A 144,179-nucleotide genomic window follows, 5' to 3' on the forward strand; every position below is an offset into this window, starting at 1 on the left:
AACAGTTATCCAATTAACGGCGAAGAACCCAGGTGGAAGGTTCAAGGGCTGCAGTAGATTCAAGGTTTGAATTTGTGCACTATTTGGTGTTTCTTTTCTTTGTCTGATCTTTTTTGGATTTGGGTTTTGTATCATTGTTATTAATCCCTCTTTCCTATTAATATATATGAGTTTTTATTCTGGGTAAAAAAATTGCTTCCCTAGCTTTTAATTTGATTTTTGGGTTTGGGTTTGATTTTGTAATCTTTTGAACAGGGTTGTGCAAAACCAGAAAAATCTCCGAAACCAACAGCAAACCCCCAAAAAAATATCAAAACCCAAAAAATCTCACCTGAAATCTAAGTTTGCTCCTCACTCGAAGACGTTGAAGAAGTTGAAGAAGATGCAATCAATCGATGCCGAGGTCGGAGATAGAGAACCTTGAACGATGGTCTTCTCTAGAGAAGATGGATTCGCTAGTCTTCTCCCCAAAGAATTTGTCCCTCTCCATTGTGTTCATGAGATTTTTTTTCAATCGTGTTTTTGAGTTTTTGTTGGAAAGAAATGATAAGTTTATTTAGTTTTTGTTTTTGAGTTTTTGTTTCCAGGTTTTACAATTTATATTTTAAATTTAATTTAATTTTAGTTTTTGTTTCAATTAATGTATTGATTTTACAATTCAGATTGTAGGTATATAGATTTATATTAATTGTATTCAATTTTTTTTATTTTCAAATATATTTGTTAGTTTAACTTAAATTTATTTTTGAATAAAATTGTTCACACGTGGATAGTTAATAAAATGATGTGGCATTATTTTAAATGACGTGTCTTGCCATTTGTCACTCAGCGTGTCAGAAAACGGTAAGGTACTTACGGAACTTCTAAAACTGTAACAGAAGGTATTTTTACCGCTAAAATTTTAACTTAGATATTAAACTGCAACCAGTAGATAAACTTAGGTATTTACGCCGCAAATTACTCTTATAAAAATTATCCAAAATATTAAGAATAAACAATTTTCAATACCAATTGAGCCAAAAAAAAGTAATAGAATTCAATACAATTTTTACTTATAAAAATTAAATTAAAATTAAGACTCATTTTTCTCGATCCTCATTTTATTGGACCACATTCAATATTTTTAAATTTATCTAGATCCAATCAATTTATATATTGAATGTTTAATTTTACCATGCGATCTGATTCAATTAATTTCAGTTATTTAATTGATCTAACATCAATTAAATATTAGATTGGATCAGTTCTATCCATTCACGTTTATCTAATATTTTAAACATAATACTTTTTTTTTAGATCGGATCGAATTCATCAAATATTTTAGATTCACTATGTATTGGATTGGATTAGATCCATCCAATTCAAAAAAAAATTAAAGTAAAATTTTAGTATTAATTTTTATATATACATTTATACTTTATATATAACAACATAAAATTTAATTACTTATGCAAATTAAATAAAAACATTAATTATTTTTTTTTTTGAAGGAAAATGGTAACTTTATTAATAAGAATATTCAACCATTACAATAGAAAGAAAATCAGTAGGAACATCATCCTCACTAAAAATACGATTTGGATACAAACAAGAGTTACGAGCAATTGAATATTTAATATTTGACGATAAATTGTAATTAAATCGGTAATTTATCATTGAATTGGATCGATCCCCACTCCCCAGTCGCACTTATCCATGTCTAAATGGCACACGTGTGGGACCCGCGTCGGCACAGACGTTTGACAGCAACGAATCCGAAATAAATATTAAAAGTTTTTATCAAATTGCTCTATTGGGTAAATAATAAAAAAGTTAAAACAGTAAAAAAAAAATAAAATTAATAAAATTTATCTAAAACAAAACATTTTTTCATGGACAGGAATTGTCCACGTGTACCATTCCTATTCGCTAGCCCAAAGATTTTCTTCGTCTCTGACTTAATAGATAAACACTACTCTCTACTCTGCTTTGCTTTCTCTAATAATAATAACTCAAAATCATTTCATTTCATTTTGAGAAGTAATAAGAAGAAACTCTCTCTTTCTATTCTCGTCGAAATTATAAAACGACGGCGTTTTACGGTAACGGCGACGGAAAATTAAAATAGTTTAAAAAATAAAAGAGAAGAATATGGGATTAATTGGTAACGGCGGTGGAGGTTGGGGTATCGTAGGGAAGCCTTGTGACTCGTGCAAATCGGCGGCTTCAGCCGCCGTATTTTGCCGAGCTGACTCGGCTTTCTTGTGTCTAAGCTGCGACACCAAGATCCACTGCGCCAACAAGCTGGCGTCGCGCCACGAGCGAGTTTGGGTCTGCGAAGTCTGCGAGCAAGCTCCAGCCGCCGTTACCTGCAAAGCTGACGCGGCTTCGCTATGCGTTTCATGCGACGCCGATATCCACTCGGCTAATCCGTTAGCTCAGCGCCACGAGCGAGTTCCCGTGGAGCCGTTCTACGACTCAACCGACTCTATTGTCCGCTCCTCTGCTGCACTTAATTTCTTCGCCGTACCTGCTAGTGGCGCGTGCTCTGACGAGACCGGTGGTGGCGCGTGTCGTAACGATGAAGCTTCTTTGCCTTGGATGATTTCTAATCCTAATTTTGATTCTAAGCTCATGGTGGCGGCGACGGCGGCGGAGGAGGAGGAAGAACCTAATGTTGTTGTGAAATCGAGTACTGATAATTTGTTCTTCTCTGAAATGGATTCGTTTCTTGATTTTGATTACTCAAACACGATTCACTCTAGCTCCATAACCGATAGCGTCGTTCCGGTTAAAATCAAACCGAATCCTCCATCTTCGATTGTAAACAACTCAGAAAATTGCTTCGACATTGATTTTTGCAGATCTAAGCTCTCCTCGTTCAATTACCCTGCGCAGTGTCTCAGCCAAAGCGTAATTCTCAATTCCGCTAAATCTTGTTTGTTTCCCGAGAAAGTAATTAGAAAAATTTCATACTGATTAAATCTCCGTTACATAATAACTTCTTTCAGGTCTCATCATCGTCAATAGATGTAGGAATAGTCCCCGACGGAAACTCCATATCCGAAATATCATTCTCTTTCGGCGGAAGCTTGAATCAAAACTCATCGACCGATCCACTGCCTAGCATTTCAGCATCAACGAACTCGTCCGAGCCAACTCAGCTCTGCGGATTAGATCGAGAAGCGAGAGTTTTGAGGTACAAAGAGAAGAGAAAGAACAGAAGATTCGAGAAGACGATTCGTTACGCTTCGAGAAAAGCTTACGCAGAAACTCGTCCGAGAATCAAAGGGCGTTTCGCTAAGCGAACCGAAACAGAGACCGATCTCGATCTCGAACCAATCTACGGCTCAGCCGCTGCTGCAGCAGCTTTTATAGCCGAGTCTCAATACGGCGTCGTTCCAACGTTTTGATTATGGAAAAACGACGACTCAAACAAAATTCACCTCTGTTTGGATTTCTTTTATCAAAATCTTCTACTATGCTTATTTATTAGTTCTTCACAAAAAAATTAAAAAAAAAAATAATCAAAAGTCATGATCTTGTACTTCACTTGATTTGATTCTTGATTTAGAATAATCGTACGGTTTAAAAGTGTTTTCTGAATATTAATTATTACGTAATGTTTTTTTTTATGGTAGAGTTACAGCCTTTGATAAATATAAATATATATATAAAATATGAGATTTTATATTTTTTGGTTTTTTTTTTTTAAGAGCTAAAGCCAATTAGTGTAAAACTCTTTGTATTTAATAATAAATGTAATATTTCAAATCAGTTTGTTAATTTTGATTGGTTTAGGCCCCCACTATAACTTGTTTTCTTTATTTAATTATTTCGTTCTAGTATGATTTTATTTTTATTTTTTAATTTTAATATCAAAAGCTGTGTATGTAGTGCAAGTAAATAATAATAAAAAATGATGTAAAATCAGTTTCTTAATTCTGATTGGTTTAAGGCTACACCAACTTGTTTGTTCACTTAATTTATTTGATTTAATATTATTATTAGTGGTCCGAAAGTGGCAAGAGTTGTCTAACCAATACAATTATATCATTTAGTAATGGTTGGACTTTGGATTATTTAATAGTTTTGTAATAAATTAAGATAGTGGGGGGTTCAATAATAATAATAATAGAATTAGTATTTTATTTTTATATTTTAAAATAGTTTTTTGTTATATATTTTTTTACGGAATTTTATATAAAAAATTTTATTGTAACTAGCGCTATTGTATAAAAATTTTTATTGTAATTAGAGCTGCAACTACTTTAGAAACTCAAACCGTAAATAAAAAAAAAAAATACAGTATATAAAATAATTTTTTTTTTGTGTTATACTATATTAAGTATTAGATCACATATAATTTAAAAAAATCACTATTACTTATCAAATGTGTTGAGTATTATTGTCCAATAATAATATTCTAATAATAATCAGTAAAGATACTCATATTCTAGTTAATTCATGAAACTTGATAAGGTTGTAGTGACCTTCTCTGTATTATTAATTATTATATGTATGACATGTTTGACTTTCTAAGAAAAGAAAAATCACATGTAAATGTTTTTTTTGGTTTCTTTTTATAGACACAAACAAAAGACTAAAGCCTTTTTACAGTGAGAAGAGAACAACTGAGTTTCCCTGAAACTCTTTTTATTTTTGCAGTAACTATCATCAATATATATATATATATATATATATATATATATATTTATATATATTCTAGGCTCAATCTTCTTTGATATGTGTCAATGTCATTTATTGTAAATTGTTCTATCTTCTTTGTATTTTGCTTCCAGAGAATATTGAATACGATAACATTTCAATTAATATATTTAAAAAGAAAATAAAACAATTAAAATGTATGATTATGTATTGTATGACATGTTATGTAGTTAGATTGAGTTTTAATTGATGTACTCGTGAGTTTTGATACGATTTACTCTATACTGTGTTAAGTTTTTACTGTTGTTTTTTTTACAGTTGTTTTTAAGTTCTTCTACTATTGTTTTTAGTTGTTCTATTTGTGTTCTACTGTTGTTTTATAAAAATACAGTATTTTTGAAAAGATTTTCGCGTGATAGTATTTTTGTAAAAATTAATCTAAATTCTAATATTTTTGTAAGTTATGTATATCAAATCTATTGAAGGTAATGTTTAGAATTCCATCTTTTTGAGAGGTTAATCGTATTTTTATAGTTATAATATTTCTATTTATAAAATAAAAAAAAGCCCATACTAAACAAGGAAATGTAAAAAATTATCATTTTTATTAAAACATTATCATACCAAATAAAAAATAAACTTTTAAAAATACACATATATTTTTTTTAAAATAATAATAAATTATAAATACTATTATTCTTATAAAAAGGGCTAAAAAATTTATGATTAACAATATTCTAGGAAAATTTTTATGGTATACGAAGAGTGTTTTTGACATTCACATAATTTTAGTTTCAATACATTTTTATATGAATGTGTATAACGTGATCATTTTAAGACATTTTGTAAATTTTTAAGAAATTAAAAAAAAAAAAAATTTAGTAAAAATAAAATTTAAACAGTTTGTTGTACACTGTTACATAAAACAAACTATGACTAAATCTGGATGTAGAAAATACAAAAAGGGTGCATAATGCACCTCTCTTTTCGGGAGTGTATTGTTAAAGTACCCTAATTAATATAGATATTTTTCAATCAAGAATAATTTGATTATCATTATAAGTTAATTAACTATATAAATGTAGCTAATATAAGCTAATGCTTTAGTTGAGAATTGAATTTAAGAATTTTATATTCATATATGTAATAATATTATTTTTCTTCGTATAATATATAGGCTAATTAAGATTTTTATCTCCCGAATTTTGATATGTACTAAATTATACTTTCTAAATTTTTTTAGCTGTTAAAAATTCTCCATGAATTATTGAGATTGTTAGATTTAAGGATTTTTGTCCAATTTAAGTAAAGAAAGTCTAACCTGACCGAAGTATTAGTAAAATTTAACGAGTGGTAAAAGCTGCCTAAATTTATCAGTAAAATAGTGGTATGCTAAATTAGCTCTAATTGTTCATGTAATGTCGGGAGCGACGGCGGGTGGTGCCTCTGGTGGGGCTGTTTGAGACTTTGGGTTTGAGTGATGTTAATCTGTTTGTAGATATAGGAATTAATGAGGAGTAAGGGTGTGTGGGACTTGGGCAGTGGTGATTGCCTGGGAAGGGGCGGTTTTGTGCTCCTCAAGTTCATCAGCGATAGATTTCTTTTATCCTCATGTGGCGGAGGAAACAACTCTCTTAAATAGGTTATTGTTGTGTTGTCGTTTGGGGTACAATACCATCATCACTATTTTCTTAGATAGCTTTCGTCTTGTTCAACCTATTAATAGGAATGATAAGCGTCAAACTGAGTTTGGCATTATTATTCATGATATTTTACATGTTTGGCAATCTTTTTGTTCTATTTTATCTTTCTCATTGTAAAATGGCTCAAAATATTATGACTTGGGTACAATTAGCGCTTACTGTCTTGCCTATAATTTTTGCTTTTTGAATTAATCTTTTAATTTTTTCGACTTGGTGCCTTTTAATGAAATTTTCTTTAGTTCAAAAAATAGTGGCATGTTACTATTCAAATGTCTAATGACATTTATGTATTTATTACAATCATAAAAGCATGACTAATTTGATTTCTCCTATTTTTTTTTTTAAAAAATATATTTATAGGTATAATTTTATTATACAAAAAATATATATCTCCATTTTATATAAAGACACCTTATATATTTATTTTACTTTGTTGAAAAATATGGGGTTCCATCTCAAAATTAATTATTGATTAGTAGAGTAGCCTATGTTCTTATATATTGTGACAGTCAGTAGTCCCGTGATCCGTAAGGAGAAATACAAGGAGAAATACAGAGTAAGCTGTGCAACCCTACACCGCCTGGGGAAGGTCAAGTGGGATGATTTTGAGACTGTGCAGGTATGGGACTACACAGTCGAAGAGGACTTAAATGAATTGATTTACTATCTATATCAACAAGGTGCATCTTATTTTTCAGTAGCCCATCACGAAAGAACTTCAAGGTTAAGCGTGCTTGACGTGGGATAATTTCAGAATGAGTGACCTCTATAGATGTAAACGGGGTGAAGCAGGTGCAGGGATTGCTCCCCCACCCCATACATGCTTCCTAAATTTACCCCAATACACGTTTAAATCAAAAGCAAGGACGGGGCGAGAATTACCCGACGGGGGAAGGATTCCCATCGAGTACCCATTACATATTTATTTTTGAAAAAAAAAATAATGTCTTAAAGAGAATTTAAAAAAAAAAAAATCATAAAAACTCATTAAAACAATAAACATGAGTGTAATAGTTGGTATAGTAAATGGAGTTAGTAAATACAAAATTAGTAATCGAAAATAAATAGTTAAGTGTCATTTTTTTTAAAGCAGTTAAGTGCGATTATTAATATGCATCACCGCAAATATTTTCATGAAAACTAAAATGTCTCATTACTATAATCAATAAAAAGCCTGAATCATGTAGTTATTTTAGTTGTAGTTGTTATAATTTTAAAACTTAAATATATACATATATCATATCGGGGCAAGTTCGAGGCGGGTATCTATTCCCCCCCACCCTGTTTCCAACTCGAGTATGAACATTTAAACCCATACCCGCCCCGCCCCCGATACCCGAACTCGGGGGTATAATTGTCATCCCTAGTGACCTCTTGGGAAGCTTTTCCAGGAAGTGTGTGAGTGAGGACAAAGCACGCTGGAAACACTCGTGTTGGTTTGTAGGGTCATTCGTCATTCCAAGAAGCAGCCACAGTGACATACTCGTGTATAAGAGCCATCATTCCGCAGGTGTAAGGGCTCAATGGATGTGACAGTCAGTAGTCCCGTGATCCGTAAGGGGAAACACCGAGTAAGCTGTGCAATCCCACATTGCTTGGGGAAGGTCAGGTATGGGACTACATAGTTGAAGAGAGCTTAAATGGATTAATTGGTACTACCTATATCAACAAGGTGCATCTTATTTTTCGGTAGCCCATCATGAAAGAACTCCATGGTTAAGCGTGCTTGACCTGAGATAATTTTAGGATGGGTGACCTCCTCGGAGTTTTCTTGGGATGCGTGCGAGTGAGGACAAAGCATGCTGGAAACACTTGTGTTGGTCTGTAGGGTCAGTCATCATTCCATGAAGCAGCCAGAGTGGTGTACTCCACTACAAGAAATGTCACTTTTGCCAGCACATTTTTGTACTGACAAAAGTTGGTATTGCGCTGGTAAAATAGAATTTACTTGTGATGTGTTGGCAAAAGGGGGTTGGCAAATCAATGTTGGTATTAGAACTTTTGCCAGCATGAAATAAAAAGCGTTGGCAAAAAAGACTTTTACCAGCGCGTAAATGTGCTGGTAAAAGTTAGATTTTAGCCACTGCAAATGTACGCTGGTAAAACTTTGATCTCTTTGCCAGCGCAGTTTGCGAAATGCGCTGGTAAAAGTTACTTTTATCAGCATAGTAGCGAACTGTGCTGGTAAAAATGACATTTCTTGTAGTGCTCGTGTATAAGAGCCATTATTCCGTGGGTGTAATAGCCCAATGGAGGCTTGAAGAGGGGACGTTACAATGGAGGCTTGAAGCGGTGACGTTACAAATGGTATCAGAGTCTTGATCTAACCGAAAGTGTGGTTGACGAGGACGTCGAATCCCGTAAGGGGGTGATTGTGACAGTGAGTAGTCCCGTGATCCGTAAGGGGAAATACCGTATGGAACTACACAATTGAAGAGGGCTTAAATGTATTGATTGGTACTACCTTTTATCAACAAGGTGTATCTTATTTTTCAGTAGCTCATCACGAAAGAACTCCACGGTTAATCGTGCTTGACCTGTGGTAATTTCAGGATGGGTGATCTCTTGAGAAGTTTTAACAGGAAGTGTGCGAGTGAGGACAAAGCACCCAAGAAAGACTCGTGTTGGTTTGTAGGTTTGTAGGGTCAGTCGTCATCTCAGGAAGCAGCCAGAGTGACGTAGTCGTGTATAGGAACTATCATTTTGTGAGTGTAAGAGCCGAATAGAAGCTTGAAGTGGGGACGTTACATATATGGCTCAATATTTTTATATTTAATCCATGTGGGATAATGTTCTCTAATACACTTTAAACAAGAACTAAAGAATATCTATTTATTTCGTTAAGGAGTGGGTATTTTTAGAATGACTCTAATAAAATTTAATAGTTTCGCTATCAATAATTTTTTAGAAAATATTGATTTGTTATATTCATAAAAGCTTGGATTACTTTGCTGCTAATATTCATATCAAAAAATATATAAAACTATTCAAATGATGACACCAATTTATGAAGGAAAGATCTACATCAAATGCCATTAAAGAGAAGAAAAAAATATTGAAAGAAAATTTCTCACTCATACATCTCTTTCAAAGACTTGTACTTATTAATTAACAACAAATGCAAATATAATTATATAAATGTCAAATGAAACGAAAAAAGGTATTAAATAATTTGTTGAGCCTTTTGAACATGGAAGTGTAAATTTTTTACTTTTAAAAAATGTAGAAAATTCAAAATATGGAATATATATAATAAATTAAGTTTAGCTCATTAAATAATACACCTTTCTATTTATAATTAATTAAATATATATTATCAAAGAAATGATATTCGATTGATGAACTAAATTGAAAATTTGTGGTATTATATGTGTGATAAATAAATAAATTTTTTTAATTAGGGTAAATATTATTTTGGATCCCGTGTTTTGCAAATGTTAAAGATTGGACCCTCTGTTTTGTTAAATGACAAAATGGACCCTGTATTTTCTAAAATAGTAAAAATAGGACCATAAGCTTAATTTTCGACAACTTTTATTTTTAATATAATCAACTTAAAAATAATTTCTAACATGAATAGATACAGAAAATGCAAACAGTTTTGTCATAACACATTTAGATCGAATTATTATTAAATTTTATTTTGACAAAAAATCAGTTCAGGGTCTTATTTATACTATTTTAAAAAATACATGGTACATTTTATCATTTAATAAAACAAAAAATTCAATTAATAATTTTTGCAAAACATGGGATTCAAAATAGTATTTACCCTTTTAATTATTATTACTAGTAGCCATTATTCTTGGATGGTGGAATAAATAAATTTTCATAACCTATTATCCAAAAATAAAATGAAAAAAAAAAGTCCAATAAATCACGAGTCAAAAGGAATAACACAACAAAACCCAAAAAGAGAAAGAAAAAGGAGAAATAAAAATGTGATGATTTGGTTGAAAATTAGATGAATATCATTGTCATGAGTAGTTATGATGAATTGTGTGATTCATTGCTTTTCGGCTCTCATTCCTAATAAGTTCACACCTTCCCTCTCTACTCTTATCTCTCAACCAAAAAAATAAATAAAATTATTATTATTTATTTATCTTTTTTTCTTACTCATTAATATTATTTATTTATTAAAATAATATATAATAACTATTTTATCCTTTACAACATATTATAAAATAACGACAATCTTGTATGTAACGGCTGGGGTTGGCACGTGCGACGATGTCAGTGATATATTTCAAAACATAAAAACTGCATTCTTGGCTTTTAGGTTGTCTTGGACAGTTTGCTTGGTTAATTCCTTGCCACTGGCCAAGATACTCATGTGCGTTCCCTATATACATGAATGCCCTGTTTGGGAAAATTATATTAGCATTTCAATTCGTTAGTTAATTTAAAGTCGTTACATAAGAAGTCATTAAATTATTACCTTCCGATCATTTGTTCTATTACTTCAGGAATTGGGCAGCCTTTTACAGGGTTTAAATGGATAATTTTCCTTGGCGCAACCACCACTAGCGTCCAATGCATCCTAGAAAATTATATTGGAATATAAGTAAGATAGTATAAAAATAATTTGAAGACATAATATAGAAATGAACAATTAGCACTAAAGAATTTAATAAAGTTTACCCGATATTCCAAGGAATAAAGAACATTTGGTGGTTGTTGTTCATTAATGATAACCAATTAGCCAATCGTCTTGCCGCATCGTCAAAAGACTGACTCTGTTCTTCATTGTTGATCCCATGCACTGTGAGAAGCTCTGGGTCGTAAAACTTGAAAATTTTTCTCAGACCGTTGATGCTCTCCCATATGTGCCTGCCGAAAAAATTGTTAGTGCCTTATAATAATTTAACTATAATTTGATATAAGGTTAATTAGATTAAAGAAGAGTATACATCATTCCAAACAGCATTCCCTGGTTGCCGATGTAGTCACACGTAGCAACCTGCTGTAAATCCTCTCCAGATAACGTGATCTGGGTACGCGGTGCAATGAATCCTCGGGGGACAGGAATTGTGATTATATCACGTTTATCTTTGAGCCTTAGGAATTCATGAATCATCCATTTTATCGAATTAGGGATCAACGCCATCTTCTCTTCCGTGAACAAGTCATCTTCCCGTGCACCACGGCCTTGTGGAGAAAGCATCGGAGCTTTCCCCTTTGACGCATCACGTCTTGAGGGCGGTTGAGCGAGTGGACCCTAAACAAAACAGAACATTATATATATCAAATTTTATCCAAATTCTACCGAAATTTTGACAGCATAACGGTTGTAATTGAATGACCCCAAAAATTTTGAACATGGCTGTATAACGACAAATAACACATATATAACAGTAGTTTGTTCATCCATCCCACCGCAGCACATATATTCGCAGAACCTACTTCACTACGGATGAATATTGAAGATATTCAAACTCCACTAATCATTAATAATTAATTTGAGTTGAGAAGTTACCTCGGTTGTTAAAATTAAGTGTTTAGGCCAAGGAAGGAACATCTGGTATACGTCCCTAACATATCTGCACTCTTCAATTGGGACAGGAATTTCAGCGTCCTCTTGCAGGATTTCCGAAACCATAATCCGGGCATGTGAATCATCGTAGTCCTGGCAGTGAACTTTGATCATACCCACATGCTCGTACAAATACCCTCGGGCCACAATATTGTCGATGTTGTCAGAGCAGAGATGTACTTGCTGATTTAGGGCCGCATGGTCATCAAAATTGTATAGGATACCTTGGTCGTTGAGGGAAATAAACTCCTCAGCATAAATTTGTGGTTGTACCTCATCCTGAGGAGCGTATGGTTGTGGAACATACGCCTCACCAGCCACCTCTCCTTCTTCCTCTTGTTCGGCAGCGTTCATCTGCTGCTTAAGGGATTGGACTTCGGCTTTTAATTTTTCAATCTCCTTCGCTTGCCGAGCCACAACATCAGACACTTCCCTTTTCTTCCTGCCGAATAGTTGAGATGCCCTGGTCAGGAACCTACAAATCATAAAAAGCAAATTAGCAACGATTTTATTTGTGTAACTAAATAAATAACATTTGAAGTAATAGCATACCCAGCAGCCCTGACACGTCCAGGATGCTCTGGTGTCCCGAGCGCCTGCGTCAGGATATCGTTTTGGCCCTGGACCTGAATTTGTCCCTGACTAAGCTTCTCCTCTAATTGAGCCTAATGCACGCATATATTCAAGCAATTAGTATATGAATTATATACACTAACTCATGAGTAGAACTCAATTAACGATTAATATATACTTACTATCTTCTCTGCAATTTCCTTGTCGTAATCAGTGACAAGTTTTCTACTCTTGGTGCGAGATTTAATCCAAACACGGTGGCGGGGGGGATCTGCAACTTCGAGGTCCTTTTTCTACATAACGTTATAACAATGAAATTAGTACCAATTAAATTGTATAGCACATTATAGCACATTAAATTTTAAGCATTACTTACCACAGCTTCCCGTACGTTCACCATTCCACTCCGACCACTTCGATGTCTGGATTGAATTTTTGAGGAACGTTCACGTTGCACCTTACTCAATTCCTACAATGCCAAAAAAATACATTAGATACATGTACGTTTATTTAAGAGTTTATCTTAGTGTTAATATAATTAGCGTACCAAAAATTCAGGAGTTAGTCGACTTTCAACAAATTTGCACCAATCAGCAGCGTCGATCTCGGGGTGCTTTTCAGGGACTTGTGCCAGTCGTCCCAGATCATTCTCTTTCAATGCGGGCATTATGATGTCTTTTGTCATCCTATTCTTGAAGTCTTTCATTAACTTCCCAGCTAGGATGAGACAATCATGTTTGAAGGTGTCCGGCACAATGAACCCCGTCTATTTTGAAGGAAAACAAACACGGTTAGAGTCAACATTTGAAGTAATAGAAAAACAAATCAAAATTCTAACAAATAATAGCTTACCTGAATGTCTTTCCAAACTTTATTTTTCAGAGTCGGGTTGACTTCTTTCCAGTTTTTATAGGCCAACCCTATTGTCTGCCGACATCTGACTCCTAGAGTGGATACGAGCTTCGCATAGCTTTTTCCACAGTATTGACCTTTATCATTAACTTCGAGGGCCACTCTTTTGCCCTGATCCATTAGTTTGGATATTTCATTCATTTGCGTCGGCCCTCGTGTAGGTATTGTGGTTGGACACTCATTTTTCTCGCTCCCGAATCGGTATCCCGATTCCGAGTTCGCCATGTCTACACCATTAACAAACAAACTTCAAAGTTAGCTATATATATAACAAGTAGTGTATATGAAATATTAAAAGCATAAACAATATGTTAATGATTTAGGAGCATTCACAACCACAATATAAAGTAAGCTATATATCAAGTCATTCCCGAGTTGGAGTATGTTAATGGAAGTAAGTCTCGTTTGATTTCTTTGGGTTTCTATTTTAGGTTAACAGAACAATGAATCAATGATTTAAGCATAAGAAATGTGTTTTTTGCTTTAATTTACTTTTATTATTTTTATCTGTTATTGCATTTGTATTCTTCTTCCAAAATTAAAGTAACTTTTTTTTTATTACTATTATTATGTGTAATGATGAATGACTTTTAGCTTAAGAATTGTGATTTTAGTAAAGTGTTAAACATGTTGTGGACCATGTAGCTAATCATTACAATGGTCATCAATTATACCCAAAAAGAAGATGATTGAAATGATATTGGGATTTATTTTTATTTTTTTTTATTAGTTATGGCAAAGATGAATTTTTGGGCATGTTTGATTCCAATTTTGAAAGAAATTTTAAAATTAAGGTCACCATTTTCACTAGATTAGTAAGCTGACATAGCAAATGGTTAGATTATTTTTTAGTGACCTAACATCTTATTACTATGTTATAGCTAATTAGTTCTTTGGGTGATGTAAATATTAATATTTTTTTAGTAAGATTTATCCTAATTCTACCGAAATTTCGGCAGCACAACGGCTGTAATTGGACGTTCCCAAAAATTTTAAAAGTGCCTAAAATAACAAACAAAACAGATAACCAATACAAAATTTATCCACCCATCCGACCGCAGTACATGTATTCGCAGAACCTACTTCACTACGGATGAATATTTAAGATATTCAAACTCAACTAACATGCATTGATAATTAATTATATAATAAGAAAAAGTTATTAGTTAAAGTATATACCTATCAATGCAAGCTCAAATACACTACACACAAAATTATACCGAACCTAAAATATAAACAAATACAAGGAAATTGCAAAAATAATTATTTCATTACTTATAACTAGTTATTAAAAATAGTAACAAGTTACTTAGTTACTAAATTATACATACATATATATATAATCAATTATATCTCACACTATTATCTCAAAAAAAAATTATTTCCCACACTAATTTAATTTTAAAATTTTTATTTCTAAACTATACACACACTAATATACACACAATATATACACACATTATATACACACATATTCAATAAAATATAAAATTACATATATATACTATATATTGAGCTTTAAATTTTTACCTAATAACCGCAATCCAACGAGCAATTCCGTAAAAAATCCGGGCACTATACACATACAACACAACAATATTACCATTAAAATTAAAAAACCCAAAAAATAATTTACAAAAACTAAAAATAAAACAATGTACATTATAAAAATGAATAGAAACTATATTTATACCTTAAAAGAGGTTGAGATTCAATGTTTTCTCAACAAAAAATGGTGGCCGGAGTTATACCCACTATTTTTGTATAGGTTCGGATGACAGTTAAATAGGGAAAAAAATTAAAACTTTTTGGGTGTATAGGATTAAGTATCGAAAATAGAAGATTTTGCAACAAAAATGGGCTCAAATGGTTGAGAAATGGGTGGTGGAGGCGGTGGTCGGCGAGGGTTTTCAGTCTCTGCAGCCGGGTGCTGGTTTGGCTTTGGCTGGGTTTGGTCGAGTGAGGAAGAAAGCTGAGTCAAAGGGGTTGTTTTATAACCCTATGCCGTCGGTTCCTTTATAGGAACCGACGGCATAGGGTACACGTGTCAGCAAACACGTGTACCCTATGCTGTCGGTTCCTATAAAGGAACCGACGGCATAGGGCTGAGCCTAAAAAAGAAAAAAATTATTTCCCAACCGCCTCTAAATGGTATAATGCAATTTTATACCTACGGTTTTTATCAAAAAACCGCCTCTAAATGTCAATTTCGAAAAAAAACGGGTATTTTCACACCCTTTAGCTTCCCTTTTTATAAGTGGGGGTGAAAAAACAGCCTCTAAAGGCCAACATTGTAGTAGTGAAGCTTAATTTCCCAGCCACAAAAATAGCTTTCCACCACTCTGTTTAACAAAAGCACAATCAAAAAATAAATGGTTATGTATCTCGGTTGCTATTTCACAAACAAGACAGTCCATCGATTCTAACACGATATTAAATTGCAACATTTTATCACGGGTTAGAAGATGAGAGTGAACCACTTGCCATAGGATGAATTGATATTTAGGCAAGTTTAAAGAGCTCCAAATGGCTTTGCTGGAGTTGGATTGGTGTTGGGGTAATAGGTTGTTATACAGCCAATTCGTTTTAAACTTACCACCAGCCCCTTCCTTTGAATTTTAGTGCTTGGAAACTTGTCTCTCAAGTGACAAAGCTTGTGCCAATACCAGCTCGAATCTTGTTTGAGATCATACGCCCAAAAGTTGTTATTCTTCAAGTAGATATTATTAATCCATTTAACCCAAAGCAAGTCCCTTTTAGAAGTGATTGCCCAAATGTATTTGGCAAGGATAGTTTGATTCTATTTTATTCCATCTTTGAAACCAAGACCTCCATAAGCTTTTGGGAGACAAATTTTCTCCTAAGAAGCCACATGGATCTTACTTCTGTTGCCATTCCAACCCCAAAGATCTTCTTTAGTAACACTATGAGGAAGAATGAATATGCTCATCCAGTAGTTTCGCAGCCCAAAAAGCACTGAGTGGATCAACTGAACTCTCCTTTCATAAGAAAGGTGTATGCTAGCCCAAGTATGAAGCCTTTGTCTCATTTTCTTGATGATTATGCCACAATCTTCCGCTTTCCATTTTGTTGGTCTTAGGGGAACCCCCAAGTATTTAAGAGGAAAATTTCCTTCTATCAACCCAAACTCTTTCAAGATACTTTGCTTCTCATCTAATCCCACCCCTCCAAAGTATATTTGAGATTTGGTTGTATTGATGAAAATAGGGGTGTTCATTGGATCACATCCAATGGATTTGGACCCATCCAATCCAATCCAATTATTTATTGGATATTGAATTTTTCCATCCGATCCAATCCAATTGAATTGAGTCATCCGATCCGATCCGATCCAATGGATGTATTGGATTGGATCGGTTCCATCCATTGGATGCTTTAACTGATTTTTTATTAGATTGGATTAGATCCATTCAATGGATCCTATGGATGAATCCAATCCATTTTAACCACTATTTAGGCTAATTTCATTAAAAAAATATATATATATGAAAAAACATAATTTAAAACCTAATAATCTAACATAGATAATAAAATAATATATAAAATATTAAATAAAATAATTAACTATATAAAATTATAAATATTAAATATGATTGGATGGACATTGGATGATATTGGATTGGATTGGATCGGTTATCCATTGGATCGGATGTCTCATCCAACATCCGATCCGATCCAATTGGATTTTTAAAATTTGCATCCGATCCGATCCAATTATGATTGGATATCCGATTCTATTGGATCGGTTGGGATTGGATCGGTCGGTTGGAATTGGATTGGATGACTTTCTGCACACCCCTAGATGAAAAGACATGTCACTGAACTAAACTCATCAAGAGTGTCTCTAAGAACTCTGACAGACTGCTGAACACCTCTGCTGAAAAGAATTAAATCATCGACAAAGCATAGACTCGTGAATTTAAGGTCTTTACACATTGGATGATACTTGTAAGGGGAATTGCAAGCAACCGATATGTAATTAAGTTGTCTTTATCAAACATGTCATTTACTATAAAGACCTAATTTATATCATAATGATGATCAATGGTAGATCAGCCTAAATCTTGAGTAATCATGAACTCTTGTTCCTGTTATTAGTTTCTTTGATTCACTCGTTAAAGTTTCTCAGAGAAAACAATTCTTACAACTTCTATTTTGGGAATCTAATAATGTAGATGGCTGGGAACATGATCTACAATTATAGAATCTTGATTTTCTTAATGGATCAAATGTTAGTTCTCTTTATGTGTTAATTCTGAAACTAAAAAAGTTACGTGCAAATTTAAATTGGATTTAAATTATACTTTCACTAGTGAATTAACAGAACTAAAGGATACAGAAATAATTAGAAAGGTAAAATAGTAAATTAATCAAAACTAATTACGAACCGACACAAGAAGTGTTAATCACTAGAATTGATTATATCAATGGACACTGTAGTAAAATCCAGTAACTATAATTCTATAATTATTAAAAGCTCAATTTCATATATTTATAGTGTATATAGTAAATCCTACTTAGCATTAGGGGTGTACAAAAATTTTCGTAAACCGCCCAACCCGAATAACCCACCCAAACCAAACTGACAAAACCAATAAAAAATACAAACCGACATAACTCGACAAAATTCTAAACCGCCCAATCAGTTAATTGGGCGGGTTGAAAATTGACCTAAACCGCCCAACCCGATTTAACCCGATTTTTACTTTTTTATTTTTTTTTTATTTTATATATATATTATATAATATATAATATATATTAAAAAAAAGTCCCAAATCCTAAAATTCTTTCTCAACCTCTCAATAAAATTCTTTCTCACATATATGGTATATTTATGTGGTTAATTTTTATTTTAGTTGAAACTAATTAAAAAAAAAAAAAACTTCTTATTTCGGTTTGGGCGGGTTAACCCGACCAAACCGCCCAAACCGTCGGTCGGGTTAAGATTATTTTTTTTAATTGGGTAGATTGTATGCAGAATTTTACAAACCGATCTTTACTTCGGGTTAGAAAATATGTAGTATAAACCGACTAAACCGACCGATGTACAGCCCTACTTAGCATTTTCATATTAAAGATTCTCATTACTTTAATACACTGCCGACTTATTTTATTCATATTATATAATTTTTATTATCTTGTACATCCTTACAAGATTACACCTTCTCTATATGTATAAGGAATTTTCAGATATTTAATAATTATACTATTATAATTAATAATTATTTATCTTTTAATTGTATTTCATATATTCTATAATATATTATCCACTAATTATTTTCCTTTAGGGCACAAATCCCAACAGTATATACATATATACCGAAATATACACATATATATATGCATATATATGATAGTGGGGTTTGGGTATATGGGACTGGCCACCATGGCCCACCGTGGTCGGCGGCTCCAGGGAGCCACTATGGCCACGGTGGCCATGGAAGGCCACGATCCAGGAGGTATCGAAGCTAGGCGCACGAAATAGGTCCAAAAGACCCAGACCTGATCGGGTCTTTTCGTGTTGGGAAGGAACAGACATCCAACATCTATGCATGCTTTGAATGCTTCGACCTCAGTGACAAAACAGGGACCTCGAATGTCCTTTGCCCCTCAAATGGTGGTCAGGCCACCTTACTATCATTGAACAACGTTGATCGCAGGGACTTAGTCCCTCGGTGCAATCAACTACTAGACTGGACGATGGGCATAGAACCCGTAGCAAGCGGCTGCTGGCAATAGTTCACAGCCAGGGCTCCTCCGTGAACCTAAGCTCCATTAGGTGGGATGGTTTGTCATGGCTCGATTTTGTTACGAAACCGAGCTTCATGAATTAAGCATTACATTATAAAAAATTTACATAAAAATAATTTTAGAAAAATAAATTTACATAAAAAAATTTATGCCCCATAAATGGCTTACATTATTTTCTAGAAAAGATAATAACAAGACGTACACCCAATTTTATAATATAATTAACGATTTTTCTCATCTTATACATTCATAATAATATTACTATCCATTCACATACATATGACATATATACACAAATGTATAAACCCCACACAATATTTAATGTATATACATAATGGAACCACTCCAATCATTAATGTTAACTTTATAGTACTAAATTAGGTTCGCAGCGGAATAATTCTAATCTGATTATCATTGTACCATAGCCGGATCACCATATGTATAAACATTAAATCTGAAACATAAATTACATGAAAAAAATAAATACCTCTTGATGACTATTTGGGTATCCTCAAAGCTTCTTGTAATTTGGATCCAATAAATCTCACATTGTATTCTTCCAAATCGATCCACGACACACAAAGAGTAGTGTGGGCTACTAGGACAAAGTGTATAATTTTTTCTTGTTAAATTTTCTCTCTGGTATTTCAAAAATAACAATGTAGAAAAGCATCATCTGATTTTTCAAATCAAGCTTTTATTTTTAGTAGTTAATTCTCAATGAATTAAATTATGTTTAATTATGTAAATAAATATCTATAGCTGAATTTAGTTACTGATATTTTTGATGAGGAAATCTCTCAATCACTTGAGACAATATCTCAACTATTTTGAGAGAATATCTCAACCATCTTAAGATATCTTTGACTACTTTTTAAATTCAAATATGCATCTAGCCTCTAATGGTGTTCTTCCACTTTCAGTTGTCACTTTTAGCCTCCAATGTCCAAAAAAATTGAATGATCCCCACTGATGTAGCCCCAATTCGTGATTTTATCGAAATTGAAAGTTGCGAAAAAAAGTCAAGATTCGCAACTTTTGATAGAGAGTCGCGACTCTTGACTTTTCCTACAAATGCGTCATTTTTCAAGATTCTTGACCTTCTATCAAAGGCCGCTGACTCTTGACGCTTCTACAAAAACTACTTTCAGTAACTTTTGGAGAGTCATGACCTTTAGTGAAAGGTTGCGACCTTTGATGTTGGCTTTTGAAAATTTGACATTTTAAATCCTCTAGAATGTACCAAATCAAGAAATTCAAACCTGGAGTTCCTTTTCGCAAAAGCTCATCATTTCATCACTAAGAAATCCGAGGAACACCATATTTTCATCAAAAACTAAAACTCTCTTCATCTTAAACCTAAAATTAACATAAAAGTAAAAACAAGCGTAAAATTAAAAAATATAACATAAAACATAAAAATAAACCTAAAACTAGACTCTAAAATAACCTAAAAATAATAGACCTAACAACAGTTGCATTGGGATGATTGGGATAATACAAGAGTGGCCTTCAATCCAAGTTCTATTGAGTCCACTCCTAAAGTTTTTGAGCTGTTAACGGATACAGGGCTCTGAAGTCGAAATAAAATTTCCTTCTCATTCCTTCCAAAGGATGTGGAACGAATTATGGTAACTCAAAAACTGCCTCCACAATGTGATGATGTACTCTTATGAAAGGGTTCACGAAATGGATACTTTAGCACTAAATCTGCTTATTGGGCTTTGAACAAACATAGGTTCACCGTCACTTCTTCTTTATGGTCGAAAATTTAGCAAGCCTCTATCCCCGAGAGGTTAATGGCAGTCGGCTACCTTCTTACAAGTGATAAGTTTAGTGTGTTCTTTTGTTCGTCGTTTAGGTGTTGCATCAATGTTGAGTTGGACACTCTCTGCATCTTTTTCAGGAGTGTAATATTGTTAATGCCTTGTGGTTTTCAAGAAGATGGGGTATTCGTACTACTTCATTTCAGTTTGGTTCTGCTTTTGAGTTGGTTGAGTGGATTTTCAATGCTAATTTCCTTCCATTTCATACTATTAGTGGATTTTCTACTAACACTCTATTAATTGCACTTTGTTTCGAAACAATACTATAATGAACATGGGCATGCGTCTTTGATTAAAACGAAAGTGTTTACGACTGTATCAACCCTTGAAGTTGAGACTTGTGCAAAGATTTTAGCTGTGAATCTGATCATCCAACTTGGGGTGACAAACCCTATGTTTTATTGCAAGGAGCTTTATAGTGCCACTGAAGGTCGTAAATGGCCTTATTCTTAGTTGTAATTTCTTTTGAATTCCCAAGGATAAAAAAGACATAGCCAATGCTATGGCTTATTTGGGCTAAATGATTTAATCTCACTTGTTTTCCTTGTTTTGGAGAGTTAATTAATACCTACTATTGTTAACACTCTTTGAGGTTTTACCCTTAACCTCCTTAGTATAAAAAACATATTCTATACTCAAATTGTACCTATTCAATGTAATATGTAAATAAATAAATAAATAGGACTGCAATTAATAGCCATTTTCTTTTTTAATTTATATCACGTTACAAAATAACTTTTTTATTATAATTAATATTTATAAAATATGATTATTTTCAAACACCCTAAACACGTTAAACATACAAGGACATTATCAAAATATAGTTGATATCTTTGTTTGCATCTTGTCTGAAAAATCATTCTAAAAAAATTAAAAAATAAAATCAATATCTTTTCATGATATTTAAATGTATTTACACTCAAAATAATGTGTATATATATATATATATATATATACTTTGTAGCATAGAGGTAAATTTACACAATCAAATTAATGTAACAAATGAAATTAAATATAAATTATAATGAAATTATTTTAATTTTTAATTATATACATATTCAGTCGTAAAAATGGAAAGTTAGTATACAAATTAATATGCATCCTTTCAACTTGTACAACATATATAAAATCAATTTGAAAAAAAAAAAAAACTACCATATAAAAACTTATGATAACTAATTTTTTTTTTAAAATATATATAAATATAAGATTTATATATATATATATGTATTTTAATTTGAACAATTTTATTCCCGACACAATCCTTTGAACTTCGGTCAACTAGTGTTTTCCATTATCCAACATTGAAATATTACAAAATTTGATGTGTTTCACTTTCATTTTTATATATATGCATGCATGTATATATAGATGAATTTTAAATATATATACACATCACATATATATATGGAAGAATTTTGATGTGTATTTTAATTTTATTTTAAAAAAATTAATAATAAGAAGAATTGTCTTGGCCAATATTGATCAAGAAATCGCTTTCGATCGCTAGAAAAATTATTTTCTAATTTCTCAACTTATTTGGTGTAATAAATCATAATGGGAAATAATGTCTTATTATATATGTCTCCTTGGGTGGGATCCATCTCATCTGATTACTATTCAATGTTTTTGACAACTCTCACTTTCATCTCTCTATGTATATATAGGAAAATGTCTATGGTAAAGATCTGAGTTTTGTTCCTATGGTAGGGATACTTTTTTAGCCCTTAATTGTTGATCTAATGGTAATAAAGTTGAAGAAATATGATAATAATAGTGGAACCTAACTTAGAGGAGTTCATGTTGTAATTAGTGTTCTGAGTTATTACTACCTAGTAACTGTTCTTAAGCACGAATATAGTTTCATACTTTCCTTTTTCCATGTAGAATAAGAGTAATATATGACTCTCATTATAAAGAAGGAACAACAGGAATAACCACCTTTAACTAATTTTAACCAACAACCTGCTATACCCATCTTTATAGCAGGTGCTAGTAGTTTGTAACAACCAAAAGCTTCGTAAAATACCTGTTTTTGTCCGATTTTGTATTTTGCACACACTCTGTGATTTAACGTCATAATTGCTTCAATCTTTCCATGATCTATAAATTTTGAAGTCCTTGATAATTGGATTGCAATAATATTTCCCACCGCATACTTGTCTGCGAAGCTATAGTATCTTTGCAAGTGTCGTAGAATTCAGTTCTCCATTGGGTTGTAAGCGAAAACATATGTGCTTATTGGATGTAATGCGCTAACATCAGCTATAAGGAAATGATCTTCCATTTGGTAAATAATGAGTATGCGTCATATTTAATTATTTGGGATCATAAATAAAAATCAATTAATATTGGTACATATTACAAAATTAAGTTGTTGAAAAAATGATTATTACATAATTATCTTAAATTATTGATAATTATGCAGATGCATAAGTATGAGACTTTATTTAATTTAGAGGAATACTTTATTCAATATGCAAAACTTAATTAAGTAACCATGAGAACATATCATATATACCAATTTAATTAAGCAACCATAAATAGAGAACATATCAAAGTATTTTTGTAAATAAGATTAATTTTAGATACAATAATTAAAAAACCCCATTACTAATTCTAATTTGTTTAATCTGTTATTAGTTTATTTTTTTATGCTCTGCAAAAATCATACTCCAAATTTTTTTTTTCTTATCCACTTACATTTTATTTTTATAATTTTATAAAATACATTTCACATATATAATAGTACAATCTTTTTTTATAATATAGTAATAGCACAATTTCAAGTAAAACGAAATTCATTTTATGAAAAAAAAAAAGTTAACTTCCTATTGTACTATTTTTATTTTACAGATTCTTTTTGGCATTTATTTAATAGATATCTTTTTTTGGCAAACATTTGGCCAAATAAAAATGCACTTTTATGATTCGAAGGCATTTTACAGGGTAGTAGACTAGTGTCTTATCAAAAAATACTTTTAATTCTCACTTTTTAAATTGGGTGTGAGATTTTTTTTTTAAAAAAAAAAAAAAATTAATAACCTACAAACAAATACATCTTACACAATTTTGACTTTTAAAAGTTATATAAATCAATGGTTAAAAGGTGTAACTATAGTATAGGAAGTTAGGAACAAAAAATAGTCACTATCATATAATTATTCTATATATAATATGAGAAATGTTAAAAAAAATTATTCGTGCCTAACGCTTTAATTTTTCGGTGTTATATTGTTATTGGTCTAATTATCTATTGAATTTCATATAAGAAAATAATTTTTTAAGAATATCATTAACTAATTCTAAGGTGCCACTTATAAAAAGTGTTAGGCACTATCAGTACTGTCCAATAGCAATGTTATATATATATATATATATATATATATATATATAATTAATTTACTTTTTATTTTTCTTGGACACAAAAAATAATAAAAGGCTTATTTTGTTTTTATATATATATACATGCACAAGCGTATGCATGAAGTGAATGGAGACGATTTGGCCAGCATGCATAAATGATTTTAGTTTAATATATAACTATTAATATATAGTTAGGTTTACGTCTTTATATACATTTTACTAAATATATATGGTCTAATAACTTTTTGTTAATAGATATTTATTATATTTTGGACTCTATATATTAATTTTTGGTTTATTAGAGGGATTGTATTTGGACGACGACCACGTTAGAATGAATGTTACTATATATATATGAACCAATAACTTAATTGTATATTCTATGAGTGTTACGTACATATATATATGTATATATTAATTATAACTATTATTGGATCTAGATCGAATTAAACAAGTAACTATATATATAATATATATTAGCTATAAACGCAATATGATTTGTTATACGATTATTAAAAATATTCTAGATTCATTGTACTACGTAAATAAGTTGTGAGCTATTTGATTAGTCATGATGTGTGAGAAGCTATACATGTATATATATAAATAATAGTACGTAATTGAGTATTGTTTTTTATTAGTTTAATTTAGCCAAATTTCAAGAAATCTGGATATATAAGATGTATATACATAGGCCAATTATATATGTACAGACCACACACTTGGAGATGAGTACTTGTCTTCAAGTGAAGGGTGCAATGTCTAATATTATTATGCTTTTTTACAAAGATTGAGAAGTAGTTTAGTTTATGTTTTTTGGAATCAAAATGTGGCAATGAGAAATTCAATTGTAAATATTGTGAAAAGAAAAATTAAATATAGATATTTCATCATATTATGCCTAAAAATATAAAACAAAAAGATTTGATTTGGTTTGGAATATTGTAATAATTAGTCAATCTATCGGGTTTTAGATTTTCATAAAAAGTACTAATAGTCTATTTTGATGACCAATGCACATATTTGATTTTTTTTAAAAGAGATAGAGAAATAAAGAAAACAGTTGGGCGATGTACTTGGCTACCGTTTATGAGCTAATCTGCTCTATATATATATATATATGCTTACTTGAATATATAACATTGTTGTGATAATAACAATCAATCACTTCCCATGTAATGTCTCCCCTTTAAGTTTCTATTGGGTTTTTATATTTACAAAACGATGACTCTTATATACGAGTACATCACTCTGGCTAATTCCTAAAATGACGACGGGCCCTACAAACCAACACGAGTGTTTCCAGTGTGTTTTGTCCTCACTCCCACACTTCTTGAAAAAAACTTCCCAAGAGGTCACCTATCCTGAAATTACCTCTGATCAAGCACGCTTAACCGTGGAGTTCTTTCGTGATGAGTTAGAGAAAAACAAAATACACCTTATTGATATAGGTAGTACCAATCAATCCATTTAAGCCATTTTCAACCATGTAGTCCCATACCTACACAATTTCAGAATCATCACACATGACATTCCCCAAGCGATGTGGGATTGTACAACTCCTGGTCTTTCCCCTTCAGATCATGGGGCTCTGACTGTCACAATCACCCCCCATTTGGGGGTCCAACATCCTTGTCGATCACACTTTCGACTGAATTAAGGCTCTGATACCATTTTGTAATGTCCCCACTTCAAGCCTCCATTGGGCCCTTACACCCACAGAATGATGGCTCTTATACACAAGTATGTCACTCTGGTTGCTTCCTGAAATAACGACTGACCCTACAAACTAACACGAGTGTTTTTAGCTTGCTTTGTCCTCACTCGTACACTTTCTATGAAAACTTCCTAGGAGGTCACCCATCCTGAAATTACCTCAGGTCAAGCATACTTAACCGTGGAGTTCTTTCATGATGAGTTACCGAAAAACAAGATACATCTTGTTGATCTAGGTAGTATCAATCAATTTATTTAAGCCCTCTTCAACTAGGTAGTCTCATACCTACACAGTCTCAGAATCATCACACATGACCTTCCCCAAACGATGTGGGATTGTAGAACTTTTGGTCTTTCCCATTCGGATTACGAGGCTCTGACTGTCACATACGATGTAATTATACTTGACCAAACAAACACGCAATTAAGTCAATACTCAAAAGAATCACAAAGAACAAGGAACAAATTAAAGAAGTAAGACAGAAAAAATATAATAATAGGTTTAACGAGTTTGAGTCTTGTGCAATGCTCTATGTCTTGGTCAGAACAGTAGTAGTCATATATTAATTGATATTAGTGTTCAAAGTTACAAGATTCTTTTCAAACTTTTACAGAGATTACAAGTTGAAGTTTCTCTCTTTAGTTTAGACTCTCTCTCTCTCTCTAACCTTACACAATCACGATTTTCTCTCAATCTTTCAATGGTTTGATTCTCTCTAAATTACAAAGGTGATAACTATATATATATAGATTTCTATAGTTGCCAAAAATTAGCTCTGATTCTATTGTAGCTAATTAATGTGGTCTTAAATTCTCCAAGTTAGCACCAATAATATATTCCACACCAGCTTCAGAAATGCGCTTTTAGTATGGACAAGCCGAAAGAAAATCACGTGTTTTGGATAGGCGTTCAAGGCTGACATAAGCTATCTGGAAGGATGTCTCTTGATGTATGACAATCTATCTGGCAGACTCTAGTTATGGAAGACAAGCTATTCGGAAGAAGCATCTAAACTAGCCACAACTTTATTAACAAAACTTTTTGAATGAACACCAAGCTTTCCTTAACTTCTTTCTAAAGTAATATCTAGCTTTCCGAAAGACGAAACTTGTAACCATAATCAACAAATGTCCACCTTGGTTCCAAGTTGAAGTCACTTGACAAATTTTGTTCCATATACTATTGTTCCCTAGCCCCTTTCAAGCTCAGCTGACTCCAATCAGCTTTAGGCAATGCTCAAACTTATACCTCGGCGCTACCTTAGTAATCATATTAGAAGGATTATCTTTAGACGTAACTTTGGCAATTTTCACAGCTTCCTTCTCCATAACTTCTCTTATGAAATGGAGCTTTATATCTATGTGCTTAGTATGTTCATGGTGCACAAAATTCTTAGTTAATTAAATTTCACTTTGATTATCACAATGCACTATAATAACCTTCTACTTGAGTTTTAACTCTTCCATTAATTCAGTCAACCGAAGTGCCTCATTGATAGCTTCCGTCAAGGTCATGTACTCAGCTTCTATTGTCAACAGCGCTACAACCTTTTGAAGGTCTGCTTTCCAATTAATAGTTGTTCTAAACATATTAAACACATATCCGGTTAGTGACTTCTGAGTATTGATACATCCTGCATAATCAGAGTCCACATAACCATTAATAAATCTCATAAATATTTGCTAATTCTTATGATTTAAGTATGTGGTCATTAAATCATACCTCGCATCACCACCATAGAACCTCTATAAACTTTCATGATTCCATTCTCAACTTTGACTAAAAATCCTAGATCATCTAGCATTCTAACAGAGATCAAATTTCTTTTGAGATGTGGTACCAATCTTACATCCTATACCCTTTCCATGCCATCATAAACTTTCAATCTTACAGTTTTAACTCCCACCATCTTACAAGACTTATTATCACCAAGATACACAGTCCCATAGTTTTCAGGTTTAAATTCTTCGAACCAAGATTTATTTGGTGTCATATGAAATGAATACCCAGAATTCAAGATCCATTCAGAATCAAAATTCTCAAAGGTAACAAGCAAAGCACTAGTCGAGTCATGTGTCACTTATTACTGCTACATCTCCTTCAGATCTCAAATCATTTGACTTCAACCTCTCTAGACACATCTTTCTGACATGCCCCATTTTCCTACAAATCCAGTATCTAACGCTCTTTCGGCTATCAGGCTGTGATTTAGATCTTGATTTTCCTTTTGATTCTTTGTGGCTTTCCCTTTTCTCACTTTTACCTCTAGTATACAATCCATCACCACTTCCAGAGTTCTTTAACTCACTCTTTTGATTTAGATCTTTTGAATTCAAGGCGGATTGAGCATCATCGAGTGTAATCGACTCTCTTCCATAGAGCATTGTATCTTTAAAATATCCAAACAATTTCAGTAAAGAACTGAGTAATAATAAGGCTTGATCCTCGTCTTCAATGGTAACCCAAATGTTTTTAAGATCAAGAATGAACTTGTTAAACTCATCAATCTGTTCTCCAATAGATTTGTCCTCCATAATCTTGAACGAATACAAGGCATGTTTCAGATATAATCTATTCACCAACAATTTAGTCATATACAGACTTTCAAGCTTTAGCCAATCCCTACGGTTGTGGCTTCTTTTACAACCTTCCTCAGAACATTATCACTAAGATTCAATATGATTGCACTATGAGCCTTTGCAAGAATCTCTTTCTTATCCTTCTTAGACAAAGAATTAGGAAGATATTTTTCTCCAAGTAGAGCCTTATACAATTTTTGGTGATCACCACCAAGGAGCATCAAGCTCACTGAAAGTATAATCTGACATTAAACAAGACCCTCTAGCAACACAATGAGCAGCCTTTTAGCAGATCGTTTTACAAAGACTAAAGACACATTTTTTAATAAAGAAAGTAAGCCTCGGCAATCACACACAAGCAATCCAAACTGAGAAGGCATTTCAATCGAACTTTTAATAGCTTGAACAACAATCAAGGCATCAGTTTCGACTACCACATTAGACCATTCTTTTCTTTTTATCCAACTTAACGCTTCTTTGATCCCAATTATCTCAGCTACTTCAGGTTGGACCGAACCAAAACAGCTCACATAAATAGCTTCAATAAGATGACCATTAGAATCTCGGGCTACACATCCAAATCCAAACTTGTTCTCCGCTTGAAAAATGGCACCGTCAACATTTACCTTAACCGTATGCAACATTGGTTTCCGCCAGTGCTCACTAACATTGTTAATATCATCAACTAACAATGCACCCTTTTTTTGTGATTGAACACTAATCCATTGGTCAAGAACTATTCTAGTCGACCGCACCACTTCTATAGCTGAACACGTTTTGTCTTTCCACACGACATCATTCCTAACTGCCCAAATTTTCCAACTTATCATGGCTGCTTCTCGCACAATATGTGAAGCAAGTAGCTTGAAAAACCACAAGCTGTACTCATGGCCATTCAAACCAGCCATATTCACATAAGATAAATTCCAACAAGAGCGGCTATAACCACATCCAAGAAGAATATGGAATATGGTTTCCTCAGCTAAGTTACAAAAAGGGCACAAAAAATCAACATTCACATGCTTAGTATTTAATTGTACCTTCGTTGGGAGACACCCCAAGATTGCACACCCTAAAAAATGTTGAACTTTTGGAGGGATATCTAGCTGCCAGAGTTTGTTGTACCCTTCCCTGTCATGATCAAGATCCACGACATCAATAGGTTGTTGTAAGAATTTGTATGCACTTTTAATCGAGTAAAAACTCGATGCCTCCTTGTTCCAATATCACGAATCATTGTCCACCGTATCACTCAGCTGGATTGAGATCAATAATTCCCTGTCCTTGTCTTTAAAAAGATCATTAACCATTTCTAAATCTCAGTGTTTCAACCCCACCGAGAATAGACTGGACACCATTTGTCCTTCCAAAGCAGGATGGTTTGAGCTAACATATGGGTTCTGCAAATCGGGCAGCCAAAATATACTGACTGAATTACCACAACCAATAGATCTTCTTGCTCTTGAACGCATAAGGTAGCAGTGAGATAACTACCAGAAAGATAATATCTCGCTTTGTAAATTTTACTTACTGAGGAATTTTCATTAGTTAATAACATCCATCCTTGTATCCCGAAGAAAGCCAAGTTATAATCACGAAGATCTCGGAAGCCAATACCTCCATCATGTTTGTGTCGACATAGGCGCTTCCAACTCATCCAACTCATCCCCTTGCTAGATAAATTTGACTGAGATTTCCACCAGAACTTGGACGCCATTCCTTCAAGGCTAGAACATATCTCTTTTGTGAGTAAAAACACACTCATAGCATAGTAAGGCAACTGACTTTATCAAGACTTCCTTTCTCGCTTTGGACAAGAATCGAAATCAAATCAAATTTAAATAAGTGTAGTTTTATAAATTCTAAAATAATTATGAATATATAATATATTTGAAAAATGTCATTTTAATTAATTCGTTGAATTTTAGGGTTGTTTTCTACATTAACATAATCCAATAATAATTTTTGAATTATTTTTTGAAAATATTTGTAGATTTGCAGATTCACCCCTAACAAAAATAAAGTTATATTAGTTTAAATCAATTATGTGCATCCACCTTATAATTTAATGATTTGTACAAACCATACCCTTTTAAAACTCATACTTCCTATTAAACTTCACTCAACAATCTATTAAATCATATGCTATCTTTATCTCCTATTTTAAGTATATGTAGACTATAAACTCTCTTTACAATAAATTTTACAAAATTGAATAAATCATTAATAATTTGTACATCTTTATACCAAACAATTTTATTTTTTGCTTTCCAAATTATTTACTCACTACGATATCTTACTTGAGTTTTATTGTACATATAAAATATCTATAAATAATCATATTCAAATAATATACCAATATAGTCGTAATAGCTAAAAAAAATCTTCAAAGATCAAAATTTTAGACTTTATTTTAAATTTTTTTAAAAATATATATTACTTAATTTAAAAAATTAACCATACTTATATTACATTTAATATCACCTAATTAAATAAAAATTAATTATATGTGCAACCTAATATTAATTTAGTATAATTATATATATTCAGTTAAGAAAAACACACACATTAGAAAATACGATTTTCCGTTAAAAATTATTATTATTAATTATTAAAATAAACCCACGATTTCTAATTTATTTTTTATGATGATGTGGCATATATAATAAAATATAAGTACTTTTGTGATTAATATGAAAAGAAAAGACAAGAAAAGAAAAAATCTACATATGGGCTAACCGATGTTGGATATGGTTGTATTGTATATATATATTATGACCCAGCAAAAGCTATATTATTATATTCAGTATTATTTAATTTATGATGATATCCTATATATTGATCAAACTCAAATTATTTATTGAAATATAATCTAAATATTAAATTCTATGCTGTAATTTATCAAGTACAAAATTATAATTTAAGAGAGAGAGAGAGAGAGAGAGAGAGAGAGAGAGAGAGAGAGAAAAAGATGTGGGCTTTTGCATGTGCAGGTTGAGTTGCCATCTTGGGCTCCACATTGGTGGGCCCAATCTTAAGGAGTTCACGTGCAGGCGGCCCAGAGACCATGCGGTGTGGGCTCTCCCTGTCGCCCACCTTAAAAGTGTGGTCCATTCCCCACTCAATCAAATGCTATGTTTGTCCACTTACTCTAAACCCCACTATATATCTATCAATATAAATGCTCATAATCCAAGTTTATGATTTATTATTATTTTTATTTGAAAACTATTTGGATAATTAATTTCAATAACATAATTATTACTTCATTTTTGTCAATGGAGCCTTAACAGCAGTTAACTCTCTCCCTATATAAAAATAATAAGTTGTGATGTGAATACTTAAACTTAACTTTTGCTTATAGATAAATATTTATATTTAATTTTTTAGGATAATAATACTAAAGTTATAATTTTAGAATTTTCATAAGGTACCTGACTCTTAAGTGTTAAATTATAATCCACGTTTTATTTTTTTATTGATGTATTTAAATTAATTTTAAAACAACTTGGATTTGTCATATGGTCATTGACTTGACACTTAAGGTACTACAAACGTTTCAAAAATATAACTTAATTATTATTATCGTCAAAAATTAAATTTAAGCATTAATCTACAGCCAAAAAATAAATTTAAGTACTTATATAACAAATTACTCTATAAATATATTATAGTGTGTGTTTTTATTTGGTTTTTTTTTTATTAAAATGCATATGTATATTTCTTATTATGTGTGTTTTAGTATTCTATTTTGAAATTGTTTATATTTAGTTAGGGCTGAACATCGGGCGGGTTTACCGGGTTTCGGGTTGGCGGGTTTCGGGTTCACGGGTTTCGGGTTCAAAAAATTGAAACCGAACCCGGACCCGAATAGGGCATGGGTTGGCGGGTTGGCGGGTTGGCGGGTCACGGGTTGACGGGTTTCGGTTGGTCGGGTTTAGCGGGTTGGCGGGTTGACCCGGTCAACTCGGTCTACTCTTTAAAAAAAATTAATTTTTTATTCAAATAATTATTTTTTTTATTTTTTTATTTATTAAATTAAGCATATATAATATAACAATTTGTTCATAGTATCTATTATTGAAGAAAAAAATACATAATCAATCCAACCAACAAACAAACAACCTATTTATCAAAGATTCAAATCAAACTTCATATTCATGTTCATGAATCATGATAAAAGTGAAAACTAAAATATTTCAAAATACATCCATATCCAATATCCATAGTCCATAAAAATCTAAAGTCCATATTATATATATATATATAAAGAGTAATAAAAGAAATATATGTATAATATATTTAGAAACCGGGTTGGCGGGCGGGTTCACGGGTTCAACCCGAAACCCGGTACTCCTAAAATCTCAACCCGCCAACCCACCCGAAGGGTACCGGGTTGAACCCAACCCGCCCGAAACTTTTTTAAATTTTTTTTTTTGCGGGTTCACTAGTTCGGGTTCGGGCGGGTTGCTCGGGTTCGGGTCAAACCCGTTCAAAATGTTCAGCCCTATATTTAGTACCTTAAACGTAAATGTGATGAATATGATTAAACAACCTTTAATTATATGAGTTTTAAATTCAAGTATAACTAAAATCAATTTAGTAAAATTAATAAAAAATTAAGTACAAAGTACCAATTATATACAATTTCAAAATATAATTATATAGAATTATCCAAAATGAAAGTACTAAAATTTGTGTTTTGATTAAAAAAATACAACCTAACAAATGAATATATTCTATTTTTCATATGCCTAATTTTTAATGCTTTTTATGACAAGTTTTTTTGAATAAAAGATAATGTTAACACTAAAAAACATTTGTAAAAATATGTTTGTACAATGCTTAAAAATCCCAGAAGGAAAACCTAAATGTAAAGTAAGTAATAAGAAGAAGTCATTGAAGAAATAGTGTAGTGTAGATATTTTTCAATTAAAGTAGAATAAATATCATTTGTTATTTTGTACTTTTGTAAATAATGTACTGATTATGAGATTATGATATGATGCAAAAGTTTTTATTTTTCCTTTTTTCAAAAAAGAAAGTCCAAACAATGACTAACTTTTTGAAGTGAATCAAGTATTTTTGTAGTTTATAAAAACGTGATTTATGCTTAGATATATAAATATATATAGAATATTTTTTCATGGGTATTATAAATAACTACTAAGCTATTATGAATGAATTAAAAAAAAAAAAAAAAAAAAAGCTATTATGAATGAATATAAATAAAATGATAAAAATGTCAAGTTTATTATGGAAAACACACTTAAAAAGTTACAGATTCACATTTAAAACCTCATAAAATTGCTATTCAAATAATGCCAAAAATTATAGAAATTTTTATAGACTAAAAATTTGATAAAAAGTACAAAAAAAAAAATACTTTAACACGATTTTTTTTTTATTTTAATCTTTTGAACCTTTTATTTACAAAATTATCTTTTTAATAAAACAATAAACCTTTTTTTTTTATAGTTTATTTATAATTATATTATAATTGTTTTTTTATTTATTTATAGTTAATTTATAATTGTCTTGAGGTTGATTTCTTATTTTTTTTAGTTGTTTTCTTACTTTTCTTAGCAAAAAAATATATTTTTGTGATTTTAAAACTTTTAAAAAAAATTTATAAAAAATTTAAGTTGTAAAATTGTAAATAAAATACAAAATCAAAGTATTTTTGAAAATTTCCCAAAATAATATTAATTTGGTATTTTTTTTTTAATTAAAAAAACTCATTATGTATGGAAACACCAAAAATGAAAAAGGAAAAAATAAATAACAATATAGAAAATTGAGAAAGAAAGAAAAAACTTAATAACAATAAAGAATTTTAAATATCCTTAAAACTGAAAAATTAGGAATATCATATGTTATTTTTATTATTATTTATAAGGATTATTTTAGAATTTTCTTAGAGATAACTTGAAGAACACCCTTTTTTTTGTGTAAGTTAACTAAAATGACCTGCAAATTATATTCATTTACATTTTACTTACTTTTATAAGGAAATTACCCAATATTCCCTCACATATACCACAATTGATATACACATTATTTCTTCTATATATATTCTATTAAACAAAATTTACATAGTATACTGACTTTTGTTATTTTTTATAAAAATACTGCCACACGGTAGAATTTACTTTTTTAATGTGTATTTTTGTAAGTTTTATATTGTAGTATACTGTATTTATTTTTTGTTTTTTTATTTATTTTAATGTTATTTTACGGTTGTTTTTGATATTTTTTTTTGTATAATTAACTTGAAGATAATTTCTAACACGAATAAATACAAAAAATATAATTAATTTTGTCATAATAGTTTTATTTTGCCAAAAAAAAATCAATTTAAGGTACCATTTAGTATTATTTAAAAAAATATAATATCTAATTTATTATTTAACAAAATAGAGAATCCAATCGATAAGTTTGATAAAATACAAACAAAATCTAAAATGATATTAACTCTACATTTCTCTTGCAGGCTTTACAGTTAGTTTTATAATTGGGCTCATGAATAATTAGTGAAATAGTGGGGTTAATTTCATAAATACAATAAACATTGTAAATGATGAATCGTGTCAATCAAATTGCAACTACACATTCATTCAAAAAAAAAAAATAAACCTTATAGCATTTCAAAAAATAAAATCAAATAAAATAAACCTTATAAATCAATTAAATCTTCCTTACCAAAAATAAAAAATAAAAAAAAAATCAATTAAATCTTACAAATTATTAAATGTATAGTACATCTATTAATACCACATATAGTAACCTAAAGATTTTTTTTCTGGGCTCCCAATAAATTTTTGTATGGACTTTCAAAATGCCTTTGACATATTTTGACCAAAATTCACAATAATTATTTTAGAAGTCATGTTTGGTCCCTTTCAAATAAATAATAATAATCAATGTTTGGAAAGGAGTAGCTAGAACAAAATTACATGGAATATGGCTTTTTAGTTTCTATAAATTTGATAAATATGTGAGTTTTTAACGTTTACGTTTTTATAGTTTTTTTTTACATTTTTTTATATTTTATTTTTTAAAAAATTATAGTATACCACATTAATTTTTAAAATAATGCTGAGGAAGAGTATTTAATTTCTCATCTTCCTTTGTTACTTCTAGATTGGGTTGTAAACTCATCAAATATTTGAATGGACCTTTTAGAGTACATAAATAGATGGGGTAAGTTGAAAAATACCACTTTTATTAAGCAATTAATCAAATTTACCTCAAATTTTATATTTATTTGAAACATACCTCTTTTTATATGTATTGTACTCAAAATACCCTGACATAAGAGAGTTACATGGAGAGTATCTTGAAGTGACAGGGGCAAAATTGGTACAATATTTAAAAAAAGAGGTAAAAATAATAGACTTTAAAAAAGAAGGTAAAAATAAAATAAGACAATATAAAAAGGGTATAGAGTGTAATTTCCTCTAAATTAAATAGATGATATTTATGGGCCCAAACATAAACTTGGCCCAAAACTTGCAAACTAAATTCAGTTATTTGGCAAACCTGAAAAATGAAGAGATTGGTTTAAGATTTCAATACTCTTTCTCTGCTTTTTAATTTTTAAAAAACTACTTTTTCCATATAAATTAAATTTCCTCTTTTTTTTTTCTTAATCTAGATATGGTATTTTGTTTTCTACTAATATTGTTTAGGATTATTTCATAAATACACAAAAACAACAAAAAAATTACAAAAATACAATTTCACGGAATTTTAAATATTTTTTACAATTTTTTTTTATTTTATTTACAGAAAATACGATCTTTTTATATTGTACTCTTGTTAATTTATTGTTATTTGTATGCTATTTTTTGTTGTTGTTTTGATGTTATTTAAATATTATTTTCATGTTGCTTTTATGTAGTTTTGATATTATTTTCGTGTTATTTTTATTGAAAACATGTAAAAAAATTCTGTAAACGTAAAAATATAATTTTTTTTTTTTACAAAAAATGATATCTTATGTAGTTATTCTATACTGTTTGGTAGCCTGATTATCTTTTGTGTATCAGAATTATTATTGCATCTGCTGCCATTTGATTAATGAAATTTTTCTAATTTGTGGTTCTTCCTTGAGATTTGCATGTGGTATTTTTGGAAGATTATTTACCTAAATAATAATAATAATAATCAAACTTGGTACACCTTTAAACTATCTATTAACTTGGTCATCAAAATTCATTAAATCACATACAAGAATCAACCCAAAAGAAATTGACAAGTAATATATATAACACTTGGCACTCTTTTTTCTAACATGTAAAGCTAATACAAAAACTTTGATAATATACTTACTTTGTTCTATTACTCTTTGATATTGAGATGATCTTGATTTAAAGCCTTAAACTTGTTCTATTACTTAGTCAACTCAACCATGACTAGTTTAAAAAAAAACACTAGCAAAATCCCAAAATAAAATTAAAATTTAAAAAAGAAAAAAAAAACCTACATACTTAAACTCAAAGAATCCTCTAAAATTTGATCAGTTGGAACATCATAACCATAAACCATAGAGTAGTCATCCAACTCATCAGAAGTAAATTTTGGAATCCTCCAACTTCTTACAACTTCAGAATCATGGCCATTGGTTAATAGCTCCAACACCTACAATATTAGAAAATGTATATGTCAATTTTTTATGTAGGACCCGATACTTAATTACACCAATAGTTTTATAAAATTTGGAAAAGTGCTAGACACTTACTGATGTCTTTTAGCATTTCTCGAAAGAAATGAAAGAAAATCTCGAATATGGAATACTATAGGGGTTGTTTGTTTAGTTCGGTGGGAAAATAAATGTTGAATCTTTTTCATGTTTACCTCAATTTTTAAGGTGAAAATTTTTCGATGTTTTGTGGGACGCACATGTTTTTTAGTGGGTAATAAATTTCTATTTGAATTCCCTTTCCACTCACATCCAACTACTCAAAACAAACGCCCTAGAAATAAAACTCGAAAAACAAAACTATTCGATTTTTAAACGTTCATCCAAAACCCTAAATTCACATCGAGTTAGTACAAAATCAATGATATAATTTCGCTAATTTTAAACTTTCGTGTTGTTAGTTTAGCAAATTACTCGTACCTCGTTCATCGATGGACGCCAAATCGAGGATTGCCTTACGCAATAAGAAGCAGTGAGGACTAGTCTATGGAGTTGCTCAGAGTCATATTTACCTTCCATCATTGGATCAGCTAGACTAGCAATATCTCCTGATTCCATTAAAGGTTTTGCCTACACAAAACAATGTCACAACACAATTTAATTTAAATGTAACCAAATAGTGTTATAATAAAGTTCATAGGTAAAAATAAAAAATGTTGGTACCCAAATAAGAAGATTTCTTCTAGAAGAATCGACAGGTCTACGACCAGTTACAATCTCCATAAGAAGAACTCCAAAAGCAAAAACATCAGTTTTCTCATCAACAATTCCATGCATAAAATATTCTGGTGCTAAGTAACCAAATGTGCCTTCAATTGGGATCACAGCATGGTGAGTCCACTTGTTTGGTAACCATTTTGCTAGTCCAAAATCAGTAATCTGTATTAACAATGTAAATTTTTTAAAAAATGAATAGATATTTAGAAATTTATTGTACTATTTTTTTTGGTTCTTTGTTTTGGTACCTGTGGTTCATAATCTGGTCCAAGGAGAACATTTGAAGCTTTTATGTCGCGGTGTATGATCCGGTGCTTGCAACACTTGTGAAGATAGTGTAGACCTCTCGCCACACCAATGGCGATTTTGTATCTAATTGGCCAATCAAGAGTGGTTTCTTCGTTACCTGAGAACCGTTTTTGAAGATAGTAAGCTAAATTTGTTGCACTTTTTCTTTAATAAAATCACACTAAATATAATATTTATTAAATTACTAAAATTCTATCATAGCTTTATAGCTTGATAGTTGCTAAGTGTAATGATGGACACACTTTCTTTAAGTTGTCACAATGGAAATAATATGGTTTATTTTTTGAATTATGATTTTGAAGAATGCCATTTTCATACAAAAAAGACTAAAAAGTAAAAACCTAATATTAAAAAAAAAGTGAAAATTACACATTTTGACGGATTTTTTATACAATTTGTGTAAAAATATTACTTTTTTTAATATAGTTATTATATGGTATGTTTTTCTTTTTAAAAAAATATGGAAATAACATTATAAGGTAATTTGTTACCCTATAAGGAGGTAACTGGTTACACCATGCTTAACTAGTTACTCTAAACTATTTTTCCCATCATTTTTTGAATTTTTCTCACAAAATAAATTTTTGAAAAAAATAATTATATTTATAAACTTTATTGAAAAACCCATAAAAGTAAAACATTGAATGGGACCTTATAGTTTTCTTTAGTTTGAGCTTCAGTGTATCAACATCTAAAGATATAATATATCGTTATTAGTGTAATTTAATAGCAATGTCTACATATTTTAGTGTAAACTCAAATATGTAGGACCCGATAAACATTTGCACTAATTGCGTTACACAATGTTAACGCACTAAATAGTACCTTAAATTCAACATATTTGACCAAAATCTAAGTCTTTAACACTTTTTTGTTCTTTCTTTTGTAAAACATGTAGTTAATGAGTCTTATCCATATATTTCCTAATATTTAATTGTATTATTGTCTTACCATACAATGCAGAAGCCAAAGTTCCATTCTGTGAAAAACTGAAAATGAGATGAAGACCATTCTCAATGCAGTATCCAACTAAAGTAGCTGTATTAGGATGACAAACATGACCAATTATGCCTAATTCCATTAAAAACTCTTTCTCCTTCTTAGCATCTTTGTTGTCCTTAGCTAATCTCTTCACAGCAATGGTTTCTCCATCACAAACATCACCTCTATAAACCTCAGAGTACCCTCCTCTCCCTACTATGTTATCTGAAACCCGAAATAGTAATCCAAAAATGCCCATTAGATTATTTTGAGTTGTGAATCATCGTCGAGTTTTAGTGTAGAGAAAATCTCTTACCTGGATTGAAGTTGTTTGTGGCTTTCATGATTTCCTCATAGCTAAAACACTTTAACAAAGGCTTCTTGATTTCTTTCGTGTTGTTTCTTCTTCTCCTAAACGGCGAGCCAAGGAAAGAAAACACAAGTCTGCATGGCGAGAAACTTTGTTTTCTTTGTTTGGATTTCTTAGTAAAGTTTGGTGTCACAGAAGTTGAGTATGTTATGCTTGAATCTCCACAACTTAGTGTCTCATCTTCTGTGCTTTGATACTCAACTTCGATTTCATCTAAAACAGTTCTCGGCGAGCTGTTTTTGCTCTTTGATTCTGATTTTTCGGCTGGGGAGATAGCTTTGTTACTTTTGTTCCACCTTGAACTTGATCTTACAATTTCTGCTATTAAAAACAGTTATTAGTTACAAGAACTTATAAAGAAAGTCATGTCTTAAGTGGGATTTTCTTTAAGGCCGGCCCTAAGGTAAGGCGAGCAAGTTACAAAAATGATTTTCAGTATTAAAAGTTCTACAATTAACATTATATTATAATTTTGATAACGATTAAACTATTTCTATAGGGACCCCAAAATTTAATTTTGCCTTAGGCTCCACATACCTTTAAGACCGGACCTAATTTACTTGAAATAGAATTGGTTACCTTTAGAGTGAGCAGAATCCGAATCCGAACTTTGTTGTGGTGGCGGCATACATTTCCCAAATACAACAAGTGTGCATCCATTAGGTGAATTTCTAAGACAATATCTTGCAATGCTTGTAGGTCTAGATATTCAACAAACACAAAAATGTCACTAATTTGTAACCAATTAATACTACCAATGAAAAAAAGAAAGAAAAAAGACATGACATTGCTGATTTTCTCACCTATTTGATCTGTTTCTTGAGCCTCCAATAATAAGATAATCTGCTGAAACAGAATTTGCTTCCTTGATTAAACCTCTTCCTATTTTGGAGCTAAATCCAACTCTAGCCTCCAAATTAACCTGAAAAAAATGTCAAAGTCAATAATGAAACTATTACTTGAAAATTTGTAACATTTTTCCATTAAGTTGAGAAAATTTACCTGTTTGAATTGGCAGGTCTTGGCAAATTCTCCCAAAACAGATATAACAAACGCTTTAGCTCGACGAAGCCGCGATTGAAACTCTCTTGACACTTCATACTTTTTTTTATCTTTGCCAACTAAAATAGTTTAACAAAAACATAAGTAACAAGACATTCTTAAAAAAAACAAACTCATGCAATTGAGATACTAACCAAGAATATGAACAGCAACAATATCATCATTTGGATGAGCAAGAATTGTGATTGCCCATGAGAGCAAATCTTTGCTCTCATTTGGGTCCAAAGAGATGCCAATAAGTATCTTAGAAGAGGTAGAAGAAGATAACATTTTTGTTTTGAATTTTCCTAAGAAACCAAAAAGTTTCCTAAGAAAAATGTCAGTTATTTTTTTGGATTTTATGAATGAATGAATGAATGATGTTGTTAAGAAGAGACAGTGAGTATAAGAATAGATAGAAAAGGTAATGACATCATGATTGAATTTCAGTTGGAAGTGTAGTGTGTTCTCATTCCATTATTCTTGTTTAAGAAGCATTAGAAAACTTTCTACATTGGAAAAAAATATGTATATAAGAGAAACTTTCTTTTCCTTTTTCATTTTTATGTGTATAGATGTAATTAAGTGTTATGGTTGGAGGGGGTGCTTTGGGGTATAAGCAAAGGTTGTGAGTACTTATTTGATTTGTCTTGCTATAGAAGCCATAAAGAGAAAAAAGGAGTACTTCAAACTAGGAAGGGGAAAAAAAGAAGAAAAAGAAAAAGGGTTACTTTCTTTTTTTGATTTGGTGGCTATGAGCCCACTTAAAAAGAAATCATGCTCTTCTCTATCACTTCATCATGAATGAATAACTAACCACTCTCTATCATTTTAATGGATGATGAGAGAGTGAGAGAGTAAGAGAAGTTTTGTATTTTGACATATAAATGCATGGATGGTCTCTAAAATCATTATATAATGATGTGACACTAAAAATTTAAGTTGTAGGAAAAGGAAATACAACTCACACGGTTGAAAGTTCTATATTTTGATGTACATTATGCCAAGTCATATAAATATGTATTTAGATATCTTAAGCTGTGCAACCATTAAAAAAAATTATTTCAATGACAATTTTTTAGTCACAACAAAAAATTACTTATGACAAAAATATAGTATTTAGATACAAGTTGTCATTAATTTAATTTTAGTCACAATAAGTATTTGTGATAAAAAATACATTTAGTCACAACAAATTGTGATTTTTGTGAATAATACTTTTAGCCACAGGTTTTTTAATTACAACATAAAAATTATTATTTATAATTAGTCACAATTTTTTTACTTTTAATCACAAATTTTGTTGTGACTAAAAGTAAAAAAATTTTGTAGTGAACATACTGATGTAACGTATTTGACGGTTTCCAATATTATTTTATTTAATCAAAATGAGTGTAACTCGATAGTAAATGACAACAATAATAGTATGTCATCTCTTGTAGTACTTGACACTTTAAGGTTAAGTGTCCCAGTAATTTTTTTATAAAAAATTTAAAATTCGAGTTTCTTTCAAATACCTATACAACAATTAATATAATTTTTTAGTCTTCGAATATTGTAAAAAGACGGAACCCAAATTAATTTTACATTTTGATCGGTGACAAAATTAATTAGATTGTTCAAACAATTGTTGATGATTAGAAACCTTAAGTGTATAAAATGAAGCTTAAATTAAATTACATTAAATCTAGACAAAAATGGAAAACCAAAGTTCAATATGGGCATCATAAAGTGGCCAAATTCTTAAGGGCTCAAAAACTAGGCATTACATGTCAAATGCACATGGTTTACTTTACTAGATTTCATCTTGACGTAGATTAGAAATATTCTAATGCTGAGTAGAGAAGTACACTTCCTAAGCATGCATCATTAAAAATTATTATATATATATATATATATATATATTGATATAATCAATTAATAAGAGCTGCAATTATTGATATTTTATCTGCACAAACAAGTTCATGTTCATTACCTAAAACTAGGAAAGTATAACAAAGATAAAGAAACAATGAAATCAATCAAATCTAACTAACTTCCCAAAGATCAAGTCTTTTTTTATATTGCCATGATATAAAAAAGGCATCTTTTGCTTATAAAAGCTCTGGTTTTTAATTGAGGAAAGTGAATAAATTACATGTTTATTATTCTTTATACATTTATATATTTACACCAAACTTTGCAGGAGAAAAAGGGGGTTTGCTTCACATTGTGTACAAGTCCAACACATGCCCACTTTCTTTTGAAGCTTCATTGATGGTGCTGTTTTTCCACTTCATATGGTATGGAGTATGGACAAGAAGAACTAGAAAGATGTGCCTCAACATGTGACAAAGGAGGTCCCTTGTGAATCTGATAATAGAGGAGAGGAGCCGAAAATGCAATGACAAGCCAAAAGATTCGAAAAAAAGAAGTTCTTGCATTCAAGCCTACAACATAAAATTCAGGCATTTGCATCTTTCTTCTTGATATGATAAGAAAAATGTTGTGACAGCCAAACAAGTTAGTGTATAGATATAGATAAAGTTGCAACAAGTTTTGATTTTCATGAATATTGCTCGAGTAATCGGTGAAAATAGAGCTTCTTAAATGTCATTTTGTAAAATGGCATTCATTTGTTAGTTCTTGAAAAAGTAGCTTTCCGGACAAGGATGTGTATCGGAAAAGCTAGGCTCAAAATAAGGTCATTTAGCAAAGTGACATTGAACACTCCATTTCGATCAAAACACTAGGCTAAGTTTTTAAAAGAAATGTATGTTCCTAATAAAAGAAGGAGAGATGAATAAATGGGGAATGTCAGCAAAAACACATCTCTGAAACCTGTTGAAAGCCGAAGACATTAAACAGCTAACTTAGTACAAAATAACTAGCACATAAATTGCCACCGAAAGTGACAGAATTTTCTTTATAGCAAAAGTACAATAGTTTATTACACATAGCAAATGAAATACGTATTTTAGTACCTACCCCCTCCTTCTTCCACTTGACACTTTTACAGAATTTTATTTATTTACTTTTTGATATAAAAAGGAAAGCTACAACAAAGATAGAAGAATAACCTACCCAGATAAGCAAGGGTAGCTTTGAGTAATTGATACAGTTCAAAATAGTGTAGTGTTGTAAGATATTTTCTTTTTAATATGAAAGATTGGCATTAAAAAGACTAACTACAAAGCTCACTCTCTTGAATTATTTTCAAGTTCCCAATTAAACACAAACATACTTTTGTGAATCTTTATAGTAACTTCTTATACAAATTCAACCAATGTCATCATTCATATAAAGTATGTTGTTTTTTCCATCTACACAAACAAACAGTTTGCTCAATAGTAGAGAATTGTTAGTAAGGACAAATCTTTCCACATATTCTCTGAACCTTCGAGCGATCTTATCTATATTTTATTTCTTAATTATGTTTTTCTTCCAATTATGAAATGAGATAATACTTAAAGTTGATATAGAGTAAGGAAAATGTTGAAAAAAAATCCAACCCAAATTTGACCACCACTTATGGTTTCAATATGAAAATCATAAAGGCAGTCCTACATTTTGGGTTATCATTACCTTTAAATCCTAAATCATCACCAAGTTATACCAAATCGAGTACCCCTTATTACCATTTCTACAATTTACAGCGGACAACTTAGACAACGAGCACCTAATAATGAAGGAGCTTCCCTTTCATGTAAGAGCGTATTTGCTAAAACAATCTCCGGTAACATTTTGTTTTTGTTCTTAATGTGTTCATTGTTCATTGAATTTCACCAAATAAGATAAGATATTAAGATATATTCTCCAAAATAGTAAACCTATTCTAGAAACAACCGAATTGGTAAAAATATTCTTGCGCCTGCCTTCAGCCTTTCCTCGTGAATTTAAAAAGAATGACCATTTCCACCTTTTGAATTCCAGATTCCTTCTTAATTCGAAAAAGGATAGAAACACTAACTACGCATTTATGTTATTACCTTTGTTGAATTTATTTTTGTTTCTCCTTTGCTATAATCATTTAAAGCGATTCTCCCTTCCTAATCTTGAATATCACTAATAAATTTCAACATTTCCGTTCTTACATTTGCACACAATTAAGAGAGGGTGCAAGGGCGGAGATCTCAGAGCGCGTAAGAGCGGAGTCTCCAAAGTTGTTCTCTTTGCTATTTAAGAGATTGAAATAGCTACCGGTGGGCGCAGCTAATCCCAGGTACTCTCCATACCTTCTAGTAAATTTTCCAGCTAATCCCAGGTTTTCCCTATTTTGTTTGCTTAAAAATTTCTCGACTTGGTGAGGCCTTTACATACTCCTTTCCATTGTTTTCTTTTCAGAATTTTCTGATTAAATTAAGGTGTGAAATTACTTTTAAAAATGTTATTTTAGATTAAGATGGTTATACTTATAGGTGTGTATTTTCTAGAGCGAAGATTAACTATACACTTTATTGTTATTATATATCAAAGTGCCTTCATTTTAATCTGTATACAATCAACAGAACAGCAGAGACTCCAGATCTAGATTGTAAATCTTTCAAGGTAGTATTCACCATACTTTTGAGCATTTTTTTTTTCTCTAATGTTGTTTTTGTTGATTATGTAATAATATATGTTCCTGAAATGATTAAAATATACTGCTTAAGGTTCAAACCCATTTTTTTCTTATTTTCCCCAAATCTTGAATCTCCAATCTTTAAATTATTGTCATTATATTTGATGATTGTTGTTATAGTTGATTTGTTCAGCTCTTGTTACACTCTTGGATCATCATGATTATATTTCCATGGCCCTATTTTCTCTAGTCATTTGTACATGAGCAGTAAAGCACATGTATATAAGCCTAAAAGATTTAACTGTTTTATGTAAGAGATTGCTCTCTGACCATCAGCAAGAACAACAAACAAAATTCATAATTTCACAGATTTTACAGATTTTGTATTCTTATTTATTTTGTTTCATGTTTTACTCATTACAGATTTAATTAATCAGTAGGCCTATACATATATTGGTTTATGTCTTGTGTTTATTGTATTAGGCTATATCACATATCAATGTGAGGTTTTATTTTGATTGTGCATATTTTCTACCAGAAAGATATAAACAAACAAAATTTAAAAGAGACTTTAGGACTAAACCAAACCAATCAATTTTGAGATTTTTTAAAGTTTATTTTTGTTGATCTAGTTTTACAGTGACATAGGTTCAAAATGGGAAGAACAAGATTGCCCGACAAAGCTTGGAACTACTGCACAATGGTTGACGGGAAAAGCTGTCATGTCTGTTGCATTTTCTGTGGACACACCATGTGGGGAGGTGTAAGTCGTCTCAAGGAGCATCTTGCACAGAAGCGAGGAGATGTGGCAGAATGCAAAAGATGTCCAGCAAACGTGACAATGGAGATGCAGGAGCATCTAATACAGGTATCACTTGAAAAAGAGAACAAACAGAAGCGGAAGAGAGAAATGTTGGAGGACATGAGAAAGAAGAAAGGGCAATGTCACTCTTCACCACAACCACCACCACCACCACCACCTCCTCAAGGAGAGGTTGTGGAGGAGATGGATGAGAAGGAAAAAGCTTTACTCGACGAAGCTATAAAAGAGAGCCTCCAAACACACAAAATGGAAGAAATGAAAGAAAGAAATGAGGAAGCTGACTTAGCAAGGGCTTGCCTTGAGAGTGTCCAGCTATATGAGCAGGAACTGCTGATGCGTCAAAACGGTTCGAGCTCCCGTTATGACTATGATGAGACAGACTTCGACATCGACATGAACTTTTAAATTGAGATACTCTAAGTTATCATAGTTTAATTTGATCAATTTCTGCTAATAATTGAGTACTCTTATCATATGAACTTAGTTACCTTTTAATCTTTACATTCTTCTATCTTTTATGTTTCAGAACAACTTATTTTCTAATAAAAGTTCAATTTCTTTAAGCATAGGGTGGAAAAAATACATGTTTCAAGCATTCTATCACACTTATCATATCAAATCCAACATTCTTTCTTTATCAAATCCAAATCAATCCTATAAAATTCAAGACAAGCTCTTTTTATTTTAAACAAAAATTAAAATCCTAACCTGATTGTATCTGATCCTCTACATTATGCAGTAAATGGGTACTGTTGATTTTGGCTGCAACATTGAAAAATCCAACAGACAGAGTGAGAAGACATTAATAAGGCATCCAATATGAAAACAAAGACATAGCAAAAGATTTAAACTAAACTGCTCATCACTGAATTATTAAACAGATTTTTTCTAACTTTAGTTTCTTGAACACAACATTGTATCACTAAAATTAATCAAATTTCACACAACACAAAAAAGTACATTCTTACATTAACAAAGGCTTATGTGAATGTAAAGATAATCAACTCATTCATTGGGAAAAAACCCAACTAAAAAGACTTCATTTTTCCAACATGCTTGCATAGAAATGAGAAATCAAAGAGGCAAGTAAAGATACCTGATGAATTGGGCGGAGAATCCAACCGGATGAGCGGCGAAAGAGAGAGAAATTAGGGTTTAAAGGGGTTTTGAGTAATTTATGCATGTTTAAACAAATTCATGGAGACCCAATGAGAATATAGAGAAAGCTAGATTCAATTGAGATGAGATAATGAATCCGAAGAAGAAAAATGACCCAATTGAGAGGAGATGAAGATTGTTTTCAGGTATCAGATGATACCAAAAGCTCAGATACAGTCTACAAAAAGTAAGAATTTTTGTTGTATTGTAACTCTGTAACTCTCAATTTTTTTTGAAAATCAAAATTTTAGGTTTAGTAATGGAATCATTATTACATTTCGGTTTTGAAAGAGAAAGGCTAATTTAGTAAATTTGATTAATTTACGGCATAAATACTTAAATTTTATTTTTGACGAAAACACTACTAAATTATATTTTTGAAACTTCCGTAAGTATCGAGTAGGTACTTGTGGTCATTAAGTGAGTGATTATTCACGTGTCATTTTTATATTAGTAAATTAATATAATTATTGAAATGATCTCAATCATTTATTTTGATTAAGTCAAGCTCGAAGAAAAATATTATTTCACTTATAAAAGTTATAAATTCCATATCTATATTTAGCGCTCTCACTTAATTATATTATCATATTCCCAAGATGTAAGTATTCGACCGACCAAACTGTAACAAACAACTCTAAGAACATAGATAATACATATAAGCAGAACCTAACTATCTCAGGATTAAGATTTATTGACCTAAGATCAACTAACTGATATTGACGTAGATAAATATAACAATAAGTTTATGATATCTTATCCAAGTTCAATATCGGTCAAATCTGATGTATACTCCATACATCCGATACTAGCATACTTTGCCAATGTCCTGGAAAGGGCATAACACTTATCCAAGGTGTAAGTATACTCTATCGTTGATTATCATATCAGTCTAAACTCAGTGTACTGACAAATCATGAGACTTAAAACTTTGACACATATAACCATGATTATATTCCACTGTATTGACAACACTATAATCATAAATAACTATATATTCTGGATTTAATAAAATTTATACATTAAACATATAATCATGAAATAAATTATTTAAACACTGCAACATAAAATAATTTCTGATCTCTTATTAATTAGTAAATTTGATTATATTAAAAATAGATTTTATTTAGGGCATAAAACCCAACAGCCACTGCATCTATTATCTATTTGACATAGATTTATGTGTTATGCTCACACGTCTATTTACAATAAGGCCTTAGATTTGTTTATCTCAATTTTGATCACCGAGTCTAACCTAATTATGCCTTAAGCACATAGTTCTTAATATCAGCATATACAACACATAATTGCAGTCATATTCACTTAAATTCTAGAGTAATAATCCTAGATCACATAGTCGTTAAATTTTAGGTAATAACCCTAAACTCGTTTTCCCGCATAGCATATACAAAATAATATACATGAGCGCCAATGCATTAATATGCACGTGCTAGTTTACTGTCTTATCTGGTAATCTAAGTATGTGGAGATTCCAAATCTCCGGGTGTTCCTAAGCAAGCGTCGGTAATCCTAGTCACACATTCTTGGGATTTCACAAATAGGGTTGATCCCAATTTTATTTTCACACATGAACATAATTTTAACTCCAAATATAGATTAACACATAGAGCCCAAAATGAATTTTCCAACGATATCAAGAACGTCCAAAACGGAGTTTGGAATAAAAAATTATGGCAAAAATAGAAAAAAAAAATGAAAAAATCGGGAAAACAGGGACCCTTGTAGCGGCAACCTCAGGCCCTCGTCGCGGCGAGCCCTGCTGTGGCCGCTGCGATAGTCCCAAAAATCCCTAACTTTTCAAACCTTCGATATTACCTTAAATTCATACCAAAAACCAAACTTAATCCAAAATTTGCTCTTCACAAAACCAACCTATCATGGGTGATCAATTGAGCTCCACAAAAAGCTCAAAACAACAAATTTACAAATACACAAAGCATGCTATAAAGGAATCAACATAGAACAATAATCTTCAAACTTTGGTACCCAAAAATTCAACATCAATAATTCACTCCAAAGCCTCCCAAAACAATCTAGATGATTCAACCAAGAACACAATAGGATAACATTACCAAAACCATCACAATTTACCTAAATTACAACAACATGCAACCACAAATTCAAGAGCACCTAAAACACCATTAACAAGCTCAAAATCCAGAAAATTCAAGCAAGAAAAAAAGATCAAAATAGTACCTAATGCTCTCCAAGTTCCAAGCAAGAGAACCCACACAATTTCCACACCAAATTCAAACTTTTTCTTCCACAAATGGATTTTGAAATCACCAAATTGAGAGAGAGAGAGAGAGAGAGAGAGAGAGAGAGAGAGAGAGAGAGAGAGAGAGAGAGAGAGAGAGAGAGAGAGAGAGAGAGAGAGAGAGAGAGAGAGGGTAGGCGGTTCGGGGTTTCAAAAACCCAAAAAATGAATTTTTACTTTGGCTGAAATGTCGTTTTGTTGAAAATAGATTATTTGGTCAAATGACTAAATTACCCCTAAAGCACACATATAAGCATACACACATAAAAGGTTAATTTTGTCATTTATACTCACACACATATATAACATAGTTCACATTTTTCTCATTTAACACATCAAAGCCATAACTAAATCTTAAAAAAGGAATTTTGAGCTCCGAACCCAGTTCGGTCCAAAATACTTAGTCGTGATTATACTGTGCCGACTTGTCAGAAATCACTTGTAAAAAAACAGAATAAACATACTATATAATAATAAAGTCCATAAACACAATATATTATAAAATTATGATTTTACCCTTCTCGGGCCAAAATTACAAAAAGCCTCTAACATACCAACGGGGTCTTAAAATACAATAAATCACAATAATTCTACATATTAAATCATATCATATCATAATATAATTTCTCATTAACACTTAATTAACTTAGTTAGGGTTGCTAATCTAGTTATTAAACTTTAGGGTATTACACGACCTGACATCATCTTTGTTGTTAATTGTCTAAGTCAATTTATGTTGAACCCCTAGGACAACACACATACAGGAAGTTCATCATCTTCTACGATACTTAGAAGGCAGTCTTGGCCAAGGGCTCCTATATTTAGCCTCTTCATCAACTCATTTGAGAGGTTTTTCAAATTCTAATTGTTTCTCCTGCATTACAAGACGTTCTACCACTAGATTTTACATCCAACCATCTCCAAAAGTTTGGTAAAAGCTGAATATCATGCTCTCGCTGCCACAACTAGCGAGATTACCTAGTTACAATGTTTTGTCATAGGCCTTCACATCCCTCAGCCTATAGCAGCTTTTATTTAATGTGATAACCAGTCGACTATTCATATTACAGACAATCTCATTTTTCATGAAAGGACCAAGCATATTGAACTCGACTGTCACTTGATCAGAGATAAGATTAAGAACCATGACATTCACCTCATACCTGTTAGTATCTCCTTACAATTGGCAGATGCATGATATTCATTTCATTTCTTTGTAATTAATGCAGTTCAACAATTCATTTCATTTCTTTTCATTATGTTCTTCCTCTCTTCCACAACACAAATTATTAAAAAATTGATCAAATGTAACTAAATAGAAATATCTGCAACAATTTTTATAATTCCAAAGATTTTTTTTAAAGATTTTAATTCAAATAGGTAAGATCTTATTTATTCATACTGAAATATAAAACTTTCATGACAATTATTTTTCTAAACCATACATGTTATTAAAATATACAATTCTGTTTAATTTTGAAAACGTGAGTTGAAGTGTCATGTTTTGTCACTTATACAATGAGTATAGTTGTGTTATGGTCATAAATATAGTTTAGTAATTACTTAAAATATTTCAAATTTAAATATAGTTTATGATGTGTTGAATGAGGCATTAGAGCTATCTAATTGGCTTCAAAACTTTTTACTAGAATTTCAATAGGACAAATGTTCTTAAAATTTGAAAAATGGTAGCCTATAAGTTAGCATCATTTGTAGTTCCTCTTATTGTAATAAGATTTGGAGTGACTATTCTCATGATCTTTATTTCTAGTAGACCTAATATTACTTACTATTTTGATTAATTACCTTTCTCTATTACTTTCTACCTCTCAAGTTAAGAAAATTAAAAAGAAAATACACCTTCACATTTTCATTGACCATATATCAATAAGGAAACTTGTGTACCTTAATAGTTACCAAAAACCATTGTTCATTCATCCCATTCATCATAACAAAAATTGTAATGTAATTGTTGTTCATGACTAACAAATTAAAAAAACATAAAACCAAATAATAACAATAACACAACACTAAAAAATGATCTCAAAACTTATTAGTAGTTTTTCTAACTCCATGTTTGTAAGGATCTTTCATTCTTTGAACATCCAAAGCACTAAAAACACCATACCCATTACTTTCTCCATCTTCATCATCATCATCATCATCATCAGTGGCTTGATCAATGGCTACCAATTCATCCTTATACTTAATGCTCTCCATCCTAGTTTGCCTCACTTTATTGGGCTTGGGCTCACAACCTTTCAAAAGCCCAACAACTTCCTTCATATCAGGCCTTCTATCAGGGTCACTTTGAACACAAAGGGCCGCAATATTAACAGCCTGTTTAACTTGGGCCTCATCAAAATTACCTCTTAGTTTTGAGTCCACAAGATCCCTAAACCTACCTTTGGTTATATAAGGCTCAGCCCATTCAGTTATTGTGACCTTAACTCCACCTTGAAGCTTCTCAATGGGCTTTCTACCAGTTACAAGCTCTAACAAAAGAATTCCATAGCTATAAACATCACAACTTTGGGAAACTTTACCCCACATGGCATATTCTGGGGCTAAATACCCTAAAGTACCCTTCACACGTGTGGTCATGTGACTAACCCCTTCTGGGATCAATTTTGCAAACCCAAAATCAGCCACTAATGGCTCAAAATCTGAATCTAATAACACATTGCTTGCTTTTATGTCTCTGTGGATTATGTGGGGTGTTACTTCATGGTGTAAGTACCTAAAATAAAACATAAAACACAATAGAGGTCTTTCATTAGAAAATATAGCATTTTTACAATTGTTACTTATCTAAATTATTTTTTTTTCTATTGTAGAAAGATGGTATTTATAAAAAATTTGAGATCCTTTTTTGAGTCTAGCCTATATTTGTTTAATTTACACAAAAAGACAGTGCTATTAAGGCAATTGTTTGTAGATTTACAAATTCTTTTCTTGTGAACATATTCCTAGATGTGAGCCTGATTTTCAAGTCTAAAAATTAGAAAGTATAGCATTTTTGTAATTGTTACTTATGAAATGGTAATTTTCTAAATTTAAAATCTTCTTATGTAGAATAATGATATTTAAAAGGGGAAAGAAAAAACATATTAGGACCCTTTTAGAGTCTTACTATTAAGGCAAATTGTTTGTGGATTTTCAATTTTCTTTCCTTATGAACATATTTGGTTTTCATAAGTCAAACATTGTTTGAATAATAAATAAAGTCAACGATTGATATCCTTACTTAATTAAGACTAATAGTAGGAATGACAATGAGTGATTAACATATAATTACATGTTAGATTAATTAAACTTACAAGAGGCCTTCAGCTGAGCCAATAGCAACCTTCATTCTCCTCTTCCAATCAAGTTGAACTTCTTTAGAGTATTGACCATGTAAATGAGAAAGTAAGCTGAGATTAGGCATGTAATCATACACAATTAATCTTTGATCAGTCCCGACGCAATAACCTCTTAACCCTAACAAATTCTTGTGCCTAACTCTCCCGAGAACTTCCACCTCAACCGCAAACTCCATTTCTGCCTTTGAATTCATCGCTTTCAATTTTTTCACCGCTATCTGTAGTATTTTCACACAATCATATTAAAAAAATTAGCAAAATAAACGAATAATCTCTAAATTACACGTTTTTCCTTTTTTCGTCACTCGAAATTCGACAAATCAACTATTTACTTATTAAAACCGAAAAGAGAAGTGCTAATTATATCATCTTGTTACAATCTATTTCTCAATCTCTGTATTTAAAAATACATGTTAAAATATTTTTTTTTTCATGGCGGTGTTCATTATAATTATTACAACATAATATCTATAAAATTTTTGAATAGTTTACAGTGCTGAAAACATATTTGAAATTTTTTGAACACACGTGGTAAACTGTTGAAAAAAATATTTCAACTTCAAACGCCAAAATTAAAATAACTATTGTAATAAAAAATTGTAATTAACACTCTTCAACCGAAAATTAGTAGATATACATACCTGAAGACCATCAGTAGTTTTACCCCAATAAACACTTCCAAAGCCACCTTCTCCAAGCTTATTATCATCACTAAAACCATTAGTAGCAATATGCAATTCTTTGTATGTGAAAATCCTCCATGTATTGCTACCTCCTCCCATTGTTTGTGACCTAATTAATTGAATTAATTCATAATCAAAACCCAATTAAAAGTTAAAAATTATTAATTAATATCTAATAATTAATCATACCCTTCTTCTACTTTCTCAGAGCCACAGCAACTGAAAATAGATCCCATGCTCAATTAATGAGTCCAAAACTAAGAAAGAAGTTATCTATTTTAGATTTGGAGAGCTTTAATAATAATCTCTTAATTAATTTGCTGGATTAGTATTAGTACTTATAATACATAGTGGCATTTTGGTCATTTCCCATCTCAATAATGTTAGCCGACTTTGGCCGGATGATTCCATATATATAAAGTGTAACATAATTGAACGGGTATAACCAAGTGTTATATAATAATATTAATATTTATATTATAAAATTAATTATTTAGTTTTGTTCAAAATAATAATAATAATAATTAATAGTACTAATAACAATATATAAAGGTGACATTTGTAGTTAAATGGAACATGTATAGTTTAATGTAGTTGTATTTGGTTATGTATAATAATATATATCATTATCTAAACTCATGACTTATGATTATCTAGGATATATATAGGGTAAATACTATTTTGGATCCTCTGTTTTACAAAAGTTACCAATTGGATCCTGTGTTTTGTTAAATGACAAAATGGACCATATATTTTCTAAAATAGTACAAATAGGACCCTGAATTGATTTTTTGTCAAAATAAAGTTTAATTATAATCCGATCTAAAAGTGCTATGACAAAACTGTTTATATTTTTTGTATCTGTTCGTATTAAGCATTGTCTTCAAGTTAGTTGTATTAAAAAAAAAGTTGTCAAAAATTAAGTTCAGGGTCCTATTTTTACTATTTTAGAAAATACAGAGTCCATTTTATCATTTAACAAAACACAGGGTCCAATCTGTAACTTTTGCAAAACACAGGGTCCAAAATAGTATTTATCCATATATATATATAAGATTGAATTAATTACCACTTAGTAACTAATTAATTTATGGGATGCTCCGTCCACATAATAATACACATCTTTAAGAATAATAGTTTTGCCATTTAAAAATAAAATAAAATAAATAATAATAATAAAAAATAATAATAACTTTGTACGTATTTGTCCTCTTTCACTAATTAACTATGGATCATATAATTTTATAGGGAAAAAAATTACATTATTACAGGTTTAGGGTTTTTTTTTTTTAATATTTTTACAGATTTTAATTTATTTATTTTATAAAAATATAAAATGTTATTTTCATGCTAGGGAAAACAATACTGTGAAAACAACGTTTTTTTAAAGAAAAAAAAAATAAGTGAAAAATCTATAAAATAATAGAATTAAATGTAAAAAGAAAAAATTTATAAAAATATAAACAACAGTCTCATTTTATATCCATTGAATTCGTTTATTTAATAAATACTCATCAAAATTGGCAAATTAAATTACTTAAATAAGAACTAGTTAAATCAAAATAATGGATCCACAATGTTTAACATTTAAAAATATTAAAACTAAAATGCTGCGCTAGCCCCCTAACATGCAGTCCACGCCTCGAGCTCTTCACACTCACTGCTTAGCTTTACCTTTACCTGCACACATAGTACCCATGAGCTAACGACCAATAAGAAGAGCTATGTAGGGCATGACCCTCCTAACTAGATACTTGACATAAGTTACTCTTAATATTAATCAACAATAATTTACATTCCATAAAATATATTCACAATGCATGTTGTTCTCACATGCATAAATCAAAGTCTCATACCGCATATTATACTCACATACGATAATCAATTATACACTCATGTTGATCAGACATGAGGTAACCTGCCCTGCCTTGTGTTATTCTCACACTTGGCATCCAACAGGGCAATCACTTATCATAAGTTGTACTCACTCATGATAAAGTTATAACCTCCAAGTGTTATGCTCGCACAAGCAGTAAGACCCTAGCATTATTCACATGATAACAATACTGAATATATGTAAGGAAATCACCACCACACATAAACAAATTAAATAGCAAACCAAACCGAGTTGTATACATAAACATATACCCTGTGCACAAATATGCTTACTCTTCTTACCTTATTTGCTAAGACCACACTTGCTACCTCGAGCACCTCAATGTGTTTCCATGTTGAGAACAAGATCCTAACATTCATTAACACAACAATACACTCAAAAATACATTCAAGTATGAATTTCTAAACTCATACTGAAACTTACGTAAAAATACGTAACACATAAGCCAATTTCACTTGCATGACACATTATACATAATTATTTATTATTTTGATTCACACAAACACATTATATGTACTCAAATAAACATTTTTAACGTAAAACATAAATTTATATAAACACTTTTTTATGTAAATTCTTACTAAAATAATATTTATTCTAATTAAAACCTAATTAAATAGTTATTTAATCACATATAATTATAATAAATACCTACAAAAACTAATAAATATTCTAAAATCTATTTCATTTTATATCATAAATAGTAAATGATATTACAAAAATATGTTTTAATGTTTTAATATCACTTAACTATTTTTCATCATTAATTTAAGCATTAACTAAGTAAATTCATGAAAAATATAAAAAAAAAAGTGATCGAAAACCAAATATAACTATTCTAACACAGTTTATATTATGTACTAAGCCACAAATAATTTACTTTAAATTTTCTGAGCAACTTAAGTATTTTTCATAATTAATTTATGAAATAAACTAAATAATTTCAAATAAATTCAGAAAATTATGAAACTTCACCAAACACCTTAGAATAAAATAAGGAAGCAAATCTACAAAAATATTTGAGAAAAACACCTAAGAACTGCCCATAACGTGGTCCCCGGTATTCATGTCGGTTTCGTCGCTGGCAAAGTATAACTTTGTCTCCGATTGCTCTTGACGCGTCTTTTTGATTGGGGAAGCTCTCCACAGTGCTCAGGACCTCAAAATGATCAAGATCAACCAAAGAAAAGAGGCCCAAGTTAGCAGATCGATCGAAGTGGTCTCCTTCATTGGCGGTGTACCGTCTTTAATGGAGTCAAAATCTTAGTTTTTCGTTTAGACGTTAAAGCTTCATTTTTTTTACGTCAAAAACAATCCTTAGGGTCCCATAAACTCAAATCTAATCTCCCTTGACTCAAAAACAAGCTTAAACACATTAGAATTCGTGTCCGCTCACTACAAGAAATAATATTTTTAGAGGCGCACTTTTGCGCCTGCATAAATCAACGAATACGCCTGTAAAAAATTTTCAGTTGCAAGTCTTCAAGCGCCTTGAATTCTGCGACTGGAAAAAATAGTTTAGGCGCGCGCATTAGGCCAAAAGTGTATGGAAAAATTTAATACTTTTGCAGATACATACTGTGCCCCTGCAAACATTACAATTTTTTGCTGACACACTCACTACAAGAAATGTCACTTTTGCCAACACATTTTTGTGCTGGCAAAAGTTAATATTGCGCTGGTAAAATAGAATTTACCTATGATGTGTTGGCAAAAGGGGGTTGGCAAATCAATGTTGGTATTAGAACTTTTGCCAGCATAAAATGAAAAGCGCTGGCAAAAAAGACTTTTCCCAGCGCGTAAATGTGCTGGTAAAAGTTAGATTTTAGCCACTGTAAATGTACGCTGGTAAAACTTTGATCTCTTTGCCAGCGCAGTTTGCGAAATGCGCTGGTAAAAGTTACTTTGACCAGCGCAGTAGCGAACTGTGCTGGTAAATGTGATATTTCTTGTAGTGACTACACGCGCCTGTAAAATAGGCACACTATCATTTTTTTACTAAATTATTATTTTTGCAGCAATTTCAAAATATTAAATTAATAATTTTTTTTATTATATTTATAATTTAAGATATTAAAATCAATTAGTATAAAACTCATGTAATTTTATAAATATTGATCTCAACATCAATCCATACATAAATATTATATACTGTATCAACATTAATTAGAAGAAAAAAATTATGAACATTAATTCAACAAAAGAAAAAATACATGAACATTATAAGAAATGGGTATCACTAAACATATGATATTTCACTTCTATTTCTAAAATACTACCTTGATTTCTCGAATATATCTTTCAACCCCAATTCTTTAATATGTCTCAGAGTCCTAATTCCTCAAAATTTGATCACCAAGTCTGCAAAGTATAAAAATAAAATTATCATCTTCTCAATAATAATTATGGTAAGTGGCAAAATATCATTGAAACATAGAAAAATCAAATTTGACCAACACTAACACTAAACAGTAGAAGCTATTTTAGTTTTGTGTTGTTAACTTACTGCAATAGTACCACATTGTGAAAAGTAAAAACTTTATAAAAACATGTACAATAGAAAAGTAATGTCTTTGTATTTTGATTAAAAAACACTATATTATTGAATTGAAGTGAGCAAAGGAAGATAAATTAATGTAATAGAATTAGAAACAACCACCTTTGTGATCCCACACCTACAATACAAGTAGAAGAGAATAATAAAATAGAAAAGAGATTAACAAAAGAGCTGAGGAAAGTAAGTTTCCATGGAAGATGGCTCACCAAGAGAAATAAAAGTTGGATTAGAAGGAGAAGCTCCATCAAACCAAGCTTGGGTAACAGCAAACAAAGTACCATTGACAACAAATTTCAATCATTAATAATTTCATAAATTAAAACCTTTAAACATCAATAATCCCGAAACCAATAAAAACTGAATATCCAAAAGTTACTATCTTTATCTTTCTCTTCTTCATCCATACATATCCTCTGTCAAATACATTTCTTATTATGTATCTTTATTTTGTTCAAGCTTCAATACTGATTCATAACTTTGTCTCTTCTCCTAAACAATATCACAAAGTACACTAGTGAAGATTAGCATAAATTATCCATTAGTACAAACGAATTTCAAAATTACTCAAGTCTATTCTCATTTTTTAACCGAGTGGTTGGCTGCTATTTGTAAAGCTGGCCTCTCTAATTCTTTGTAATCTTTGGCTTTGTGAATAAAAATGTTTGTTTTCAAAAAAAAAATGTTTAATTGACTCTATATTGACACTTTTATGAAAGAAAATTACTATTATTTACTCTACATTGACACTTATATGGGAAGAGGTTGTTGGACCAATCACTGAGTTGGTTCAATCATTCAGGCAAGAAATTTATACATAAATTGGAATAAAGCTCAAGCTTTAGGCTTGTGAAAGTGAAATTAAGACATTGGAAAGCTTACCAAAAAAATTGATCTTGTGAGCTTTAGGATCCACAGCAAAAGAAAATCTTGAAACATAGATAACTCACCTGAAAATTAACCACATAAACATAAAAGCTCATAATAAAGCACAACATTTTCTTATACCTCCAACATTTTCTTATGCCGCCATCCTTGAAACATTCATAAAAGTTGGGCATTCCATTAGCGAGGATGGCAACGCTAGTTTGATAAAAAGAAGGAAATTTCGAAGAGCTTGCTTAAAAAAACCATTCCAAGTTTGGTTGCATGCCGAAGAAAACTTTATAAAAAGGGCCAAACAAAATGCATTTATCAAATACGATATGGAAGTTGCCACTGCAGCTCCACGGCTTCTCCACTCAGATTTAAAAACTAAAATCCAACAGCAGAGAATATGTGCAGGGCAGTTGAAAATACAGAGCTTAACACTATGGGATAAACTATATTATGGTTCTGTAGAAAACTTCTAAAGCATAGGAGTAGACCGAATGCAAAAGTGCTAGAAATCAAATATAGTAAATATTGTCCAGCTTCATGAGACATCTCATGATCCTACTGCATAGCTCTCAAAATTGGAATTGCATTTGCCCATATAACAGAGATCAAAACACTTGTAACTGAGTTAAAAATAATTGCTCTCTGCAGTTGTATGCCAAGTGAATAATATTGTTCCACTCCAAATAGTTTCCCACATAAAGTGTCAAATGCATTGGTGAATCCCACCAGATCAAATAATTTTCATGCAACTTAAATATTTTAAAATAAAGGGTAAATACTATTTTGGACCCTCTCTTTTACAAAAGTTACTAATTGGGCCCTGTATTTTGTTAAATGACAAAATGGACCCTGTATTTTCTAAAATAGTACAAATAGGACCCTGAATTGATTTTTTGTCAAAATAAAGTTTAATTATAATCCGATCTAAAAGTGCTATGACAAAACTGTTTACATTATTTGTATCTGTTCGTATTAAGCATTGTCTTCAAGTTGGTTGTATTAAAAAAAAAAGTTGTCAAAAATTAAGCTCAGGGTCCTATTTTTGCTATTTTAAAAAATACAGGGTCCATTTTGTCATTTAACAAAACACAGGGTCCAATCTGTAACTTTTGCAAAACACAGGGTCCAAAATAGTATTTACCCTAAAATAAATAATGCACACAAATTAAGAATGAAGTTAATAATTTAATTTACCAATAAATAAGCAAATACAGTTGCTAATGATGTAATAGCTAAACGCAACTTTTTATCATTGTGCACAACACAATGAACATTAGTGATATCATAAGTAAGTAGAGAAATCTGCAACAAAATAACCACACACTGGGCCTGCTAATGCAACCTGTCTTCTCACTTCTTTCCACACCAACCTATCATAAGTAGGATCTTAATAAAATACTATTTCATACCACATCCCACCCAAGTCGTACATATATACTTACAATTAACACTACAACATCACACATAAGAATCAAATTTAAGTAGGAAAAAGAAGTGATACCTTTAAGATAAGAGCAGGAATTCTCGAGTTATATTAAAATGTCTACAAACTATTTAATTGCAAACTTACTCCTAAGCTCAAGCATATTATCTAAACTCCTTGGGGAAAGACTGAAAAACTTTAAGTAAAATGAGGCAGAAACTCTTAAAGGCAATGGAGATAGAGATTTTACCCAAACAAATATCATAACCCTACATCTTTAATTAATGCACCCAATACAATCAAGTCATAATATTGATTGTATTATTATTGATTAGGTGAGTTGTTAGCCAACACTACTACAAAAACTTCTTTTAGAGGCAGTTTTTAAGCCCTTTTAGCGTCGGTTTTGGCGAAATTGCTACCGACGCTAATCAGAACGACGCTAAAGGGTTTTGAAAAACTAACGTCATATATACCCCTATGGCGTCGGTTCCTAGATAATAACCGACGCCATAGGGAGCGTAGGAACCGGCGCCAAAAATGAATAGTTTTCAGTTTTTTTTTAATTTTATATAATTTATTTTAATTATATATTTATTAATTTATATATTATTTTATTTAATTTAAATTACATATTTATTTTTTAAAATGTAAATTAAATATTATTTAAATTAATTTTAAAATTGACTAAAATACATAATTTCATTTCATAAAAGTAATTAAATATTACACAAACATTAATGTAAAATTAGTCCAAAATATTAATAAGTTAATAAATCTAACTACAAGTTAATCTAAAAAAAATTACATAATGAAAAAAAATTCTTGGGCCTTTCAACCTCAATCGTCATCGTGAATCAGCGCCATCAATCGTTCTATCCACTTTTGCTGTAATGGTAACAATTAGTTTTTGGATCGTATTGCCCCTTACCCCCAAACTGTTAAAAAAATTAAAAATTTATATTAGTTGATATATATGTATATTATATATTTGTTATTATAATAAATACTATAATCAATAATTAAAACTTACTGCTTTTTGATCTTGTATGTAACAGTTGAGATTTGCACATGCGACGATGTCAGTCATGTATTTCAAAACATAAAAACCACATTTTTGGCTTTTAGGTTGTCTTGAACAATTTGCTAGTGAAATTCCTTGCCACGGGCCAAGATACTCATGTGCGTCCCCTATATATATCTGAATGCACTGTTTTGAAAAATTATATTAGCATTTCAATTCATTAGTTAATTTAAATTTGTTACATAAGAAGTCATTAAATTATTACCTTCCGATCATTTGAGTAATTTCTTCGGGAATTGGGCGGCCACGTACAGGGTCTAAATGGATAATTTTCTTTGGCGTAACGACCTCTAGCGTCCAATGCGCACTACAAAATTATATTGAAATATAAGTAAGATAGTATAAAAATAATTTGAAGTCATAATCTAGAAATGAACAATTAACACTAAAGAATTAAATAGAGTTTACCCGATATTCCAAGGAATAAAGAACATTTGGTGGTTGTTATTCATCAATGATAACCAATCAGCCAATCGTCTTGTCGCATTGTCAAAAGACTGACTCTTCTCTTCATTGGTTTTTCCATTCACTACGAGAAGCTCTGGGTCGTAAAACTTGAAAAAATTTCTCATACCGTTGATGCTCTCCCAGATGTGCCTGCCAAAAAAATTGTTAAGTATTAGTGTCTTATAATAATTTGACTAGAATATGATATATAAGGTTATTTAGATTAAAGAAGAGTATACATCATTCCAAACAGCATTCCCTGGTTGCCGATGAAGTCACACGTAGCAACCTAAGGCCTGCTGCAAATCCTCTCCAGATAACGTGATTTGGGTACGTGGTGCTATGAATCCTCGGGGTACAGGAATTGTGATTATATCACGTTTATCTTTGAGGTTCAGGAATTCAACAACCATCCATTTTAGCGATTTAGGGATCAAGTCCATCTTCTTTTTCGAGAACAATTCATCTTCCCGTGCACCACCGCCTTGTGGAGAAAGCATCGGAGCTTTCCCCTCGACGCATCACGTCTTGAAGGCGGTTGAGCCAGTGGACCCTAAACAAAACAGAACATAATATATCAAATTTTATCCAAATTCTACCAAAATTTTGGCAGCATAACGGTTGTAATTGAATGCCCCCAAAAATTTTAAACATGCCTGTATAACGACAAATAACACATATATAACAGTAGTTTGTTCATCCATCCCACCGCAGCACATATATTCCCAGAACCTACTTCACTATGGTTGAATATTGAAGATATTCAAACTCCACTAATCATTAATAATTAATTTATAAGAGAAGTTACCTCGGATGTTAGAATTAAGTGTTTAGGCCAAGGAAGGAACATCTGTGATACGTCCCTAACATATCTGCACCCTTCAATTGGGATTGGGATTTCAGCGTCCTCTTGCAGCATTTCTGAAACTAGAATCCGGGCATGTGAATCATCGTAGTCCGTGCAGTGAATAGTGGTTTTACCAACATGCTCGTACAAATACGCTCGGGCCATAATGTTGTCAATGTTGTCAGAGCAGAGATATACTTGCTGATTAAGGGCCGCATGGTCATCGAAATTGTACAGGAGAGCTTGGTCGTTGAGGGAAATAAACTCCTCAGCATAAGTTTGTGGTTGACCCTCATCCTCACGAGCATATGGTTGTGGAACATACGCCTCACCAGCCACCTCTCCTTCTTCCTCTTGTTCGGCAGCGTTTCTCTTCTGCTTAAGGGATTGGACTCCGGGTTGTTGCGGGCCTGATATCATTAAAGAAAGCATGTTAAATTTTCTCTTCATCACTAACCAGGAAGGAAGATTGTACATAACTAAGAAGACATGCCATGAACTATGACGACTACTTAGGATTTACTCCATCTGCAGACAGACCGAGACGAATGTGTCTCGGTTCAGATTTGAATTCAGGATTTATGTAGTTTACTTTTTTCCAAGCTTGAGAATCTGCAGGATGTCTGAGTTTTCCATCTTTCACTCTCTTGGTCTCATGCCAAATCAAATTTTCAAAATGTTCTGCACTACGATATAATCGTTTCAGTCGCGAAATCAAAGGCATGTACCACATCACTTTTTGGGGGATAAGTTTTCTATTATCCTTACTCTTGTTTACTTTATGGCGGGATAAACCGTAAGTCGGGCAATAATTCATGTTTGCATATTCCTTACGATATAAAATGCAATCGTTTGGACATGCATGAATTTTTTCATACTTCAATCCTATAGAATTTAACGTTTTTTTCACTTCATAAGTAGATTCCGGGAAGCAATTGTCAAATGGTAAGATATCTTTAAAAGCAGCTAAAAATTGAGTAAAACATTTATCGCTCACTCCATTTTCTGCTTTTATGTTGTAAAACTTTACCATTGTTGGTAATCTTAGTTTTTTACAACCATCGAACATAGGTTTATCAGCATCACTTAGAAAATTATCGAATTTCTCAAGATCATTAAGAAATTCCTCCTGTGCTTCGTTAAGCAAGTCCAGTGGATGATCATCGAAATCATTACCCTCGATATCATCTACCCCCCGCTTTTCTAATGGATATGGATCATCAGGTAAATGTTCACCATGCCAATACCAAGTAGTATAACTTCTATTGAAATCTCGTAAATACACATGGTCCTTAATCATTGTAATATTCCCTTTAGATACATTACAACAATCTACACACGGACAATGAATACGATCGTGATTTTTAGAATTCTTTAAGGCAAACTCTAAAAATGCATCAACCCTACTTGAAATCGCAGTGTGTCTCTCTCCTCACGCATCCATGATTTATTCATAACAAAAATCCTATCCAAAAAAATTCTGTATTTAGTAACTAATTATAGCTAGTTACTAATTACACAACGTAACTAATGTTGGAAGTTATTTTACCAGGAACTTAGATCTACTCACAAGTATGTTGATTTAACAACCTAAATAAGAACTTCTAAAACGATAGAAAATTAAACACATAAGAGTATCAAAAATCTTACATTGGGTGCAGCGGAATATATGTCTCCTCCCACTCAGATCTCTAACCCTTGATTCCTTTCTGTAGCAGAGTATAATCAAGATCTGAGCCCGATAGTCCTTCCTTGTTGTTTCTGAATTCTACACAGCCTTCCTCACTATGATTGAGGTATTACTTGATGTGTGTGGGCACTACTCTAGCACTTATAGATTTTGAAACAGTGAAGGAATAGAGAGAGAGAGGGTGGCGGCTCAGAGAGAATTTTCAGAGAGAAAATTCTGTCAGAATAATATTGTGTATCAGTTGTTCAGTTGTGTTCAACTCTGAAGCCTTTGCCTTCTATTTATAGAAGACCACCCAGGGCTATGATTGAATTAATTGACATTTAATATTGAAAAAAATCAAAGGGAAAAGGGAAGTTAAGTGGCCGGCCTAGGCATTGTGGAAACAAGGCTTGCCACTTTTCCTACACTGATAGTTTCCTGTTTTGTCAAAAACTGCCAATTCCTTTGTTCAACCACATAAATGTCAAATCTAATTATTTAATAATTAAAATTAATTATCAAATATTATATTGTCATTTATTTTATTAATAATGAAACTAATCAAAGTTTCCTAATTAATAAATATGCCCATCAAAATCTCTATTTTCTGTTTTGCCCTTAATAAGTGATTAATTCTCAAATAGACATAGTCTATCTTGAGAATTTTAATTGATTAATTAAAATCAATTAAATAAGTCTTACAAGTAATATTATCTCAACTAGTCGGGGGACCATGGGTCTATATATCTGAGCTTCCAATAAGCAGATCTAGAATTTACCACTTAAATTCACTGACTTATTAATTCTTCGTTGAATCCACACATAGAACTCAGAATTGCACTCTCAGTATATAGAATGCTCTATATGTTCCACCATATAGACACATCATTAGTTATTCATTGTTATAATCCTAATGTGATCAATGATCCTCTATATGGATGATTTACACTGTAAAGGGACTAAATTACCGTAACACCCTACAATGTATTTTATCCTTAAAACACTTAACCCTGTATAAATGATATTTCAACTAAGTGAAATGAGTACTCAATCATTTATCTCGTTTGGTTAAGCTCGAAGGAAATCACCCTTTGCTTACTATTCGCCAGATAGAAGCTATAGATTCCATATTTATCTTAGCGCTCCCACTCAATCGCACTACCGTGTTCCCAAAATGTATGTATTGCCCTCACCAAAAATTAGGCTTAACTAACAAATCAAAGAACACGAATAATACTCTTGAAATTGAGCCTAACCATATCAGGATTTCGATCATGTGATCTAGGATCAACTTATGATATTGAATTGAATAGATATTTACGGTAAGTTTCAGAAATCTATTTCAAAGTTCAATATCGGTCCATTCTAATGCATACTCCATGCATCCAACCTGAGCTTTACTTTAACCTATGTTCTGGAAAGAACATAACATTTCTCCAAATGCAAGTAAACTCTGTTGTAGATAGTCATGGTTACTTTCCACTGTGTTGACAACACAATAAACATGATCAAGTATGTGAAAAGGGGTTTGGATGAATTTATAAATCAAATAGACAAACAATTGATTAAGTGAACCAAAACATACACAAATGAATGAAAAATACTTCTATTTCTTTATTAATATTGAATAATCTAGATTACATTGAAATAGAGTTTTATTTAGGGCATAAAACCCAACAAACTCCCACTTGCACTAATATAAAACAAATCAGTACATTTCAATTAATCCTAAATTCGGACGGTGCTTTTCGAATGAAGTTACTGCCAAGACTTTGGTGAATGGATCAACTAAGTTATCCTGCGTATCCACTTTCTCCACCAGTACATCCCCTCTTGCCACATATTCTCTGATAATATGATACTTTCTTTCTATATGCTTACTTCTCTTGTGGCTCTGAGGTTCCTTAATGTTGGCTATAGCTCCATTGTTATCACAAAGCAGGACTAGAGGCTTTTCCATTCCAGGAACTACACCAAGACTGGTGAAGAACTTCCTAAGCCAGACAACCTCTTTAGCTGCTTCAGCCGCAGCTATGTATTCTGCCTCCATGGTAGAATCTGAAATCGCAGTTTGTTTAGCACTTCTCCAAACCACTGCTCCACCCCCAAGAGTAAACACCATCCCAGATGTAGATTTCCTGTCTTCAAGACATCCCTGGAAATCTGAGTCTGTATAGCCTAAGGGATTTAAAGCACCACCCTTGTAGACTAATACATAATCTCTTGTACTCTTTAAGTATTTCAAAATATACTTACTAGCATTCCAATGTACCCGTCCTGGATTTGACTGATACCTGCTCACGATTCCAACTGCATAGCAGATGTCAGGTCTAGTGCATAGCATAGCATACATTAGACTTCCAACTGCAGAAGCATAAGGAATTTTTGCCATGTCTTCTATCTCTTGAGGATCAGTAGGACACTGTTCCTTAGATAGACGGATACCATGTCTAGAGGGCATATTTGCTCCATTGGTATTGGTCATGGAAAATCTCTCTAAAACTTTGTCAATGTAAGTTGTTTGAGAGAGAGCAAGGGATCTGTTCTTCCGGTTTCTGATAATCTGAATACCGAGAACATAGGCTGCCTCACCCAAGTCTTTCATGTCAAATTGAGTGTCAAGCCATTCCTTGATGTGAGTCATTTTCTTGACATTGTTGCCAATGATCAAAATGTCATCAACATAAAGGACCATGAATACTACTACTTGGTCTTCCTTGAGTTAGTAAACACAAGGTTCATCTTCATTTTGATGAAAGCCGTAGGTTTTGATGATCTCATCAAACCTTTTATTCCATGAGCGAGAAGCTTGCTTAAGTCCATATATGGACCTATTTAATTTGCAAACTTTATTCTCCTGCCAAGGAAGAACATAACCTTCTGGTTGCTCCATATAGATGGTTTCTTCAAGAAGCCCATTAAGAAAGGCTGTCTTGACATCCATTTGCCAAATTTCATAATCTAAAGCGGCAGCTATGGAGAGAAGAATTCAGATGGATTTGAGCATGGCAACCGGACTAAAAGTTTCCTCATAGTCCACACCTTCTCTTTGGGTATAACTCTTGGTGACCAGTCTAGCTTTGAAAGTTTCGACTTTGCTTCCAGCACCTCTTTTCTTCTTGTAGACCCATTTACATCCAATTGGACGAAAATCATCAGGGGGTTCTACATATTCCCAGACTTTGTTCTTTTTCATAGAATCCATTTCTGAATCCATACCGGCTGACCATCGCTTCCGTTGCGGACTTGCCATTGCCTGTTTATAGGTTAATGGGTCGTCATCAATACCGTCACCAACGACCATATTGATTTCACCATCCAAGCCATAACGAGATGGTTTTGTAGAAACCCTCCCATTACGACGAGGAGCGGTGACCTTCTGAACATGAGCTTTGGTAGTAGTTTTCTCAGTTGCTACAACTGAGGGAGTGGGATGTTCCTCTTCTTGAGTAGAAGAGGATGGTACATTTGAAGGAACAATATCTGTGAGCATTTCCTCTAATACAATTTCACTTTTCATTTTGTTGTCTTTCATATAGTTATCTTCAAGGAAAGTAGCATTTGTAGAAACAAACACTTTGTTATCCTTGTGACTATAGAATAGTCCACCCCTAGTCTCTTTAGAATTTTCGACAAACATGCAAACTTCAGTTCGCGATTCCAGTTTGCCTTCTTTCTTTCTCAAGACGTGAGCAGGGCACCCCCAAATCCTATAATGGCGCAAACTAGGTGTACGACCATTCCATAGTTCGACGGGTGTCTTAGGGACTGCTTTAGATGGTACAACATTTAAAATGTCGTTTGCCATTTGAATAGCATATCCCCAGAAGGACGTAGACAGAGTTGAATAACTCAGCATAGACCTAACCATTTCCAAGAGAGTGCGATTTCTTCTTTCTGCAACTCCATTTTGCTGTGGAGTGCTTGGGGCAGTATATTGGGATTCAATTCCAAGTTCAGTTAAATGATATTTGAATTGCATATCCATATATTGTAAAGCCCGCTTAGTTAATTTGGAAATTATCAGTTAATTATGATTAATTATGAAATTATTTATAGCTATTTAAATAATTTATTATACTGTTATTTATGGAATTCAGAAATGCATGGTTATGTTATTCAGTAGTTTTCATATTTTGCATTTCCGGTGCCCGGTATTTTGGAACTCGGCGTTTGGCTCAGTAGAAATCACAATTTAGTATGTTAGTAGTTTGGGACGGTTTTTTTTTTTAGACATTGGGAATGTCGGGAATGGCCGGGAATTTAGAATTTCCCAAAAATACCCCTTCAGTATGATTTATGTGGTTTTATGGTGGAGGGGCAAAATGGTCTTTTTGCCCCATTAGTGTTTTGTCTTTTAGTGACTTGTTTATTTGAAAATAAATATTTATTTAATTGTCATTTGGCTGAAATGGATTTAATATATGTTATGTGATTATTATTTCTTTTTCACAAAAAATTCAACACTTAGAAAATTTGAGAAAAGCTTTCAAAACCCCTCTCTTTTCCTCCTCTCTTTTCGGCTGGGTGCATGTAATTCAAGGGCTGGATTTTCTTCAAATTTTCAGGCTAGATTCATCATAGTTTTGTGAACTCTTGATTGTGGTAGGTGTTTCTTAATTTTCCTCCTTTATTTCCTTGATTAAAATGGTGAAAATTTGAGAAAATGCATGCTTTTTGTGGCTGTTGTTATTGCTGTGTTTTGTTGTTGATTTCTGAGGTTTAAAGCATGTTTAATTGAAGTTAATTGAGCTGTTTTGAAGCATGTTAGCTAGGTTGTGTAAAGCTTTGAGTTTTCTATGCAAAAAGTTATGATTTTTGAAGAAATATAGTGAATCTGTTTCTGTGATGTTGCTGTTGTTTTTAATGGTTTTCAGAGGTGATTTTATGCTAGTTTAAGTAGAATTAAGCTAGTGGAATGCATGATTAGGTGGTTTTGCTCAAGTTTGAGTTTAGAACTCAAAGCTTGAGCTCCAATGGCATTTTTCGTGTTTGAAGTTTCTGGGTTGTTTTGATGCCTTGGATATGTTCTAGGGAAGGTATAGAACAGGTCTGGAAAGTTTGAATCAATTTGGGGTTGAATTGGTTGAGCTATGAAAATTAGATGTTGCTGCCTGCGAGGAACCGGAATTCCGGTTGTGCATCCGGAATTCCGGATGGGGGGTCCTGAATTTCCCGAAGCCGGAATTCGGTTGGGCAACCGTCTCTTAGGTTGGGGAATTTTCAGAACCCGAGTTTTTCCTCGTTTTTATATTTTAAGGGGTATTGCCATGCTTTTTATCGATAGGGAAACTTTTAGTTCCTAGTTTAAGTCCCCGGGAAGTGATTTAGCGTGTCACTTATAGTGTTGTGATTTTTATGGTTTAGGAGCCTGTAATCCGTTGCTCAGCTAAAAGTTCCAGTCAGGTTGACCGACACACCTGAATTCGGAATCCAGGTAAGATTAGTATAACAGTATGCATATGTAGATTACATGTTTAGCGTGCATGTAGGAAGCCTGTTAGATTACATTAGATATGTATGTTGGCTTCGAACCATCCAACCCCGTCACGTCGGTACGGTGGAGTATGACCAACGGCGGAGTATGGCCGGTTTGACCGATCAGTGACACTTGGTTGGTGGTTCCGTACTATTGACGTATCCCGTCGGTACAGCTGGAGTATGACCGGCGGCGGAGTATGACCGGTTCGACCGATCAGGTGGATATAGTAGCACGTCGGTACGGTGGAGTATGACCAAGACGGCGGAGTATGACCGGTTCGATCGATCAGGCTGTTACGTGTCAATAGTACCGTCCCTATGAACGTTCAGAACTCAGTACCATGTTGGACATGGCAGTAGTGGCTCAGTACCATGTTGGACATGGCAGTAGCGGGACTCAGTATCGTGTTGGACACGGCAGTTAGAATTATGTATGAGTATTATTATGCTTTTCTTACTGAGTCTGTCGACTCACAGTTCTACGTTTATGTGTAGGTAAAGGCAAGGCTAAAGCTGATGGACCGTGAGCGAGCTTGTGAAGATTGTACATGTCGGGGCGGTTAGGCCTGGAGCGTACGATCCTCGGGACAGCAAGGCTGATTTTTGTAACTGGTTGTTAGACGACCTTTATTTTATGTAACAGTTAATCAGTTAAATCTTTTTGTAAATGATTTTATAATCGGGATCCCGAGTCTTTTGTAATATTGTTTTATAAGTTTAATTAAAAAGCAAAATTTTAATTAATCACGTTTTTTTATAAACCTCGTTGATTAGCAACGAGCTGCACAGTACGTTTAAAAATCACGTAATACGCCTATGGTAGTTAGGGTGTTACATATATTCTCCACCCCTATCAGTTCGCAAGATCTTTAATGTTTTACCTAATTGGTTTTGAGCCAAAGCATGAAATTCTTGAAACTTTTCAAACGTTTCAGATTTCTTTTGCATTAGGTAAAGAAAACTATATTTAGAGAAATCGTCAATGAAAGTGACGAAATACTCATAACCTCCTCTGGCTTTTACATTCAGCGGTCCGCAAACATCTGAATGCACTAACCCGAGGGGTTGTTTGGCACGCTCTCCCTTCGCAGAGAAAGAACGTTTGGTCATTTTTCCTTCTAGGCAAGACTCGCAATCTAGCAGTTCTCCTAAGACGACATTTTTCAATGGACCGTCTTTGGTTAGCCTATTGAGTCTATCAAAGCCTATATGACCTAAACGTAAATGCCATAGATAAGTTTGATCATCATTATCAATCTCTTTTCTCTTAAGGCTTCTAGGTTTAGCTACATTGAAAAGTTCAGTATTTAGTGAGATTTGAGTATCAGGTCTTAAAACATAAAGCCCTTGTTCCATGTTTGCAACACATATATGAAATCCATTACGAGAAATTGAACAATTTGAACTCGAAAAATTCAATATATAATAAAGTGTTTGTAAACATGAAACGCTAATCAAGTTTCTACTAAAATTAGGAATATATAAAACATTCTCTAAAAGTAAAAACTTCTTAGAATTAAACTTGATTCGGGTTGTTCCTCTTGCTTTAACTGATACCAACTCGCCATTTCCAACCTTAAGCTTTAACTTATCTGGGTGAAGATTCTCCCAAGTTTCAAGCAGCTGCAATGAAGAACATACATGGTTAGTAGATCCAGAATCAACAATCCAAGTGGATTTGTTGTTCTCTAAAACACATGATTCAAATACAAAAGCATCACCTTCGTTTGAATTGTCTAGAAGCCTGAGACATTGTTCTTCTTTATGTCCCTTTCCATTACAATTCACACATAGAACATGATGTCTGATAATTGTACTTGAAGAAGCAGCTTTGTTAGAGCCCTCATGCTTAATCTTCTTCCTCTGATTAAAGTTTGCAATACCAGGAGGTCCCATTGCAATCATATTCCGCTCATGGACCCTTAACTCAGTCTCGAGTTTGTCCATGTCGGAGGAGTGAGGATTGTTCAATAAGTAATATAGAACAAAACTATCATACTCCTGAGGAAGACTATTAAGTATGAGTCTTACCCATTGTTCCCTTGATAAATCAATTCCTAGTAGATTTGCCTTTTGGAATTTCAGATTCATCAACAATAGGTGCAAGTTAATGCAACTACCAGGATGCATTTTCACACTATTGAGTTCTTTTGCAAAGATACTAACTAGGAGTGGATCAGGATGAGGGTTATTCATATTGGCACTACAACATATCAATAAACAGAAGTAAGGTTTTGGTTCTATAAATTCATACACAGGTTCAGAAAACAAATAATCACATATGTTATAAAAATACTAAATCTAACATAGTTTATTTTCCAAGGTTTCCAACGAACTGATACAGTGTCCCGTTTAGGCGAGAGTCAAAGCATCATCCATTGAATAGAGTTGTCAATTCATCTAAAATGTCAAACATTCTAGCAACCTTTTATTCGATCAAGATTGGAATTCAGCGTTGTCCCGTTTAGGCGAGAGTCAAGGAAATTCTATCTTATGAGCTTCTACCATTGTTTCGCACTCTTGTAAGTCTTATACAGTCGCCACCATTAGGATGGTCATAAACCATATAAAAAAAACTTATAAGAATACTTATCTTTCGAGATTAAACGACGCTAACTTGCTAATGAACGTTCCTCCATTAGGGAGGATTACTCACTAAAACAATAGCTATGTAAAACCAACAATGGAGATCGAATTTCTCTTTATTAAAGCTCATTATTTAAAAAAAAAATATGTATTTTGTTTAATCATTTATATTCCATATCTCAATAATGAAATATTACAAATTAAAGTAAAAACTTTAATTAAATTTCAAAAATGGAATAATTTTGAAAAATATCTTATTTAAGTTGTTTAGAAAAATCTAAATACCCAACTTAAATATTCTTCAATCAATGACTTAATTAAATATCACCAATTAAGTAGTAACCACTTAATTTAGAAGATATTCCATTTTAAGTTCTCATATTTATAAAATATCAACTTAAAAAATATCTAAAGAATCTTAATAACCAATTCCTAAAATTCCTCAACTTAATTTATAATAGGAAATTCAAAAATATTCAAATCTAAGTTGATTTGATAGATTTAACTAAATCTCAACTTAAATAGGAATATTTAATGAAATTATAAAATTAAGATTCAGAAAGAATTTATATGGTTATAATTCCATATTTAATTAAAAACAAGAAAAATACATATAGTTTTCCAGAATATAACTATTCAAACTATGTTTTTATTAAATTAATTTCAAGGAAGAATGAAATTAATTATGTTGCTAATCAATTTTTTATTAGGTCAAACTAATATAATTAACCTAGCACAGTTATCCAAATCAGGCAAATGGGCCTTCACAATTGGGGTTGTTCATGTGAGGGGGGGTTGGGTCCAGTATGTCGTACCCACTTCTAAGGCACCCAACTCTCACACAAGGCCCAAAAGAGAGGAATTTAACCTTAAAATGAACAACTGTTATTAATTGAATAGGCTCACTACTAAATGAGCCTAAATAAAATCTATCAGTTATGATATTTTATTTAGCAACAACAACCTATATGTATCTATAACAGAAATTAAACATATAGGCTCACACAGGCATACACATTTGGATGGATCCTATCATGTTACTAGGTCATACACAGATGAAAGAAGTTTGTAAAAATTACCTGTTACAAATTATTTACTTGATCTATCATCAATTGAACCATTGGTTAAAATTAAATCATTGGATCTATCATCCGCTTAACCAAGGCAATTTAGATCAAGCAATAATAGGTTTTAGAAAACTTACAAACAATCTAAAACACATACTCCTGCAACAATGTTAGATTTGGATAGTTGGATGTAGGATTTATTTAATTTTAAACATGTATTTCGAAAAATAAAATTAAAATTAAACCTACCATTTTGATTTTCGGTAACCTAAATGTCATTTCAAAATTAAATTGCTAACTTTCCTTTTAAATTTCATGTTATTTAATAAATTAAATAATAAAATAGAAAATGGTAAATACATACCCTTTTCTTGTTTTTCAATTTAATTTAATTAAAAATAACAAAATTTAAAAGTTAACAAAAAAATACCTTATTTCCTCTTTTAAAATTATCATGATTATTTAGATCTTATTCTAATTAAGGTCAAGTTACCAAAAATAAATTAATATCTGACCTTAAAAAAAATAAAATAATCAAAATTTAAAGGAAATAAGAAAAAGAGGTAAGCAAAACTTGATTTTTCTCATTTTCAAAATCAAATTACACTAATATCTAAAATTAATTTTAAAAAATAAAATTAATTTATGTCTGATAATTAGATTTGAAATTTGAAAAACAAAAATCAACATACAAAACTACACAAAAAATCGCGATTTAATTCCATGAAATAGCATGAAAAATCGAAAAAATTGAAAAAAATGATGAACTGTACGGATGGCATGCCATGCATGCACATCCGCGCGCGTTCTAGGGGGAATGGCCGAGCTCACACGGCGCAGGGAGGCTGCATACACCCATTCCGCGCGCGTGTGATGAGGTTCATCATCCCGATTTTTCTAATTTTCAAAAATTCATAACTAATTCAAATTAAATCGAAATCGAGTTCTGTAAAAAAAGTAAATTGCTTAGAATTTTCCAAACTATCCAACAAAAATAATTACAGAGACAGAAAAGTAACTATTTTTTCCAGAATTCACAAACAACAATCAAACATCAATATGACACACAAAGCAACATGATACCATCCAAAAAACAACCATTGAAAAACTAACATACCTTAGCATAAGAATCGGCAAAAACAGTAGAAAACGGTGTCTGCATTGAAGCCATCTGAGCACCAAAAGAAACAAACTGTGCAGACAAAAACTCTTTCAACTCAACCAAATCGGAAGAAATCTTCTGTTGGGAAGTATGCAGCAAATCAATCTTCACCTCCAAACCATTAAATTTCTCAGAAAAAGCATCAAGCTTGACAGAAATGTCACTCTGAGCAGCAGAAGGCTCTTCAGGAACAGGAACACTCTTGTAAGAATTGTAGTCAGTGTCAAACTTGAAACTGCTCAATTTCAAAGCTTTGAACTCAGCAGCAGTGGGTCTCATATTTGATAGTTCCAGCTGATCAAAAAACAACAAAATGAAAATTTCAATTATAAAGATTATTAATAATGAAAAACAACATAAAAACAACTACTCAAAAACCAAAAAACAACAAGCAGATATACCTTATCTTTGGAAACATCAAAAATAGTAGTCTTCAAAACTTTGAAAGTCGGCTGACTGTTGCATGTCCACTGAATAATCCTTGGAATACGAGAATTTTCCTTTTGGCAATACTTACCTTTCATGTACTTACAACACTCATAAAACCAAATTTGAAAAACATGAGGACAACCAATCAAAGTGTAAAAAACACTCGGCCTCTTCCCCGAACTCCTTGCCTTCCTAACACCTTCAACCCAACTGTTAAGCTTACCCTTCAATGACGAAATAGTCAGTTCAAAAGAACTTCGTTCCCAAGCAAATTCATCGTACCTCCCACTATCTACAACATCTAAAATAGACCTAGGTACATTTTTATGCTTAGTGCCACTAAGCAAAAACCATTCCACAAAATACAAAACTGCCAACTTAACACCATCCTCATCAGAATCACCCCACCTCTTGGTGGTAAAACATTCCCTAACAGATTCTTTAGTGATAGAGGATGAAGTTGGCCAATATTTCTCACAAAGACTATTAACGTCTTGCTTAGAATCTAAAACACTACAATCACCTTAACAATCTAAACCAGTAATCAAAGCAAACTCCTCAATGCTAAACCTAATCCTAACATCGCGTATCATTACCCACAACTCAACATCATTAGCTTGCTGAACCTCCCGCAACAACAACCCATGAAACACTTGCGGTTGAACTTTAAAATCAGGAAGCTTAAGGAAATGTCCAAAACAGGTTTTGGAAAACATTTCAAGCTGTTCAGGTGAAAGGCAAGACTTAATATTTTCTATAACCTAGGAATGTAGTAGTCGAAAAGGCTTTCGCAATGAAGAGATTCTTCTGATCATAAATGTAATCCCATTCCTGTATCAATTGAAACAAAAAAAAAACATGAGGAAAAAAACAAAAAAAACTAAAACAGAAACAGAAAAGAAATAATAAAAAGAATTAAAAAAAAAAGACACCTTAGGGGGATTTTTTTTCGGTAAGTCAAATCCTTCAACTTTCTCTGAGGTCCTAACATGGACCAACAAAAAATAGAAATACGAAATAAAACATAAGCAACAAATCTGAACAACTTAAAAAAAAAATCAAGCAACAAGTACAAGGCAAATCTAAAATTTAGTAACCAAAGTACAACCAATACAAAACCTAAAAACAACATTTATGAAACCGTTCCAGTATGATAAACGTAAAAGATAAACAACTCTGGAAAAATATAGTAACAACACTGTAACAACTTGTAAATAATGAAAATTCTAAAATGGTTGTCAATACTGAAATTATCATTAACAACCCAAACAAAACTCACAATAAACAGATAAACAACTAAGTATATTAACAACACTGTAACAACTTGTAAAAAATGAAAATTCTAAAATGGTTGTCAATACTGAAATTATGATAAACAACCCAAACAAAACTCACAATAAACAGATAAACAACTAAGTATATTAACAACACTGTAACAACTTGTAAAAAATGAAAATTCTAAAATGGTTGTCAATACTGAAATTATGATAAACAACCCAAACAAAACTCACAATAAACAGATAAACAACTAAAAATATTAACAACACTGTAACAACTTGTAAAAAATGAAAATTCTAAAATGGTTGTTAATACAAAAATGTGATAAACAACCAAAAAAAAAAAAAAAAAAAACTCACAATAAACATATAAACAACCAATGGTAAAATTGCAGTAAATCCCTGTAACACAAAATACGCATTGAATTGTGTAATACAAAAACAACCAAACAACAACTTAATAAAAACAAGAAAATAACATCAACAACAATACATGACAAAAATACATAAAGAACAACACAAAACATAAAAAAATGATGATAAATAATAAATCAGTGACATAAAAAGCTGCTGTAAAAATTAACTCAATAAAATGATACCAGTCAATTTAAAATTACCTTCGATTTAAGTTTAGGCTTTTGTCCCTCAGCATGCACTTCTTCCTCAAAATAAGAATCTGAGGAAACATAGAACAAAAAGGGGGAAAACATTAAATCATGAAATGTAATACAAAAAATAGAACAACCAGAAAAAAACTGAAGAAAAATTGAAAAACAACAAAAAGAAACTTACATTGCGTTCAGACTTCGAAATTTTAGCTCTCTTAGGCTTAGGAGCGTCGACCTTAACTGGAATGGCTCTTTTCTTAGTGCCCGATGTATCTGGAACATCACCCACTAATTTCTTAGCAATTTTTTTCAACACCATCTTAGCTTCGACTTTGGATGAAACAGTCGGAGGTTTCTTAGATTTTTTAGTGTTTTTCTTGGCCGGAGATGGAGACTTCGAACCACTTCTAGTGGTTGCCATTTATATAAGAAAAAAATACAATAGGGGAGGATGAACTTACAGTTAAAATCGAGAGAAAAGAGGAAAGTGGAATACAATGTAGGTTGAGGAAAACGTAGGTTAGGGCTTGGAGAAGGTGATTGTGGGAAGAAGAAGTGGGTTAGGGCTTGGAGTGGGTGATCGTGTGAAGAAGAGGTTGAAGACGAAAGGAAATAGAAGCAGAGAAAAAAAAAATTCAAAAAAAAAAAGAAAAAAGGCAGTTATGACATAGGTGGCGTGTACCTTGGTGTGAAGCATGACATATGCATGCTAAAAGGTAAAAATGTAATTATAAAACTTTTAAAAACTAAAATTTAAAAGGTAAAAAAGTTTAAAAAACCGTTTAATGCCAAAATAGTAAAAAATGTTGAAAAGTGGCATCAGGCGTAAAAATCTCAATAAAAATAGTATTTCATATGCATGTACAAGAAACCTCATCATATCACATCCCACCCATGTCCTACATATATACTTACAATTAACACCACAACATCACATATAAGAATCAAATTTAAGTAGGAAAAAGAAGTGATACCTTTAAGATAAGAGCAAGAATTCTCGAGTTATATTAAAATGTCTACCAACTATTTAATTGCAAACTACTCCTAATTAAGCTCAAGCATATTATCTAAACTCCTTGGGAAAAGACTGAAAAACTTTAAGTAAAATGAGGCAAAAACACTCAAAGGCAATGCAGATATAGATTTTACCCAAACAAATATCATAACCCTACATCTTTAAATGCACCCAATACAATCAAGTCATAAATGTCACAATAATATTGATTGTATTATTATTGATTAAGTGAGTTGTGTTGTTAGCTAAAAGGAAATACTAATATACATGTTATAACACAAGAATTACATCTGTGATAATAATATTAATTATTTATCTTAATATATTCAATAAGTCAAATAAAAAATTAATATACCCACTGAGTTATCTCATATATTAATAAAAAGTATAACACTAAAATATGCAGCAAAAAAGGATGAAAAAAAAAAGATCATTCAAGTAATTAAAAAAAATGGAAAGGATTATGTAAGTACCTGAAATGAGATGATTTATTGAATTGCTGTGATTACATAATGCAACTACAAAAATATATAACAAACTAAAAATAATTAGTTTACTATCATAAGATGTATTAATTAAAAAAAAGTTGCAGAAAAGAGCTAAAGTAGTAAAGAAAAGAACAAACAATGAGAATATTAATTATATATAGATAGATAGATATACCTTTGGTTTGCATCAAACAAAAGATAGAGATGTCTTCAGCCATAGCTACCTGAAATATATACTCCAAAAAAAATATTAAGAATAAGATCATTAAATCATGTAGTAAATCCAAGCAATCTCAACTCCATCAACATAATAAAAGTACCAAAAATTGTTTAAAAATTATTCCAACCAAACATATATATATACAATGTATAGATATTTTTGGAATTTTAAAAAATTTTCAGCTTTTATTCCGACACAAAATTAATACAATTAATACAATAGTACAAAATGTGGTCAAAGAGTAAAAAAGACAAGTCCTTTAGTGATTAGGGTTTTCTTTCTTTGAACAACAAATCACTCTTACCCAGAAAGAAAACAACCTTGATTTTAAAACCAAACCCACAAACTTTCTTGCCAAACACACCAAACCCCAACTAAGATTAACCCACAAAAACTCAAACTTTCTCGATTTTAAAACAAGAATACAAACACATGCACCAAATACAATATATATATATATATATATATATAAACAGATATTGAGATGAGAGATATATACAAACAGAGAAAAAATAATAAAGATGAAGACACCATTAATGTTACCTCACAATTTGAATCCATTCATCAAGATGGTTACAAAAGTTTGATCTTTTACAACTTTTATTTTTCTCTTATTTTCTCTCTTTAAAACTAACTGTTTCTCTTTTGTTTTTCTTTACATGAACACACAAATAAGCTCTACAAAACTTGGAGTGAGATGTGAGAGTGAGAGAGAGAGAGAGAGGTTGGTTGCTGAGTTTAGGGTTAGGAATTAGAAAAGGAGATATATATGGATATATATTTATATACTAGGTGATTGTTACGTGCCAAGCCACGTAGTGTTAGTTTTATTTAATATTTTAATTTTTTATTTTAATTAATAATCAAAATAGTATAATTATTTGAATGATTTATTTTATAAAAATAAAATATGTGTCAGTATATTTAGTAAGTAAAACATAGTTGTGTTATAATAATGTATGTTATTAATAGTAAAATTTACATTAATCTTCTAATTAAAAAAAGTTCTATTATCTCATTTCATATCTAATAATAGCTACACAACTATATATTTATAGACTTTCACATTCTTTGTAAATTACTAATAAGCACCAATAATATTTTCATATTTTAATATTTTTAAAATAAGCACAAACATATAAGGTAAATACTAATTACAGTCCATTTCATCTTCTTTTTATTTTTTTAAGCCATTTTATCTTTTCTAGGTAATTACAAAGGGGCAACTCATATACTGTCTCACATTTATATTATCTTTTCTAGACATTTTATCTATATTTTTCTTTTTTAAAAAATAAATAAAAAAAATTATTAATATTCTTTTTTAAGATAGGTTTGTTAGAGAGATATGTGGGTAAGATGATTTTTTTAATTTAAAAAGAGATTATTAATATTTAAAAGATTGTTTGATTTTTTGGTTTAATTATTGGGTTTATTTGTTAACGGGAGATCAAACCTAATCGTTAAATTTAACAGAATATTCTTAAGTATATTCTGTTAAACCAAGAAATTCCGTTAGATAGGCACTTTTAATATATAAAGATATATAAATATCCTTAATAATTATTCAAAACGTAATTATTTTATGCTAAAAAAACACATTAATTTCCTTAAAAAAGAAAAAGAAAATGAGAAACCTGCAGAGGGGTGCAAGTTGAACAGGGATGATCTCATCTCATCATAAAGTCTCATTTATTAATTTTGTCTCTTTGACTAAAAAGAGGGGTATTAATATTTATGTCAATTTGTATAGGTAGGTAAAGTTCATTAATATTATAACTCACATTATCAAAGAAAGAAACTATTCAAATAATGCACATCACACTAAATAACTAAGTAAATTCGGCCACTAAATAATTAAGCTCTTATTTTAACTTGGCTTATATAGCCATATCACCTTTTAGTTTTCAAATGGCAATACTATAGTGTCTAGTGATCATGCAAAAATAGTAATTCCATGATTATATATATATATATATATATATATATATATATATATATATATAAAAACTCATCTTCAAAACACAGACTAAGCTATTATACTATCATGTATACTGTAAAGTCTAGAGTGTCGATTTCTTGATTAATGAATTAACAGAATTAATCCAATTTCAATGTGCAAAAAGCTAAACATAGAACACACAGAATTACAAGCTTCGTCTGACCCTGAAACCACATTTCAGGCGACTATTACTTGGGTTCCCTTGAACCAGGGTAATAACATCCACTATGAATTCAAGGATACACTATCCAGTTTCTATTACAATTATAACAGAAAGTAATCAGAAATTAATTCATACGGAATTTACCCAACAGATTTGAACACACTCAAATCTGAAATCATCTACGAACTGTAGACAACAGAGGACACGAATTCCTTACTTCTCTCCAGCTGATCTTTCTTCAGCAAAGCAATCTGAACTCCCTTCGGAAAACGCACGATCTCTGAAACACCTTCAATCTCAGAAGCTATCCTCAGTAGACCTGCAAGAAACACCAGAACAAGACAAGAAGAGATTTTGCCCTAGCAGAGCAATCTACTTAACAACGAAGAAGAGTTAGTTAGAAAAATTTGTAATTCCTGCATTTATACTAACAACTCAAAAACAACTAACTTTGACAGCTCAGCTAACAGAAAGGACAGTTGTCCTTAGTTTGATATAACTAAGCTGACCTGTCAAAGAACCAAAAAGACCACAAAGTTAGATGCAACTAACAATTATATAGATGACCAATTCAGCATAATTTGCCACCAACATATTAGGGTCTTACAATCTCCCCCTTGGCAAATTATGCTCAACGAATGCAAACACAATTAAACACCAGGACAAAAGACAAACCAAACAGATACACATCACTATTTAAAAGAAAGCCAAGAGTTTTAACAACCAATACTTCCAAGACAGCACAAAAGGACACAACTTACGCAAAACAAATTACACTTATAAGATTGTGTCAAACGGCTGCAAACCAGTATAACAAAAAAATGCCAATTACAAAATAACTCCCCCTCGGTGAGCATGATTAGCCAGTAGGATTCGGTGAAGTATCCCCACCAGACTGTATCTCCCCCTGGACTTGAGCAACTGTATCTTTGGGCAATGGATCAGAGCCAATCTCCCCCTGGAGTGGTGCAGTGGGGTCATCAAAAGAGCTTGACTGATGTGGAGTAGCTTCAGAGATGGGGCCAGAGTCCATTGATCTGAGAACTTCGGACATGGCTGTGAGGACAGTAACAACCCCTTGCTCAAACCTTTTCTGATGCTGTTGATCGAGAGCATAAGTATGAGCCAAGTTGCGAACCTCAGTGAGCAGTTTGACTTGCCAATGAGCAGAGGGCAAGCGAGAAGTGGGCGAAGAGCTCACTTGAGGAAGTTCTGGTGCAGCAGTGACAACAGGGTCAGAATTGGTAAAGGCAATCACAGATTGAGGAATGGGCTTACCAAACACTGGTTGAAATGTTTTGCCAATGGAGGGCACAGGCACAGTGACATCCTGCTCAAGGATAGTTGGATTACCCCTCAAGACCAACCTCTGAATCAAACTAGGATACGGAAGTGTATGCTTAACCTCTTTAGCCTTAGCAGAATCCAATATGCGAGTATAGATCAGAGATGGTAAATCAATTGATACACCAGTACCAAGAGCATATAAAAAGCGAGCAGTGTTATAGTTGATGGTAGATGTATGCGAATTAGCCCACCAATTGGGTAAAGCAATTTTATGAAGAACTCGATAAAATTCTGAGAGGATAGTGACAGGAAATTCCTTACCATTCCACACAAACTCCAGTAAGTTCAGCACCAACATCTTTGAACAGTGGCTTATACTCATCAGTGTAAGTGGGGTGAGCTAGCCTAGGGATTTTTAGAATGAGGCTAATGGTAGACGGAGCACACCTAAACCAAGACCCACGAATATATGCTTGATATTTGTGAGGACTTTTTTCATTGATAATACTTTCATCTAGATTAGCATAAAACTCACGGACAAGGTTCACATTGGGCGACTGAAGGTGAGTCACTGTGCGTTCCCATTTTCTAGACTGAACAATCTGACTGACCCTAGCAAAATGCTTCACCTTAACCCTATACTCTGGCCACAGAGGATGAGAACAAACATTTTCTTGAAACCGAAGAAGTTTGTCATGGGAGTAGAAGGGCAACCCCGTAGAGGGTTCAGACTCAGATACAATACCCTTACCTTTTTTGGAGTCAGACTCTTTAGCCCCCTGAACAGTTTTCCGTTTACGGGACAATGGACCTACGGGCTTAGGGCAGGGAGGGGGAGACTCAGAGGATGGTACAGGGGACGTTGACCTAGGAGGTTCAGTCGACATGGGTGTAACTGGTGACAGAGTCGGAGAAGACAGAGAAGAACGCGTGAAACGTTTAGGGTTCGAAGACATACCTGACAGGGTGGACGGACAGTGAGAACCCACTCGTTAATGGAGATGCAGATGCTCCTTCATGAACAGTCTGTCTGCACACCTCCCGAGATAGCAAGCTTCGAGAAGATGAAGCAGGAAGGTGTTGTGATGAGTGAGAAGATGATAGGCACCCTTATAATGAGTAGCTGCTGAGCCCAGTTGAACAAAAGAGGGCAAAGCCCACCAAGGCCCACAGAAAAATGGCCCACCCCTTCCTTAAACTATTTCTGAATTCATACAAGGCCCACACATGAAACAAAAAGAAACTATACAGCAAACAACCCAAACCACAACATACAATAGAGAAAGAGAATTAAACTTATAATTGAGACAAAACTGAAAACGAAAACAAATGTATGCCACATGAGCTCAACTAAGAAGACAAGAAAAAAAAACTAGAGATGCAAACTCAATACACAACTTTGAACAACACACCAGACCCTCAATTGTTAGAAGATGAAATGTAAGGATTACTTTAAAAACAATTCCTTCTGTTGATCTGAACTCAAAAGATGTCATATGTGTGTGCTAGTGTCCTCATGTGAGCCCCCCAAGGATTAGTTGGACAACTCACTCTCTCAATTTGCTCAAGGAAGACTGCTGTCAAATATGACATGGATGAAGAATTGTTGAAGATAAGCACTTTAATTAAGACACATTCATGTTATTCTGCCAACCAGTCATGGCTGTCACTCCTCCCTAGAGATGTAGCTGTCTCCTTATGAGTATTTCTCAAAGAATATAGTGAGGAGGAGCAAACTCCTCAAAAACATTCAGTGGTACAAAGGAAGCTCTTCCCATTGCATCTAGGGAGGGTAGCCTTTCTAACTGGGACATCTTACAATTCAGATCAAGAGAGAGATTGGGCAATTAAAGGAAAACTTACATCACATAAATAGAGTACTAGAGGGACTGATGCACAGAAAATCAAATGGTACACACACTAATGCATTTTCGAAGATGTGTAAATGAGCGTGCATCTAGAGCCTTAGTGAACAGATCAGCTAGTTGAGCGTCAGTGGGTACATGAGAAATAGCTAAAAGTTTTGACTCAACTAGTTGTCTAATGAAATGGTATCGTATGTCTATGTGTTTGGTCCGAGAATGCTGTACAGGGTTTTTGGACATGTTAATGGCACTTGTACTATCACAGAAAAGAACAAGTGACTCTTGGGGAAAGCCATAATCTGTTAGCATTTTGTTCAACCAAATGAGCTGTGTACAACAGCTACCGGCAGCTATATATTCTGCCTCAGCAGTGGATAGGGAGATAGAGTTTTGTTTCTTACTCAACCAGGACACAAGATTGTTCCCAATGTAGAAACACCCACCAGATGTGCTCTTCCTATCATCTAGACTACCAGCCCAGTCAGAATCACTGTACCCAACAAGAGATGTGTTTGTATCTCTTGAGTACCATAGGCCAAAGTCAACAGTCCCAGACAGATATTTAAAAATGCGCTTAACCGCAGTGAGATGAGACTGTTTGGGAACGGCCTGATACCTAGCACACAGACCGACACTAAAAGATATATCTGGACGACTGACAGTGAGATATAGTAAGCTCCCAATCATACCTCTATATAGTGTGGGATCAACATTTTCTCCAGCCTCATCTTTACTCAGCTTAGTTGACAGACTCAAGGGGGTAGGAGCATGCTTAGTTTTATCCAACCCATATTTGTCAAGAATTTTCTTGACGTACTTTGATTGAGATATGAAAATGCCCTGATCAGTTTGTTTGATTTGTAACCCTAGAAAGAAACTAAGATCCCCTATTAAACTCATTTCGAACTCACTAGTCATAAGACTAACAAATTTTGACACTTCCTCATCACTGGTGGACCCAAAAATAATGTCATCTACATAGATTTGTGCCACAAAGATACCAGGGTGTAAGTGCTTAATGAATAGAGTATTATCAGCATTACCTCGAGTGAAGTTGTGTGAAATGAGAAAGGATGTTAGCCTGTCATACCATGCTCTCGGAGCCTGCTTCAGTCCATATAAGGCCTTCTGGAGTTTGTAGACATGGTCAGGAAATTGAGGGTCAACAAACCCTTGTGGTTGCTTTACATACACTTCTTCATGTAGAACCCCATTCAGAAACGCACTCTTAACATCCATTTGATGTAATTTGATTTTTAAAAAACAAGCCACTGTGAGCAGAATGCGGATAGATTCTAATCTGGCCACTGGTGCAAAAGTTTCTTCAAAATCAACTCCTTCAACCTGAGTGTAGCCCTGAGCAACTAGTCGAGCCTTGTTGCGAACGACAGTACCAAATTCATCAGTCTTGTTCTTGAATAGCCATTTAGTACCAATGACATTAACACCATCTGGTCTGGGAACCATGATCCAAACTCTGTTTCTTTTGAACTGTCCCATTTCATCTTGCATTGCATTATTCCAAAACTCATCTAGAAGAGCCTCGGTCACATTTTTTGGTTCCACAATGGACACATAACACGCAAAGGCAATAGCATTTAGGATTTTCCTCCTAGTAACCATAGTGGCGTTAGGATCACCAATGACAATGGTGGGTGGATGTGCCTTCTGTATCCAGGATGGAGGGCCCTTTTTGTATAACCTCGAATGAGATGAGCTGGTCGGGGTGCTACTTGTAACTTCAGCATCTGTGGATACTTCAGGAGAGATTCCAGATGTATCAGATGCGTCAGATGGGGCTTCGGATGCTGAGTGAGTTGAGTTTTCAGATGCACTAGCAGGTAGATTGACTGGAACAAACATGGGGGGTGAGGGATCTAGAAGTTCCTCCTCAGTAGGGGCTCCCTCTAAGACTTCCAAGTCATCAAAACGAACGTTGATAGATTCCATAACTGTCCCACTTCTTTTGTTAAATACCCGATAGGCTCGACTATTGGATGAGTATCCAAGGAGTATCCCTTCATCACTCCGATTGTCAAATTTTCTGAGGTGATCTCGGTCATTCAAGACATAACAGGTGCATCCAAATGTACGCAGATGGCTTAGTCTTGGAGTTTTTCCCTTCCACAGTTCATATGCCGTTTGAGTGGTTCCTGGTCTCAGGTGAACACGGTTGCAGATATAACAGGCCGTGTTGACTGCCTCTGCCCAAAAGCGGGTTGCAACATTCTTGGCACATAACATAACACGAGCCATCTCTTGAAGGGTGCGATTTTTCCTTTCCACTACTCCATTCTGCTGAGGGGTTTTAGGAGCTGCAAACTCATGACTGATACCCAGTTTATCACAAAATTGAGCAAAGATAGAGTTCTCTAATTCCTTCCCGTGATCACTTCTAATTCGAAACACCTTTCCAATGGGTGAATTTTGCTCGTTTTGTAACTTTAGACACAGAGACGAGAATACACCAAACGTGTCAGATTTTTCTTTCAGGAAATTGACCCATGAAAACCGAGAAAAGTCATCAACACATACCATGACTTATCTCTTTCCAGCTATACTCTCAGTTTGCATTGGTCCCATTAAGTCCACATGTAACAGTTCTAGTACTCGAGATGTCAAAAGGTCATTGATAGGAGGGTGGGATGATCGAGTTTGCTTCCCTTGTTGACATGGACCACACATTCTGTCTCTGCTCATAGTCAGTTCAGGAATCCCTCGTACAGCTTTCAGCTTGACAATTCTTTTTAAGTCCCTGAAATTTAAGTGACCCAGTCTGTAATGCCATAAGTCCAGTTTGTCCATAAACGTGCGATGACATGTCACTTGGCTTCCGAGTGCATAGCAGTGATCAGCTGTGCGATTTCCAACTAACACTTCACTTCCAGCTAAGGACACCAAGCATTGTGATTTGGTAAAACGTACATCATACTCTGCATCACAGAGTTGCCCAATGCTGATCAGATTGGCCTTCAAGCCTTGAACAAACAGAACACCTGTTAGAGGGAACTTGCCTGCCAACTTCAGATCTCCGTAACCCATAATCTTTCCTCGATTACCATCTCCAAACGTCACAGACCCTTCTTGATTGTCTTTGAAGTTGCTTAGAGAATCACGCGAGCCTGTCATGTGCCTTGAGCACCCACTATCAAAGTACCAGTGATTTTCTTGCATAGCAGACAGAGACGTATGAGCCACAAGAGCTACGTCTTTTGCCTTACCAGTTGATTTTCTACCTGATGCCCCACTTGAGGAGTTATAGGATTTGCCCTTTGTGGACTGACGCTTTATCAGGTTTCTCAAATAGGTGTTCAGTTTGTAGCACTTAGGTCTGATATGCCCTCTTCTGTTGCAGAAATGGCATACTGGTACAAATTTTTCTTGAGATGGGGCAGGTTTCTTTCGTCCAGTTCTTCGATTATTGTTGACCTTTTTCAAAGACTCACTAGAAGAGATCTCTTTCTGACTACATGGCAAGTTCTCAGAGGCAGGGACAAAGTTGAGTTTAATTTCCTCATGTGAGGATGAGGCACCATTGATGGACAGATCCTGCCCTTGTTTATATAACATTTTGTACCCTATGGAAGTGCGATCCCCATATGGTTTTTGACTGTGTAGAGCTTGATTCAAGGCTGCAGTTCCTGGAGGCAAGCATGAGAGGGATTGTTTAGTTCTGAACAGTTCTGCAGTTAGCTTATAAATCTCACTATCCTTTGAGCACAGTTCCATAGTGAGCTTTTTTAGCTTCTCTTCAAGATCTGATTTGCTGGCATCCAATTCCTTGTTCCAATCTTGAAGTTCCTTGATCCTTTTAGCCATGTAGCTCCATTGAGCAAACATCTCTTCATAGGCTCTATTTTTTTCAGCACCATCAGAGTCTGAATCTGAGATAGTTTCCTCTAGTTCTGATGCTACACTGGAGCATTCTTTAGCTAAGAAAGCAATCATGGACTTATCATCTTTAGAGCTATCACTTGGCTCTTCTTCATCACTATCACTCCAAGTCACCGTAAGAGCCTTCTTCTTTTTTAGGGTGTTGGCACACTCAGCCTGTATGTGACCAAATCCTTTGCACTCATGACATTGTATCCCTCTTCCTTTTTCCTCACCAGACTGAGGAGCTTTGTTGAAATTGGACTGGTTTTTGCCACTCGAGTTTTCTTTTCCTGCACCTGAGCTCTTCTTAAAGCTCTTTTTCAAAAATCTAGCATAGTTTTTTGCAAGAAGGGCAAAGTTCTCATCCATAGAGCATTCAACTGATTCATTCAGTTTGTTGGTGTCTTCTTTAAGAACAAAGGCAACTCCCATTTCACTCTTGTCCTTTTCAAGATCTTTCTGTTTCTTCCCTTTGGACCACATTTTCAGAGACATCTCATAGTTCTGCAGGGAGCAAATTAATTCATCAAGATCAAGAGCTTCAATGTCGCGACTCTCTTCAATTGAGGTGACCTTCGACATGAATTTTTTTGGCAAGGCACCAAGAACCTTTCTCACCAGTTTCTTGTTAGAGTATACCTTCCCCAGAGCATAGGACTCATTAGAGATGTCACATAGCTTGGCATGAAAGTCCGTCACTGATTCCTCCTCATCCATGGACAAGTTTTCAAAGGATTTTGCAAGAGCTCTCAATCTAGCTTTCTTGACAGCTTCTGTTCCTTCATTCTTTATCCTTAACTTTTCCCAAGCCTCCTTGGCAACTTCACAGTTTGAGATAACCTTCAGCTGATTGGTTGAGACTGCATTAAAGAGAGCATGGAGCGCCTTTGAATTGAAGTTTGCTTTTTCCATTTCATCAACAGTCCACTCACTGGTTTTCTTGAGTTTATCTCCCTCTTCATCAGTAACCGAGGGAGGGGACCAACCTTCAGAGACAGCCATCCACACTCTTTCGTCCACAGCCTTCAAGAATGCCCTCATCTTGGTTTTCCAGTAAGGGTAGTTAGCTCCTTCAAGCATGGGTGGTCGAGAGGTGGAACCTCCTTCACGAAACATTTCCATACTTTATTTTCTTGCAGTAAAACACGGCAGACACAAAAACACCAGGGTAATACCTCAAGAAATCACTTGAGGACTGTTAGTTTGTCAGAACAGAAGGAACAAAAAAAAAAATAACCAAGAGAACAGAACAACTCAAGAAAACACACTACACACCAAGATCTCGATCTCAGATTGAGAAAGATCTGCTCTGATACCAAATATAAAGTCTAGAGTGTCGATTTCTTGATTGGTGAATTAACAGAATTAATCCAATTTCAATGTGCAAAAAGCTAAACATAGAACACACAGAATTACAAGCTTCGTCTGACCCTGAAACCACATTTCAGGCGACTATTGCTTGGGTTCCCTTGAACCAGGGTAATAACATCCACTATGAATTCAAGGATACACTATCCAGTTTCTATTACAATTATAACAGAAAGTAATCAGAAATTAATTCATACGGAATTTACCCTACAGATTTGAACACACTCAAATCTGATATCATCTACGAACTGTAGACAACTGAAGACACGAATTCCATGCTTTTCTTCAGCTGATCTTTCTTCAGCAAAGCAATCGAAACTCCCTTCGAAAAATGCACGATCTCTGAAACACCTTCAATCTCAGAAGCTATCCTCAGTAGACCTGCAAGAAACACCAGAACAAGACAAGAAGAGATTTTGCCCTAGCAGAGCAATCTACTTAACAACGAAGAAGAGTTAGTTAGAAAAATTGGTAATTCCTGCATTTATACTAACAACTCAAAAACAACTAACTTTGACAGCTCAGCTAACAGAAAGGACAGTTGTCCTTAGTTTGATATAACTAAGCTGACCTGTCAAAGAACCAAAAAGACCACAAAGTTAGATGCAACTAACAATTATATAGATGACCAATTCAGCATAATTTGCCACCAGTATATCAGGGTCTTACATATACTATATATATATACATATACTATCATATATGTATATATGGTCCCCTCCTATATAATTAGTTTTTTATTTTATTGGAGAGGTGATGTGGCTCCCTTCCTTGTACATCAATTTTCTATCATGTTTCCTTATTATAGTAGTGATAATAATTTTTTGGATATTAATATTCTCATTTATGGAGAATTTGGTCACAAGAAAAACTACCTTATTAGTCAATAGTACCCCAAAAAGGGACATTGCTAAAATTGGAATATAACAACAACCCCTTCATCCTAAAACAACCACGCATGTGCTAGCTTGAGTAGTCTAGTCTGGTTAACTCAACCAAGATTATTATATAATTACAATATATGTAGATAATGGCAAGGCCAGCAAATGGTACACTACACACACCGTCTCTAAGAAAGGTCCTTCTCTGCCAATCAAAAATCTTCTAAAAGCCTCTTCCAATTGGCTTTAAACAGCATGTATATATGGGCTTTTTCCATAAAGCAATGGCTGTAATCAAAGGGTCAACTTTTGCTGATGATGTTATGTATAAATCCTACTATAGACCATCCAAGGCCATAACAGAGAAACTTACAACTAAATACAATTTGTGTAAGATCGATCCTTTAACTAAATCACATTACATCTCAGTAACCATAGGTTGTCAGTCAAATGTCAATTTGTATAGTGTATTTCCACCTAAACCCCATATGAACAGTTCACTATAATCTCTGTGTTGTTTGAGTGTATCTGAGGGTCTTAGCTCGAACCCATTAAGGGTTTTACCAACCTGTGTCAATCCCCAATAAGCTTAAGCAAAGCTTAAACTTATTGAGGGACACAACCTTAGTGCCCATGTCTGCTGGATTCACTTCAGTAGGCACTTTGTCTATCCCGATCTGTCCTTGTGAAACTTTATCCCTGATAAAGTGATATTTGATCTCAATGTGTTTTGTCCTATCATGAAAAACTGGGTTTTTACATAAATAGATGCTGCTCTGACTATCGGAGTAGATTATAGGTTCCTTTTTCATTAACTTCAGCTCCTCCATAAGCCCTTTTAACCATAAAGCCTCTTTAATAGCTTCTGTAGTAGCTATATATTCAGATTCAGTAGTGGACAACGCCACTACTGGCTGTAATTGTACTTTCCAACTAGTACAATTCCCCCCAGTTAAGAAAAAGTAGGCCGAAGTAGATCTTCTAGTGTCCATGTCCCCCGCATAATCTGCATCAGTGAACCCTTCGATGTTCTGATGTGTTTGGTGACCCTGATAGACCAATCCCAACTTAGATGTACCTTTTAAGTATCTCATAAGCCATTTCATGGCTTTCCAATGCTCCTTTCCAGGACTAGACATGAACCTGCTTAGCACACTGATTGCATAAGCAAGGTCAGGTCTAGTACTAACCATCAAGTACATTATGGACCCCACTGCATTAGAGTAGGGAATATTCGCCATCTCTTCTTGTTCTAACTTGGTCTTAGGGCACATAGATTTAGACATAAGGTATTGGTTGGTAATCGGTTGTGAAACAACCTTTGAATCTTTCATAGAAAACTTTTCTATGATCTTGTTGATATAGTCTTCCTGATGTAGCATGAGTTTCCCTTTGCCTCTATCCCTTTGAATGTTGATCCCCAAAATCTTAGTAGCCACACCTATGTCCTTCATTTCAAATTCCGACTTGAGCAAATCCTTGACCTTGTTGACATTTGACCTCTCTTTGCTAATTATTAGCATATCATCCACATAAAGTAGCAAGTAAGTGACTTTAGTAATTTCCGAACCTTTAAAATACAAACAGTGGTCATAGTAGCTTCTATTGAACCCTTGTTTGGTCATAAAGGTGTCAAACCGTTTGTTCCATTGTCTCGGGGATTGCTTCAATCCATAAAGAGACTTGTCAAGCTTGCAAACATGGTCTTCCTTGCCTTTAACCACAAACCCCTTTGGCTGCTCCATATAGATGTCTTCTTCTAGGTCCCCATGTAGAAAAGCCGTGGTCACATCCATTTGGTCAATCTCCATGTCAAACTGAGTAGCTAGTGCGAGCATCAACCTTATAGTCTTATATTTCACCACCGGTGAGAATATTTCTGTGAAGTCTATCCCTTCTTTCTGTGTGAACCCCTTTGCCACCAATCTTGCTTTGAACCTTACCGGTTCATCCTCGGTTCTCCCTTCCTTGACTTTGAAAAGCCATTTGCAAGATACCACACTCTTGCCATCGGGTCTAAGTACAACTCTCCAAGTCTTATTCTTTATGAGAGAGTACATTTCCTCCTTCATTGCTTTCAACCAAGCCTTGTAGTTTCGGTCTTTGAGTGCCTCTTCATAAGATTGTGGCTCATAGATCTCAGCTTTAAGCTTGCACATATAGGCATAGGCAATACTCTCATCCCACACATTGTAACTGTACTTCTGGTTCGGTTTAGGGACTCTTTTAGCTCTATCTCTTGTAAGCTGATATTCTGTGAGGTCTTCCTGATTCCCGTCTTCCTCATCTTGAACTTCATGTTCCACCTGGACTTGTTCCACCTGATTTGGTGCTTCTTGAGGTTCCATTTGAATTGGTTCCACCTGATCTGGATTCGGTTCCACTTCAGTTAATTTTGGTTTGAGAGACTCCAATAGATGTACCTGCAGGGTTAGTTTCTGTGGAACCTGCATCAAGCTCATTAGTATTTTTACAAGGAAAATCATTTTCTTGAAAAATCACATCTCTACTAATGAGAGTTTTGAAACCTCCTTTCCCTTTCACCCACAATCTATAGCCCTTTACACCCTCGGGGTAACCCAGAAACACGCATTTTAGAGCCCTTGGCTCTAACTTGCCTACACTTTGATGTGCATAAGCCGCACATCCAAAAACTTTCAAATTAGACAAGTCAGGTGGTTTACCAGTCCACCTTTCTTCAAGGGTTTTACCTTCAATTGCACTAGAGGGACTTCTGTTGATTAGGTATGTTGCAGTTACAACTGCTTCTCCCCAAAATCCATTTGCGAGCCCGGCATTGAAAAGCATGCACCTTGCTTTGTTCAATATGGTTCTATTCATCCTTTCAGCAACACCATTTTGTTGAGGAGTTTTTCTCACGGTCCTATGCCTTTGGATTCCATTGTCTTGACAATAACCTGTAAACTCATCATTACAAAATTCTAGGCCATTATCTGTTCTTAGGGTTTTCAATTTCCGGTTAGTTAGGTTTTCAACAAGTAATTTCCAATGTACAAATTTTTTAAAAGCCTCATTTTTATGCTTTAACAGATAAACCCAAACCTTCCTAGAATAATCATCAACAATAGACAAGAAATAGGCACTACCCCCAAAAGTTAGGGTTTTCTCAGGACCCCACAAATCTGAATGAACATAATCTAATATACCTTGTGATTTGTGCGTGCTAGTTTGAAATTTAAGTCTATGATGCTTTCCTAGTACACAAAATTCACAAAAATCTACCTTGGTTACCTTGTCCTTACCAAGTAGCTTTTGTTCACTCATAAGTTGTAGCCCTCTTTCACTAATGTGTCCCAACCTCCTATGCCATAGGATAGCCTTAGTGTCTTCCGTCACATGCTCCTTGGTGTTGTGGCAAGCTACGGGGCTTCCTTGCAAGTAGTATAGACCACCATTTTTGTGTCCTTTGATGATAGTCATAGAACCTTTTGCCAACTTGATTGTACCTGCCTCAATTTTGCTAACAACACCAAGATCATCAAGTACACTAATAGAAATTAAGTTTCTAGATAAATCGGGAACATATCTAACATTGGTTAAGGTTCTAATAATGCCATCAAACATTTTAAAATTGATAGAACCTGAACCTTCAATGTTGCATGTTTGGTCATTCCCAAGAATGACTTTGCCCCCTCTAGATTCTCTGTAATCAAACAAATAAGACTTATTGTTAGTCATGTGAAAAGTACAACCCGAATCAATAATCCAATCATCTTTAAAAGATGATGCAGCCACATAGACATCTCCACTATCATAGCCATCACTTAGGTTTGCATTTTGATAGTCATTTTTAGTCTTGTTTGATTTGTTTGATTCCTCTTGATGATCTGAATTTTGTTTCCCATTGCTTTTCTTGTAAAAGTAGCATTCTCTCTTGAAATGCCCTAACTTTCCACAATGGTAGCACCCATTTGGATCTTTAGGACCTTTTGAATTTGACCTCCCTTTGTGATGATGATTGCTGCCCTTGTGTGAACCCCTACTAGTGCTTGAACCTCTACTAGTGCTTCTGCCCTTATTATGCCATGGTTTCTTTTGTCCAGGCCTTCCCCTACTTAGGTTAACATCCCCATTAGTATGCCCCGGTCTTTCAACCTTCATTTCCAAATCTTTTGATTTCAAAGCTGAGATTACTTCTTCAAGAGTGATCTCAGTTCTCCCATACTTAATGGCTGTCTTAACCTCCCTGTAGGATTCCGGTAGTGAATTGAGAATTATAATTACTTGATTCTCATCACTTAAGGCCTCATTTTCCCCTGAGTTTGCTAACTCAATGTGTAATCTCAAGAACTCATCCAAGTTTTGTTCTAGAGATTTAGATGGACTCATTTTAAAACCAAAGATTCTCTCCTTCAAGTAAATCTTGTTCATCAAAGATTTCTTTTGAAATTGCTCTTCCAACTTGTTCCAAATCTTGGCGGGTGTATCTTCCTTGTCAACCAATCTGATTATAGCATCAGAGAGGTTGAAAATGATCAATCCGGTTGCTGTTTCCAACAACTCTTCTTGCTGGTCTTTGGTCGTATCACTTGACCATTCCACCGGATCTTTAAGAACCTTCAACAGCTTGTGTTGAGCCAATAGAGCCCTAATCTTCTTCCTCCAAATACGATAATCACCTGAACCATCAAACTTATCTATATCAACCTTCATGGAACTCATAATTGTATATGTATAAAGTTATTTCAAAGAAATTATATAGATAATGAGTTTAGAAAAATCCTGGTGTTGTTCTTTGCAATCTTGGTTTTGTGTGTTTAAATTCTTGCTGGTATGAATGTGAATCTTGATGCTTTCTTGATGATTTCTTTATGCTTTCTTTATGCTTTCTTGATTAATCTTTGCTGCAGATTGTGCCTTGTTTGGCTCTGATACCACTGTAGGAAATTATATTTCAATTTACCTACACACAGCACACATAAATTCAAAAAACCAAGGTCATTTAAGACCTTTACCCAGTCAAAGCCCTTCTTTTTGACCACTGCTCATTAATCCCAACGACAGCCCCTTTTCAAATTTTACTACAGGTCGTTTTATGCATATGTTAAAACCCTAATATCAATCATATATATATATATATATATCTTTTCTTTATCTCTCACACTCAAACTAAAACCTAGCAGCCAACTTCAACGTTCTTCTCTGAAGAACACAGAAGCAACAGCCACAACTAAATACCCAGAAAATTAACCTCTGCCTAGAAAATAAAACCCCAAAGCAAGCCTTCGTCTTCTTCGTTGTTCTTCGCTGAAGAACACGAAGAACAACCCTTATACAAAACCCAAAACAACCCAGAAACTTACTTCCCAAACCGATTCAATAAACCCAGAAATCAAACAGAGATCAACAAATATAATATCACAAAACAGAAAAGAAAGAGAATAGATAGCACCGGATTTTATAGAGGTTCCCCAAAATGTGCGGGTACGTCCTCTTTGAGCTCGCCTCGTTCCACTATGATTCTTCAATGTTCAAGAGTTACAAAGCATGGATTCCCAACTCACAAAGGTTAGTGGTAATCCGAATATATATTACAATGTTTTTCCTTTCTTTTTCCTCTCTGTTTTTCTCTCTTATCACAGTACTAACTATTGTGTTTTTCTCTTCTTTGATGCATGAACACACCCCTGGCTATTGGATCTCCGAACCACCACCTTGGTTCCAAAGCTTACACCATTGTAAGCCTCTTCCAAGAAGCCCCCCAAAAACAGTCGGTTACCAGATCTGTTTTTACTTGTGTTGTTCTTGCTCTGATTTTTGTTTTGTTGTTTGTACTGATCTGATTGTATATAATCTCTCTTATTTGGATCTGTTGTTCTTTTTTCTGCCTTGTGTTTTGATTTTCTGGCTATATATATTCTGATGTAGAGGAGTGCAGAGTTAGAAGGGTTAGTTACAAAGTAAAAAAAAACTTTGTAACTAATCTTAACTAATCTGTCTAGGTAAATAGAGGCCTGAGGCCACATAAGAATTTGTACTGCCTTTGTAAACTCTTTGTAAAAAATCTGGTTTTACAGTGAATGGTTAATATGGGGTTTACTTCAACAGTTAGCTTCGGTAACCAAACTATACTTCTAGCAAAGAAAGAAAGAACATAGTATTAGGTAATAGGAAACACATATTCATTAAAAAAAAAAAAAAAGAAAAAGAAATATACAGCAAAGCAATAATGGAGGAATTTTTCACTGATGTTATGACCCTTAGCCTCAAATGTAGCAATAAGAGGAGCAAAAACACCATACCCAACTCCACCCAAAACACTTGCAACAATTCCAAAGGTTGATGATCTTGTAATGGGAGACAGGGTCATGATACTAACTGAACCGACACTGGTTCACTCGAAGTAAAAACAGAGTATGCAGTTCTAGTAGTAGCAATATGATTAAAATTAGAATGGTTGTTGTAATTAGCACCATAGTTATAAGAAGTTGGAATATTATAGGCAAAGAGATTATACATATTTGGCTCTTTGTATGAAGAGTAAGCTACTGAGCCACCCTGATCAGTTATAAAATGATTAGAATTATAAGCATAAGGGGTTTGATGATACTCACCAAGATCAGAAGAATTCTGCTAATTAATTTGTCGTAACTTTTTCACTTTTAGTCATAAATTTTGTTGCGATTAAAACTAAGATTTTTTGTAGTATTACTACAAAAAAAAAAAATCTTACTTTTGGCCATAACAAAATTTGTGACAAAGTAAAAAAATTATAACTAATGATAAACCATCATTCCTATGTTTGATTGAAAAGTCCGTTTGTAAAAATATTAGTCACAAAAATTATAATTTGTTGTGACTAATTGTATTTTTAGTCATAATATATACTTGTTGTAACTAAAACAAAATTAGTGACAACTTGTATCTAAATAATATGTTTTAGTCATAAGTAACTTTTAATTGTGACTAAATATCACATTTTTAATCACAAAAAATATATATCATAACTAAAAAATTATCACTGAATTTTTTTTATATATATAGTGTCTTATCACTACAAATTTTTTTTACTTTTAGTCACAATAAAACAGGTGACTAAAAGTAAAAAAAGTTGTGACTAATTATTAATTACTATTTCTATGTTGTGACTAAAAGGTCCGTGACTAAAGGTACTAGTTACAAAAATTACAATTTGTTATGACTAAATATAATTTTAGTCAGAATACTTGTTGTGACTAAAAGTAAATTAGTGACAACTTTTGTCTAAATACTATGTTTTAGTCACAACTAGTTTTTTGTTGTGACCAAAAGTCACATTTAGTCACAAAAAATTTGTATTGTGACTAAAAAATTATCACTAGAGCTAGCGCTAGAGCCAAATAGTCCATTTAGTAAGTATATATAATTATGTATCTTAGTTTTAAAAAAATCATTTTTGGAAGTATATTTGAAGTTGTCCATTTAGTTATAAGTATATTAATTGAGTTTATCAGTTGAAATAGCTGAGCTTGATGTAGGAAAGAAAAATAATATATTACAATAATCTGATTCATTATTGTTAGAATCTGCAGCTCTTAACACTTAAAAACACAAATTATTACATAATATGGTATTTTTGCAAACTTAATCATATGTCCATGAAAAATTGTTAAAAATAGAAACAAGAGTCTAAGAGCATGTTTTTTTTAATTGTTTTCAAAAAAGTATTTTTAGAAATGATAACAAAAAATAGTTTTTGAAGTTTTCAAAACACAAATCACGTTTGGTTAGTGTTTTTTAAAAATATTAGGGAAATTTACAAAAATACTGACTTTTTCCCCTAACTTTACAAAAATACTGCCACACGGTAGAAATTTCTTTCTGTCGTGTGGTAGTATTTTTGTAAAAAAAATAGCAAAAGTCAGTATACCATGTAAATTTCTCAAACAATATTGACCAAAAGTGTATTGTTATTTAAAACAGAAAATAACATTTTGTTATTTTCAAAATTCTTGTTTTTTGTACTTTTGTTTTCTAAAAAAAATAAGGCCAAACAAGCCTAATTGTTTTCAAAAAATAATTTTCTGTTTTTTAGTTATGATGTCAAACATGCACTAATAGACTCGGTTCGGCCCAAAAACAAACACTCAAAACCCTAAGATTGAGTTACATAACTCAAATTTCTCGAGATTCAATCTTGAAGCTTCGTCTCTCTCACTGAGAGAAATCCTAGGGTTCCCAAACCAAAATTCGCTTAGAATCAAACACGAAATCCACATCAACCTTAAATCAAGAATACGAACACACACAATAAACACAAAGAGCTAGGGTTGAAAAGAAACAAACAAAAATTAGAATCAAACACAAGGATTTGATCTCAGAGTTTACCTATCAGAACATGTGCTACGTCTCCATCAAGCTCGCCTCAGAGCAACTTGATTATCCACTAGAAATAACATGCATTACAAAGTGTGATTTCAAGATTTTAACCACTGAACATTTGGTTAATAATCTCTAAAGATTTTTCTCTACTTTTTTCTCTCTCTTTTCTTTTTCCTCTAATGAGCTTCTCTCTCTAATTTGGCTCGTAAGAGAAGAAGAATTCATGCTTGTAATTTAGATAGGGTAGTTAGAGTCACGAGCTGTTGAGCTGTAATTTTTTGATCTTGTTTTTGTTAATTATTTGTTGTAACTGAAAAATAGTTAGAATCTTGTATCTGAGTGTCTGTACACTTGCAATTTTTTGTCATTTAATGTTAACCTTGAGCTTATTATATTAGAAGATTTACACAACAGTTACTTAATTATTATTTTATTCCTTTTATTTATAACATTTCGTTGCAATTGTGTTGTGTTGTTGAAACTAACAATGTGAAATATTAAAATTTGTAAAATAATTGCACTTAATTTATTTTATGCAACTATAATTTTCGCAAAATATAAATTTATAGTCATTTTGTGACCATATAATAATCGTTTACAGTTGCATAGTGTAATTCATGATCATTTCTGTGACCATAAAAAGTTAGTTTGCTAATAAAATTTTTGTAAAATTATTTTGCTAATAAAAAATTACATAAAACTACTTTTACAAAATACTCTTTATACTATTACTTTAAATATTATTTAAAAACAGTACTTAACGATTGTTATTATTATTTTTTTATTTTAAGTACGTTTCACTAAATATTCTTTTATTATCTTTATATAATTTAATTATACTTTTAAATTAAGAGTGAAATTAAGAAAAAAAACACTGTGCAAAAATGGGCAAAGTTACTATTTGGAGCATAAAATTTAAATAAAATTTTCTAGTTTATAATAATTTATTTATTAATATAGTTGTTTGGTATAATTATAAACACCTTATGACACGTTGATACAATATTCAAAATCGAAATAAATTATTGGAGAAACGGAACAAAATAAATAAAAAATAATCAGAACTAATATTTGCAAATATGTTGTTTAATAAAATTATTTAAAAAATAAAATAATAATTATTTATCTTATTTACTTTATCAAAAAAACGTAATCGAAATGTTTAAATTGATTAAATTGTCACTTATAGTGAAACTATAATATATAGTAATTATTTTATAAGACATATTTTAAAAGATAAATTAAATAATTTAGCACTGGTTCTCGTGAACATAATCATATTCTTCTTTTTTTTTAAAGAGAAAATTCATTTAAAGACAAACCAAGATAAACCCAACATGGTCAGGGATAAACAGAGCGACAAATCTCACAGAGATGATCAAACAAATGGTTAATTAACCACACTAATTACAAAAAGAGCAAAGAGCTCGAAACACAAACAAACAATCCAAGGGAAGAACCCTACAAAAAAAGGGCACACAAGCCAAAATATATATTCGAAATATATACTAATACATATACAATTCATAAAATCAATTTTAATGGTGGGTTATTCCAAGCATAAAATGTCCATATTTTGATCAAAATATATTAAAATCAATCATGCCTTGGATTATTTTTTTTTTTTTTATTTTCCATGTTGAATTATTATTGATTGTTTGTATAATTGTATGTTAATTATAATATTAAATAAAATAATTCTATTTTTTTAAAAAAAAAAAAAAAACCACTTAATGACTTGATGTTTCTACTTTCTATACTATTTTAGTCAACACAATTTTTCCTTTCTTTCTTTTCATTGTTATCATCAAAAAAGTATATTTTCAAAATGTGTCGTTTATAAATATAAATAATATGTAGTATATATCGAGCCATTTCTTCTTTAAATATTAGATTAAAGAAAACATATAATAAAACTCCCCCAAAACATAGGAGAACATAGATTTATGTTTTCATTTCATGTTGAGTATAATTATTATATATTCCCAAATTGTATTAATTAATCTATGACAATATAATACTTCTAAAATTAATCAATAAATAAATAAACAAGTTGTGATGAGAGATGTCTCTACTTTCTATACTATTTTAGTCAAAAACAATTTTTTTTCCCTTCTTTTTTATGTTATCTCCAAAAAAGTTTAAAAGCCACCATAGTACAAAAAGAAATAAAAAATATAATTTAAGAAGCAATTATATAAATATATATATATTTAGATACATAAAATTGTGGTACACTTACTAAAAAAACACCCAATGTATGATGGAGTACGTGCCCAAAATTAATCCTTTGTTCATAAAATATGCATGAGAATCCATTTTCTCACCATGTGGAAGCTTAATTTGTTTCCCCATTATACGTGTCCTATTTACTAATAAAAAATAAAATAAATTGTGATATATTTTTATTTATTTATTTTAATATCAATATTCATTATTGCTATAAAAATATAGTATATACTATTCATGGATAAGTTAGATTAATGGGATTGTGTGATGATAATGATTTCATTTATTAATTGAAAATTGTGTATTGTGAGGGTAGTTAATGACTTGTATAAATTAAAAATTCTATTTTTAGAAAAATTAACAATAATTTTATTAAATTTAGATCAATTACTAAAGAAAATATTAACAAAATCTCATGTCAAATTTATGAAAAACATTTTCCTTTTATTCTTCCTATTTTTTTCCCATAAAATTTTTCTTTGGTAAAATTCTTTTTTTTTTTTTTTTGAAACAAAGATTGCAACTTTATTAATGCAAATCAGTTAATAAAATAGCTTCCAAATCAATAGGGACAAATCCCTTACAGGAAAGACGGTCAGGACATGAACTAGAAGAATGAGCTAATTAATTAGCCGCTTGGTTCCCACACTGTTTAACAAACTGAACTGTAATATGAAACATCGAAAGAGATCGTATAAGACTAATATAATCTGAAACAATTAAACCAAGAGGAAAAAGAATTTACATGTTATTAATAATAGCATTCACCAACACTAGACAACTAGTCTCCAAACGCACCCAGCAGGGATCCATTTATTGAGTTGTCAAATAATAACATATAAATTACTTAATTGGCATTAAATATTACAATTTGGCAAATTTTTATAGAAAAAGAAACCTAATATATATTGCCTTAAAATCTGAACATCAACAAAATAGACTAATAATTCTAACACTACAAGCAATGTACAAATTATTAAAGTTAAAAAAGTATATAAAAGGAGATAAATAACCTTAAAGAGACTTAATTTGTACCTTTTAATAAATAAAGAGAAGACTTAAATGAAAGTATATGGAAACAACAAAAACATGTTAGAATTTATTGGGGTCACAATTGTATATATAAAATGTGTGTTGGGTCATCAAATAAATAAGTCAAAGTTATGTGGTCTATTCTGGAATAAAGTTTATGACTTAAGGGCATGATTGTCATGATTTTAATATGTGGATACCAATTAGACAATTTCTAATTTGATGAGGGGCCAAATTGGAAATAGTCAAAAAGGATTAATTTAAACAGGTATTGGTCCCCATTTTTTGCATCGCTTCATATCGTATTCTTGAATCCCCATCATCAAGAAAACTCAAGTTCCAGAGAAAAGGTTTTGATGCAAAAAATTGGAAGATCATACCAATTTAAGGTTATTACAAAATTGATTCTATGGACTCTGGTACGCTTCCGCTATTCCTTAATTTTATTGTTTGATTCTCTTGAATTAATTAGGGCTATATACAGATTTACAGTATTTCTAACATGTGGTATCAAGAGCATCCCTAAATTAGTTCTTGAGAATTTATAGTAAAATATTGGTCTTCCATTTTATTTATTTTTTTTATTGAACGATTAACGATTTGGGTTATAATCGTTTTACCGAATTTATGTTTCATTCGGTGATAGTCGTTCAAGTTTTATATACATATATTACTGTTTTAAATATATGTGTGATTAAAGCATAATGCTTGTACGATTAAATAATACCAGTTTCTTATATATACAAGATTTAATGGTATCGATTACTAGTTTTCATATGGCAAGATTTACAGTAATCTTGTATATCATATCGACTACTCTGTTTTTGTTTGTTTTGTTGTTATGCCTTTTTTGTCGATTACTGGTATAATATATATTCAAGTGATTTTGAAAGTTCTGCAAAAGCATTTATAATGCTTTACGATTGAAAATCATGTTTTGGTTTATATGAGTTCATGCAAGAGATTTGTATATATATATATATATATATATATATAAGTCATATGCATTCTGCTAATGTATGAAATTTTGCAAACGTCACCGACAATATATATTCTGCTATTTGATTATGAAAGTAATCGTATATATATATCTATATGAAAGTAATGTTTACAGAATATATTAGTTGGTGCATTTAATATATGTGTACATCATTTTATTAATTTTGGAATAATTCAGTAACAATTAAATTTAAATTTTGGTTTAAAGTTTATTAAGAATATCTAATATTTAATTAAATTAATTGAAACAAAATATCACCAAAGTGATCTCTTTTGTGTAGATTAATTTAATAAAAATATTATGATAATTGTGTGTATGTGATTCATAAATTTATTAACTAACCCAAAGGTGAGTTAATATTTGGATGAATTTCATGCGTGTTTGTGGTGATAAATGTGTGACAATTATAAGGTATTTTGTGTGAACAATGTGTTAGTCCAAAGATTGCATATTGTTTGACATAATTTATTGTCAATATTTGATCACTACAACAAGAGTACCGCTTACAATTAATATTACTGTCCAAAGACTTAATATTAATGTTGTGTTTGGTATCTTGAGATGGGATTAACCAATATTTGAATTTATTGTTTTATTTGGATTCTTATATGAGCATGTTATTTATGTAATTGTATTGTTCTTTTCAGCTGTTGCTAGTGTATCTGCTAATCTTAATTCGGTACCGGTCCTTAATGGTAATAACTTTAAGGACTGGAAGGAGAACATTTTTATTGTTCTTGGCTGCATGGATCTTGACCTTGGATTAAGGATGGATCGTCCTGCTTCTCTTACGGATACCAGTACCTTCGAGCAAAGGAGGATTTATGAGAAGTGGGACCGTTCAAACCGCATGAGTCTTATGATCATTAAGCGCGGCATACCTGAGGCTTTTAGGGGTGCGGTGTCCGAGGAGGTCACCGATGCCACAACTTTCCTTCTTTGAAATTGAGAAACGCTTTGCAAAAAGCGATAAGGCGGAAACAAGTACTCTTTTAAAGAAACTTATTTCCATGAAGTTTAAGGGCAAGGAAAACATAAGGGAGTACATTATGGAAATGTCTCACCTTGCTTCAAAGTTGAAGGCACTAAAGCTTGAGCTTTTAGATGACTTGCTTGTGCATTTAGTGCTTATCTCTCTTCCTCCACAATTCAGTCAATTTAAGGTCAGTTACAACTGCCAAAGGGAGAAGTGGACTCTTAATGAGCTCATTTCATTTTGTGTTCAAGAGGAAGAAAGATTGAAGCAAGAGAAGACTGAAAGTGCTCATTTGGCAAGCACCTCTAAAGATAAGGGCAAGAAAAGAAAGAATGAGGCTGCTAAGGATAAAGGTCCTGCACATAAGAAACAAACTCAAACCAACAGTGACGATGGTTGTTTCTTTTGCAACATGAAAGGACACATGAAGAAGGAATGTGCTAAGTATATTGCATGGCGAGCAAAGAAAGGTACATTTCTTACTTTGGTCTGTTCTGAGGTAAATTTAGCTTCAGTACCAAGAAACACTTGGTGGTTAGATTCTGGTGCTACTACTAACATCAGTGTTTCTATGCAGGGTTGCCTGAGTTACCGAAAGCCAAATGATGCTGAAAGATGCATTTATGTGGGAGATGGCAAGTCGGTAAATGTGGAAGCAATAGGGCATTTTAGGTTGTTGTTAAGTACTGGTTACTATTTGGACTTAATAGATACTTTTGTTGTACCGTCTTTTAGACGGAATTTGGTTTCTGTTTCTTGTTTGGACAAATTGGGTTATTGTTGTTCATTTGGAAACAATTGCTTTAGTTTATCTATTAATTCAAATACTGTTGGAACTGGTTCACTTATGGTTTATGACAACTTATATTTGCTTGACACTGTTGCTTCTTATAATGAAACCTTGAATGTGGAATCACGTGGTACTAAGCGTAAAATGGATTATGAAAAATCAAGTTCCTTATGGCACAAACGGTTAGGTCACATCTCTAGAAATAGAGTTGAGCGACTTGTATCTGATGGAATTTTAGATTCAATTGATTTTTCAGACTTTGATGTTTGTATTGAATGCATCAAAGGCAAACAGACCAAAACAAAGAAATTGGGTGCGAAAAGAGCTACCGATGTCTTAGAGTTGATACATACAGATATTTGTGGGCCATTTCCTACACCTTCTTGGAATGGTCAACGATATTTTGTATCATTCATAGATGATTACTCAAGATATGCGTACCTATTTCTACTTCATGAAAAGTCTCAAGTGTTGGACGTGTTCAAATCTTTTAAGGCTGAAGTTGAGAATCAGCTTAGCAAAAGAATAAAGCAAGTCGGGTACGGCCGTGGTGGTGAGTACTATGGCAGATATGACGGATCAGGTGAACAACGTCCAGGACCTTTTGCCAGATATCTAGAGGAGTGTGGAATTGTCCCACAGTACACTATGCCAGGATCTCCTAGCATGAATGGTGTTGCTGAAAGACGAAACCGTACTCTTAAAGATATGGTAAGGAGTATGATCGATCATTCAACCTTACCGGAATCACTGCGGGAGAGGCACTTAAGACGACGGCCTACATTTTGAATAGGGTACCAACTAAAGCGGTGCAAAAACACCTTATGAGCTTTGGACAGGGCGAAAGCCTAGTCTTAAGCACTTTCATGTTTGGGGATGTCCAGCTGAGGCCAGGCCTTATAGGCCAAATGAAAAGAAGCCGGAACCCAAAACCGTGAGCGGCTACTTTATTGGATATTACGAACGATCTAGGAGTTTCAAGTTTTATGATCCCAAAGTAAAGAATATATTTGAAACGGGAACTGCAAAGTTCTTTGAGGATATTGAGTTTGGGGGGAGAAATACGGTTAAAGACTTTGTTTTTGAGGAGGATTTAGAATCACCCACTTCTCTTGAAGATGAGTTGATTCCTATTCCAATAGTTGCTTTTGAAAATATTCAGGATTCCATTCCTAATATTGATCAAGTTTTAGATCAAGAGCAACCAAACATAGTCAATCAAACCCGGAGGTACAAACTCAACAACCTCGAGAACAAGTGCCTTTGCGACGGTCCACTAGAGAAAGAAGAAATGCTATTAATCCAGATGAATACATAGTGTATCTTCAAGAACATGAGGATGGCAGTGGCATGATGGAAGATGATCCAATCAACTTTCATCGAGCCATGAAAAGTTCTAACTCTCAAAAGTGGAATGATGCCATGAATGAAGAGAAAAAGTCTATGCAAGACAATAAAGTTTGGGAAGTTGTCCCATTACAGAAGGTGTAAAACCAATTGGTTGTAAATGGATATTTAAAACCAAGAGGGATGAAAATGGTAATGTGGTGAGGTTTAAGGCACGTCTTGTAGCAAAAGGCTATACTCGGTAAAGAAGGCATTGATTATAAAGAGACTTTCTCTCGGTTTCATCGAAAGACTCTTTTAGGATAATAATGGCACTTGTTGCTCACTTTGATCTTGAGTTACATCAGATGGATGTTAAAACAGCGTTTCTCAATGGAGACATTGATGAGACAATTTATATGGAGCAACCAGAAAACTTTGTGGTTGGTGACCCAAAGAAAATGGTTTGCAAATTAAAAAAATCCATCTATGGACTCAAGCAAGCTTCCCGTCAATGGTACCACAAATTTCATCAAGTGGTTCTCTTATTTGGTTTTGAGATGAATGCTGTTGATGATTGTGTGTATCATAAGTTTAGTGGGAGTAAGTGTATATTTCTGGTTCTATATGTCGATGACATATTGCTTGCCACTAATGATATAGGCTTATTGCACGAAACCAAGAGATTTCTATCGAAGCATTTTGAGATGAAAGATCTTGGTGACGCCTCTTTTGTTTTAGGAATTCAAATACATCGAGACCGTTCTCGGGGTATTCTTGGATTATCACAAAAGGGCTATATCGATAAAGTACTCAAACGGTTTGGCATGCAAGATTGTAGACCAGTGATACCCCCGTCGTTAAAGGAGACAAATTTTGTCTTAAACAATGCCCTAAAGGAAGCCTTGAAATTCAAGAAATGCAAAAGATTCCTTATGCTTCAATTTGTTGGGAGTCTTATGTATGCTCAAGTTTGTACGTGTCCGGATATTAGCGTACATTGTTGGAGTGTTAGGCGGATACTTAAGCAATCCAGAATTGATCACTGGAAAGCGACCAAAAAGGTTATGAGATATTTGAAGAGAACAAGAGAGTACATGCTAAAATTTAGGAGGTCAGATCACTTTGAGATCATTGGATACTACGACTACGACTTTGCGGGATGCCAAGATAGTAGGAGATCTACTTCGGGCTACATATATACGGTAGGTGGTGGAGCTATATCATGGAGGAGTGCAAAACAAACACTCATAGCTTCATCCACCATGGCAAACAGAATTTGTTGCATGTTATGAGGCATCCAACCATGGTATATGGCTGAGGAACTTTGTCACTGGGCTGCGCATTGTGGATGGAATTGAAAGACCACTTAAGTTGTATTGTGACAATAAATCAGCTGTATTGTATTCCAACAACAACAGGAGCTCGACGAAGTCAAAACACATTGACATCAAGTTCCTTGTTGTAAAAGAAAGGGTACAAAGTGGGCAGATTTGTATAGAACACTTAGGTACAAACTCCATGATTGCAGACCCCCTTACTAAGGGTTTGCCACCCAAGGTCTTTCATGAGCACACTGCTCGTATGGGTGTTTTAGATTATGAAGATATCTAGATTCAGTGGGAGTTTGTCTTTAGTGTGTTTTATTTGTTTTATGAAACATGTGTATTTGGATATTTTTCTGATCAGAAATTATGTTATTCAGTTTATTTCACTTTGTACATTTAAGCTAAAGTTTTGATCTCCATAAAGTAAAGTAGGACCAATTGAAAATTGACATGAATAGATCACCATGCATGTAATTTTCATACCACATTATCATGATTGATCTATGTCATTTGGCTATATTGATGTATGTGACCATTGATGGGTTTAGTTGTGATTGATACAACGAAAATCGCTTTGATCCTATGTTGATATAGTTAATGGACGAGATTGCACATGCCTATGGTTATGATGACAAAGTTATGAGCTCAATAAGGTTAACACATTTATATGTATACATATGTGACCCAGTGGGAGATTGTTAGAATTTATTGGGGTCACAATTGTATATATAAAATGTGTGTTGGGTCATCAAATAAATAAGTCAAAGTTATGTGGTCTATTCTGGAATAAAGTTTATGACTTAAGGGCATGATTGTCATGATTTTAATATGTGGATACCAATTAGACAATTTCTAATTTGATGAGGGGCCAAATTGGAAATAGTCAAAAAGGATTAATTTAAACAGGTATTGGTCCCCATTTTTTGCATCGCTTCATATCGTATTCTTGAATCCCCATCATCAAGAAAACTCAAGTTCCAGAGAAAAGGTTTTGATGCAAAAAATTGGAAGATCATACCAATTTAAGGTTATTACAAAATTGATTCTATGGACTCTGGTACGCTTCCGCTATTCCTTAATTTTATTGTTTGATTCTCTTGAATTAATTAGGGCTATATACAGATTTACAGTATTTCTAACAAAACAACCTATGACCTAAAACATAAATAAAGTCATATAGACAAGAGGGCACAACTGGTCCATCTATACCCACCGACCACCACCATATATATTTATGGAAATTTCTGTACACTCCTAAGTAAAGAGTTGTTCTAGTAGATCCTTAACTATTTTCTTGAGAGTTTTTTTTGTTTATAATGGTATATATTGTAATTATTTAAGATCACTCGTATAAAAGAAATCATGTGTGCAGTAAAATATGTAAATTTTATTTTTTACATTATAAGTTACTTAATTTTTTCTAAAATAAGGGTAATTTTTTAACAAAGTATATCATCATAACAAAAATTATACGAAAAAACTCTCAAAATAGATGAAAAATACTAAAACACCCCTTTAAAAAATTTCAGGGTAGACTTACACTTATATATGGGAAAGAAAACAGAGCAGTGGGCAACAAGAGAAAAGGCAATAATAATAAGTGAGAAACTATATATAACTTTGAGGTAATTAACTAAAAACTTAATAATAATAACTGCAGTTAATTAATTATTCAACTCAGGAACAAAACAAACAAAATCTAATTTAAATCATCATCATCATCATCATAAGAAACTGTGCAAATAAATTCTTAGCAGTTTCAGTTCGCCGCATCAAACATTTATATATATATATAGGCAGGTAAAGGTAGCTTGGGTTAATGGTGGGTTGGATGGATGTGAATAAAGATTTAAGCTTTTACACGTGCCAACTCTCATCATAATACCATTGCCAAAATACAATGGCTAACTTCTCACACGTACCACCACTTACATATATATTATTCTCCTCAATTTCACTACTCTATTGCTATTACTGTAATTCTATTATATAATGTTAAAAGATTATGAATAAAATGAATAAAAATTAAGACTTTTTCCTAATCTTCCTAATATTGTATCCTTGGTATTTCCATTGAGATTTATCAAAAAAAAAGTAAATATATAATATAAACCATAAGAGTTAGGTAACTTAAACTACTTTAAGAAATGCCATATATGCTTTTTTTTTATATATATATATATAAATAATAATATAGCATATATGAAAAAGAAAAAGAAAAAAAGCTATACATACAATTTGGTTTTTTCTTGTTTGGAAATTATGCTCAATTAATTCATAATTTTATATTTTCTCAAAATGATAATTTACAGCTCCCGAGAGAAAATCACATCACCAAACTCCCAAAAAAAAAAGCTCAAAATTACAAAATCTTTTTTTTTTTTTAATTTTTAATTTTGTTTTTCTAAAAAAGGAAATTACTTTAATGGGTCTGATGTTCAAGAACAGAGTCACTACTACTACTACTACCACTTTCAGTTACCGGAACATTCTTCTCCGGCACCGGCGCCGCCGTCATTTCCACCGATTTCCGATCATCACCCTTCTGACCACAAACACAGCTACCGTTATTACTACTGGAATCTCCGAACGAAGAAGAACGACTCGAAACAGGGGTAGCTAAGAAAGTTGGTTTAACTTGACCAGCCATGATAACCAATATCTTTTCTTCAAACACAGGTGGCGCCGTCACCGGTCGAGATTTCTCATCGGCTCCGTCGCCGGCCTCGAGATCTCTGTTGTCATCGTTGTTGTTGGAATCGTCGCCGTCGAGGTAACCGGAGAGTTTCCAGTATGAGCAAGCGAGAATGAGGAGAGCGAAAGCTATGAGACCCAACATGGCTGCTAAGCCTCCGAAGAGGTAGGGAACTGGGGAATGCCATGGCGAACGTGGGGATGTTGAAGGTGGTGACATGGCTGTGGCGTTGTAGGGTTCTCTGTAGGCCATTGAAATCGGAAGAAGAAGAAGAAGAAAGAACAGAGAGAGAGGATTTTTTTTTTTTTTTTTGTGAAGAAACGAAAGCGTTTTTTGGTTTGGGGATTGGGAAATGAGTATTGACAAGTATTTATAGACAATAATAATAATAATAATAATAATAATAATTGAAACTTTTCTTAATTTCTCTGTTTTTTTTTTTCTTTCTTGGAAAGAAATAATATGAGAAATGCTAATAGCACTCCTAATGTATGGATAATAGCTATAAAGTTAAATTATAGTTTAAAATTCTTAAAAATAACTCTTTTTATAAATGAATTATAATATTTTAACGGTAAAATATTTTATTTTACGATTTTGTTATAGTCATAATCTTTTTTGGTTATTAAATGTCAACTCGAAAACACATGTGACATATTATTGGAATAAGTATTAAATAAGCTATAGAAATATGTTGCCACGTGTTTCTGAACTGGTATTTAACGGGCTTAATTGGCACTTAACAGTCAAAAAAGAGTACGATTGTAACAAAATTGCAAGATAATGTACGTTTGCTGCTATTTTTTTTATTAGCGTCATATGTGTAACAATTACAAATATTAAAGAAGTTTTGTCGTAAATATTCCTATTTTAACTCATAGTGCATCTTCACTTTTAGTTAAAATATACCTCTTAGCTAAATATTTATTATTAGTATCTTTTTGTTATTTTTTTTCTCTTTCTTTCACATTATTTTTATCAATAAACACGTAAAAATAAATTAAATAAATAAAGTTTTAAAAAATATAATATCTAAATTATATAGAGAAAAAAAATAGAATAGTTGATGTATAATGTTATATAAAAGTTTGAGGTTACATAGAAACGTAGATTTTTTTTTGAAGGAAAGTATGTATTCAATTAAATAAAATCAGCTATTACAGGAGTACTAATAAATTTAATTAGGACAAGCATATGTCCACAACTGAACCCCTACCGAACTAGTAACAGATTTTGCTAGTGCATGGGCACACCATTAGCAACACGTGAAATGGCACGACAAGAACCACCACCAACATCAGCTAAAAGAGAATGAATCTCCTCAACAATAGGTTTAAACATAATAATAGACGAAGGACAATTTATCCAAGAACTAACGACAAAGGAATCCGTACGTCTCAACCCGCACCAAGTTGTACCCCAATCTGGCCGCCCATAACAGGCCCGTATGCACCGTAAGGAGCTCCGCCATTACCACCTGAAAATCCCCAACTCCTCCCATGACCCACGCCGCCCACACCACACCCCAACCCCCACGAATAACCCCACCAAACCCAGCGAACCCTCTTCCCGGCGTGACTGCAGCATCAACCAATAACACGAACTCACCCATCTCCGGCGGATACCAACGAGCCGGGCATACCAAACTTCCCCCTCTCCCAGCCCGTCCCAACACCCCACCAGCAACCCCGTCACCCACCCCAGAAAAACCACCACGAGGGCCACCCAAAACCCGAACATTAGAACGCCCCGCCGCCCCTGAAACTCCTCCAACGCATCCTTTGCTAACTCGAATATCAGATCTTGTCTTGATTGTTTCTTCCCAAACAAAACGGAGTTTCTATCATACCACACCCACCACCAAATCATGGCCGACAGCTCAAAATTACTCTGCTCAATCACCGCAAATAAGCAAACCAGCAGCTCCGCCAATGAACCATTCCTACACCGATTTAACTCACTCCAAACTCGAAGCTTTGACCAGATAGGAAGCAGAGAATAACAGAACACTAACGCATGTTTCGGAGTCTCCGTGGCCTCACCACATCTGTGGCAAATCGATTGAACTGGAATCTTACGTTTGATAAGTTGGGAATTGGTCGGGAGAGCCCGATGATACATTCGCGAGAGAAAGATTTTGACTTTCTCTGGTATCTTTAAATTCCATAGCCCATTCCACCAAGAAGATTGATTCACCGAAGACCCGCCATTCCTTTCATTCGCCAAATTAAGCGCAACCGCATACCCACTCTTCACTGTATAGCACCCATTGGAACTGTAATGCCAACACCACTGATCTTCACATCCCCCCCTACGCAACGGGATGCTAAGGATGACATCGATATCCAACCATAAGAAACATTGGGATAAGGCATTAAGATCCCAAGCCCCATCCCCATTAATCGATTCTTGAACCAGCACATTACCACTCGGCGCAGCCGTAATTGGTCGAAACGTTCTAGGCTGAGGTATCCAAGGATCACGAAACGCATGAATACTTCGCCCATCCCCCACAACCTTCCTTATCCCTGTTTGCAACAACTCGAGGCCCCATATGAGACTAGACCACAGATGAGACGAGCCATGATGATCTTTAGCCTCCAAAATTAAAGTCTGCAGAAAATACTTATGCTTCAAGACAAGAGCAGGCAAGGAGTTCGGTGACTGGAGTAACCGCCAAACTTGCTTAGCTACCATAGCTTGATTGAAAAGCATCAGGTCTTTAAAGCCCAACCCCCCTTTGACTTTGGTTGGCAAACATTGTCCCATCTCACCCATGCAATTTTCCTCTTATCACATTTGGTACCCGACCAGAACTGTAAAGTAATAGATCGAAGCTTATCGCACGTCGCTACAGGCAACTGAAACATGCTCATCAGGTAATTTGGAACTGCTTGCAGAATTGCCTTAATAAGAATCTCTCGGCCACCAGCTGAGAAGAATAGGGTATAGAAGCTAATGAACCTTAAGGTGTCAAGTAGGGTTGGACATCCGATCCAATCCAAATTTTTTTTCTTAATCCGAACTAATCCAATTAGTAATTAGATTTAGAAAATTATCAACTGATCTAATCTATTTAGAGCTCAAAAATCAATCCAATTACTAGTTGGATTGGATCAGTTTTTTTTTATTAAATATCTAATTACACACTTAATTTTTAACATTAATTAAAAAACATAAAGAAAAATACTTAAAAACTATATATAAAAAACCTTCATTTAAGTTTAATACTACATAAATATATCATCCTCACAAGTTTAATGCAACAAAAAATTTGAAATAACTAAAATAACGCTACCAACTAATAAAATAGAACAAAATATTATGAAAATAAATACACAAAACAACTAATTATTACAAAAGTGATGACTCCAGTGTATTAATTAAATTTTGATTATACAATTAAAAATTAACGATTATTTAGTTAAAGTTGAAAAAAAAAATTGGTGTAATTTGAGTGTTAGTGTTTTTTTTTAATATTAATTATTGAATCAAAACATATGATATGGAATGTATAATGCATCTATAAAAATGAATGTAATGACACATACTTTTTTTTTTATTATTATTATTTTAATAAAAAAAATGGTTTTAATCTTAATTTATTTTATATGATAATAAAATAATTTACGATATTCTCTAAATTTTTTTTTAAAAAAATTATAGATAATTTAACTTGTAAAAAATAAAATAAATTTTTGAATCCTACTTTTTGTATTATTAATTATTTTGAATTTTTTAAAATTTATAACATAATATCTTAAATAATTACTACATACATCATCATATAAAAGATTAAATTTATAAGTTTTCGAAAATATAAATGATTATATCGGTATACTTTTACTGATAATTTTTTAATCACAATAAAATTATAATATAAATATTTTTTAATAATAAATAAACCTCTACAAAATAAAAATTCTAGATACATTATAATAATGTTGTATAAAAATTATTTGCTAATTAAGTGTTATTTTCTCATATTTGGTTAACATATTTTTTTTTTTGGGGTAAGGATTTGATAATATAATGATTAATTAACTGAACTATAGAAGTTTCCATTTATATAAAGTTGACTCAAATAATTAAAGTATAGTGTTAACCATTAAATTTAAATGTTACCCCAAAAATAATAAATTAGTTATTATGATATTATTATTTTTTTGTTGTGGGTGAAAAATGATGTCAGATTGCATGAAGATGAGGAGTGAGAAGGGTATGTATAGTGTCTCTAGGTTGTTTGTTTGTTTGTTGGGACTTATGTGAGAGAAATAAAGAGATTATTATTATTATTATTATTATTATTATATGGAATAGTGGAAAAGCACTTAATAATATTAAAGGTTAGGGGTAGAATTGGAAAATAAAGAGTATTACGTGGAAGTGTGTCCCACCTAAACATGACACGTCAGCAAACGTACCGTACAAGAATTGTACAGTACATAGGATATTATTACCGCCCCCTGAAACTGTGAAAATGGTTGGCTCTTAATTATGCTCTCTTTGGTTTGGTGTATAATACTAACAGTAATGTTATTAAGCATCACCATTGCTATTTTATAAATAGCACTATATAATTGGTTAGTGATATTTTTTAAAAGTTATTTTTTAAAATTATATGAGACTCAATACTTAATTATACCAATAACGATATGATACTAAGAAGAATGCTAGACACTAATGACACCTTTAGTAATTCTCTATATAAAGGTGCCAAATACTTTCTACAGGTGATCTCCCAACTATTAGTTAGTAATATTTTTTAAAAGCTATTTTTTTAGATTATATAAAACTCAATATTTAATTATAACAATAGCGATATGACACTGAAGAAAGTATTAAGCACCAATAATATTTTTTAGTAATCTAACGACTATCTATTTTTTTTATAAAAAATATTTTTATCTTCGGAATTATTATGAACATTTATCTTTTGTGTATTTGTTTAAAATTTTCTCTTCAATATTATATTTTACCTTACCAAGTATTATTATTACAGAATATATTGTTCTCCCCAAACTTTGAACAGAAATAAATAATAATTAATTTTGTATATATTATAACAAATAAGAGTAGTATATTATATTATAACAAATAAGAGTAGTATATCTAACGGCAATTCTTGGTTTAACGATTCTTTTTTTATTTAGCCTTACACGATTAACTTAACAGACTGTTAACGTTAAACGTTAACAAATAAATAAACCCAATAATTAAACCCAAAAAATTAAACAATCTTTTTTTAAATTAAAAAAAATATCTTACCCACATATCTCTCTAACAAATTCTACTATTTTTGAAATTTTTTTACACAGCTAAATTCAAATTTCAAAAAATAAATCCAATAATTAAAGCAAAAAATTACATATCTCTCTAACAAACTACAAACGCTTTGCTTATTCTTAATTTTGTAATATTTATTTTTCTTAAATATGTTCTTGCTCCTATTATTTTAAGAACTGGAACAAATGCAACATATATTATAACCTTATTATTATTGTTTCCAATATGTTTTACTGGACATAAAACTTTAATTTAAATTTATTATTCAAATTTCTCTAAATTAAATATTATTTATTTTTTATTCATTTATTTCCTTCCGAACTCATAATATAATACTCAATATAAAACATAGTATACGTGCATCGCACGTAACAATATACTAGTAAAAATATATATGTTACTTTTTCAGTCGAGTAATAAATGAAGAAACCAAATATATTGTTTATTAATTTAATTATTATAAATGAAAATATATTTGGATAACATTCCAAGATTATATAGTTATATTTATAATCCGTTCATTTTTTGCCACTTTTTACATTTATTAAAACGGATTTTTCTTCAGTAAAATATTTTTTTCTTGAATAATTACGCTTCATTTTTATATATATAATTATACTTCTTTTCAAAAAAAGATAAAATCCTCTCCAATAATAGGATAATATTAGTTTGAATTTACTCGAATATCATTATATACTTTTGCAATTTGTATAAATATTTCAAGCAATCAGATCCCACGAACTCTTTTCATCTAGATTATAATTAATAATAAGAATATATGAATATATATATATGGGTGACTATTCAATGGTTACATTTTTATTGTAACCATATGGTTACATTTTTCTTTAACCTGTAATAGCAGGTTACCAATAGGTAAACTTTCCTTTTTTAGATTTAGTTAATTATAATTAACTATTTTCTTAAAATAATTAATTAAATAGACATTCCTTTTTTTAGAATTATTTAATTATAATTAACTATTTTCTTAAAATAATTAATTAAATATTTAACAAGACCTCTTTTAGCAATTAATATTTATATTTAAATCCTTACTTGAATTATTTTAATAATTAAGCCATTTAATTATAATATTTACAATAAAATTTATTTTTTACAAAAATTAAACTTCTTTTGACACAAATTAAAATTCTCTTCTTATAATAAATTTTTAAATAATTAATTATTTTTAAATTATATTTAATTATTTTGTTACAATTATATGAACTAAGTATGAGTCCTCAAGCTAATCAATCGATAACAAGTGCATCCATTTTTTTTCTAAAAAATCCTTCAACTTATTTCATTTTTTACTTTTTAAATATTTAAATAAAAAATTAAATAATTAAGTGTAATAATTTAAAATTAAGATTACAAGAATAATAAAATTTAAATTATGAAATTATACGTGTATAATTTTAAATTATAAAAAGTTTTGCTATAAAATTCTAAATAATTTAAGTATAAAAAAATAAATTGCTAAAAGATCCTTATATAGTAATAAATTGCAAAAAATTAATTAATAATTATAAATAATTTAATTTTAAAATATAATTAATCTTAATTAAAGTTTTATAAGGAAATAAATGATTAGGTTACTTTCAGGTTACAAGTTATTTATAATTTATTTTTATTTAATTTCTAAATTAATCACAACCATTTAATAGTAATCCAATGGCTTAAAAAAATGTAACCATGATGGTTACAATAAAAATATAACCATTGAAACCTCTTCCATATATATATATATATAACTATAAGCAATTATATTTATATGAACTGAGCTAGCTAGCTAGATAGTTCAGTGAAGTACTTTTATATCATCATAATAATTAAGATCACATTATTAATTATATATACAAGACTCAAGTTGAGTATATAAATTATCATAGAATTGAAGAAACAATATATTTGTCTATATATTTATTATATATATATATTAATTAATAAGATAAATTAAATTCCCCGTGATCAAACTAATAAAGCTTTTCTTCTCATGCCATCATATATACTACTTGATGCAGTACTTTATTCAAATTATTAGGTCAAACTTATGATTATGTAATTCAAAGAATGTTGTATCTTCAATTATAATAACATATATGGGTCCCTTTCTTGATCATTATTAATCATTGAATATATATTTATATAAGATATAGAAAACAAAAACGTAAATTTTGCTTCTCAAATATTTTTAACATAATAAATAAATAACGGAAAAATAATTAAGTTAAGCCAATAATTAATAATACTGAATCTAGGACATATATAAATATATATACACTGAATATTATTTGATCACTATTTTGGATTATTTACACACCTTTTTTTTGCAAAAACGACTACACATATATGTATTAATTTAAACGTTACGTAGTGAATATATCTATCTCTATATATATACAAATATATAAATATATATATGATGAAGTTAATTTCCTTATTCTACTAAAATTCTATAGTGGTAACCAATTCTCGTGATTGCAACGTACTTAATATCATTCTATTATAATTAGTAGAGAGAAAAAAAAAAAATAAACGTGGCACATAATTATATATATATATATATAAATATATATATATATATATGTTGCACCTATAATTAATTAAGATATATATATATATATATAATCACGTGATGAGGTCATTTCGTCGGCGTTACTATTCTCGTCACACACACCAAATTGATGATTACATATAATATTCAAGAATATTCAAATGTTTCATATGACAAACAATATATATATATATATATATATATATATATATAATCATGCAATTTATATATGAGCCAACAAGCTTTAATTACTATTTTATATAATATATACTTTTGACGTAACTAGGGTTTGGAAACAGTTTCTTCAATATTTATATTTTCCCAATGGATCATACAAATTGCAAATTTTCACTATCAATTATTGTGTATCTTTTTTTTAAAAAAAAAAAAATAGACAAAATTATATATATACATAAATACAAAATACATAGGTATAGATGGTATAAAAGTAGATAAAAATGGAATAATATATGATCATGGGGAAATTTTGTCATATCTATATATATTATGCTTGTAATTATTTATTTATTTATTTTTCAAATATATATTTATATATAAGAATACCAGTATTGAAGAGTATATAAATAAAAGTGAGTGTAGGTCCAGACTCGACTGGAGGCTTTTGTTGATTTCAAAAAAAAAAAAAAAAGTTTGTTTATAAAAGCTGATCTACGTTGGCGTCTTGTACGTAAAATAACAGCAAAAAAAGATTCTTTTTTAAATATAAAAATAAATAATTAATGATTAATAATTAATAAAAAAGAGTTGAAAAAAAATTATTAAATACATGAGAAGGTAAAAACCGAACTTGATTGAAGAACGTCACACTATTAATATGATGATATGTATAAACGCAATAGGCAATGTGTAATATTTATTAAATTTTAAATAATTCATAATATCAAAATAAAGTACAAAATAATTTATTTATTTTAAGAACATATAAAATATTTTGAAAATTGTTTATACACGCGTAATAATAAATTATTTTTATTAGTCTGATAGGAAATAGAATATGGTTTAATAGATGTATAAAATGAATGTGCACTATAGCTATATATATATATATGATCATATATAATAGGAAAAATTAATGTTGTAATTTATAATATATAAATATGTGTTAATAATATAATGATATATATACGTAAGTAGGGAAATTTGATGATATAATACGCAACTTGCAGCTACCGTTTCTTTATTTCAGTGTTTTTTTCTACTTTTTGCTTTAGTTTTCGTAACCTCTTTTTGTTGTCCAAAACTAAAAAATACATTAACTTATATCTATATATATAATATCATATGTATTATGCACTGTATATGTATGTGTGACCACTACAGATATAGAAAATTATTATAAGTACTTAATTATTTTTGTTGTTTACCATGCATATAGGTTAATTTCTACATATTGTATTGTCCATTCATATATAGAAATGTCATATATATATATATATATATATAACTAATTTTGAAATATGTTGATATACTTTTGTACCAATTTCAAAACCCTAGATGTATAATCATGTGATGATCGATCACTCTTGAAATTATTATACAGAAATTTCATCAAGGACATTCATGTCCCACACCACTATAAATATATATATATATATATATAGCTATATGTTTGTGTACATATATTAATATATATGTATGTATATATGGTTCAAAAATATATTTTGTGTATGCAAGTAGGAAAAAGTGATATGGGTTGTATTGTATTATGTATATAAAAGGTAGCCAATTTGCATGGGCTCTAGGCTATCTCATTTCTCTCATGTCCTTCTCCACTTTAATATTATATTTCATAATAAAAATAAATAAATAAATAAATAAATAAATAATATTCATCAATTAGTAACCATATTGTGTATATACAAACATTAACCATATAATACATTTCAGTTTCCAGCAAATTCTTTTTCTAATTTTGCATTATATATATGTAAATAATATTTGTGTAGACAATATATAGTCAAAAATTCTTATATGATCGATATATATATATATATAGTGTAATAAAGTATGAATTTTTATATTAATTATTGTTCAAAAAAAAAATGAAGTATGAATTGTTATTAAAATAATTTTTGATCTCGAAATATTTGATAATATACTTGTCTAACAAATTAAAACAATTATATATCATATATTTAACGAGCTTAACACAATCTATTACTAAAGATGATTAATAAATTAATTAAAGAGTATTATTGGTGCATGCCTAATATCCACCTTGTGTCATATTATTTTTTTGGTATAACTAAATATCGGATCACATATAATTTAAGATAATAATTCTTAGAAAATATCGCTAACCAATTGTACAATGCTATACCTGTGAATGTTGGTGGTGTCCAACAACAATACTCTTAGGTGGCGTTTGGTTAGAGGTAATGAAATGGAATGGAATGGAAAGGAAACAATTTTCATTCGATTCATTTGTTTGGTTGCATTTTAAAGTATTAGAATGGCATTCCAATAGAATGCTCTTTCCACCATTTTGGTAGAAGGGCTATTCCATTTTAAAAAGAAAGAAATGACCATTCCAATATAACAAGAAAAAAAAATTATGCATTTTAAATTTTATTCCATTCCATTCTTATTTCTATTCACATTTCCATTCCTATTTCTATATTTTCATTCCTCCCAACCAAACGCCTCCTTAGAGAAATGCTAAAGTGTCTAGCATTGTGAAATGTAATATTGTTATTAGTGTAATTTAATATTTATGAATCTCACTTATTTTAATTTAATAAAAATTATAAAAAAAAAATACCAATTAATTATAGTACGTTACCTCAGAGTAATAGACACCCTAACCCATTAATAATTAACAATGCTCTTATAAAATCCACGTATGACCTAAAATAAGAACAACATTTTGATTTGATCACCTAATTACTATATGTAAAATGTTTAGAATATATATTAACTATCCATACTAGTTTACTAACCCATGCATATATATATATATATAGATACATAGGGTATACATATGTTAGAGATGTTGGTTAATTAATGGGTGGTTAATGATGATAATATATAGTTAATTAAGTTAGTAGTGGTCTCTCTCAGTCTCATTTAATTGGTGAGGTTCCACCACCCCATTTCTACGTACACGCCAAGGACAATTTATTAGAGATAAGGATATTCCTAATTCCTTCCTTCTCTAATTAATTACCATAATTAACTCAAACTCATATCTATGTGTATATGCTAATTAATACTCCATCATAATCCATTAATTGTATTTGTTTAATTATTATTATAATATATGAGTGTCATCCACTACTTACTTAATTTATCTTATTAATTATCACCACCACATATTATATATGCATGGATTATATTATCATTAATTAATTATGATATGGAAAATTGTTGAAGAATAATATTGCTGACGAAATTGAGAGATCAAATCCAAACCAAACCAAATCCCACTCTTCTATAGGATTAATAATATATATGAATATATAATTGTATGTAATGGGCCACAAAGTTGAAAACTCTTATATAATTAATTAGTATTTGATATGAATCTATCATTAATTAACTTCAAATTTGTGTACGTCTCATACACTTATTAGTTTATTTCATCATCATCATACACTAACCCTAGATATATATATATATATATATATAATAGGTTAAGTAAATTTCCATGAAGTTAACTCATAGCTCAAGCTTGGCCACAATTTTAGTTTTTTATATTATTTTTCTAGAATATATATGTTATAATTATCAAAGGTAATTCTTTCCCAAAGTTGACGACATAGGTCATTTGAAAGTCAAAGTAGTTTGTACTTAAGGTCTCTAATCACCTTCAATTTAATTATATATTTATATAAGAGAAATATTTTTACTATAAAAAATCTTACTTTTAGTCATAAATTTGTAATTATAAAAATAAAAAAGTTGTAACCATTCCTATTGTGACTAAAAGGTCTGTGGCTAAATGTATTAGTCACAAAAATCACAATTTGTTGTGATTAAATATATAGTCACAATTGTAAAACTTGCATCTAAATGCTATATTTTAGTCACAAGTTATATATTTATATAAGAGAAATATTTTTACTATAAAAAATCTTATTTTTTGTGATTATAAAAATAAAAAAGTTGTAACCATTCCTATGTTGTGACTAAAAGGTTTGTGACTAAATGTATTAATCACAAAAATCACAATTTGTTGTGATTCAATAGATAGTCACAATTGTAAAACTTGTATCTAAATGCTATGTTTTAGTCACAAGTAACTCTTCATCATGACTAAAGTCACATTTAATTGCAAAAAAGCTTATATTATAATTAAAAAATTGTCACTAAATGTAGTGTTTTTAGAAGTTTCTAACTAGAATATGTTAGCTTTCCCAATTAATCTTAGTCTCGTGCTACCACATCGCTCGAAATAGAGTAGTGCTACTCTATTTATAAATGTATGTATTTGCCACTAAGATATTTATGCGATGCATTGTAAATATTAATAGATAATTTATATTATTTATTTAATTAAAATATTTGAAACTACATAGTAAATTACACTATTATTAATAATAGTATGTTATTGTAACGTCTCCGCTTCAAGCTTCCATTGGGCCCTTACACCCACGGACTAATGGCTCTTATACACGAGTACGTCACTTTGGCTGCTTCCTGAACTGATGACTGAACCTACAGACTAACACGAGTTTTTCCAGCATGCTTTGTCCTCACTCGCACGATTCTTGGAAAAATTTCCCAAGAGGTCACCCATCCTAAAATTGCCCCAGCTCAAGCACGCTTAACTGTGGAGTTCTTTCGAGATGGGCTACCGAAAAACAAGATGCACCTTGTTGATATAGGTAGTACCAATCAATCCATTTAAGCTCTATTCAACTATGTAGTCCCATACCTACACAGTCTTAGAATCATCCCACTTGACCTTCCCCAGGCGGTGTGAGATTGTACAGCTTACTCGGTATTTCCCCTTACGGATCACGGGACTACTGACTGTCACAATCACCCCCCCTTACGGGGTCCGACGTCCTCGTCGACCACACTTCCGGCTGGGTCAAGGCTCTGATACCATTTGTAACGTCCCCGCTTCAAGCCTCCATTGGGCCCTTACACCCACGGACTAATGGCTCTTATACACGGGTACGTCACTTTGGCTGCTTCCTGGACTGATGACTGACCCTACAGACCAACGCGAGTTTTTCCAGCATGCTTTGTCCTCACTCGCACGATTCCTGGGAAAACTTCCCAAGAGGTCACCCATCATAAAATTGCCCCAGCTCAAGCACGCATAACTGTGGAGTTCTTTCGAGATGGGCTACCGAAAAACAAGATGCACCTTGTTGATATAGGTAGTACCAATCAATCCATTTAAGCTCTATTCAACTATGTAGTCTCATACCTACACAGTCTTAGAATCATCCCACTTGACCTTCCCCAGGCGGTGTGAGATTGTACAACTTACCCAGCATTTCCCCTTACGGATCACGGGACTACTGACTGTCACAATCACCCCCCTTACGGGGTCCGACGTCCTCGTCAACCACACTTCCGGCTGGGTCAAGGCTCTGATACCATTTGTAACGTCCCCGCTTCAAGCCTTCATTGGGCCCTTACACCCACGGACTAATGGCTCTTATACACGGGTACGTCACTTTGGCTGCTTCCTGGACTGATGATTGACCCTACAGACCAACACGAGTTTTTCCAGCATGCTTTGTCCTCACTCGCACGATTCCTGGGAAAACTTCCCAGGAGGTCACCCATCCTAAAATTGCCCCAGCTCAAGCACGCTTAACTGTGGAGTTCTTTCGAGATGGGCTACCGAAAAACAAGATGCACCTTGTTGATATAGGTAGTACCAATCAATCCATTTAAGCTCTATTGAACTATGTAGTCCCATACCTACACAGTCTTAGAATCATCCCATTTGACCTTCCTGAGGCGGTGTGAGATTGTACAGCTTACCCGGTATTTCCCCTTACGGATCACGGGACTACTGACTGTCACAATCACCCCCCCTTACGGGGTCTGACGTCCTCGTCGACCACACTTCCGGCTGGGTCAAGGCTCTGATACCATTTGTAACGTCCCCGCTTCAAGCCTCCATTGGGCTCTTACACCCACAGACTAATGGCTCTTATACACGGGCACGTCACTTTGGCTGCTTCCTGGACTGATGACTGACCCTACAGACCAACGCGAGTTTTTCCAGCATGCTTTGTCCTCACTCGCACGATTCCTGGGAAAACTTCCCAGGAGGTCACCCATCCTAAAATTGCCCCAGCTCAAGCACGCTTAACTGTGGAGTTCTTTCGAGATGGGCTACCGAAAAACAAGATGCACCTTGTTGATATAGGTAGTACCAATCAATCCATTAAAGCTCTATTCAACTATGTAGTCCCATACCTACACCTCTTAGAATCATCCCACTTGACCTTCTCCAGGCGGTGTGAGATTGTACAGCTTACCCGGTATTTCCCCTTACGGATCACGAGACTACTGACTATCACAGTTATCTATTTTGATGTAGCGCCTTAAAGTGTAACTTTAACATTTTTCGACACATCACTTGATGATTTGGTAATTTGAGCACATTTTCTTCGCAAATGAGGTGTTATTGGGTTCGAGTAAAGCGATTTGTATGTTTGTTCTTTATAAGTGGTGATATTAGTTCCCTCAAAGTGATGGTACTATGACAAGATTAACAAACACAAGCAGTAATCAGAGAAAAAAAGAGATGAAAAAAGTATGAGCAACCAGAAATAATTAAAGCAGTAAAACAATAAAATTGACACCAAGATATATACTAGTTCAAGTTCGATAGATCGATATGATCTATGGTTCTACTCCAGGTCTAGAATACCACCAAATCCTCATTATTGAATGAGCAAGAACAGGTACAAATACAGTCGAGATCGATTCTCTGATGAGTTCTCTCAAAGTGTTTGAACTCTCACACTCTTACTTAAGAATCTTCTTCATCTACAGAAGATTCTTCATACAAAACTCAAAACCCAATCTTTTTTTCTTCTTTGTACCTTTCTCTCTCTACCTCTCAATCTTTTCTCTCTCTATTTCGAAACTCAATCTGATCTTTGTGTATGAAATGATTAGTGTTGGTGGTAATCATAGGCTTAGGATCAAGATCTTAAAATCGGTGGCTGAAAGAAGTGAGGTTGTTAAGTTAGTTAAGCAATAACCATCTTAACTAACTCCCATTTGAGCGAGGTCTCCACGTTAGCATAAGTATGAGTACATCCAGGAACGTGTTAAAGGACTTCCAGAATCACAGACCAAGGCACTCGCTGAAAAAACTTCCTAGATAAAGAAGAGCCACGCAGAGTTAACTATTCGAGTCTCTTTTACAGGAGGAACAACTAGCAATCTAAAACTCATTTCCGGAGGAAGACTAGTTTTTCTGAGGACTACATCCAGAGTGGACAAGATAGTCATCTGGGAACTCCCTTTCAGATGGCAACCGTCATTTCACGAGACTTCTTCCAGATTAACAGGTTAGCTGTTTGGGGACATACTTCTGAAAGATAGATAACTTTCCAAAAATAATTTTTGGAGACCCTTTTTATTTAGAGAAACTATTTCACAGTATCTATTTAAAGAATTAAAATTGGTAGGAAAATGAATCCAAAGAGAGTAGCAGTTGGTATTGGAGGCAAGTTGTGAAGATTAAAGGGAAAATCAAACAAGTAATATCAGAGCCAATGTTATGTCAAGTTAATACTCTATCCAAAAATGGTATATTTTGCTATAAGTACAAGTCATGAAGAAGGAAATTGGAGTAGACAGGTATGTGATCAATTTAATGTTCCTAAATATTGATTTAAGTTGTGGCTTGCTATCTTAAACAGAATGCAAACTAGAGATCGATTATATCAATTCAATGTTTGCTAGGATAGCATATGTTTGAGTGTTGTTACAGTTTGAGAGTTTTGGAAGAGTACAATAGTTGGTTGGGGTGGAATGCTAGGGGAAAGAAACTACTACCACTTCTAAGAAGCATATCCCAAGCCAGATAAACTACTTTTAGGAAGCAAGTGATGTTAAGAAATGATTAGTTAGCTAATGATGTAATTAGTGTTGAGTATGTAGTCTCAATCACTCTCTCTCTCTTTTCTGTTATGCCTTGTTTTCTGGTGTGGTCCCTAATGTTTGTAATAAGGTGACAAGTGTCCCTCCAACCTTTTCTCCTTGTACTATTGCTTTTCTATAAATATCAATGGACCCCTCAGCCTCATTCTTTGAGCTGAGTTTTCATAAATTCACAGCTGCACTTTTGCAGCTTTCTCTTCTTGGTATCAGAGCCTCTGTGCTCACGCAAAAATGTCTAATGGGTCCAGTCATCACTCCACTGCTCAGCAGGCTACAGGAGCAGTACAACAAGAAGAAGATGATGTCGGTGTTAAGGGAACAAAACCACACTAGAATCAAGAACAAACCAGCTCCGCATCAGGTTTCGCCATTGAATCTGGTGGATTCTTGAGTTCTCCATTTGGTAACACTCTATCTCAGCCCTTTGCCTTAAAACTTGATAGAAACAATTATGTTCTGTGGAAAACCATGGTGTCTACTATAATACGTGGTCATAGACTAGATGGCTTTATCAATGGTGTGAGACAAGCTCCACCAGAGTTAATCCTTGCAGGTGTTGCAACTGGTGATGGCTTGCCTGGTTTTGGTCTGAAAATGAACCCAGAGTATGAGCATTGGGTTGTCTATGGCCAATTGCTCATGGAGTGGTTCTATGGATCTATGACAGAAGCCATAGCCACTGAGGTTATGGGTTGTACTACTGTTAGTTTTCTTTGGGTCTCACTTGAAAATCTGTATGGTGCTCATTCTAGAGCAAAGATGGATGATCTGAGGACATTCCTGCAAACAACTCGAAAAGGATCTACACCAATGTCTGAATATCTCAGACAAAAACGGTCCTGGTCTGATCAACTTGCTTTAGCTGGAGATCCATATCCTGAGCCACATCTTGTGTCCAATGTGCTCAGTGGTCTAGATGTGGAGTACATCACTATTGTTGCTCTTCTTGAAGCAAAGAACAACATATCACCAATCACTTGGCAAGAACTTCAGAAGACTCTTCTGAGTTTTGACAGCAAACTCGAAAGACTTGGTGGTTGGATTCCAAGAAACAAAACAGGTCAAAACTCCAGAAACAACTCAATGCCATCTGTTAATGTTGCTCATAAACAAAACCAGAATCACAACAACAACAATGGAGGTAGAGGCAGAGGTAACTACTCCTCTAATTCTGGTGGCAGAGGCTTCAATTCAAGAGGAGGCAACAATAGTAGAGGCGGCAGAGGCAGAGGAGGAAGGAATAGCAAGCCAACATGTCAAGTCTATGGTCGATATGGGCATTCTGCAGCATATTGCTATAACAGATATGATGAGAATTTCATGGGAACAACTCCTGGATCTGTTACAGGGTCAGGAATAAGCCAAGAAAAGAAGGATCCATCTGCTTTTGTTGCTACACCAGAAACTATTGATCATGAAGGTTGGTATGCTGATAGTGGAGCAAGTAGTCACATAACCACAGATTCTGACAACCTGAGCAACAAATCCAGTTATGGAGGTAAGGAAAAACTTGTTGTTGGTGATGGAACACAACTTGTTATTTCACATGTTGGCACAGGAAGCTTAAAATCTCATAATGGGAGTACTTTAATTCTCAAAGATCTTTTACATGTCCCTGATATTACAAAAAACTTGATCAGTGTTTCCAAACTTACCTCTGATAATAAAGTTTTTGTTGAATTCTTCTCTGATTCTTGTTTTGTGAAGGATATGGAAACAAAACAGGTGGTGTTGCAGGGGAAACTTAAAGATGGACTGTATCAATTTCAATTACCAAACACCTCTGTCATTCCTAGAGTCTACAGTGTTGCTGCCACTTCATCTCAGTCTACTTCTAAGTTTGTCAATTTAGTGTCTAGTGTCAATTCTGCTACTGTTGAACCTGTCTCTTCTGGTTTATGTATTTCTGAAAGGGATCTGTGGCATAGGAGACTATGCCATCCTTCTTCTAAGGTTTTGAATCAAGTGTTAAACAATGCACATGTAAAAATTTCAATGAATGAACATCAACATTTTTGTGAAGCATGGCAATTTGGCAAATCTCATTCTTTGCCCTTTAAATTGTCTGATTTTAGAGCTAAATCTCCTCTTGAATTAATTCACACAGACATATGGGGTCCTGCCCCTATTATGTCAAATACAAATTTGAGATTCTATATTCATTTTATTGATGATTTCAGTAGATACACATGGATTTATCCACTGAAATCCAAAGTGGATGCTCTTAATGCTTTCACTTAATTTAAAACCTTAGTTGAAAATCAATTTGACATTAAAATCAAAGGCCTTAGAACTGACTGGGGTGGAGAGTACCAAGCCTTTTCCACACTTGTCAAAGAATATGGAATAGCTTTTGATCATCCCTGTCCACACACCTCTGCACAGAATGGTCGTGCTGAGAGAAAGCACAGACACATTGTGGAGATGGGATTGACTCTCTTAGCTCAAGCCTCAATGCCTCTCAAGTATTGGGTTGATGCTTTTCAGACAGTTGTTTATCTTATAAACAGACTGCCTACACCAGTCTTAGAGGGAAAAATACCATGTGAAGTCTTGTACTCTAGAAAACCTGACTATACTTTCCTAAAGACCTTTGGCACAACTTGTTACCCTTGCTTAAGACCCTAGCAGAACCACAAGTTCCAATTTCACTCAACTAGATGTGTAAATCTAGGATACAGTGAATCCCACAAAGGCTATAAATGACTGAGTTCCACTGGAAGATTATATATCTCCAGAAATGTTGTTTTCAATGAGAAAGAGTTTCCCTTCAAGTCTGATTTCTCAACACACACCAGCTCGAACAAACTGTCAGTGTGTCAACACCCAACACCTGGTTCCCTTTACCAACTTACCAAGAACAAAATATTGACAGTGTGTCTCAAAGACAGTCAAACAACACCCAGTCGGTTGATACAGAGCCAAATGGAGTTTCACCTGCAACATCACCATCAGAAAAGTCTCATGATCAATCCTCACAACCTTAGGTTGATCTAACTGGTCATTTGTTTGTTGATCTGAACTTCGATTCCAATGGTTCACCTACTGCTGAGTCACCAGGTTGTTCCTTACAGCAGTAGCAACCTGCACCAGAAGACAACAGTCAAACAAATGAATCAAGACCAACTCATCCTATGGTTACTCGATCAAAGGCAGGGGTTTACAAACCGAAGGTGTATCTCAGTAAGACAAAATGGGAAGAAAATGATGATGAACCAAGCCCTATTGCTGAGGCATTGAAACATAAAGGCTGGAACAAAGCAATGTCTACTGAACACCTGGCTTTACTCAGAAATAAAACCTATGTTATGGTTCCACCTTCACCAGATTATAGTGTTGTTGGGAATAAGTGGGTGTACAAGAAGAAGTATAATGTTGATGGGAGTCTCCAAAGACTCAAAGCAAGATTAGTAGCCAAGGGTTTCCACCAAAGACCAGGTTTGGACTTTGGAGAAACTTTCAGTCCAGTTATAAAAGCTCCAACAGTCAGAGTTGTGCTAACAATTGCTGCATCTAAAGGATGGGAAGTTAGACAACTTGACATTAATAATGCTTTTCTCAATGGAAAGCTTGAAGAGGCAGTGTATATGACACAACCAGAGGGTTTTGTAGACAAAGACAGACCAGACCACGTGTGTAAGTTGGAAAAATCATTATACGGCCTGAAGTAAGCTCCTCGAGCTTGGTTTAACAGGTTCAAACAAACTCTAACAAGCTGGGATTTTCTGCAATCCAAGGCTGACAGTTCTCTATTTATGTTACAAAACCCAAACTTTGTCATCATCACACTCATCTACGTTGATGATATAATCATCATTGGAAACAATGCCACTGAAATTCAGTCATTTGTTACGAAGCTCAACAAGGTTTTCTCTCTTAAGGATCTGGGGCAATTGAACTACTTCCTGGGAATTGAGGTTCATAGAGACTCAACAGGGATGTACTTGACACAAGGGAAATACATTGCTGAACTTCTAAACAAGCTTAAAATGAAGAATATCAAGCCATGTCCTACACCTATGACTGCTGGCAAACCGATGTCCATACATGATGGAACACCACTTGAGAATCCTTCACACTACAGAAGCATTATTGGAGCTCTCCAATATCTGGTTCACACTCGTCCTGACATAGCCTTCTCTGTTAACAAATTAAGTCAGTTTCTCAAGAGTCCTACAACAGTTCACTACAGCGGTGCAAAGAGAATACTGAGGTACTTGAAAGGGACACAACATCATGGTATTCATATTCAACACGGTGAGAACTTAAGCTTGACAGGGTTTTCTGATGCTGATTGAGCTTGCTGCCCCGATGACAGACAATCAATTGGGGGTTATTGTGTTTATTTTGGCGAAACACTGGTGTCATGGTCATCAAAGAAACAATTTGTGGTATCTCGTTCGAGTACTGAATCAGAATACAGAGCCTTAACTCATGTCACAGCCGAGATAACCAGGCTTGAATCTCTACTCAAAGAAATGAAATTTCCTCTGAACTTTGTCTCAGTTGTGTGGTGTGACAACATGAGTGCGAGTGCCTTGGCTGCAAATCCCGTTTATCATTCAAGGATAAAGCATATAGAGCTTGATATCCACTATGTTAGAGACAAGGTTCTTAAAAAGCATCTCGACATCAGATATGTACCCTCTTCAGACTAGACTGCTGACTGCCTGACCAAAGGACTCTCTCATTCAAGGTTTCAATTCTTAGTGGACAAGCTCGAAGTGACACAATCACCCTCTCGCTTGAGGGGTGGTGTTAAGAAATGATTAGTTAGCTAATGATGTAATCAGTGTTGAGTATGTAGTCTCAATCACTCTCTCTCTTTTCTATTATGCCTTGTTTTCTGGTGTGGTCCCTAATGTTTGTAATAAGGTGACAAGTGTCCCTCTAACCTTTTCTCCTTGTACGATTTCTTTTCTATAAATATCAATGGACCCCTTAGCCTCATTCTTTGAGCTGAGTTTTCACAAATTCACAGCTGCACTTTTGCAGCTTTCTCTTCTAGTGATAGTTATGACTATTGCTTTGCTGGTGTATCACATTTAGAGAAAACATAATGGTGTGATTTGGTTACAAAAATTTATGACAATACAGGTTTTAATATTTTGTATTAAAAAAAATTAGAACTAGAATGTAGTTATTTTATGAAAGAAAGATTTAGATTGAATAACTTGTTTGTAAAGAGAAAGAAATTAGGATACTTGTATTGCAAGAGAATATAGAGTCCAAACAGGCCTTATTAGCACTATTAATTTTTAATGAGTTGCTTTTGAAGTAATACAATCTTCTTATTCACAAAATTAAAAAATAAAAAAATCATTAACAGAAAAAATATAATGATCGCTTAGCTTTAATATGAGAATTAGTAGATAATTAGAGTAATTTAGAATTAGACTTTTAATTATTATTTATGCAATTGTGGAGATATATTTGAATTCTAAGTCTGCAAATTATATTATATATGAATTTTATATTTTTCATTTTTTATGCTCGGTAACAGTGGAATGCGACGTATGGCCTATAGAGTCAATTTATTTTAGTTTAGTACTTTAGAAATAGCAGGGCATTATAGATAAATATTTGGTATGTTAGGATCATGCGGGATTATTAGGTTTGACCAAAATACCCTTAGGTGGCAAAGTTACTTCATGATGAAGCAAGGGGTAAATTGGTAACTTTACCCTAATTTTGTTTTTAAAGATAGGTGGATTTCTACTAACTTTTAGTTAATTGATTTTATTATGTTGAACGCTTCCCTTCTCCTTTCAGGGCCTATCCAATAAGTGGGTTTTATTCATTTAATCATTTAGAAGAAATTAGAAAATTGGAAGAAATTCTTTGTCTCTTTCTCCCTTAGGGTTCGGCCAAACCCAGATCAAAGCAACCAAAAAGTACTTAAATTTCTAATTATTTTCTGAGGATTCCAACAAAATTTCTAGTAACCTTAGTCAATTTCAAGTTCAAGGTAATCTCTTTACTTCTCCTCTTTAAAGTTCATAGCAAAAACTAGGTTTTCATACATGAAACCTGAGTTTGAGTTGCGGTGAGAATTGTTTAAACTTAATTCTATGTTTTTTTAGGTGTTTGTATACTGGTTTAGATGATTTTAAGTTGTTTTTGCAGCTGATTATAGAATTTAGGCAAGGTTTGAACTTTTGATCTCAAACTTTGTCTTTTAATGGTAGAATTGGTTTATGAAGTTTATAGCTGTTTCTATTGCTTGAATTATGTTTGTTATGGTTTGTCTAGGTGGTGTGGAGAGATAGAAACAATTAGGGGTAAATTTGAGTTGATAGTGAGGTTTTTAGGGTTTCCTACAGGGAAGCAGTTAGCCGGTTCGGGCTAGCCCTATTGAACTGGTTAACCGTTTCCTCAGGAAGAACCCTGAGAACTAGTTTTCTAGTTTTGGAAATTCGGTTTACCAGATCTAGCAGTTTTAATTGGAACCCTAGATTTTCATATTTTAGCGATACTTAGCGTATTGTCACGTTATCAAATCCATCGATAGGGAAACTTTTAGTTTTGATTTTTAGTCCCCGAAAAGTGATTTAGTGTATATTGTGACTTAGGGGCCTGTAAACCGTTGAGCAACAGTTCCACTCAGGTTGACCGGCACACCTGAATTCAGGATCGAGGTAAGATTAGTATAATAATATACATATGTGATTACATATTTAGCGTGCATGTTTATGAATGCCTGTTAAATAACATATTGAAATAACAGTATCAGTATACATAAAATTATATTGGATACCATGTATGTTTGGCATAAGTACTGATTGATGTTATCACATCGGTACGACTAGAGTACAAAGTATAGGCTGATATTATGGTCAATAGTATTGTCGTACAAACGTTCTAGACTCAGTACGTATGAGACACGGGATAGGGTTATGATTGGGTGTAAGGTCGCTTAGTTATGATTCCGTTTAAGATTATGTTATGATTATACTTTTCTTACAGAGTCTGTCCACTCACAGTTATTGTTTACATGTGTAGGTAATGGCTAAGCTAAGGCTGAGCAGCTGTGAGATCGAGCAGATGAAGACTGTACATACCGGGATAGTTAGATCGACTTGGAGCATACGATCTTTGGGATAGCATGCAGTATTTTGATTGGCCGCTAGGTGTTAACTTTTGTAACTAATATTTGGTATTATGGTTGTATCTTTTTAAATATTGGGATCTCGATTTATGTAAAGTTTATTTATTTTAATTTAAAGTTTAATTATGTTATTTGTCAAAAAAAAAAAAAAAGTTTAATTATGTTAAGTTTTAATTAAACATGTTTATTTTTAACAAACTCATTGATTATAACAACGGATTGCACAGTTTATATGAAATTACGATGACACGTTTAAATTAGTAGGTGTTACAAAAAAAGATATATTTAAAGTTGGTGTTTTCATTTTTCATTTGCTTATCTAATCAAATCAACTTTTTTTTTTTAATTAATTTGTTTGATATATTTATCTGAAAAAGAAATAAAGATTATAAGTACTAATTAATTAGGTAGTGTTGCGTAAGAGATTGGAAATTCAAGGCATTATTATAAGCAATGTTATTATTATTAGCTTTCAAATAAAGTTCCTTTTATTATGCCAATTTGTTTTTCTTTACTTTTATTCAACCATTATAAAAAAAGAAAGTGTTATGATAGGTTAATTAAAAAAAAAACCTTGAATAATTGTTATACTAAAAAAAAACAAATTAACAGATATACATACATTTAAAGGTTAATATTATATATATCAATCTTTCGTTTCTTCACTCTACTCAAGCTTCCATTGGCAGGGTCTCTGAACTGGAATAGGTACTGACTGGTTTCTGGTGTTGTTATAGGATCTGCTTATTTCTTATGGATTCATCTCCAAGAACAAGTCTCTAAGCTAAGCACTCCTTTAATACTCTACTCTACAGAGTCATTGTTTACAATTCCTTTGTTTGTCATTTTCCAGTGGATTTGATTTATTCTCTTTTCTTTAACATTTTTCAATCATCATATATTTGTCTTATTTATAAGTGAAGATTCTTGATCATATTCATTCTTCAAGTTACCTTAAGAGGTTTCTATTTTAATTTTCTTTGTCTATCGTTTGTTGTTGTAAATGAGTTCAATGTTTTTTTTTCTTTTTTTCACAACTCTTTTATATTCTTTCTTTTTTCAATGTTTTTCTTTTTGTTATAGGTTTGTTTTATATTGATTTTGTTCTATTTTGCGCCATTATTTATGGCTTTGGCGCCTTACAAGGCTTTAGCACCTATTATATGGTTGGACTCCTAATTATTTAGGGTAGTTTGTTTAAATTTTCACGTTTTTCGGTATTGAATGTATAAGAAAATTTTGACACAATAATATTTTAAAGTTAATAAGTTATGTTCTATACAGATTTATTAGTCGGAATAAAATGATTATTTTGGTTAAGATATGATTTAAAGAATATTTTAAACTGAAATAAGGTTTAAGAGGTTTTACTTTAAACGCTAATTCTTATTAGCTATGTTTTGGTTTATATTTTTTAGGAATTTTCAGCATAAAAGAAAAGTGTTTGGATCTTTAGTATTCAGATTTTAATATTGTAATTAATTAAGTAAAATGAAGAATAATAATCTTGAGGATCTTGTAATAAAGGGAGGTGGAAACACTAATGGTTAATATATTGGTTTAGATATATTTGGGAAGCAAATTATTATGAAAATTTAGTTTGTTCTCAATATTATGGGAATGTACCAAAATTATTATATTATTTGTATTTTTAAAGAATTTCTGGAAGAGTGTTATTAGTTTTTTGATGGAAGAAATGAAAGTACAAATTTGAAGGATGAGCTGCGCCATTATTTATGGCTTTGGCGCCTTTTAAGGTTTTTGCGCATGATTTATGGCTGGTCCCTAATTATTTAGGGTAATTAATTAAAATTATAAGATATCATGAATTTTAAAAATATTATAAAATTTAATAGCTAACAATTATGGTATATAATTATGAGATTATTGCCTTATTAGTTTATTATAGATAACATAATATTAATTTTGGGTATATAAAATATAAATATGAGTTTATTATAGATAACATAATATTAATTTTGGTATATAAATATAAATGTGGGATTTTGTAATAAATTGGAGATAGGGACATTAATTGTGAATTGAGAATATTTTGTTTTATTTTATTTTTTATTTTTGGAAAGATATTGAAATAAATGGAAAGTAAATGCTAATGAAGTATTGAGATTATTGCCTTATTAGTTGTATAGGAAAATACTAATATGAATAGTTTTTATAATAATTTGAATGGTATAATAATTAGGAGGTTATCTATTTAAATAATAATTAAGGAAGCATTATGTCATAATACCGAATTGGATTAATTAATATTAATTTAATATTATTAATTAAATGTATGATGAAGTGGTAATAGGAAAATGGTACTTTTGAATGTGAAAATTGCAATATTAAGTTTTAAGGATATTAATACAATTTTGGTTTAATTTAGGTTGAATAAAGATTATAGATACTATGTTTTACGCTATAAATAAAATAATAAATAATTTGACTTATTAAGGATTTTGACGTGTTTTAGTCTATAAATAAGTAATATTTTTAAGAGATAAAATGAAATAATTAGTATATAATATTTTGAATATTTAAGGAATAATAGGTATTGAAAGGAAAATTTCATTTATGTTTGATTTTAAAAGGGTAAAATTAAGGAATAGGTATCCTATGAAGGTTATGAAATATAATGTTATAATTTAGTTGTAACTAGCCAAAGGGTAATCCCTTTGGCTAGTTCTAGTATTTTATAGGGAGATCTAGCTGCTTAGTTTTGGTGGTTGGTTGATTCTCTTCAGTTTGAATAGTTTTCTAATTAAAGTTGTATGCTATTTTTATGTTTTTTTCAGGTGGAACTTCAGTATTTTATTGAGTTAGGAGCGTTCTTTGAAGATGTTATAGCTTTATTGTCTAAATTTCCGGGGGCAGTTTTGTCCCATGGGGCTCGCTCTAAGATTTTCGCGGCTCAGGGTTGGCAAAGCATGCTCTGCGGTTAGACGATGAGCTATCCTAGTTCGAGAAGGTTCCTTTGTATTTTCTTAAAATAGTACAAATAAGACTTTTAGTTCAATTTTCGATAAATTTTTTTTTTAAAATAATCAACTTAAAAACAACTCCTAGTACAATCAGACGCAGAATATATGTATATATATATTTTGAGCATTGCTATTGGGTACCAGTAGTGTCTAGCACCTCTAAACATGTCGTTTTGCAATTGGCTAGTGATACTCCCTAAAAATTATTATATTAAACTATATGAGACTCGATACTTAGTTTGACCAATATTGACACATACACCACTGGTACCTTTTAGCATTTCTTATATATTTTTGTCATAACACCTCTAAATCAGGTTATTATTAATTTTATTTTGACAAAATTCAAAATACTATTTAGTGTAATTTTAAAAAATATAAGATCCAATTTATCATTTAACAAAATAAATAGTTCAATCAATAATTTTTACAAAACACAAAATTTAAAATAGTATTTCTCCTACATTTTATCAGCTCACATATATAAATATCCATCAATTTCAAAATAAAAGTTTTTGTACTAATTAACATGCATATAAATATGACAAAGTGTAGAACAATTAGTACTAATTTTCTTATTTTTCTTTTTCATATCAATTAATAAATCTCTTTATATATTTTTAGTTGAGTAACGCATCTTCTAATAATTTGCTCACACTAATATTATTGGTATGGACTTCAAGATAAGGCTTTATATAAATATATATATATATATAAATATATATATATATAAATATAAATATATATTTATGTATATATATTGTTCATAACTTTTCTAATTTCTTTTTCATAGCTTTTTAAATATCTCTTTCATCTTTTTTATGGGTATATAGTGACGATAGCCTAATTAAAGGAACCAGAATCAATAATTGTTAAATTACCATTATTAATTTATAACCTTAGAATAAATCCAAACACATCTTTAATATATATTGTGCATGGAATAATTATAATTAATTTTGTAATTACAAATCAAGCATCATCATATATATATACTAATATTATATGATTAGTATTATTTATAATTAATTAACAATTTTCTATTATAATTATTAAATTAAAAAATATATTATAAAATTTATTTTAATTCTAATAATTTCACTACTTATGACATTTCATAATAATGTAAATCTTTTGTATATATATATATTTATATAGAGAGAGAGAGATAGAGATTCCACTAACTAAGGTATTGAGGTGTGAAATTATTTGTTGTTTTTCTGAATTATTTAAAAACTTTATTGAAGTGGTGGGATTGCACCTTTCTCTTCTTTTCTTCTTCTTTTATTTATTTTTATATTTTTAATTATATATTGTCTTTTTTTTTTATGAATATTTGAAAAATTTGTAAGTGGGTTACCACAAAAACATGATTGCTTCTTTTCTTAGTTGTTCTCATCTGATCAATCTCTAGCTATACTAACCAGCTTTTATATATTCTACTCATTAATTATATATAAGTATCACAATCACTTTTGTTTTTCTAGCTAGAAAGAGAGAGAAAATAGGATCAACATGATACATCATAATCTAAAAAATTAATTGATTAATTAGCTAAGAAAAACATAAATACTAATATTACATAATTAATATATATATTTATATAAATATATGATGGTATCCAAGTTATATGGATAAGGCACTTGATTGAATTTGATCATTAATTGGTCCACTTATGAAAATATCAATACACACTTTAATCATATCATATAGGATTATATATATATACACCTATATATATATTTATATATATATATATATATATATATAGCTGAAGGCTACATTTTACGTTCATGATCATCTCTAGCTATATATTTAAGAAATAATAAAGAAAAAATTAGTGGGAAAATGTTGGAATCTATTGTCACAGTTCATTGTATGTCATTGTAATTAATTAATTTTTTTAATTATTATTAAATTAATAATGTGGCAGCAGTTAAAGAAGATGATGTATTGAATATTATTTATAATATGTGCTTCTCAACCATATTTATATACTATGGCATATATATATATATATATTATGAGGTTTTCGATTTTATATTATGATACATATTCTCCTCATGAAATTATAATAAAAATTATTCCTAAATATATTTAAAGTGAAGTGGAATCTGGATAACAATAGGATAATGGTATATTTATGTAGAAGATACATATATGGAATATATAAAGGTATAGAAATATTAAGTTTATATATATATATATATATATATATATATATTAAGTATAAGCATATTTTCTATTAACATATCCTTATAAATATATATTAAATATATTATTGCAAATTAATATTAGAGTTTCGATGAGCCTAACAAAGCACTAACTATATATATTTATCCAATATATATATAATATAAAACAAACCATTAAACATATACTAATAATTAATTAATTAATTAATTATGTAGAATAGTACATGTGTGTGGTATATGGATCGTTAATTATAATTAATTAAATGTATATGCGAAAACAGTTTATAATTAAATAAAAAGAAAAACTTAAAAGTAAATAAACCACTTGCGCAAAACCATGTAATGACAAAACAAACGTATCTTTAAGCAAATAATTATTGTTCTCATTATAAATAAAGAAAATTAATTCTTAATTAATAATTTATTACTATATTTTTTTAATCTTTAATTAATAATCTCATCCAAAAGTTGATGAGCATGTGTATATTGGTTTCTGAAGAAGCACAATAAATAATTTTAATAAATTATTATTATTATTTGCTCAGCCTTAAAAAGTAATTTAATAATAATTTTTATTTGACCGTAATAATAATTTTTTACATTATTATTATTATTATTTTTATTGGTGTTTGGTAATCATTTTCTTTTATTTTCATTTTAAAACAAACTTATTTGTGCCCACAATAATAAATATCTTCATCTTAATTTACTAATATATAATGGTAAAGCTAGTGCCCTAATTATTATTATTATTATTACATGCAATTGGATAAAATGGTTTCATTGTGTCATCACTATCCAATATATGTTCCAACACTGTGAAACATCCATATATATATATATATATATATATATATATGTATATATATAATCTTTGTTATAGATTGGGATGGAGCTTTTTGTCAACAGATAAAATAATGTTGGTTGGTTTAATATTAAAAAAATGGAAATTAATATTATTCATAATATATAGTTACAAATTTCCCAACAAAATTTATAATCAAACATTTCTAACATTACAATATTCTTACATATAAAATTTATATTTAGCAAAAAAAATATTAAAAGGGTAAGTGAATATATACCTGAAAATTGACAAAATGGTGAGAATGAAAGAAAGCATTTTTAAAATTGATATGGTTATTATGAATGTTTGTTTGTAGCCAAATGGTTACAAATTTCCATGTGCTTTGCTCTGAAAAAGCAACAAATATTATTTGGATTTGATTGGAATGACCAAGCAACAAAATGTTTTTGGCATTCTTCAACTACACTCCAAATAAATACAACAAAACATTTAACCATACTCTAAAACAATTTAAGGGTCCCATAACCAAGTACAATCCCTATAAATAATATATCTCTATTTGTATATATAAAAAATATTTTAAAAAATTCTATTTACACCCCCACAAAGTAATATGTACATCTCAAAATTAAGAAAGTTTAAAATAATTTTTAAAAAATACTTTTAATATTTTTTTAAAAAAATCTCACATTATTTTATGTTAGTTTCAATAAATATTTAAATTTTATTTTTATAACTTTTTTATTTTTTTTAATTGATAAGTATATTTGTTAAGAATATGATTTGAAAGAAAAAAAAAATTAATATAATTAAAGTATAAATTTTATATAAAATAAAAATTATTAAAAAAATAGTATATTTATAAATTTTTAGAATGCAAATAAAACTTCTAATATTTTTTCACATGGGTTGAACTTATAAATCTTTTGTAAAAGTTTTACATGTCAAATATAGTAATATAATATTTTCATATTAATGGGTGGAAAGAAAAGAAGAATTGCAATGATTCAACTGATAATTTTGGATTATGGCAATGGTCCAAATTTATAATTAACTATATTATATCATTTTTTTTAATTTTCTTCTATGCCCCCAAAGTGTCCACATAACAATCATTATGCATTATACATAATATCCAATTAGTGGACTGATTAGGATGATCACTGGTGAAATTCAATGGTACAAAACTTTCTCCAATAGGAAAAATCCATAAAACAATAAATAAATCAAGGAAATCCAACTAAGCCCACTCATAATTTTTAATGGTGGTGGTTGTGGGTGCCCAGTTTATAAATTAAACATTTCATAGCACAAAATTGATCATTCTTGAGCAATATCATGTTGACGTAATCGTAGGAGTCGCTGTTTGCGGGTCGTATTTGTATCGTGTCGAGAACTATGTATAACATGTATATGCTTGATTCGAACGCCATCCGTTTAGTAATCGTTTTAGAAAATAAAACATAATTACGACATATTTATAAACGGACGTAACCCGTTTATAAGCATATTTTTTTTAACATGTCAGCTAATAACACGTTTACTACCTATTCAATAGATTTATGACCTGTTAAAGTACTAATATAACTTTAAATAAATCATTAACAGATCAATTTCGTATTAACTGTGTCAACCTGAACACGACCTGTTTATTAAACAAGTTAGACAAGTCAACCCGAACTCATTTAAAGAAAACCAAAACCCACTAACTTCCGTACAAGTTTTGAATCGTGTTATCATGTCTAACCCGTTCCGTTTTGCCAGCCTTACCTAATAGTAATCGTGTATATATATAGATGTGGATTTGAAATAATAATGTTACATAGATACATGTCAATTATATCTAATGTAATAATTACCTTCCACACTTGAAAATTCTGTTGCTATTTCAGATTATTGATTTGGTCATCAAGTCTCTACTAAGTTTTAATTGCTAGTGTATGACTTTTCTTAATTATTTAGTTATGAAATTATGTTTTCAGTGAACAAAAAATTGAATTTGAAATACCCAAGTGTTATATAATATTGGAGTTTGTGAGTGACTACTTTTTAACAGCAACTAGCTACTGAAATGTCAATTTTATATGCTAAAATACTACTAAGATATTGTTGAATAATACATAAAAATGTTTCCCACTATGGAGATAAAAATCACATACCACTTGGGTGAATGAATTCAAAAAATAAAAAATGAATAAAAAAAAAAGAGTTAGTAATACTGTTCTACAGCATAAGATTTTGGTGGCTAGTGTAAGTAATAATGATAATAATTTGGCTTATTTCATATGAAGAAAATGTCCAATGAATCTCAACAAAAGGATTAAGACACATCATATTTCCATTGTTGAGTCACATCTTTGTAACCCCACCTAAATATAGACCCCTTTTATGCTCTAGTAAGGTCTAAACCTGGTTGGGTAATATAGGCTCTTCTATTATTGAACACAAATACAGCACACAAACAATTTCAAGTGGCTACTTTAACCTAGTAATATAGCAAATTAAATAAAGCTTAGGCATGTTTTTGTGGGGTAAGTTAGCTTAATCATAAATTTTCAATGTGAGTTTATTCACCAACTCTTCCAATCAATCGACCTTAAATAACAATATTAGGTTTACAGCCTTATAACCTAACTACTTTGAAAGTAAATAATTGATTCAAGAACTATATTTTAAATCAAATGTGAACTGAAAGAATCTAAAGGGCAACCCAGGCTATGTGAGAACAATAATATTGGTGGCACCATTCACCAACCAAAAAAATAATGTCTCAGAAAAGTACAAGCAAATTGCAATATACAGCAAGAGAGTGAAAATGAGAGGACAAAGGGGTAATTAAATGGAATATTAAGTTTGTGGAAGATGAGTCAGTAATCAGTATAAGCCTGGCTCTGCCTATTATAAGGGTAGTGACTAGTGACCCAAAACATTGATTTATTTTCTTTACGAAAATACAAAAATGGGGTCTGAGCACTTTGCTTCCCCTTGGGTGGACACATGGCACAAACCCAGTACACTCACTATAAACTACCATATGACACCTGTCAATAAGGACCACCATATTACAACCCTACTAGTAGTACTAATAGTAATACTACTACTACTGCTACTACTACTGGCTTGGCTATAAACTCCACCAGCAACAATCCAAAACACATTCACCTGGATACTCAAATTTCTCTCTTTTGTTGCTTTCATTTCATCAGTCTCTTTTGCTTTTTTGACTCATTTCAATAGCACAAAAGACAGTAGAGAGCTCTCTCTCTTCCTATTCCCTTGGGGGCCAGCAGTGGATAAAAAAAGAATAAACTGTCATTTTCCACTAATTTCTCTCAACCCCACCACCATTTTTTTTTTACTTTTTACATCATTTTTAGTTTTGGTTTTGTTATAGAGAAACTAAGTTGAAGAATCATTGGACAAGCACTTAACAGAAACTTCTGATATGATGCTGTATCAGAAGAGCCCCAAGGTTCAAGCCCCTCTTGTGTAGTTACATTGCAATTGCTATGGTTCACATAAATATTTATCTATCTAAGACATCAACAATAATATCAAACTTGCCACTAGCTCTCCTATCCCAAAGTTGACTCATAAAAGTATTTATATGTATAACATGAGCTTTCTCAGCATTTAAATTAATCTGCCTAACTTCACTGTGGATTGGTATTCCATTCTAATTTTGGTAGGGACTAAAATAAATATATTTAAACAGTTTAAGGTAAGCCACTTCTAGTGTAAAGACAGAATAAAACTCATTGGTATAACATTCCATTGCAAAACACATACATTCTATTCTTATTTAACTAAATTACTCCTTGTTCTTTTCCATTACTACCACTAGTTTTTTGCATCTAGATACAAAGATTTTCTATGGAGCTTGGGTTCAGAATATAGCAAGCATTTGTAAAGATGTAAAAATTATTAATCACATCCTCTTGTGATTAAAATTTAAGAACTCAAAGAGGTAAATGTAAATGATTTGTAAGAGAGGTGTTTGAAATGGTTATGAACTTATGAAGGGATATGATTCAGTCTAGAACATCATAGTTCAGGCATAGGAGAAGAATGAGATGACTAAATTTCACAAACATGAAAATCAGAGCATAGCAGATGCTAATTAAGAGAAGTGAATGCAACAATTTATCTACTTATAGGCACATAAAATCAACATTCAATAATGAGTTCTCCTACATGCTATCCAAAATGTACTTAAACCAAGCAGCCGAAGTAGTGACTGTAAATATAACTCAACATACATGCTACGGGAACAACAATGTAAGGCGGCCCAAATCAATTTAATCGGTGACACGATCATCATTTTCCCCTGAAAAATAAAGAAACTGCCAATAAGAGAGAAGGAAAGATTTAAATAGTATCTACAACAAATATAAGCTGTTTTTATGTCCACTTACGAATTCATCATCAGAGTTATGTTGTCTCCTTTCAAAAGTATCCTCCCTGAAGATAAAAGAAAAAGGAATTTATCAGACCTAAGCATATCAACCAGCACAAGAGAATTGGACGACAAATTAAAAATGCATACCCAGCGTCTTGCTGCTTTTCTTCTTGACGTTGACTTCTTCAGCATCATCCAGAACCAAATTCATGTACTCATCAAAACCCTATAATACCACAAATGACAGCTCTAAAGATCATCATTTGAAAGTTTTGCACAAGGGTACTACAAATATTTACAAGAAGTATCTAAAAAATACATGAGATAGACATGAGCCAAATTATACTTGAGACTTACTCAGTTAATCAGACATCTATAGAAGTTTGATTAGAATAGTTATGTATGACTAAGGGGGAAAAAACATTTTAATTCTTGCTTGATAATCCACCTTATCATGATTTTTTTTACTATAGGAATATTAAGCATATGCTAGTACAAAACAATAAAGAATGCATTATTTCAATTTCAATATTAGGAAGAGTCTTACAGAATATGAAACATATGATGACTTCATAATGCAAATAGCAGTCTTAATTATTAATTTACAATCAAGAATTCAAAGTCAATAAGAATCCCCATTGAGATTTTTCCTCATACTAATTCAATTAAATTTAGAGTGACATGCATAAATGAAATTGTAACAGTGTAGGAACTAGGAAATATGCAATTATTTGCTTACTAAAACAGAAGTTACTAATTCTACTTATTGCTTATCAAACTCTAATATTGATCATTTTACAGAACAAACAAAAGGGAAACCAGAAAGCAAAAAGAACTAAAGCTGCAAATTGCAATAA

General features: G+C 32.1%; 9 protein-coding genes and 3 long non-coding RNA genes across 22 annotated transcripts in view; 3 read left to right on the plus strand and 9 right to left on the minus strand.

Annotated features, from left to right (window-relative positions):
- LOC133038722 (uncharacterized) overlaps positions 1-564 on the plus strand; it is a 736-nt gene extending 172 nt beyond the window's left edge. The window contains exons 1-2 of the long non-coding RNA XR_009688237.1: positions 1-64; positions 256-564. The exon at positions 1-64 is cut by the window's left edge and continues 172 nt beyond it. This is a non-coding gene — a long non-coding RNA (uncharacterized LOC133038722). The remainder of the gene's footprint in view (positions 65-255) is intronic.
- Positions 1-959, minus strand: part of LOC133038723 (uncharacterized) — a 1,187-nt gene extending 228 nt beyond the window's left edge. Inside the window, exon 1 of the long non-coding RNA XR_009688238.1 lies at positions 332-959. This is a non-coding gene — a long non-coding RNA (uncharacterized LOC133038723). The remainder of the gene's footprint in view (positions 1-331) is intronic.
- A 974-nt stretch (positions 960-1,933) lies between these two features.
- On the plus strand, positions 1,934-3,765 carry LOC115725326 (zinc finger protein CONSTANS-LIKE 5). Its single transcript, XM_030654807.2, has 2 exons — positions 1,934-2,892; positions 2,991-3,765. The coding sequence occupies exons 1-2, from the start codon at positions 2,131-2,133 to the stop codon at positions 3,390-3,392; spliced, it is 1,164 nt and encodes a 387-aa protein (XP_030510667.1). The 5' UTR covers positions 1,934-2,130; the 3' UTR covers positions 3,393-3,765.
- A 33,035-nt stretch (positions 3,766-36,800) lies between these two features.
- On the minus strand, positions 36,801-41,825 carry LOC115725558 (probable receptor-like serine/threonine-protein kinase At5g57670). Its single transcript, XM_030655120.2, has 10 exons — positions 40,909-41,825; positions 40,715-40,833; positions 40,516-40,634; positions 40,292-40,413; positions 39,659-40,030; positions 39,313-39,567; positions 38,301-38,458; positions 37,999-38,214; positions 37,756-37,905; positions 36,801-37,274 (listed from the first exon to the last, which is right to left on the minus strand). The coding sequence occupies exons 1-10, from the start codon at positions 41,042-41,044 to the stop codon at positions 37,116-37,118; spliced, it is 1,806 nt and encodes a 601-aa protein (XP_030510980.2). The 5' UTR covers positions 41,045-41,825; the 3' UTR covers positions 36,801-37,115.
- An 849-nt stretch (positions 41,826-42,674) lies between these two features.
- On the minus strand, positions 42,675-47,659 carry LOC133028949 (uncharacterized). 2 transcript variants are annotated; one of them, XR_004013421.2, is made up of 3 exons: positions 47,213-47,659; positions 46,825-46,878; positions 42,675-43,182 (listed from the first exon to the last, which is right to left on the minus strand). It is a non-coding gene; the product is annotated as an uncharacterized LOC133028949 (long non-coding RNA). The 2 variants fall into 2 exon arrangements; XR_004013420.2 differs by having other exon boundaries at positions 42,675-43,573.
- On the plus strand, positions 44,704-46,818 carry LOC133038720 (uncharacterized). 3 transcript variants are annotated; one of them, XM_061116919.1, is made up of 3 exons: positions 44,818-44,954; positions 45,241-45,280; positions 45,926-46,677. In XM_061116919.1, exon 3 carries the CDS (start codon positions 45,949-45,951, stop codon positions 46,519-46,521), a length of 573 nt encoding a protein of 190 aa, XP_060972902.1. In that variant the 5' UTR covers positions 44,818-44,954; positions 45,241-45,280; positions 45,926-45,948; the 3' UTR covers positions 46,522-46,677. The 3 variants fall into 3 exon arrangements, with proteins under 3 accessions (XP_060972903.1, XP_060972902.1, XP_060972901.1); XM_061116920.1 differs by lacking the exon at positions 45,241-45,280 and having other exon boundaries at positions 44,704-44,954; XM_061116918.1 differs by having other exon boundaries at positions 44,946-45,280; positions 45,926-46,818.
- A 3,773-nt stretch (positions 47,660-51,432) lies between the features above and the next one.
- On the minus strand, positions 51,433-54,251 carry LOC115725688 (PTI1-like tyrosine-protein kinase At3g15890). The gene is made up of 4 exons (XM_030655277.2): positions 53,790-54,251; positions 53,559-53,709; positions 52,873-53,135; positions 51,433-52,292 (listed from the first exon to the last, which is right to left on the minus strand). Exons 1-4 carry the CDS (start codon positions 53,834-53,836, stop codon positions 51,596-51,598), a joined length of 1,158 nt encoding a protein of 385 aa, XP_030511137.2. The 5' UTR covers positions 53,837-54,251; the 3' UTR covers positions 51,433-51,595.
- Positions 54,252-61,036: 6,785 nt separating this feature from the next.
- On the minus strand, positions 61,037-79,513 carry LOC115724896 (uncharacterized). Of its 7 annotated transcripts, XR_009688239.1 has the most exons (8): positions 78,692-79,192; positions 78,502-78,546; positions 77,198-77,420; positions 77,023-77,081; positions 75,101-75,959; positions 74,655-74,993; positions 62,124-62,437; positions 61,894-62,034 (listed from the first exon to the last, which is right to left on the minus strand). XR_009688239.1 is itself a non-coding variant. In XM_061116924.1 (7 exons), exons 1-7 carry the CDS (start codon positions 79,295-79,297, stop codon positions 75,873-75,875), a joined length of 399 nt encoding a protein of 132 aa, XP_060972907.1. In that variant the 5' UTR covers positions 79,298-79,513; the 3' UTR covers positions 75,222-75,872. The 7 variants fall into 7 exon arrangements, 5 of the variants coding, with proteins under 5 accessions (XP_060972907.1, XP_060972909.1, XP_060972905.1 ...); XM_061116924.1 differs by lacking the exons at positions 61,894-62,034; positions 62,124-62,437; positions 74,655-74,993 and adding exons at positions 76,061-76,112; positions 79,280-79,513 and having other exon boundaries at positions 75,222-75,959; positions 77,198-77,286; positions 78,692-78,740; XM_061116926.1 differs by lacking the exons at positions 61,894-62,034; positions 62,124-62,437; positions 74,655-74,993 and adding an exon at positions 76,061-76,112 and having other exon boundaries at positions 75,222-75,959; positions 78,692-79,224.
- LOC133038721 (uncharacterized) lies at positions 71,282-73,805 on the minus strand. Its single transcript, XM_061116921.1, has 2 exons — positions 71,606-73,805; positions 71,282-71,507 (listed from the first exon to the last, which is right to left on the minus strand). Exons 1-2 carry the CDS (start codon positions 72,078-72,080, stop codon positions 71,500-71,502), a joined length of 483 nt encoding a protein of 160 aa, XP_060972904.1. The 5' UTR covers positions 72,081-73,805; the 3' UTR covers positions 71,282-71,499.
- A 7,081-nt stretch (positions 79,514-86,594) lies between the features above and the next one.
- Positions 86,595-89,051, minus strand: LOC133039102 (uncharacterized). The gene has a single exon (XM_061117908.1). The coding sequence runs from the start codon at positions 89,049-89,051 to the stop codon at positions 86,595-86,597; it is 2,457 nt and encodes an 818-aa protein (XP_060973891.1).
- Positions 89,052-109,320: 20,269 nt separating this feature from the next.
- Positions 109,321-110,283, minus strand: LOC115724465 (protein GLUTAMINE DUMPER 3). Its single transcript, XM_030653756.2, has one exon. The coding sequence runs from the start codon at positions 110,126-110,128 to the stop codon at positions 109,604-109,606; it is 525 nt and encodes a 174-aa protein (XP_030509616.2). The 5' UTR covers positions 110,129-110,283; the 3' UTR covers positions 109,321-109,603.
- A 32,774-nt stretch (positions 110,284-143,057) lies between these two features.
- LOC115695693 (uncharacterized) overlaps positions 143,058-144,179 on the minus strand; it is a 3,416-nt gene continuing 2,294 nt past the window's right edge. For both annotated transcript variants that reach the window (XM_030622758.2, XM_030622759.2), the window contains exons 5-7: positions 143,470-143,548; positions 143,339-143,384; positions 143,058-143,250 (exon numbers count right to left, since the gene is read on the minus strand). In XM_030622758.2, coding sequence (XP_030478618.1) covers positions 143,241-143,250; positions 143,339-143,384; positions 143,470-143,548 — 135 coding nt within the window. In that variant the 3' untranslated portion in view covers positions 143,058-143,240. The remainder of the gene's footprint in view (positions 143,251-143,338; positions 143,385-143,469; positions 143,549-144,179) is intronic.

The sequence above is a fragment of the Cannabis sativa genome, chromosome 6 (genome assembly GCF_029168945.1).
Source record: "Cannabis sativa cultivar Pink pepper isolate KNU-18-1 chromosome 6, ASM2916894v1, whole genome shotgun sequence".
NCBI classification, from domain to species: Eukaryota; Viridiplantae; Streptophyta; class Magnoliopsida; order Rosales; family Cannabaceae; genus Cannabis; species Cannabis sativa.

What these genes read in the sequence shown, in the direction of transcription:
- LOC133039102 (XM_061117908.1), bottom strand. Translation starts at nt 89,051, where the DNA reads ATGGAAATGTTTCGTGAAGGAGGTTCCACCTCTCGACCACCCATGCTT.
- LOC115724896 (XM_061116922.1), bottom strand. Translation starts at nt 78,782, where the DNA reads ATGATCTTATTCTTAATATTTTTTTTGGAGTATATATTTCAGGTAGCT. An exon ending in AGCCTAAACTTAAATCGAAG is followed by an intron (nt 76,113 to 77,022) that starts GTAATTTTAAAT and finishes GGTCCATGTTAG; the next exon opens with GACCTCAGAGAAAGTTGAAG. An exon ending in CGAAAAAAAATCCCCCTAAG is followed by an intron (nt 75,960 to 76,060) that starts GTGTCTTTTTTT and finishes CAATTGATACAG; the next exon opens with GAATGGGATTACATTTATGA.
- LOC133038721 (XM_061116921.1), bottom strand. Translation starts at nt 72,080, where the DNA reads ATGAATAACCCTCATCCTGATCCACTCCTAGTTAGTATCTTTGCAAAA.
- LOC115724465 (XM_030653756.2), bottom strand. Translation starts at nt 110,128, where the DNA reads ATGGCCTACAGAGAACCCTACAACGCCACAGCCATGTCACCACCTTCA.
- LOC115725558 (XM_030655120.2), bottom strand. Translation starts at nt 41,044, where the DNA reads ATGTTATCTTCTTCTACCTCTTCTAAGATACTTATTGGCATCTCTTTG. An exon ending in GGATTCTGCTCACTCTAAAG is followed by an intron (nt 40,031 to 40,291) that starts GTAACCAATTCT and finishes TTTTAATAGCAG; the next exon opens with AAATTGTAAGATCAAGTTCA. An exon ending in TTTGGCTTCTGCATTGTATG is followed by an intron (nt 38,459 to 39,312) that starts GTAAGACAATAA and finishes AACGGTTCTCAG; the next exon opens with GTAACGAAGAAACCACTCTT.
- LOC115725326 (XM_030654807.2), top strand. Translation starts at nt 2,131, where the DNA reads ATGGGATTAATTGGTAACGGCGGTGGAGGTTGGGGTATCGTAGGGAAG. An exon ending in CGCAGTGTCTCAGCCAAAGC is followed by an intron (nt 2,893 to 2,990) that starts GTAATTCTCAAT and finishes AACTTCTTTCAG; the next exon opens with GTCTCATCATCGTCAATAGA.
- LOC115725688 (XM_030655277.2), bottom strand. Translation starts at nt 53,836, where the DNA reads ATGGGATCTATTTTCAGTTGCTGTGGCTCTGAGAAAGTAGAAGAAGG. An exon ending in AAACTACTGATGGTCTTCAG is followed by an intron (nt 53,136 to 53,558) that starts GTATGTATATCT and finishes AAAATACTACAG; the next exon opens with ATAGCGGTGAAAAAATTGAA. An exon ending in GGCTCAGCTGAAGGCCTCTT is followed by an intron (nt 52,293 to 52,872) that starts GTAAGTTTAATT and finishes GTTTTATTTTAG; the next exon opens with GTACTTACACCATGAAGTAA.
- LOC133038720 (XM_061116920.1), top strand. Translation starts at nt 45,949, where the DNA reads ATGGGAAGAACAAGATTGCCCGACAAAGCTTGGAACTACTGCACAATG.